This window comes from Adiantum capillus-veneris, chromosome 16 (genome assembly GCF_014529385.1).
Source record: "Adiantum capillus-veneris isolate H3 chromosome 16, ASM1452938v2, whole genome shotgun sequence".
NCBI classification, from domain to species: Eukaryota; Viridiplantae; Streptophyta; class Polypodiopsida; order Polypodiales; family Pteridaceae; genus Adiantum; species Adiantum capillus-veneris.
In genome coordinates, this window is record NC_140946.1 from 45,430,666 (window position 1) to 45,538,060 (window position 107,395).

Consider the following 107,395-nt stretch of genomic DNA (forward strand, 5'->3'; position numbering starts at 1 on the left):
AAGGACTCCGGGAATTGGCAATTGGCCATGCAGTCAGAGATGACAGATCTGCATAAAAACAAGACATGGAAGCTAGTTAAATTACCACAGGGCAAAAAGGCTCTACCTTGTAAATGGGTTTACAGGTATAAGATCACCGCTCAAGATAGTCAGCCAAAGTACAAAGCAAGGCTTGTTGCCAAGGGCTTTAAGCAAGAACAAGGCATTGACTTTGATGAAGTCTTCTCTCCGGTGGTCAAGATGACTACATTGAGATGCTTTCTTGCATTGGTTGCCATATTAGATTTGGTGTTGCACCAAATGGATGTCAAGACAGCGTTCTTGCATGGTGATTTAGATGTGGAAATTTACATGCAGCAGCCAGAAGGGTTTGTTGAGAAAGGCAAGGAAGATTGGGTATGCCAGTTGTTAAAGAGTCTTTATGGCTTAAAACAATCACCGAGGGCATGGTACCATAAATTCCACAAGTTTATGCTTTCTCAAGGCTACAAACGTAGTGAGTTCGATCACTGTCTATATACAAAGAAGGCTAAGGATGGTAGTTGGTTGATCCTTATTTTGTATGTGGATGACATGTTGATTTCTGGCAAGCACTTGGAAGAAATTTCAGCTTTGAAGTCAAAGATGGCAAAATCGTTTGACATGAAAGGCATGGGTGACGCAAGTCATAAACTTGGTATGCGCATTGAGAGAGACAGATCAAAGAAGTTGATTTGGTTATCTCAAACAGAGTATATTGACAAGGTTTTGCAACGTTTCAATATGGAGAAGGGAAAGGCATTGAGTGTTCCATTGCCACCATATGTGAAACTTAGCAAACAAGATTGTCCTGTGTCTAAGGAAGAACGTGCTGAAATGGATAAGATTCCATATGCGTCTGCAGTGAGTAGTTTGATGTATGCAATGATTGCTACTCGCCCAGACATTGCATTTGCAGTGGGAGTAGTAAGTCGATACATGTCAAACCCAGGCAAGAAACATTGGGAGGCAGTGAAAGGAATATTGAGATACCTGAAAGCTACAAAGAGTATGCGTATATGCTATGGGAGTCAGGAGCTAAGTGTAAAGGGTTTTACAGACTCAGATTATGCAGGTGACTTAGACAACCGAAGATCTACGTCAGGGTATGTCTTTACATTGGCTGGTGGAGAAGTATCATGGCGTTCTAGATTGCAAGATTCTGTTACTCGGTCTACTACAGAGGCTGAATATGTTGCAGCATCAGAGGCATGCAAAGAATCAATTTGGCTTGATCGACTAGTAACAAATTTGGGAATCAAAGAAGAGATGCCTGTGTTATATTGTGATAGTCAAAGTGCTATACAATTGGCTCGCAATCCAGTTTATCACTCAAAGACAAAGCATGTGGATGTGAAGTATCATTTCATCATGGAAATGCTCGAGGATAAGCAACTTCAGCTTGTCAAAGTTCACACCACAGAAAATCCTGCTGATCTACTTACAAAAGGACTTCCCTCAGAGAGCTTTGCGCATTTTCGCAAGCAGTTAGGTGTAGGGTAGTACATCACTTCTCTACATTTCTTGTATATTAGCTTGTATAGTAGCTTCTCTCACACTTAAAGTACCACATTGGACTTTAAGTGGGAGGTTGTTGGGGTATAAAGCCCAATGTGGTCGCCCAGGTAAGTGGGCGGGCCGCCAAGTATGTACACATATTCTTTTGTAAAAACCTAATAAGAACTCACTATGCTCTACACATTATAGTAGAGCGAGTTCACCATATCGTCGTGCTCTTCTTCTCGCACTCTCTCTCGCGTCGCACTTCCGCTCGTACTCCTTCATTACAAACATTATTAGAGGAATTTCAAGATGTCTTTCCTAATGATTTTCCATTAGGTTTACCGCCGACACGCTCAGTACAACATGGTATTGACGTGACTGCAAGTTGTAAACCTGGTAGTAAACCACCTTACCGTATGAGTTACTCAGAGGCTGCTGAGGTGGAGAGTAAGCTTGCTGACTACCTTAGCAGAGGGTTTATACAACCCAGTTCTTCACCATGGGCTTCGCCTATCCTTTTGGTGAAGAAAAAAGACGGCAGTATGCGCATGTGCGTAGACTACCGGGGTTTAAATGCGGTTACAGTTAAGAACAAATACCCATTTCCAAGGGTAGATGAGTTATTTGATAAGCTAACACATGCTCGAATTTTTACGAAAATCGACTTGTGGTCGGGATATCACCAAGTCCGTATTCGGCTTGCCGATATACCTAAGACTGCATTCCGAACACGGTTTGGACATTACAGGTTTTTGGTGATGCCCTTTGGGTTAACCAATGCGTCCGCGACATTCATGACACTTATGGATAGTGTCTTGAAACCATATTTGGGAAAATTTGTCATTGTGTTCCTCGATGACATTCTAGTTTATAATGCTTCTGAAGAAGAGCACTTACAACATCTCAGGTAGGTGTTTGAGTTGTTACGTGCAAACAAGTTATATGCCAAGGAATCTAAATGTGATTTTCTGAAGGAGGAAATTCATTATTTAGGGCATGTTATTTCAGCTAATGGCCTATACATGGATCAATCCAAAGTGGGTACCATCCGGAAATAGCCACCTCCTAAAAATCTGGAAGAATTATAGATCTTTTTAGGCTTTGCAGGTTTTTACCGAAGGTTCGTTAAAAACTATGCTCACATCGCTGTACCTATGACAGACCAACTAAAAGGCAAAGGTAAGGCTTTTCAGTGAGGTTTCGCTCAACAACACAGTTTTGAAACACTCAAAGACGCATTAGCTACAGCTCCTATACTTGCTATTGTAGATCGTTTGAAACCATTCGTTTTGGAAACGGATGCCAGTGATCGTGCTATTGGAGCAGTCCTGTTACAAGACGGACGGCCAATTGCATTTGAAAGTAAGAAGCTGGATGCAACTCATCATAATTATTCTGCTTACGAACACGAACTCTATGCAATAGTGTCTGCCTTAAAGACATGGCAGCACTATCTGTATGGTGCTCAATTCGAGATTGTGTTTGACCATGAAAGCATCAAATGGTTTACACAACAAACAGATTTAAAGGGTCAAAAAGCAAGGTGGGTTGAGATCCTTTAGGAATATGACGCCAAGTTAAGGTATCGCAAAGGCCGATACAATGTAGTGGCAGACGCTCTCAGTCGAATGCCAGAGATCAATTCGCTCTTGTTCACGGAACTTCGTAGTGAATTTTTAAACTCTCTCAAGGGAAAATGTGAGCAAGATGAAACATATTCAAAGTGTGGAGCCATGTTCAAAAGAGGGATCCTTCTCACTCCAATGCAGGTAGTGGACAGTTAACCTCCACACCTAGTTCTCCTTTATCAAGTGATGAACTACAACGATGGAAGCATTTTACCATTGACAATGGGTACCTACTCCACAAGGGGAGAGTTTGTGTACCGATGGACACAGACTTTCGGCGCCAAATTCTTTATGAATGTCATGATAGTCCAAGTGCAGGACACCCGGGGATTAGAAAAACTTATTCTCTCGTACGACGACAGTTTTACTAGCCAGGTCCACATGGCTTTGTTCAATCTTATGTCTTGCATTGCCAAAAATGTCAAGTTAACAAAGCAGAGCGCCTGAAAGCAGGAGGACTCTTACATCCTTTGGTATATCCATGGATTTCATTGTAGGTTTACCAACCACTATACGAGGTCATGACTCAGTATGGGTGGTTGTAGACAGGTTGACTAAACTATGTAAGTTTATTCCGACCAAATCAACGGTTAAGACACCAGAACTAACAAAGTTATTTGTGGACAATCTATACAAATTGTATGGGTTGCCAAGTAACATTGTTAGTGACCCCAAGTTTAATAGCCACTTCTGGAGAGATGTATTTAAACGATTGGGTACACAACTCAACCTCAGTACAGCTGATCATCCAGAAACAGATGGTCAAACGGAATGGGTTAACCAAGTGCTAGAGGATATGCTAAGAGCATACGTCAGCAAAAAACAGACAGACTGGGAAGAATACTTACCTATTCTCGAGTTTGACTACAACAGTTCTAAGCATGTCACAACAGGTTTTAGTCCTTTCATGCTCATGTACGGGTTTCAACCTAGGTCACCAGTTACGGTGGGGTTGGCAACCGAAAAACTCCAACAGGTTAAGGATTTTCTCCAAGACCATATGGATATGCTGAAACTTGCTCGTCAGAATGTCCGGCAAGCACAGGATCGGTATAAGAAATACGCTGATGAGAAACGTCGGCAAGTTATCTTCGAAGAAGGGGAGGAAGTATTTTTACGTGTGCCAGAACATTCAGAATGTCTGAAAACTGGACCGACACCTAAATTATCTCCCCGATATTGTGGGCCTTTCAAAATACTCAAGCGAGTTGGTGATCGTGCCTACAAACTATTACTACCACCACATTCTAGCATTCATCCGGTGTTTCATGTAAACCGTCTACGAAAGCTGTTACATGGGGATGACAATGTCATTGACCAACAAGTTTTGGTTGATTACATTGAACCTCCTACCTTACCGCATGAACCTGAACGTGTTATGGATTATCATGAGTTGCGTACACGACATCATGTACGACAACAAGCCTTAATCAAGTGGAAAGACTGACCTGAAGAAGGTGCCACTTGGGAAAACATTAGTGTTCTTAAGAAGAAGTTGTTTTCGAGGATGAAAACTCTTCTTTAAGGGGGGAGTAATGTCAAGACAAGGGTCCTGTACCCTAAGAACTAGGGTAGTCATGGACTCCAGCCAAGGGTCGGGCTAGGCAGTGTGGATAGGGGATCCGTCTAGGGCAAGGGGCTAGGAGCCCACCTATATAAAGGGAGGTTGGGAGGAGGATCTCAGGTCTAGTTTTCCTAGTTCTTACATGCCCGTTCATTGCATTGATCGAACATGAGCTGTTTTTGCAGATGAGGTGCCTGCCACATTTACTTCTTTTGATCAATGTTGGATACCTCATTCTAGAATGAACAGGCTTTACCTAGCAATGACCATCATACTTTTGTTCCATTCCTAACATTTTTGGGACACCATCTGACACGGCCTCCAGCTCACAGACGCAATCTGAATTATACACTTGAGGAACTTCATCAACGCGCTTCTTAATTGAACATCTAGAAATCATCCGACTCAACTTGAGATACTTGTGGCTATTGAAAGCAATGTATTCCAACGTACTCTGAGTTTTTTCCATTTGGTCCAAATGCGAAGACTTATTTATGTGTTCTTTTTCTTTTGCTGCTAAACCATCTAGCTCTGCTTGATGAAAAGTTGAAAAAGATTTTTTCTGTCGGTAAAGTTTTTAATCGTAATCCCCTCAATGGAGCTATGCGACAACTCAACTACGGCCACAGTCGGCTTTGGTGACTTATCCACTGGATTGTCAATGAACAACAGAAACCTTGTAGACAAGGTTGAATCCAGAAGGAATTGGAACTGATGACTTATTGTAACACCATCTTTTACCTCTGTCTGGCCGATATCCCCATCTGGAGTGAAGATGATGGCAAACATCTCACTGCCCCCACAATCGCCGTAATCCTTAGGGTTCACCATGGCAAATCTTGTTGTGCAATCAAGCAATAGAGGGACACTGCTAGTAGTATTCAAGAACAAACTCACCGTGCACGTTGAAGATGAAGCCATTGGTCAAAAATTCAGTCGAGGCAGCTAGATATCAAGATATATTTTAGTCTACCCCTATCCTATATTTATAGGCAAATGGCACACTCTCTCTATTTTCCCTTTTTCGCTACCTCTCCCTCTCTCTGACATTGCTTATAATTATCTCGATCGGTTCTTCCACGATATTTATCTCACTCTTCATTTTTTATCTTGTTTCTATCTTATCTTGCAAGCTCTGCATTCTTTCTCTTCACTCTCTTAGCCTAATTACTCAACCTCTAATACTCTCCTTCTATTCAAAGCTAGAAGCTCCCCTTATTCTCTCCAACACCTATGTGGAATTCGATCCAGAGGTCAATCCTTGTGCTACAATTATAGAGGCTTAAAGATGTGCTTAATCTTTTTAAAGCAACACAAGGAAACATTACTAAAATACCTCTCATTTGAGGAAATTCCCAAACTACCTTTGAAACTACTTTGGTTGGATTGTTCGACCAAGAGGTCAATCCTTCCTTGAGCTACAATTATTGAGGCTTAGATTATTGAGGTGAGTCCTTCCTTGAGCTACAATTATTGAGGCTTAGAGATGTGCTTAAACTTTTCAATTAACAAAAGGAAAAAAAATACCCCTCATGTGAGAAAATTCCCAATATCCACTCAAATTTCATACATTTCAAAAAACCCCTTATAACTACTTTGGTTGTATTGTTAGAGTTTTTTTAAATCTTTATTCCTTTACCTTGTGGGCATTAGATTTAAGGGAAAATTACCAAATTACCCCTCTAACTAGTGGAACTACCCAAAAATTTCCAAAATATCCCTCAAATAGAAAATGTTCTAAAAGTAGCTCCAATATTCTGTCGTAAATTCACCAAGAAAAATAAACATTGTAGCTTTTCATAAAAAGATTGGTTGTCTATCATATAAGATGCTAAAACTAGAATTTTGAGATGAGTAGCTTATTTTTTAATAGATTTTTTTCTTTAATTGCAACGTATTTTGTGACAAATTAACTGCTAAGCACTCAAAAGCATATGTCAAATGTCATGAGTAAAGATTTGAAAATCTAAAAATAAAAACAAAATAAGATACAATAGTGTTTTAAGATTTTTGAAATTCGAGGGGTATTTTTGTAATTTCCACAAATTAGAGAGTATTATAAAAAGCTATAAAAGAGCTTTTAAAAAACTATGAAAAACTCTAAAAAAAAGCTCCGCCCTTAATAGCTACAAAAGCCAGTGTGCGTTGCTTAAAAAAAGCTAGCCAGAGCTTCGTCTGCAGGTTTGTCTCTAGCCAATCATTGAGAGAGAGAGAGAGAGAGAGAGAGAGAGAGAGAGAAAGTGCTGAGCTTGTGATGAGCACGTTACTGAGCGTTAGCGCTCTTGGATCTGAAGACTACAGGGGAGGGGCTACGCAGCAGTGCAAAACCGAAAAGCACGTTACTGAGCGCTAGCGCTCTAAGATCCGACGACTGAAAGGGAGGGGCTGCGCAACAGTGCAGAATCAAAAAGAGCTGCCTTGCTTGATAAATCTGGAACTGCCTGCCAACTGGGCGAGGATGGGATCAACAAGTGCCGGACACCTCTCAAAACCCTTGTTTATATTTCACAGGTAATCAAGCAACTGACGAGATGCTTGGCGACGTGATTAGCACTCTCAAAGGTCTGATATTTTGTGCGATCAACACGTGATGAGCACAAGGTCAGATTGGTGATCAGCCGACGTGATCAGCTCATAAGTGAAGCTTGCCGACATGATCAACCCGTTATTGAGCGCTAGCGCTCCATGCATGGGAGGGGCCTGCGCAGCAGGAGGTAAACACAACGCACACAACTCGCCATAGCTGCCATGGGTGCTCCCTGGCTCTTCTTGCAGCTGCGATGATGACGATCAGTGATGACTGCACATGCAACCACAAGCCGGGCAAAACCGTAAAGGCTAAAGGATCATCGAGTTTTCCTTTTACTGAGCGCTAGCGCCCACCGCCTGATATTGTTCACTTAATTAACTTTTGATGGTGAGCGCTAGCGCTCCATCCCCTGCTTATGTTCAATTAATATAACTTTAGATGGTGAGCGCTAGCGCTCCATCCCCCTGCCTTCTTGTATTGATAAAGCAATTAAACAATTAAGTAATGTTATGCTTAGGTAATTAAGCAAGCAGCTTTTGTGATAGCTATTGACGGCTTCATCACATAGAGGGTGAGAGGATTAAAAAGAAGCTTCATATGTAGTATTGTAGCAATGCCTTAATACTTACCAAGGGCTCTCAAACTGCCACAGTTATAGAGGACAATTTTGTTCTCTAAGGTACCTACTACATAGGGTGTGTGCACCTGCCAAGTAGCCTACATTAACTTTATAGGGAGCCTATATAAAGAGGGTTTGGGCAACTATTTTTAGTTGAATCTTACGTAGCATGCGGAGAGAAAAATATTCAAGGTACTTATAGATTCTTTCCACACTCTATCTCCCTCTCTCCCTCGCTTTCTCCCTTGCGCAACAAGCACACGCTCATTGTCTTGGCAAAATAGGATTGTTGGACAAGAGAGAGGAGAGCAAAGGAGGTTGATAGAGATGATTGTAGGTCGAGAGGGATGAAAGAGATTGAAAGATACGGATAAAGGTTTAACATTAACATTTGAATATAGTAGAAGAAATATCTTCGAGAGAGTGATAGCGACAGAGAGCTGTACAGTCGTAGAAAAAGAGAGAGAGAGAGAAAAAAATAGAAGAAATATTGATATTAATATAATCTGCATTTCTTTTTGATAGATTAGTATTTTGTGCTAGGCTATCAGCTCTCTTCCGATGGCCAAGAAATCTGATATTGGAGCTAGTGTTAAGTTCATTTATAACGGGGAAGCAATTGGTATTGGACGAATAGAGCAGACTTCAAACTTGGCGAAGATACATGGCAGCAAAATGCCTTCAGGATGCTTTTCTGTTGCCGTGTTAGAGGTGTATGATGACAAGGATGCTCCTCTGCCTCATGAACCTTCATCTAACGAAGAGATGAATACCCTGAAGAAGGCACAAAAAAGCCTTGTCGCGTGGCCGAAAATCGATCTGGTAATTTCTTTGTTCATTTGTCTAGAAGTTTGTGTTTCTTGCATTGGAGTTTTATCTTTCAAATAGTTGCCAAAAGTTTGTATGTTGATTAATTTGCAATGTATTAAATGTTTGATAGCAGGTCACCAAGATTTCAAGGAAAGAACAAGAAGAACTATCTTCATCTGCTGCTATGACTATTTCAAAGAGAGTAGCAGCTAGTGTTGTGGCATTTCCACCTGCTGCGACAATCGATAAATCCAAAAAATCTGCCAAAGGAAAAGCTAAAGTTCAAGAAGGAGCGTCGTCTGGGTTTGTGGACAAATACAACTCCGACGAGGAGATTGATGATCGAGAAATGGCTGCTTACATGACTGCAGGGCAAACGCTGGGAGAATTTCCCATAAATGAAGACGTTACAGTTAGACAAGATATGCTATCAAAGCATCGAGGAAATTTGAAGGTAAATTATAGCTTTTTGGTTAAAGCTTACTATAACTATCCTTTGGATTTGTCTTTGACATATATTGTTGCTTGCAGGTAGAGCATGAATCTTTGCTCCCTTGGGTTCTACTGTGCTGTTTGGTGAAGCTCGAAAAAGAAAGACAAATTAGTTGGGATGCCAAGCGTCTGCAACCTCTTGCAGATACATTCTTGTTGGAGGGGTATTATGAACCCAAGGGAAGCTTCATATGCTCTCTTGACGCATCGGGATATCCAATCATTGATGTAGATGACGATACCAAGAAGACATGGGATCCCTTGTGGCGTGAGATTAACGATGAGTTTGAGGCTGAAATCCAAAGCACTTGTTGGAGCGATCTATGCGGTAAAATGTTGTCTACGTGGGATGACAACCATAGGCTTGCTGCTTGAATGGGAGTACTGAAAGAGAGTAAGCTAGATGCATTGCTGATGCAATCAATTTGCTTTTTTTTAAGAAATACATTTAATAATCATTTTTTATCTTGTTAGGTGTTGCTTACGAGAAAGATGCAGATCTACACCCTTGAGTTCGAGTTGAATTAGTCAAAGTAGACTCCACAAATGAACCCGACATGTTGAGCATAGTGATGCGTATAAACAAGTAAAATCTCTTTGATGTATTTGAGTATGCAATTGTCTTGAAATAATGCAAGATTGACTGACAAATATTTAAACATTGCATCAATTTCTTGTAGATTGAATGAAACAGGATATGTTTCCACATCATATACATACATGTTATGGATGGTGCGAGCAATGGGTCTTGCTTCCAAGGAAGCAATCATGGAGAAACTGCCATGTGTCGTATATAGATGGATGTAGGCAGACATAGATAAAAGGGTGGGAAAGAAGTCCTTGTACAATGTACCTGTAGCTCTAATGTCTCAGCTTATGCATCCAGTATGTGCTTTGAGATTGTTCACTTTTTGAGTGTCAAAAAGTTATAGATCCATAGATTTGTTTGATCATTGTCTTCATGTCTACAGGAAAAATATACACTTGCCTTGAAAAAATTGTGGCAGAAAAAAATAGCATGCTACCGACCGAGTTTCAAGCCCGATACAAAAAAGCATTCTTTGAAGCAGACGCGCGATCAAAAAAAATGACAAGATATGCATTGGCAATAGTCGACGCATGGCACTTCCCTATACACTATGTGCTAGCTCTTGTTCACCACATCTTTCTCAGGGGGGGGGGTTTGTTACCATATATGTAGTAGTGATGTGTGTGAACACACTTAGGACCGCTGGGCATTTTTTCCCTCAATAGGACGTCTTTTCCCATGTGCATTGTATATGTGTCTATCACTCTAGGGTTAACTTATCTTTCCATTGTGCACTACGCAATACACTCTCTATTGTGTGCCTTGAGCTTCTTCATCTTCTCCAAGCTACGTGTGTTTCCTTGCAACCCTAATTCCAACAATTACTATAGATGGGGATTCATTAAGGAAATTACAAATGGGGGTTGAAATTGTGGCAAGATTACTAAATAGGTCATAGGAATGGTTCCCTCTTAAGCTTAATTCGACATAGCAATAAACATGTTACCAGCCATATGATTCATCCAAGATTGTTCCTTTCTTAAGCTTAGTAATACAGAGAAATAAACATGTTGTTTGCCAAATGATGAATCAAGGTTGCAACCAGACTTTAAAGTTTCCATTTTCTTTTGCAACCATAATTACAGCCAACAATTTCTTGGACTTGTTAATAGCACTAGATCAAATGTCCCCTCTTTTGTCAGTTTAATGTATAGACATAATACCCTCTATTGTAGAGACAAAACATTAGAAAAAACTAAAAGCACCACATAATTTCCTTTAGCCTTATCTCATGCTATAAGCAAACGAGTAAAAAATTATAGCTTAAGCTTCCAAAAGGGGAATCAAATCACAAAATATGTCGTGATATATAAATCAAGATTGAAATGGGATTTGATGGGCACAACGCAGATGCAAGCATGCAAAAATGATAGCTTGGATCTAGACCAAGACTCAAAAAACTCATGAAAACCCACTAATTAGGCGAATTGTTTTAGTCATATCTAATCAAATACATAACCACTTCCCTATTGTCCCCACTTGTGGGTACCCACTCTACCACCTAGTAGTTTTGTTGCTGTCAGTCCTCACTTTAGTGCATTTTTGGTGAGTTAGGGGTGAGGGGATTCAATGCGTGAGTGGGGTGCGCATTGTGTGACCACACACCCTTGCTTTTCAAAAAAAGTAACTCTAGCCCAAAGTAAATAGGGATAGGCATGTAATCCATGTTCATCTTTAACAAGACAACTAAAAAAAGGCTATGGGGTACATGAACCATGCATGGGTGGGATGGATAAGGTGTGTACCATGGATTAGGGAGGTTGCAAGTTTGAGTCTTGTGGGGTACCCTAGTTTCTTGGCTACCCTAACTATGGTTTGGCTAAGTTTAGTTGACCTCTCGTTTTGAGATTTGTGTAGCCCAGTCTATCATTGATCCCTTGGTGTCGTGGCCATCAACGGTTCATTACTTTATAACAAGATAGCAATGCCAATGCCTAAGGACGTGACTTTCAAAGGTGTTGTGACCTCCTTTTTCTACCATTTAGTAGCTTTTATCTCTCTTGCAGGACTAGCCTATGTTGCACAACCCCATACAAATATAACTACAAAAATAGTACCTTCCCTCTCTCTTGCTTCCACCTGAGATTTCCTATTGTCAAGGTTTGAGCTATTGGTGACATTGACGCTAGATTCCTCAAATTAACTAACACCATCACAAAGCTTAGTCCTATCTCTAGAGGTCGTCTTCTCTCTAGAATAATAGCCTCACATGCTCATAGTTGCCAACATGCACACACACTCACACGAGAGAGAGAGAGAGAGAGAGAGAGAGAGAGAGAGAGAGAGAGAGAGAGAGAATAGAATTTATGTTGGGACATGGGAGATCTTTTTGAAGTGGGATGGTCAAAATATGGTCTACAATAGTTTCATCCAATCATGCATCAATCTATATATCGCTGTGGTTTCATGTATCATTAGCGCCTAGATGAGGATCATGCATTCCTGTGTATGTGTTGCCAGATGACTCATAATGCAAAACATTACAGATGATTTGGTCACTAACTACCCCTTTATAGAAGATTTGGCTTTATGACCTTTACTTGTCTCTCTCTTTCCTTTGAGGTGAAATTGAAATTCACCCATCACACCTTGATGTCTACACGGATATTTGAATCTGATCATAAATAAAGATTTCTTTGCACAATTTTGGGAGAAACCCATCGGGAGCTTGGTTTGGGCTTTGCGTGTTTTGTTGCATGTTTGTAAACATACCCCATTGAGGTTCTTGATATTGCCTCTTCTTGATGCACTATATACTACTGGCTCGATGATAGATGATATTCTACACACACTTATCTTTTTGTTTATTTCCTAAAAAAAATATACTACCCCTTACTGCTATCATCTTTGCTATATATTTCCGCTTAAGCTATAGATTAAAAATAATGCTTATTTTGGGGCTACACTGGGTGGGATGGAACCCCTAATGGGTTATGATGGCAAAACCACAAACGTGGGCAGTTTTTTTGCTGGTAGCTATTAACTCGGCTTAACTTCTACTCTACAAATGTGCCTCACTTACCCCGCCATGCTAATGGCGAGTGGGCTGCTCTGCTCTATAGAACTGGACCCCATTAGAGGTGGCCGCGTTTTGTTTCCCCATTAGGAGTGGCACCTTACCTACTCAATGCTTGGTATGATGTGGATACTGCTCGCTACATGCCATGAGTGATCGCGATCTACCTTCTTCTAATTAAAGAGGTGAGGGCGCATTCCGCCTCTCACTTAGCCTTGTGTGTGTTTTATTTGAGTAAACCTAAAAGTGTGGACTGTGTGTATTCACTCTCTGCTGTGCCAATTATGGATCTTGCAACGCAACCTACACAAGTCAGTTATTGTATACTGGGCTTGGTATTTTGGTTTTCTCTCCTTTGTACATATTGGTCTAAAGGTAATATAAGCACCCGTGCTTACAGGTAGGTATACCTTGTGGCTTAGCCTGGTGAGGCCCACTATGTGGGTGGCTAAGCTTAACAGTGTGTGGCATTAAATGGTTGAATGGTATAACACTTGGTATGGTATTGATCCCACTACTGTTTTCAGGTTCTGAGAGCTCTGCTTAAACAGTTCATTGTTTTCTTAAAAAATGAGGTGGCACCTTAGGCCGGTATTGGGGGTATGGGATATTTGTTGATTGGTTTGCTTTACAAAGGATGCTACTTGGCCTGTTAAAACATTACTCTGGTGATTCATAAAGTGATGAGATGTCCTGTCGCGCGAACGCATACTGTTCATTTAAAAAATGGGGGATGGGGGATTCTGCCCCGAAAGCATGCTGTTTTGGATCTTTTGATGGTACTAGTTGTCTACATAGTGTTGTTTCCTCTGACATGATACAGGTTGCGCAGAGGCATGTTATACTGGCTCTCCCAGAATTGAGTACCATATCAAGAAGTTTTTATGGCTAATAAGTCATGGTGGTAAAAATGTATTACTCCTTGGTTTAATTATTAAGGACCCATGCGTTAACAATTTTCTAATAAAACCTACTTTATGTCGGCAACTATGGCGCATTATGATACTTGTTATTACTGTGTTTCTCATAAACTCTGCCAATAAAGCTCTACATTGCCTGTATACGTTGTTTTGATGGGGTGTTACATTACACCTTTTGGCATTCACAAGTTAGGGTATAGTCTATGAGACTAGCCCCAAAGGGCGATTGTTCTTTATACTTCATGGTTCGACCGTCGATCTGGTGATACCGTGCTTATATTAGGGGGGTTGCCACTTTGTATGCTAATCAGTAAGGCACAAGATTTTTTTTGAAACTAAGAGGAATGAAATTAGTGTATTTTTTCTTCCCATTTGGCCTACAAGCTAAGGTAGGTTGGATTCCATAAACCCTTATGGGCATATATTATTCAAAATTTGTCCTAATAACAAAGATGAGTTTGATACTCTTAAACTATTAATGGAATTTTCTAGATATCTAAAGCTTTTTTGTTTTGGTTACTTTATGGCTTCATATACTTAAAAAGCAGGAGGAAGTAGTGAGCTTGACAAATCTGGCAAAGGAATACTCAAATGACTGATGAGTTGTTATAGGGGTTAAGACACTTGGATCAGAAAGGGTAGTGGCCTTCTGATCAGAATAAAATGTATGCTATTATGAATGATGCGGATAATTAGAAATATAATCTTTGGGATAATAAAACGTTTTTACATAAAATTTGGAATACATGAGCACTTTGGACAGTGGTTTTAAGTTAACAAAGTTGTAAGATGGACATGGATAACAAGTGGTATAGTCCATTTATATCTGTAAAACACATCCAAGGCTAACATATCTATTGTCTTGTTTGGATGGATGCATGTAAGGACTCTATCTTATCTTGGAAGTTTTTTGGCTTAAAGCAATTGTCTACACATGATTACACTTACACCTACTATTGGGGAATTATTTTTGATATCTGTATAGTGGAATGAGGGTTCATTCTTATAAGCTTTGTACAAAGATAATTCTAAGACTGAGTTTTTTCTGTACTTTTCATTACTCTCTCTCTCTGAAGCCAGCTGTCTTTTGAATGTTAAAGTTCAATTATGTCTTATTATTTAAGTTCAAACAGCTACACACATGGTGTTATATAAATAGATAGGTGTTTTATATGTTTTGGATTTTTCGACATGAATACTTTCATTTTTGAGTGAAATCAATTACCTTTTTTGAAACTAGAACCTGGTTAGTCCCTTCACATGATTTTGAGCAGTGCGTTCGCTTGTGAAGTGGTACCATCCTTAAGGCACCCAACACTATGGAAAGATTAGAATGGGATGCCATCAGGCTACAAGTGGACTCGAGAATTTTTCATATTTGTTTTGCCTAAAAACACTCACAAACGCCTACGTGTGAAATGCCTCTAGATGGGGCATGCCCACCCACTTAAGGATGGGTAAATCAAATCAATTGGACTGGTTGTCGGAACTCTTCTTCTTCTTCACTCCTGAGAATTGGCAGAAGGCCTCAAATCACTATCTTTGAGTCGTACCATCTCTGTACTCTACTACTGTTTTATGATTCTTGCCACTTGGTGTTCCTCCCGGCCTTGAATGATCCGATCTAAGACTCTTTGTAGGTATCAGAATGCGAGACCCACTTTGCGTCACCTGGATAGAGCTCAAACCCATCTGCGCTCTTTCGAGCGGTTAGCCCCAAAGTGTGCATTCGAATATCCCGTGTGCAATGCGACCCTTTGGATGCACATGCGTGTGGAGCTTGACATTGACTCATATGAACACTTCTCACATGTTATGTACTGCTTGACATAGCAGGCTTCAACAGCAAGGCCAAGGCCTTGCTCAATGGAACTCATTACAGCCAGGCTGACTACTATCATGGAGGCCCTGCTTGATTGCTTAGAGATTACAGTGCCTCTATGGATTGCTGTACTGGTGGGTATTCTCTTCGGCTCAATTCTCCAATGGACGCCTCAGTCTCTTGAGTTTTCTGGCTTTGTGAAACGATGGTTAACGTCTCAAAGACAGCCTCAAACGCAAAATGAACATGGGACCCAGGAAGGGTAAGGCTCACTTGAGTCAGAGCAGCAAATTTCCTAGTTTCTATCATCAAGGTGATTTGTATTACATGATAATCAGATCGTGCTACCACCCGTCCGGATGCTTTCTGTTGGTTTCTTTGCATATCTCATTTTAGCAGTACTGGCATGTAGCATGGATGCATGTTGAGGAAGAAATAACACTATATCTCTTGCATACATGTGCATCAATGCAACCCAAATTACACGATATGAATGCAAAGATGGTGGAGTGATTATCACAGAGGTGAAAGTCGTTTTCATCATCACTCTGAAACCCTTTCTACTTTCAGGTCCAGAACAGCTGCATCTGAACAATCCAAAGGAGGCAAGTTGGCTTGCTCCACAATCCAAATTGATGATCTTTTGAGTTTCTACCGAAAGCTTCATTATAAGGATGGTGGGCCTCCTTGGGAATTTCTTACGGAACACTCAATCCCAGGCATGATGTATCAAGCATGGCGAAGAGACCCTCAGGCATGCTTTTTGAGATTTGTTATCTAGACGAGGCACTGCTGCTGTTTGTGTGTGCATACAAATACATAACACATGCATATCGATACACTCATACATACGTACACGCAAATATATACATAAATAATGCACGCAATCTTTGCTTACATGTGTTTTTGGCTATGTTTGTAGATGTAAAAGTAGATGGAATTAGTTTTTTAGCAATGTGACAAAGAGCATCTTGCACTGACTTTTAAAGATCATCACTTACCTTCAAGAGAGGAAGTATTCATGTTGTCACTTTTCTCCTAAACTGGTACTTATTTGAGGCTTAGATTCCTTTGCATAGCATGTATTTTTTTTCATATTATCCATTGTTAGGTGTGGAACCAGTAGGATTGCTGCTAGACAGAAAAGTGGCATGCTTCTACATATAAAGTCTGGTCTGCATAGATTATCAGAGCACAGTTGGGGTCTGTGAGCACACACCCTTCTTTGGAAAGTTGGAAGAGATTACCTACGTGAGAGATTCTCTAAGGTGACTCTTGGAGGCCTCATAGGAGCATTCCTATCATGCTTAGGGGCACCCTTGGGTTTAAGGAGCCTATGCAGTTTCTAGGAGACACCCTAATTTGTGGGGATCTGTCACAAGACGCTGTCACAAGACGTGCACCACGTGCCAATAGAAAAGAACACGTGCCAATAGAAAGAACAGACTGAACAGACTTTTGTCACTTCAATAAAAACATAACTGAGAGAGAGAGAGACGACACGCGACACGGAGTGACGGAATTCCACCTCAGAGAGTATTGGCCCCAAACCTTGGCGCCCCTTTCGGTATTTCTTTATATTGCATCAACACAGTACAAGCCAGTACTCCAGACTCTGCACCTTCTCTAGGAAGCATGCTAGAGAATGAGCCCTAACCTCATATTTAAAGGCCCTTGGCTTGAAAAGCACTTACAGTGAAAAGCTTTTAAAACTCAAAAGCTTCTGGTCCAAAAAGCAAAGCCAAAAGCTGCCAGCGTAATTTACGGAAATCCGTACAGCCTGCCACGTCATCATGCCAGCGCAATTTTCGAAAATCTGCCACGTCATCAACAGCTACGCAATTTCTTCAGTGTGTGTGTGGGTCCTGTTTTATTTTAATCCTTTGTCACTTGGGTCCCATCGGACGGGGTCCCCATAAGTTGGTAGGACTTCTTCTTTTGTTACTTTTTCTTCTTAGGGTTTAGGCCCCTCGGCCGGCATGTGTAAGTTGGCTCCATTCTTTAGGCTTTGACACGTCCGCAGTTTGTTACAGGATCCCTCTTTGCATGCTTATCTATTGGGCATGGGCAAGTTAGTTGGTAGTAGCTAGCATTATAGTGAACACTTTAGCGTACTTTTGCTCGTTTAGCACATCATCAGCATTCTTTCCTAGTGTGCTCTACTCCCGTGCATTTCAATAAGCACCAATGGTGCTCTCTTTGTGCGTTTTCCATGAATGCTTTGGGAAGGTTCAGGTGATCAAACTATGTATGGAGACATTGCACATGAGCTTTCCAAGAATTTGTTGGCAAAATCTGAGCCTCTGTTGATACTTTGGCTTGAGAGTTGTTGATAAGTTGGCTCCATTCTTTAGGCTTTGACACGTCAGCAGTTTGTTACAGGATCCCTCTTTGCATGCTTATCTATTGGGCATGGGCAAGTTAGTGGGTAGTAGCTAGCATTATAGTGAACACTTTAGCGTAATTTTGCTCGTTTAGCACATCATCAGCATTCTTTCCTAGTGTGCTCTATTCGTGTGCATTTCAATAAGCACCAATGGTGCTCTCTTTGTGCGTTTTCCATGAATGCTTTGGGAAGGTTCAGGTGATCAAACTATGTATGGAGACATTGCACATGAGCTTTCCAAGAATTTGTTGGCAAAATCTGAGCCTCTGTTGATACTTTGTCTTGAGAGTTGTTGACTGTCTCCTTGATCTCCGTCTTACTGCTCTGCAGTGCTGTGCGGTTGTGCTGAACCTTTCTAGGTCTGATGAGACTGCCAGGATTGGAATCTCCCATGACCAAACTGTATCCGTCGTTGAGCCTTGTGACAATCCTTCACAGGTGGCCCATCGTATGACATCTCTTGTCACCAATTATGCTTTCTAAGATATGGTTTTTAATGATTTATGAATGCTTTTTATGAGAACTATATTTAGAACGTATGTTAGAAGTTATTATTTTTGTGAAAGCAAAAGTGCTTTCCAACATGCAAAGAGTGCTTTTCAAAAAGCAAGTGTGCTTTTTGACATTTTTTTGAAGAGGACAATTCACGATCAAGAATCTATCCTCGCATGTGAAATTTGTGAAGGCTACGTGCTTGCTTTCTAAGGTTAAATACTTTGCATGGAGGATGCTATCAAGAAGCCAAAAAAGCTCTAAAAAGAGGATACAAAGACTCTCTGGATCAGAGAATTATGCATGCAGGACAACCCTTTACGAAAACGCCCATAACTTGATCTCCGGTTGTCAGAATCGCACAACCCAGGACTCAAAAGAAAGCTCTATTCAAGCTCTATGTGTCAATGGTATTAGTTTTTTTTTTTTTTTTTTTTTTTGGCAACATCTTCTTTGCTTGCCAATTATTCTCAGTAATTGTGGAGAAGATGATGGAGAAGTTATGTGCCATGCATGAACCATGCATGGAATTCTACTCTTCTAATGAGAAGTATGTACCTGTTTTTAAGAGCTTTGTATGTTTTTATAATGGTTCTACAAGAGCAAAAAGAGATATCGAAGAAGAAAGAAGATGATGCTTCTTCAAGGAGCAGACTTTGTGGGTCTATGTTTGTCACGTCTGCGTACACGACATGGACAAGCGTATCCTAAACTACTTTCTTAGTTAGGAAAGCCTAGGAATCTAGTTTGGCATCTTTGTGAGCCTCTCAAACGACGTGCATGACTATACAGACCATTATTTGCATACCCTCTTTGCACAAGAAGTCATAAAGTCACTTAGGGCATATGAAAGGACACTCCTAAATAATAATTCATTAAAAACCCAGTTGTGAAAACTTGAAAAATCTACATGAAGTTAGCATAGCATAAAATAAGGGCTAACGCCGTCATTTTGACAATCAGATACAGAAGACCAGAATCAGATTGGCGTTTCAGCCATCAGTACCCCAACACTTTGTTTTGCATATCAGTACCCCGGCACATGCGTTTGCAGTTCAGCATCTTAGTACCCCTTTTGCATCAGCCTAGGTCGGCCTTTGGACATTCAGTACCTCAATACCATTACCATCAGTAGTACATTCAACATTGCATAGCATCAGTATCAAGCATCAGCCTTTGTAACCATTGTGCAATAAGAAAGTAAGTACCATTCCCGTAACAAAGTGGGGGAGCCTCAGAGGGCGGTTGGGATTCTACATCTGGTGTCTTGTCTCCTCTCTACATCTCTCACTCTCTCTGTGTTCAATGTCTCAAGTAAGAAGGAAGATTATGCGTTAGTGCAAAGGATAGATCTTGTGCTCTCAAAATCTTCTGTAGCACCTATCTCGGATTTACACTCATAACCCTCATGATTTTTTCCACTATTAAAGAAGTCCGTGTGTTTTTGCATCATCAGCAAGGAAGTACTTGCGTTTTTCATGCCATCAACAAGAGTTGCTGCACTAGATATATTGTGTCCTTGCTCTGGACGAATACGTGTCGCTTATAGTTATTAGCCATTCCCACCGTTAGTCTATTGCACATGGGGCGCGCTCCCGTCTTCATTGCTAGTCTTGGGGGCCATTCAGCCATAACCTCATTGCAAGTAAGGAAAGGAAAGGAAAAGAAAGGTAAGGAAGATCGGCTTTGAATTCAAGAAGATTGAGATCTTGAAAAGATCTGCTTGCCTCTTATGCAGAAGGAGGAGCATGTTAATGTCAGGTGCAATGGAAGGGTCTAGCACTTTGTACAAACACAAGGTCACTTTATTTCCCTTGAAAGAAAGTGAACTAAACACAATGAAGAGAGAGAGAGAGGCAAAGAGAGAGAACAGAGAGACGACACTGCATGTTGGGTCCCAACCACCCTCAAGGTGCCTCTTGCTTTGTCGCTAGAGCAAGTACTTGCTTTAGATTACTCACACAAATGCTGATACAATGGCTAAATTTTGAACGCTAAATACTTCACACCGAGATGATTTGATGCAAAAACACTAGGGCTGATCAGGTGCAAAAACGCTGGGCTAATCTGATGCAAAAACGTTGATGATGCTGGGGTGCTGGTGATGGAAACGCTAGGTGCTGTGGGCGCTTTGATACCCCCACGGATATTGGGTTGTGATCTATCTAAAAGCTGAAGGCGAAGTGACTCTTTTATAGGTTTTCTTCCAGTTGCCCTACCTACTTTTTATAAATGTCATGTCAAAGTCACTTACTAATAAATGACTGTTCATATGCCTATATGCTTAAGTGCCTGTACTGTGCAAGTAAGGGTATGCAACTATGACTTGCCCGATCATGCACGTCCTTCTAGAGGCTCACAAAGTGCGAGACTAGATCCTAAGCTAACTAAGTGTGATGTTGACTTGTAGCAGTAGCTTGTCCACGTGGCTCAAAGTGTAATGCGCACGTGACATCCCCTTGTTAAAAGTGAGACACAACTGCCGAAGAACTTCCTGTGGATGCTCTCTGTACTTCTATTGCTGAATGCTTCTGATGCTTGTGGATGCATAAACTCCTCCTAACTTGTGGATATTGCGGATGTAGGTAATGGTGCGATGTAAACACCGACCATACGAGTCACTAGGCAGCCTTACTACTGTCGCAGAATATCAGCCGTGATGTTGACTTTGCCTTGTGAGCAAGTGCTACCACCCAAATATTGTCGTGAAAACATTTGCGAGTAAAGATGGAAGGTAAGGGTGCTCGGAGGTATTTCCAATGATTGCATGCTGATGGAAGTGGATGCGTACTAAATGTGAATGTGAATGCAGAAGGATGCTTGTGGATGCATGAACCGATGAAAACTCCTCCTAACTTGTGGATATTGCGGATATAGGTAATGGTGCGATGTAAACACCGAACCATACGAGTTACTATGCAGCCTTACTACTGTCGCAGAATATCAGCCGTGATGTTGACTTTGCCTTGTGAGCAAGTGCTACCACCCAAATATTGTCGTGAAAACATTGCGAGTGAAGATGGAAGGTAAGAGGTATTTCCAATGATTGCATGCCGACGGAAGTGGATGTATACAAAATGTGAATGTGAACGTAGAAGAGGTTTAGAGATCCTTTCTCGAACTCCTTTCATATCCGCATATGAGGCAAGCAGAACTTGGTACTCAAGATCTGGATCTTCCTGTATCTGATGTCGATATTCATTCATGATGAAGAGATTATGCCTGAAGGGTATCCAAGACATAGCGATGAAGACAGGAGCGCGCCCGATGCGCGATGTACTAAGGGTGGGAGTGGCTAAAAGGTCCGGGTGTGCGACACGAAAATTCTTTCATTAAAAAATTTGAGAGAGGTTCCTTGGGTTCTTGATTATTCCTTGAGTTCGCGAAGCTGAAGCATGTCCAGAGCTTTGATATCAATGTCAAGTGCAACGGAAGGGTTTAAGGATTCTAACCCAGATGTAGTACTCCATCAATGCCCAACCCGTATAAAGATCTAACTACAAGTGTAAATTCTAGACTCTTGATAATGAGGGCTTTCTTACTGGATTGAGGTCCATCTTCTGGTATTCCACCATACTGTAGGAAATTATAAACATCTTGCCACTCTCAATATGGCTCCTCAATTGTCATTGTCTCAAATTTTTCAGCACAATTCACAATTGTTTCAACACTGGCCCGGCGGAGTTCCGTGCCTAGAGATATTGGCCCCAAAGACTGGCGCCCCTTTCGGTATTTCTTTTTATATTAATTTGCAACTCAAAGTACAAGCGAGCCTTCGGGTCTCACTCTCAGACTCTGCGTCCAGATGCTCTGCAGAGTGGTAGCCCAAAAGGCCAATTTAAAGACTTTACAAGGGATGCTAAAAGCAGAGCCCCAAAAGCTGAAAATCAAAAGCTTAAAAGCTTTGTAAAAATAAAGCAGGAGAGGCTTCCCTCTCTCTCGCTCTCTTTCTCATGAGAGAATAAAGCAAAGCAATAAAATCTCTCTCTCTCTCTCTCTCTCTCTCTCTCTCTCTCTCTCTCTCTCTCTCTCGCCCATTGTGTAGCCAAAAGCAATGCCCAAAAGTTGCCATTAATTGTCCTCGCAAAAGCTGCCGGAAAAGCCGCCGTGATTTGCGGGCGTCCGTACAGCTGCAACGTGTCTCCGTCATTTCCAGGTTACCGTACAGCCAGCCACGTCAGCATTCGGATTGGGCAGCCTGCGGGCGTCTGTACAGTTGCAACGTGTCTTCGCCATTTTCGGGTTACCGTACAGCCAGTCGCGTGAGCATTCGGATTGGGCAGCCAGTTAGGGTTAGGGTTTTGCCATGTCATCACTTTGTGACATACCCCCCTCTTGAAAGCATTGTAATCGCCCTCGATTGCGCCTACAAAACAGACAGGGCCATAAACTGTCTTAGCAGACACTGACTGTTAGCACCTACGTATTAGGAACACACATCTAGCACATGTACCAATCGACAGTGACATCACAGGACATCACTCGACATCACTCGACATCACATGACATTCAACATTTATTCGGATCTTAGACCATGATTTATTAGCAATGTAGCTAGCAATCGCATCTAGATCCAGTCAGGACCTCATCGATGCCCGATTGACTAACCCCTATTGCAACCATGTCTATTCGAGATCATTTAGACCAAAATGCTGCAATCATTTCGTCTATCAGTTCTTGCACTTAAACAAGTCAAGAACAGGTCAGTTTCATATTTTCCAGAATTCCATTTCATAGTCATTCAGCAGAATACTGTCAGCTCTCAGTATCCCTCAAGCTCAAAGAGACATCAGTGACTAGTCTGCAAAAATCGAGGCAACTGTTGACAAAGGAGCCGAGTAACTCCCCTCTTGTACATCCCATTGCACTAGATCTCCGGCCAAAAGCTTCAAGGTAAAGATTCACATTCCGAGGAATATCTGCTAGGTCTTCCTCCTCTGTTCGCTTCGCATCCATTGCGAAGTAGGCGACAGAAGACTCAACAAGAGACCTAGCGTTTTGCAGTTGCAGGCCATCCGGCGACAACAGAGCCATTTTCAGCCCTAGCGTTTTTGATTTGCAGATCAGCCCCAGTGTTTTGCAGATTCTCCGCGACAGAACCTCAAGAACCACCAGCGTTTTCAGTTTTCAGCCCTTAGGCAGATCAAGGTCCGAACGTCACAAATCTCACCTTCCCGCAGCAGTTCCTCGTCGCACGGTCAGTTTCCGCAAGGTTTGCAGTTTCAGCCCGGAAAACACAGATTTCAGCATCTGCGTTTTCAGCGTGTCGTCGTCGCATCGTCGTCATCGACATAGAGTCAAAATTCAGCAGATACAAGATTTGCAGATTTCAGCCCTAAGCATTTTCAGATTTCAGCCCGTCTTGTCGTCGTCCTCATCGTTGTCAACATCGTCGACAAGTCCAAGCATTGTAGAGATTTGTGCAATCATAAGTAGACCGCTCTCGCCAAAGAGAGTGGGGCCTTCGGAGGAGGGTTTTACGTCGTCTCTGGTGTCGTATTCTCTTCTCTATCTCTCAGTCTCATGCACTTCCATTCACAGTGTCCATTCACTTTGTTTGTGTCCATTGCACTCTCTCATTAAGAATGGAAGGCTCTCCCTACCATAAGTAAAAGGAACCTTGAGCACAGTTCGGAGCACTCATCTTGAGCAAAGTTCAAACATTCATTCCGCTACACCTTACATTGGTATCAGAGCTTTGACAGTGTTCTGTATCACTCAAGGAAAGAACCACAAGAATCACAAGAATTTTTTGCTTGTTGCGGTCACACGAACCCAAGTTCGCTTGGGCGTGTCGATTCCTAGTCATGTTTTTGAAGAGTGACAAGAATCCCAAGAAAGAAGGGCTTGCCCAGCCTCCCCTTGTGCCTCTTTTCACTCATTGAGAGCGGACCGTGCACTTAGAGGCCCGCCAATCGACGTGAGGTGGGAAAAAGCAACCTTGGTATGAGCAAGGCCGCCAAGCAGTGCGCCCGCGGAAAAGAGCAGAACTCAGGTGAAGAGAAGATCCTTCTCGAACACAGATTGCAAGCGAAAGAAGAACCTCAAGAACCTCAAGACCCTCAAGAACCGAGACCCCCAAGAACCCAAGTTCCTCGTGAACTTAAGAACTTAAGACTATGCTAAACCAAAAGCTTCAAGGTAAAGATTCACATTCCGAGGAATATCTACTAGGTCTTCCTCCTCCATTCGCTTCGCATCCATTGTGAAGTAGGTCTTGAATTTAACCAAGAACCGTCAGTTCGCTTTACCTTCTTTCTTTCTTTCTGTGCCAAAGTCTGTTCTGGAACGAGTATCTGCTCGCTTTCGTCCAATTCGGGTTGCACATCTAGCTTCCCATCATTGGGCACATCGCCTTCAAAAGGCTTCAAGAGACTCACATGAAAAACATTGTGAATCCTCCAAGTATTCTGGCAGCTTCAGTCCAAAGGAGATATCATTTATCTTTTCGGAAAACCTGGAAAGGTCCACACTATGTCATGCTAAGCTTACAAAGAAGCCGCTCCTTTCCCCTTTGTTTTCTTTCTCGGTCGTGCCTTCCCATAATGTAGAGCACCCAATTCTTCTCCTTCAATTTCAAATCACGACAATGGCGATCTGCTGCCTTTTTCTATCTTTCCTGAAATTTCTGTAAAGCCTGACCAAGTCCCTCATGAACTGGTCGGCTTCAAAGAAAAGTCTTATCTTTCACACTAAGGAAGGGTAGAACCTTCGTAGCAAATTCAAAAATCTCAAATGGCATCTTCCCCATCAAAGAGTCAAACGTGTTTCTGTAGGCATATTCCACCAAGTAGTCTTCTGATCCAACCAAGAAGACTTCAACAAATCTAGATGTTAGGTGCAACGGAATGAATGTTTGCGCTTTGCTCAAGATGAGTGCTCCATAATGTGCTCAAGGTTCCTTTTTGTTCTTATGGAAGGGAGAGCCTTCCGTTCTTACAAACAAGTGAATGGACACTGTGCGTGCACGTGAATGAGACTGAGAGATAGAGAGAGAAGAGAGATACGACACCAGAGACGTAAAACCCTCCTCCGACGGCCCCACTCTCGTCGGCGAGAGTGGTCTACTTACGATTGCACAAACTGGTACAAACTGAATGCATGTGACTGATGCAAGTCTAGGCTATGTCGGCGATGACGACGGGGATGACGAGACCGACCTAAGGCTGAAATCTGCAATCCTTTATCTGTTGTCCAAAAACTCTATGGCCTGAAATCTGCTACAGTCCAAAAACTCTGATTTTGGGGCTGTTTCCTGATGATCTTTGTCGCTGAAAATCTGCAGGTTTAGGGCTGAAACTTGAGGTTTCTTGGGCTGAAAACTGTTGGTCTTTCCGGGCTGAATCTGCTACTCTCTTAGGGCTGAATTTGATGGTCTTTCTACTGCTGAAAATCGCCAGGGCTGATGACTGCAAAGGCTGAAATCTGCAAACGCTGGGATCCAAAAACGCCAGGGTTGGAGCTCTGCAAAAACGCTAGCTGATGGGGTTTCTGTGGCGATGATACCCTGATGCAAAAACGCCAGGCTGTGGTAGGCTAGGGCGATGATGCCTTGTTAAGAAAACGCTAGGGGATGCTGATGAAGAAACGCTAGGTTGAGTCTTGCTTGGAGGGAAAGTCTACCATGGTCTTGCTTGAGAAATTGCGTGCTGAGCTTGGCTCCTGTTGCCTCTTCTGCCATTTAGTGCTAACTTGGGTTTGCTTATATATTAACTTACCCAATTTGCCCTACTCAGTTTCCAACAAAAGTCACTTAATAAATAAGTGAAAAATGTCAAAAATAGGGAAAATAGGCTAAAGTCACTGGAAAATTCCCCTAACCGATTCTGATGGGAATGCTTATGATCATGCTGTGTGCAACCAGAGGATATGCATCTACACTAAGTGACTGAGCATGCACGGTCTACGAATAGACTCACAAAAGTGCCAGATCACTTCTAATCTAGGTTGACGGAACCCTTGTTATGCTATAGCTTGTTCACGGACACATAGGGTTGGATGTGTCACGTGACACCAGAACCACTGAATTAGCAATCTTTGATTGCCCGTCAGTCTGCGAGTGGAACGAGAACTGCAATCGCGTGCCTATGTTCTCCCAAATAGTTGTCCAAAACAAACCCGTGAACTTGGGGTCAACAATCGTCTCAGGCATGCCATGTAATCTGAAGGCCTGGGCAAATAAACAATCGTGCCCACGTTGTGTTCTCGAGAGATGAAATCCATTGTAATACTTTCCCAGGTGTCACGTGACACATCTAACCCTATGTGTCCGTGGACAAGCTACAGCACGACAAGGGTTCAGTCAGTCAAGTCAGTCTAAAATAGGAAGTGATCTGGCACTTTTGTGAGTCTGTTCGTAGACCGTGCATGTCCAGACACTTAGATTAGATGCATATCCTCTGGTTGCACATAGCATGATCATAAGCATTCCCATCAGAATCTATCAGAATCCTCAGGGGAATTTTCCAATGCATTTAGCCTATTTTCCCTATTTTTGACATTTTTCACTTATTATTTTTAAGTGACTTTTGTTGGGAAGTAGGTAGGGCAAATTGAGTAAGTTTGTATATAAGCAAACCTAGACTAGCACTAATTGGCAGAAGAGGCAACAGGAGCACTCGCTCAACAGGCAACTTCTCAGCAGAACCCCAAGCCCTAGCGTTTTTGCTCCACAGCAACCACCTAGCGTTTTTAGACCAGATCAGCGAGTGATTTTGCTCTACAGATCCTTGGCGACAGAAGACTCAACAAGAGACCTAGCGTTTTGCAGTTGCAGGCCATCCGGCGACAACAGGGCTGAAAAGTGTTTTTGATTTGCAGATCAGCCCGAGTGTTTTGCAGATTCTCCGCGACAGAACCTCAAGAACCACCAGCGTTTTCAGTTTTCAGCCCTTAGACACCGCAGATCAAGGTCCGAACGTCACAAATCTCACCTTCCCGCAGGCAGTTCCTCGCCGCACGGTCAGTTTCCGCAAGGTTTGCAGTTTCAGCCCGGAAAACACAGATTTCAGCATCTGCGTTTTCAGCGTGTCGTCGTTGCATCGTCGTCATCGACATAGAGTCAGAATTCAGCAGATACAAGATTTGCAGATTTCAGCCCTAAGCATTTTCAGATTTCAGCCCGTCTTGTCGTCGTCCTCATCGTTGTCGACATCGTCGGCAAGTCCAAGCATTGTAGAGATTTGTGCAATCATAAGTAGACCGCTCTCGCCATAGAGAGTGGGGCCTTCAGAGGAGGGTTTTACAACGTCTCTGGTGTTGTATTCTCTTCTCTATCTCTCAGTCTCATGCACTTCCATTCACAGTGTCCATTCACTTTGTTTGTGTCCATTGCACTCTCTCATTAAGGATGGAAGGCTCTCCCTTTCATAAGTAAAAGGAACCTTGAGCACAGTTCGGAGCACTCATCTTGAGCAAAGTTCAGACATTCATTCCGCTACACCTTACATTGGTATCAGAGCTTTGACAGTGTTCTGTATCACTCAAGGAAAGAACCACAAGAATCACAAGAATTTTTTGCTTGTTGCGGTCACACGAACCCAAGTTCGCTTGGGCGTGTCGATTCCTAGTCATGTTTTTGAAGAGTGACAGGAATCCCAAGAAAGAAGGGCTTGCCCAGCCTCCCCTTGTGCCTCTTTTCACTCATTGAGAGCGGACCGTGCACTTAGCGGCCCGCCAATCGACGTGAGGTGGGAAAAAGCAACCTTGGTATGAGCGCAAGGCGCTAAGCGGTGCGCCCGCGGAAAAGAGCAGAACTCAGGTGAAGAGAAGATCCTTCTCGAACACAGATTGCAAGCGAAAGAAGAACCTCAAGAACCTCAAGACCCTCAAGAACCAAGACCCCCAAGAACCCAAGTTCCTCGTGAACTTAAGAACCCAAAACCCCCAAGAACCCAAGTTCCTCGTGAACTTAAGAACCCAAGACCACAAGAACCCACAAAAACCCACGACTTCAGTGGATGGTCATCACTCGAAGCGGAATGGATACTTCGCTTGGAGGTGATGAGCATGAAAGAGGCGAAGAAGAATTTTCCCCACCGCCACCGGGAGGTTTTTCCGACCCTCCCTCTTCCCCATCTACGCCAAGGATTGCACTAACTCCTATGAAGGAGTTGACCAGTTGTTTATGGAACGATAGTAAGACCGCGAAGCACGAAAGTAGAAAGAGAAGCAGATAGAAAGGCCTACGAAGAAGAGATGGCAGACATAGATCGTGAATACGAAGAAAGCATGGCAACCATAGAGCGTAAGTACGACTTGGAAGACAGAACGACAAGCCAAATTGGATCGCGAAAACAAAGAAAGTCAAGCCAAATTTGATCGCGAGTACAAAGCCATAAAAGAAAAGAGCGACCAACACATAAAAGAGTTCTTGCGACTCTTTTCTCAAGTGCAGGCACAAATGCAAGAGATTCAGGAGACGGAGACTCTCAGTCTCTACTTCTCCAAAGCAAGACACACATGATTTGCATGATGATTTGAATGCCAATGATAAGCATGATGATTTGAATGATAATGATGAGCATGATGATTTGGATGACACTGACAAGCATGATGATTTGCATGATCAAGATGTGATTTCTCACAAGCATGATGATGTGTTAGTTGATACTTTCTCTAGTGAAGCTAACCTCATTGCAGAGACGATCAATCATGAAGACCCGATCTTGGCTCTCGAGCCTAGGTTCAAAGAACCCTCACAGGAAGTATTATGTGTTCGCATGATTAGTCAACACTCATTTTTCGAGTGTTTCATTCGTGATCGTTTCCTGTATTTTAGTCAGCGTCTTTATGTGATCCCTTTTCCTAGGCATGACATATTGTACGTTGGGCACGTTTCACTCATGAATGAGCACGAATGTATTCGGATTGTTCATGAAAAGCTAAAAAGTATGTATGTAAGGAAGTCACATTCCATGTCTCTTCCTTGGCACGACACAGTTGTAGAAAGAGCACAAGAAAGTATGAGCACCAAGCATGGGCATTTCCGTCCTGTGTGTCTGTGGACAAGCTACAACACGACAAGGGTTCATTCAATCAAGTCAGTCTAGAACAGGAAGTGATCTGGCACTTTTGTGAGTGTGTTCGCAGACCGTGCATGTCTAAACACTTAGATTAGATGCATATCCTCTGGTTGCACACAGCATGATCATAAACATTCCCATCAGAATCCATCAGAATCTTCAGGGGAATTTTCCTGTGCATTTAGCCTATTTTCCCTATTTTGACATTTTTCACTTATTATTTTTAAGTGACTTTTGTTGGAAAGTAGGTAGGGCAAATTGAGTAAGTTTGTATATAAGCAAACCTAGACTAGCACTAATTGGCAGAAGAGAGAGCAGGAGCACTCGCTCAATAGGCAACTTCTCAGCAGAACCCCAAGCCCTAGCGTTTTTGCTCCACAGCAACCACCTAGCCCAGATCAGCCAGTGTTTTTGCTCTACAGATCCCTGGCGACAGAAGACTCAACAAGAGACCTAGCGTTTTGCAGTTGCAGGCCATCCGGCGACAGCAGAGCCAGTTTCAGCCCTAGCGTTTTTGATTTGTAGATCAGCCCCAGTGTTTTGCAGATTCTCCGCGACGGAACCTCAAGAACCACCAGCGTTTTCAGTTTTCAGCCCTTAGACACCGCAGATCAAGGTATCACTAAATCGCAAACGTCACACAAATCTCACCTTCAGCAGCATGGTCATAGCGCACGGTCGTTTCGCAAGGTTTACAGTTTCAGCCGGAAAACAAGATTTTCAGCATCTGCGTTTTCAGCGTGTCGTCGTCGCATCGTCGTCATGAATAGAGTTAGAATTCAGCAGATACAAGATTTGAGATTTATCTTAGCATTTCGTCGTCGTCCTCATCGTTGTCGACATCGTCGGCAAGTCCAAGCATTGTAGAGATTTGTGCAATCATAAGTAGACCGCTCTCGCCATAGAGAGTGGGGCCTTCGGAGGAGAGTTTTATAACGTCTTTGGTGTCGTATTCTCTTCTCTATCTCTCAGTCTCATGCACTTCCATTCACAGTGTCCATTCACTTTGTTTGTGTCCATTTCACTCTCTCATTAAGAACGGAAGGCTCTCCCTTCCATAAGTAAAAGGAACCTTGAGCACAGTTCGGAGCACTCATCTTGAGCAAAGTTCAAACATTCATTCCGTTGCACCTTACACAAGGGGCGGGTGGGTACGGGTAAAAAGGCTGTAACAATCCCTGTGCTTTATGCCTGCCAAACTTGACCTTTTGGCATACCAAGCAACGGCGCACAAACTCGTCCACATCCTTCTTGAAGTCTCGGCCAAAGACGTATCTCTCTACCCCTTTCAAGGTGGTAGCAATGCCGCGGTGACTTGTAAAAGGCGGACAATGACATTCGGTTAGAACCTTTTCCCTCAACGGCTGTGTAACGCACAACATGGTTTTCTTCATCAAGTAGCCATCCCGAATGGAATAATCCGCTACTATCTCCCCTTTCTGTATTCAACTGAAAACATTTGCAAAATCTCTTCCGTGGCGTATTGACCGACCATATCCTCAAAGTTCCTATGATGTATCGCAGAAATAGCCAGAACCAACGGCTTTCGGGACAAAGTATTTGCCACCAATTTCTTCTGTCCCTGCACATGGACAATCCGGAAGTAAACTGTGACAAGAAGTTTTGCCCACCGCATCTGCTGTTTCCGATAGCTGCTTCCGTGGCAAGAAGTAGCGTAAACTTTGATGGTCTGTAAAGACAGTAAAAGCCGCTATGAGTAGGTAGTGCCGCCACTGAGTAAGAGCATGGATAACCGCCAAAAGCTCTTTCTCATAAATCTATGCTGTCATTTCCGGCCTTGAGAACAATCGGCTCTCGTAAGCAATGTCATGGCCGTCTTGCATTAAGACCGCACCCAGATTACGACCACAAGCATCACAATATACTTCAAAAGACTTCTGCAAGTCCTGCAAAGTAAAAACTGGTCCCGTAGTCAATTTCTCTTTCAAAGTCTGAAAGGCAGTCACCTCTGTGGGTCCCCACGAGAAAAGGACTTCTTTCTGTGTCAAGATATGCAAAGGGGAAGCAACCTCTGCAAACTTTCGAATGAACCGCCTGTAGTATAAACACAGTCCCAAGAAGCTTCTAACTTCATGGACATTCTTCAAATCGGGCCAATCACGGATAATCTCTATCTTGGACAGTGGGAGAATAAACGGGAACAAGGGTTAAGATATAGAGATGTTCTTATAGATCTATCTCAACACGGGGCCAATAGTAAAGGGGCCCAAATGAGAGATGGTCTATCAAAGAGCAAGGCTATCGATGGGGGCTTTTCACAAGCCAAGCTCCCATACCCTCTTCTCTCATCCCCACCCCATGAAAACCCCCTCTTAGGGAGGGAGTGATAAAAGGCATTGGAAAAAGTAAGAAAAAAATAAAGTATGATTATGTAAATATATAAGAAAGGTAAAATAGGCCACCTCATGCCTACGGGGTAGCCCATCCCCACCTTGCCTCCTTTTTCTTCACTGTTGCCCCGCCGTGTGTCCCTTTTCCTCTCCTCCACTCAAAAGGTCAACCTCCTCTCTCTTCCCCTTGTCCTTTCTCCTTTCTCTCTCCCCTCAAGCTACCCCACCTCTCACCAATAATGCATTATAACTCACCAATAATGCACCCTAACTCACATGCAACTTATCCTATCTTCCAAAATAGTATACCCCATCCCCTCTTTCTCTCTCCTATCATATCCCATGACCCAAATACCCCCCCTCTCTCTCTAAAGGGCGCCATATCTCTTGTCTTGTAGCTAAATAACCTTCCCGACACTCACACACACTCAGTTTCACTGAAAAAGGTGCCCACAGACCCATCCCCACCCAGTGGTTACCTGATTTTTCTTGTATTCACACACATCTGCACACAGATTCACCTCTGAACACATTCCCCTCTCTCCCCTCTTGTAATTGCTTTATTCTCCATGTCACCTCTCACTTTTTTTCATCAACCCATCTCTCTCTCTTAGTCTCTCTCTCATGAGACTGCTGTTCTGGCACATATACACACAGCCAGACAAGTGGGACCCACAGTCACATGGCCTATGTAGATAATGATTTCTTCATTTCTAAATTCTAGAATTCCTCCCCCCTCCTCCCCTATATAAAGAGGGGTCACCATCACACTAAATACACACACAACATCACCAAAGAACACACTATGCACTGTGTGTGCCTAGTGCACACACATACACCGATACCATCACCATCACCGCAATCACCATGCTTGTCTTGAGCATGACCTCTACACCCTTGGCTATGGAAGATGAAGGGCAACTAAATGAAGGATGATGGCCATAACCCTCGTGCGAGTCTTCGCCATCAACTCCCACCTATCCGCCATGTGCTCTACCACTCTCTCCCTTCTCATTCTCCTACCCTATGCTCCCCATTTCATCGCCTTATTCTCTAAATAAAGCTTGAGGTTTTGTGAGTATGTTTTCTTGCAATGTTTTGTCCATGTGAGGTGTGCGGAATCGCCACCTAATCTTGTGTTTGGAGTGAGCTTGTGTATGTGTGAAGGGTGTGCGGATTCGCCATCCTTTTGTGGTGCCTAATTACTAAGCGGCTATACCCCCTCCCTCACTCTCTCTCTCTCTCACTTGATCTCATTCCCTTTTCTCTTGATCATTACTCCCAAGCATCCATCTCTCTTGGATGAAAACTTTGTTATGGTGGTGTGTTGTTTGCGTCCTAGCCGCTGAAGCTAGGTGGTGCCCCTGTTTGCTTTACCATGACAGCCCTCCCTCACTCCTCTCATCTCTCTCACTTGATCTCATTCCCTTTTCTCTTGATCATTACTCCCAAGCATCCATCTCTCTTGGATGAAAACTTTGTTATGGTGGTGTGTTGTTTGCGTCCTAGCCGCTGAAGCTAGGTGGTGCCCCTGTTTGCTTTACCATGACAGACTCGAGGCGCTCCATTCGGTCCCCGGTGTTTTAGAGGCCGTCGGGGGTTCGGGGTTCGCTTTGCTCCCGTCATTTGGTGCCCCCACTGAGGATCTTTTCATGAAACCCTTCAGTTTACAAGACTGAAACCCCTAAACTATTGTGAATTGATGAATGGCTAGCAGGATTTGCTAATTGGACGACAGAAGAAGAAGAGCTCCAAGCACAACTAGACGAACTCCGCATCTCCATCGAAGCTCGAGTGCCAGGCGTAACGGTAATCGATTTGCAGTGGGAGAGTCAACCAACACGCCAAACCCAGTGGATATACATAGGCCAAGTGCCAAGAAGAAGAAGGAGAAGGTCGAAACCATGTCCGCAACCTACAACCAACCCACAACAACAAAATGGAAGGAGCTCTACACAATAGAGAATCAACACTATTCTACTTTGAGAATCGGGTAACTCAAGTCACCGAGGTAATTATCACAGTCAGTTTTCAAGTCGCACCTGATGCTGCAACACAGATAACGGAATCATTGGCTCACACTCTCACTAGAGAAACTAGGGATCTACTGAGTTTGTTTCAGGAAAGAACACCACCCTCTCCCACAAGCTTGGACAGTGACTAAGCATCTCTAAGCTTCACATGAATCAGTACAACCTACCTCAAGACAGATCACACATACCAACAAGTGTACGCTCAATCAAGGTAATACTGGATTTGAAGGCTCACTACCAGCACGTCATTGACACCATGCTGGGTGGGGAGCGATTTTTTGAGGTTCTGGCATCAGATCAACCATTTGTCTTACCTTTGGTACAAGGCAATGTACCGTTTGAAGTTTTAATCTATGTCCTAGTATAAGAGGGTATACACGCCTCCTTGTAAAGAAGAATTTTTTTTTTGCAAGTTAAGCAGTGTGTCTTTCTAGCTCTCTCTCAGTAATCATGGCAAGTGTAGCATTTCCAACATTTAAAGGAAAGAAGGGGGAGGATTTGGTAACAGACTTCCTAGATGACTTTGAAGTAGCATGTGTAGTGAGCAACAAAGATACGGATGAATCCCGGGTTAGAATCTTTAAGCATCTCATGAAGCTAGAAGCTAGATCATGGTACAATGTACTTCCACAAGCAACCAAGGATAACTGGGAACCCTTAAAAACCGCTTTTAAGAGGCGCTTTGGGGGAGGTACCACTTCAAAAAAGTTGTGGGACAAGTTGAGAGACTTGAAGCAGGAGGGTCTTTTAGAATATGCCACCTGTGAGTCCAAATTTGTGGATTTGTGGGAACGGTGGGTTGAGTCACTGGCAAGGGGGGAAGCCCGTCGACCAACAACTACGACAAACCACCATTCCACCACCACCACCGGCTCTTGGGGTAAGAGATGACCAACAAGATATGTTGGCACCATATTATGACCAACTGCAGAAGAATTTGTCTGTCCACTTAATACAACAAGGGAGGAGTCAAGAAAGAGATCAAGACCCTGGAGAGCACGACGACAAACAGGAGAGTATCATTGCTACAACTGCAGAGAAGACGGTCACGGTATGTACTACTGTCCCAAACCACGACAAAACTATAATAGAGGAGGTAGGAGGAACCAATTGTCACCCCCTAGAGAAAGAACACCCCCACCCCGAGCACCACCCCCACCAACACAAATTCTACATCCACCCCAGACACCACTACAAGCATCCATTCCACCTCTTCCACCAGCCCCACCACCTGATCGCCCTGTAAACATCATAAGGCTAGAAGAGAAAGGAAAAGCCGTAGTAATGGATCCACCCAGAGCAAAGGAGAGGGACAAGGGTAAGGAGAAGGTAACCTTTTTAGAACCACTTGAGGCCATGACTGTGAAAAGAGCTAGGAGGGAGAAGGCTACACAATCAGATGATAAGAGAAGCATGAGAGGAGAAACTATCAAGAGGCCATCCAGGCCACGACGGAAATTGGGCATCACCGACTTCCAGCTAGGGGAAAGTTCTAAGTCCTATGATCTAACATTGGATGTGGCAGAGCAAGGACCGAAGATTACATGGCCACAGCTGCTACATCTTGCACCAAAAGTAAGGCGACAATGGTCTAAAATGTTAAGTACAAGACGTTCCAAAACAAAGGTAGCCGGAGCAATTTCGGGATGCAACATGGATGACATCCTTCAATTTGTTGACGTAAACATAAAAGGAAAGAGGGTTGGAAACACCTACATTGATGGAGGTGCATAAATCTGTGTAATGAGCGAAGCTATGATGCTTCGATTAGGGCTCGAGGTTGACAGGCCTTCTCCATGCAAGGCAAAGATGGCAAAGAACGCAAAAGTAAAGTGTGTGGGTGTGGTACGTGCCGTGAAAATAAAAGCTTTCAACACTGAGGTAGAGGTAGATGTTTTTGTAATGCCTACTAAGGGGGAGGGTTATCCACTAATTTTGGGAAGGCCATGGTTGATGGCCATGAAGGCAAAACAAGACTGGGGTACTGGCCTTCTACGCATGACCGGTAAGAAAGGGGAGACAATCTACTACGACATGAGGATTGGCAAGCAGAAGCAAATGAATCTGGAAACATCGGCAGATGAAACCACTAGCGAATCTTCCAGTTCTGAGGAGGAGACCACATCCACCGACGAAAGTGACAGTTCCATTGATGTGATGGGTATCATTATGAAGGATCCACAAAAGGGTAAGCACAACTGGTGATCCATCACCAAAAGGGAAACTCAATGAAGAGGAGAGAAAATCACCTGGCCTAGGAGGAAGTAGGTTGAAGGGTATGTTGTCTACGGAATTAACACTCGAGGAGAAAGATAGTTTTTTGCAAATGTTGATGGGATTTCCTAACCTGTTCATTGACAACTATGAAAGAATCACAGGCATTACAGTGGTGGAACATCATATTAAGCTGAAGGAAGGGGTAAAACCAGTTGTGCAAAAGCTACGACGACTGGGGGTCATACAAGAAAAGGCACTCTTGGCCGAGGTAAGGAAACTACTGGAGGCGGGATTCATCTATCCTGTAGAAAACTCAGAATGGGTGTCACCCGTAGTGGTGACGCCTAAAAAGAATGGTAAGTGGAGGGTCTGTGTTGACTACAAACCACTAAATGAAGCTACAAAGAGAGACCACTTTCCTCTCCCTTTCTTGGATGAAATTCTGAATGAAGTAGCAGGTTTTGAATGCTATACCGTCTGTGATGGTTATTCAGGATACTTTCAAATACGCATAGCCTTGGAAGATCAACTAAAAACCACTTTTATCACGCCATGGGGTTGTTTTGCATACAGGGTTATGCCATTTGGTCTCACAAATGCACCTGCCACATTCCAAAGATATGTCACATATGTTTTTCAACCGTTCTTTGGAACATCCATAAGAGTGTTCATTGATGATTTTTGTATATATAGCTCCCGTATTTCACATTTAGAAAAGGTAACTGAAGGTTTGGCCAGGTTGCAGAGCATAGGTGGGCAACTTAATGTGGATAAATGTCACATAGGGGAGAGTAAAGTCATTCTACTAGGCCATGAAATTTCAGCAAGAGGTATCAACGCCGACCCAAGTAAGGTGTCCGCACTTATAGCCCTACCTTCACCAACGACCGCACGTCAACTGGTCTCTTTTCTATAGAAGGTGAGGTACTTAAGTAGATTCATACATCTACTATCACAACTTGTTCTACCACTGCAACAACTCACTCAAAGATCAACTTTCACTTGGGACGAGGAAAGCGAACATCACTACAACAAGGTAAAGGAGGTCTTAGCCACTCTGCCAACTATCTCACCACCTAAGTGGGATGAAAAATTCTATGTCACCTCAAGTGTTGGTGATGACTCATTGGGGGCTGTGCTACTCCAAAAGGATACGACGACATCTTTCATGAGGCCAATCTACTTCTCTAGTCGAATGATGAATTAGGAGAGAAAGGTTTCACCCATGTGGAACACTTAGTCCTAGCTCTTAGATTTGCAACTACAAAGTTTAGGTCATATTTGCTGCCTAAGCAATTTGTGATTCTAACCACGGATGAAATATTTCCCTATGTTGTACAACACATGGATGTGTCTGCTAGAATTACTAAATGGCTAGTTCGTCTGCAAGAGTTTGACTACACGGTACAGGTAGAAAGCACGACAATGGCAAGTTTGGGGGGACTCATGACCTACCAAGTCTTTGAAGGGAAGGAGAAGCAATCTAAGGAAGGAGAAGTCCGATTACCTCCAGTACCACCGATGGTAGAAGGAGCATACTCTCTCTACTTTGATGGAGCCTACAAGCGAGCGTCCGACAAAGCAGCTGCAGGCATAGTGGTCTTTGATGACAAAGGGACAAAGGTATTTTCGTTGGGCCAATTGTTAGATTCACATTCTAACAATGAAGCTGAGTATGCAGCACTAACCAAGGGTCTACAATGGTGTGTCTCGCAAGGTGTACAACGTCTTAATGTATTTGGGGATGCTCTACTTCTGGTAAGGCAAGTAAATGAAGCATGGACATGCAAGAATCCTAGTTTAAGGACTCACTTAAGTGGTGTAAAAACCTTGTTGGGTAAGTTTGAAGAAGTTCAAATACACCATATCCCAAGGGCTCAAAACCAAGAAGCAGATGCCCTAGCAAGTGAAAGACTACAGGAAGTGGTGGTTGGAGCAATAAAACTAAAGCTCCCTCTATTTCAAGGAAGTGATGCCTTGCGTGACATCATGCATTTTTTGGAAACAGGGGAATGCCCATCAGATTTAACAAAGGGACAGAAGCAATGGCTGACGCGGAAGGCCACAAGGTATCGACTCATCAATGACGGTTTGTACTGTAAGGGTAAGGACCAAATACTCAGGAAGGCCCCTCTCTCAGGAAATCACGGGAGTAATTGCTAGTTGTCACGACGGGGTTTGTGGTGGTCACTTTGTCCTAGACATAACAAGTAGGAAAATCTTGCAGGCAGGCTTCATATGGCCTAGCCTCAACCGTGATGTACACCACTGGTGCAAAACGTGTAAGTTGTGTCAAAAGGCCGGCACTAGGTCACTTATGCTTGAACCACAGACACCTATTCTCTCATATGGCCCATTTGAAAAATGGGGTATCGATGCCATTGGGCCATTACCTAGGGCCAACTCAAGAAAATTCTACATTATCATGGGGGTCGACTACATGACTAGATGGGCAGAGGCTACAGCCACCACTAGAATCACAGCGATAGAGGTAGCTAAATTTATCTACGAGCACATATGCTGTAGGTTTGTCACACCTTTAGAGATCATCTCTGATAGAGGGCCAGGTTTCAGAGCAGACTTGGTAGGAGAATTAATGCAGAAACTGGGCATTACAAGGAGGCACTCTTAACCATATTATCCTCAATGTAATGGCTTAGTTGAAAAGGTAAATGGAATGGTTTCTAAAATTATTACCAAGCAGGTAAACAATCATCCTGGAGACTGGGATAAGTATCTACTACCAGCTTTATGGGCCTACAGAACTTCATTTCGTACATCCTTGGGATTCACACCGTATCATCTAATATTTGGTAAGGAAGCAATCTTGCCCATTGAAGTGCAACTACAAAGTCTCAGAGTAATGGCAAGCCAGCTTCAACAGCCCAACATGCATTTGAGAGATCACATCATCAACTTGGAAAGACTGCAGCTGGACAGAGAAGAAGCAATAAATTATTATGCAGCACAAGCAGAGCATAGACGGCTTAGCTTTAACGAGCATCTCCGGAAAAAAGAATTGAAGAAAGGAATGTTGGTGCTCCGCTACGACAATCGCTTCGACACGCGCAAGGATAAGAAACTCCTACTCCGATGGGAAGGTCCTTTCATCGTCAGGAAAAAGTATGCCAATGGAAGCTACCAGCTTATGGAGGCTGATGGAAAACTTCATAAAACCAGGGTAAATGGTTGGCGACTTCAACCTTATTTTCTTCGATTTGACCAGGCTCCACCAATTGACATTCCAGATGAGGACACACCATCAGTCGCCACCTCCGACGATAATGATCAAACAGATGAGCTAGAGACATGAATGCCTCTAGCCAAAAGGGGAGGGCTAATGATGGGGGCTTTTCACAAGCCAAGCTCCCATACCCCTCTTCTCTCGTCTCCACCCCATGAAAACCCCTCTTAGGGAGGGAGTGATAAAAGGCATTGGAAAAAGTAAGAAAAAAATAAAGAATGATTATGTAAATATATAAAAAAGGTAAAATAGGCCACCTCATGCCTACGGGGTAGCCCATCCCCACCTTGCCTCCTTTTTCTTCACTGTTGCCCCGCTGTGTGTCCCTTTTCCTCTCCTCCACTCAAAAGGTCAACCCCCTCTCTCTTTCCCTTGTCCTTTCTCCTTTCTCTCTCCCCTCAAGCTACCCCACCTCTCACCAATAATGCATTATAACTCACCAATAATGCACCCTAACTCACATGCAACTTATCCTATCTTCCAAAATAGTATACCCCACCCCCTCTTTCTCTCTCCTATCATATCCCATGACCCAAATACCCCCCTCTCTCTCTAAAGGGCGCCATATCTCTTGTCTTGTAGCTAAATAACCTTCCCCACACTCACACACACTCAGTTTCGCTGAAAAAGGTGTCCACAGACCCATCCCCACCCAGTGGTTACTTGATTTTTCTTGTGTTCACACACATCTGCACACAGATTCACCTCTGAACACTCTCCCCTCTCTCCCCTCTTGTAATTACTTTATTCTCCATGTCACCGCTCACTTTTTTTCATCAACCCATCTCTCTCTCTTAGTCTCTCTCTCATGAGACTGCTGTTCTGGCACATATACACACAGCCAGACAAGTGGGACCCACAGTCACATGGCCTATGTAGATAATGATTTCTTCATTTCTAAATTCTAGAATTCCTCCCCCCTCCTCCCCTATATAAAGAGGGGTCACCATCACACTAAATACACACACAACATCACCAAAGAACACACTATGCACTGTGTGTGCCTAGTGCACACACACACATCCACACTATCACCATCACCGCAATCACCATGCTTGTCTTGAGTATGACCTCTACACCCTTGGCTATGGAAGATGAAGGGCAACTAAATGAAGGATGATGGCCATAACCCTCGTGCGACTCTTCGCCATCAACTCCCACCTATCCGCCATGTGCTCTACCACTCTCTCCCTTCTCATTCCCCTACCCTATGCTCCCCATTTCATCGCCTTATTCTCTAAATAAAGCTTGAGGTTTTGTGAGTATGTTTTCTTGCAATGTTTTGTCCATGTGAGGTGTGCGGAATCGCCACCTAATCTTGTGTTTGGAGTGAGCTTGTGTATGTGTGAAGGGTGTGCGGATTCGCCATCCTTTTGTGGTGCCTAAGTACTAAGCCGCTATACCCCCTCCCTCACTCTCTCTCTCTCTCTCTCTCTCTCTCTCTCACTTGATCTCATTCCCTTTCCTCTTCATCATTACTCCCAAGCATCCATTTCTCTTGGATGAAAACTTTGTTATGGTGGTGTGTTGTTTGCGTCCTAGCCGCTGAAGCTAGGTGGTGCTCCTGTTTGCTTTACCATGACAGGCTCGAGGCGCTCCATTCGGTCCTCGGTGTTTTAGAGGCCGTTGGGGGTTCGGGGTTCGCTTTGCTCCCGTCACTACCAATGGAGCTTAGAAGACCTTAGGGTTAACTTCATTGAAGACCTCCAATAGTTAGTGTAAAAGTCCTTTGACCTTAGGTAAGCTAGGGCTGAGCTCGAGGTGGGAATCCGACCCAAGCTTGAGGTGCTTGAAGGCGGAACCCGGCCTAAGCTTAAGGTGCTTGAGATGCTTGAGGTGCTTGATGACTGAGGTGCTTGAGATGCTTGAGGTGCTTGATGATTGAGATGCTTGAGGTGCTTGTTGTCATGCTTGAGATGCTAGGGCTGCACTTGAGGTGAGAACCCAACCCAAGCTTAAAGTGCTTAAGGGCCAAGCTTGTGTTGGGAACTGGGCCTATGCATGAGGGGCTTGAGGTGTCAAAAAGTCAAATCCAATCACTACAAGGAGGGGACGAGCCCTACAAGAGGGGGGATGAGAGAGAACACCCACACACTCACACAAGTCATGCTTGGTACAAAGAAAGCAAAGGGGACACTTGTCAAGTGCCTCCTCATGTTGCCCTCATGGTGTGCTTGAAGCCTATTGGTTGGCCACCTAAGGGGTCCAATGATAATTTAGGAGATTTAATTAATTGTCTTTGCATTTATCAAGTCCTCTCTCTCAAAGGGGGAAGGGGGACACTTGTCCCAAGGCTACCCTTGTTGCTTGGTATGACTCTGCTTATGATTGGCTAGGCCTAGAGGGGTCCAATGAGCTTCAAGTATGAGCTACAGGAGGGGGGTTGACCAAAGCAAGCTAGGGGGTTGCTTGAGGGGTATACTCTCCCCTCCCCCCCCCCCCCCCCCACACACACACACACACACTCATTATGAAATGTGCAAAGTGTAAGAGCTCCCTCTCCTTCTCCAAGCAAGTAGAGGTTAAGAGCCTACACGAACTGATGTCGAGATTGCTTTTTAAGTTTGAAATCTGTTTGAGAACTTGTTTGGTGATCCTGTTTGGAATTTGTTTGAAATGGATTCTATCTGTTTTAAACTTGTTTTGGTGCCGATTTGAAATGTTTGATTGTGGTTTTAATACTGATTTCAATGATTGGTGATTTTACTCCCGGGTGGAGAAGTGAGAAATGATGTTTGAGAATGCTTGTTCATACTCATGGCCCGGACCCTTGTGGTTATTTGCGGGGGGAGTATTGAATGATTAAAGAGTGTTGTTTTTACTCATGGCCCGGATCCTTGTGGTTATTTACGGGGGGAGTATTGTTGTTGTTACTCATGGCCCGGACCTGGATGGTTATGCGGGGGGAGTATTAAGAAGTCTGAGTAGTGGTTACTCTCAACACCTCCAAACGACGTAGGCTGCGGTTTGGGGGGCGTTTGGTTGTAAAAGGCCTCTATATCTCATGGCCGGGACCTCTTTAGGTTATTTGCGGGAGGAGTGATGAGGGAGTCGTTGAACAACTCATGGCCCGGACCTTGATGGTTATTTGCGAGGGGAGTGTTCATCGGCGGCTTTATGTTTCTATGTCTTGTAACATGCATATGTGAGCATTTGTGTTGCATTGTGATGTGCCAATTACTGAATATTCCTAATTGGATAAGATTGCCTGGGTATGTAATTTTTTTAGTGCATCAAGACACCCGTGGAAGATCAGTATGGTCTGGGTGTGATGGCTAATTTTACTACGCCGGAATATCAAGAGTTCCGATCTGTACGAAAGGAGAAGCTAACTCCTTGATCAAAAGAGTAGAAAGGAGAAGCTAACTCCTTGATCAAAACAACCGAAAGGAGAAGCTAACTCCTTGACCAAAAGAGCAGAAAGGAGAAGCTAACTCCTTAATAAGAAGAGCAAATTGATTGTCCCTCGGAATGACCCTCGGAAATTTTTGAGCTAACTTGAGTTGTTTTGCAGATATGATGTAATCGCGGACGATTACTCTCTTTTAAGAAGGGGAGATGTAACAAACTGCTGACGTGTCAAAACCCTAAAGAATGGAGCCAACTTTCAGATGCTGGCCAAGGGGCCTAAACCCAAAGAAGAACAAGTAACAAAAGAAGATCTCCTACCAACTTATGGGGACGCTGTCCGATGTGGCTCAAGTGACATAAAGGAAGAAAATAAAGCAGGATCCGGACACATGCCAAAAACTGATGACGTGGCAGATTTTCGAAAATTGCGTTGGGATGATAATGTGGCAGGATCTACGGATTTCTGCGTTTTGCGCTGGCTGATGACGTGGCAGCTGTACGGATTTCCGTAAATTACGTTGGTAGCTTTTGGCATTGCTTTTTGGACCGGAAGCTTTTGAGTTTTAAAAGCCTTTTACTATAACTGCTTTTCAGGCCAAGGGCCTTTAAATATGATGCTAGGGCTCATTCTCTGGCATGCTTTCTGGAGAAGGTGCACAGTCTGGAGTACCGGCTTGTACCGTGTTGATGCAATATAAAGAAATACCGAAAGGGGCGCCAAGGTTTGGGGCCAATACTCTCTGGGGTGGAATTCCGCCACTCCGTGTTGCGTGTCGTCTCTCTCTTTCAGTTCAGTTGTTATTGAAGTGCTAAAAGTTTGTTCAGCCTGTTCTTTTCTATGGGCACGTGGTGCCCGTCTTGTGACAAGAGGTCTCTCCATACATCTCCATCGATCAGTGCTATCAGATCTGCCATGGTGGTCCAACGAGGGTCCCCAAATCTGAACCCCATAAAGCATAGCTGAAGCCATTAGAGTGTCGAAAAGCCACAACTTTGTTTGAGGTTCTTGAAATTGAACCTGCGAATACATCTTCTCCAATCTTCCCAAGGCTGCATAAGCTCTCGTCAATCTAGTTTCTGTTGCTCTCCTCAATGAAAACACCGGTCGACTGAAGACTACCCCAAGATAGGTGTATGCATCTGTATACTCCACCATCTTGTGGCCATATGTAAAAGTTGGTGCTGACCTCTTGACCCATTGTGGTGTGGGTTTGGTTTGCCCCAGGCTAAGAGAGAGAGTCCACTATCGTGGGCAAATGTGTGCAAAGCATCTAAATGACACTGTATCCCCTCTGTGGAGTTAGAAATCAACACATCCACATACATGCCAAATAGTGTAGGAGATAGCGGGCAGCCCTGCTTCACCCCAATAGTGGAGTGAACCAAATCAGAAATCCCCTCCGGAGTGCATACATGCCCCACTATTGACTTGTATAGAGCCATGATCCCCTAAATCAACTCTTTGGGTACCCCCATCTTGTGCAGTCTGGGCATCAATCTAGCTCGGGGCACTGTATCGAAGGCTTTGCGGAAATCCACAATGCAACAATAGAGCCGTCTCCCACATGATCTCCCCTCCTCAATAATGGCTCTGAGTGTCTGAATATGTCTATGATCAAGAATAGAAAAACCTCTCCTGAAACCCGCCTGTCGTGCTGCCCGTACACCCTCTCTCTCTGCCCATCTACTTAATTGCTGCTCAAGGATGGATTCGTACAACCGTGCCAATGTGTGTTCAATCATGATATTGCGGTAGTTCCGAGGCTCCGTAGGATCCCCTGACTAGTGGACAAACTCCAAGTATCAGGTAGGCCCTCTCAGATGGCACGGTTGAACATCACTGCTAGAAGCTTTGCAAGTAGATCTCTAGCATGTATAAAATGCTATGCTACTAGGCCATCGTGATCATATGCTCTCTTGGTCTTCATCATGTCAAAGGCTTTCTTTACCATCTCCGCGGTAAAGAAAGCACATGTGTGTGGGCATGGCTCTGGCGGATCTGGAAGAGGTGGCTGCCCCGAGACTGTGTAGAGGGATGATGCATACTGACCCCATACCTCCGATGACTGGTGGGGGAGAGTGTTCATGGGAGTGTTCATGGAAGAGTCGCCATGCCTCGCTTGAATCCTGGCTCGAAAACAATTGATATAAATCCTGCTCTAGTCGAGCTAGAAACGCCCTCTTCTTTCTGCGTACCAAACACCGAGAAGCAATCCGTGATTGCCTGTGAGTAATGACTTCTAGAAGTACCTCCCTCTGAAGTCGGGCTCTGGTCTCTCTACACTCCTCATCATACTAGCTATTTTGGGGTATGCTCCCAGAACGTCGTTGCTGCCTAGGCTCAATGTGTGGGTATGCCTCTGCTGCTGCATCTTGTAGTGTCTCTGTCAAAATATATGTGAGCTCCCCTAGAGGAAAGTGTATCGGGTATGCGTAGATGTCTGTGCCAGTTGAGCTGTGCTGAACCTGAATGAAACGGTGGTACCCCAATACGCGAAAGTCTTGAATAGATGGTATGGAACTAGGCTGAAAATCCACTGTGCTAGCCCCATTTCTATGAGGAAAACAAGTGAACCCACTCGACGCTAGAAATCTTTGGAGGCCATTCAAGATGGCCAGTCCATGTGCAGCCTCCAAATCTGTCAGATATCTTCCATATTCAGTGTGCTCTTCATCTTGGGAACACCTGGCCAATCCCATCTCACTCTTATCCAATTCTCTCAACATTTCTTCTTAGGTATCGTAGAAAGCTGTCTGAGATTGGTCTGTCCTAGCATTAAAGTCTCCCAGGAGAACGAGAACTCCCATATGTCCTCATCCAATATCATGTAGGATGATTGCCCCCGGGTGATGCATAATGAGATGTGATGGGGGGAAAATAGCATATTGCAATGTAGAGTGGCCTCCCTGTCTCCGCTCACTCTGACCCACATATATCTGACCTGCTCATCTCTTCGAACAATACGAATGAGGGGTTGATGCTCCTCTCTGAATAGGACTGCCACACCTCCTCACCCCCGTCCTCTATGTGTTGATCTCATATCCTACCTACAAGTAGTCTCCCAATGGTATCCCGTCACTCTAGGTAATGTGCCGCCAAGAGTCTTATGCGCTTCCGAGTAAAAAATAATGTCTCTTCCCTTAAATCTATCCTCAAATGTGCCTACATCTAGCTTCATTGATCTATTACAATTCCATGCTGCCATTTTAAGGTTGGTCCCATAGGTCTCGCATTGTCATGCGGTGCGTTTTTCCAACACCACTACTCTCCCTCCCCTGTAGAAAGCAATTTTCCCTTTCTCCCTCGCCGCCTTGATCTCTGGTATCAGCTCTTGCATGTATGCTACGTGTGTTAGAGTGAGGTCATCACCCAAAAATATCCTAGTTTGCTTGAGTGTTGCTCTTCTTCAGGAATTCCTTCCTAGCTTCCAACATAGGGAAACGTATAATGAGTGCTCTTTCCTTGGGCCTTCCTTTCTCATCACTTCCCTTCTTGCCAACTCTCCAAGCACCTGTGTGTGGGCTTAGAAATACCCATGTGCTTCAAGAGCTCTTGCACCTCTTCTTCTACGCGTAACGCTTCCAGTGTCCTTGAGACCTGCAACACGCACATGAAGGGCTATAGTCATTCTCTTTTGCTCCTCCTCAATTGTCATATTGATGATAGTGGATATCGATGTGGCTTCAGGCATCTTATCTTTTCCTTTCTTTGCGTCCTCGATCCACTTTTCAGCTTTATCAACCTTCTCTTGTGTTTTGAAAAGTGCTCTGCCCATGAAGAGGTTGTTCATGCCTTCTGCTCTTCCTCTTCCCGTAGAGTTTTCACCTGCTCCTTAATCATTGAGGGTTGATTTTCTCCCTCCTTTGAGAGAGAAGAAGAAGAAGAAGAAGAAGAAGAAGAAGAGAGTTTTAACGGCGAAGGAAACTATCCCAAGAGACCTTAGAGAGAGAGAGAGAGAGAGAGAGAGAGAGAGAGAGAGAGAGAGAGAGAGAGGGGCATGGCTTAAAAAATCCCTTGCATTGGGAAGGTGGGAATGGGAATAGTCGGAAGACGTGCATGCTTAACCAAAGCCTCACGGATGACATCTTGAGAACTTCGAGAATGAAACAACACAACCACTCTTTGACCATTGACACCATAATTTTGAATGAGTTCTTATCGCCAAAAAATCTTGTGCTTACTTTCTTGTCCTAGTCTCAATCTAGAGTCGGCACCTCACTCCACTGAACCTTTGCGCCCCCATTGTACCTTGTGATTAAGTCTTGGTCTGGAGCTAGGTGTGCTACCAATCGTTAGTCGTGATTATGGTCTTGAAGTCGGCTTTGGGGCAATCCAAGTTCAACAAGTGTGTTTGTATCTCAAGTTCTCAATGATTATCTTGTTTAGCTTGAGTTCTCGGATGCGTTATGGTTATTTTGTTTTTGTCTACTCGTTGTGTGTACCTAGTGCTGTTATTGTCTTGCAAGGCACCTTGTGATTGAGTGAGGCTTCAAGATACAGGTCGGAGAGAAGTTGGAGGACCGGGGTTTTTCTCAGTTGGCTGAGGTGGCAGAGATTGATTTTTGGAGGAGAAGGGTACTAAGCTGAGGAGAGAAGACCTGAGAGGTGAGGATGAACTTCGGTTGGGTGTCAGCGGGTGATGGTGGTGGTAGTAAAGTTTAAGAGGGCTTCTGAGAGGATTCTTGAGCGGACTTACAGGAGGGTCCTTAGACTGTGCTCAGGTATCGATCATACATGAGCGCTCCAACAAACACCTGATTCAAAACCTCAAAGTGAAACTTCACAGAGGCCCCACCGTGCATGCCAAAAAATAAGAGCACCTCTAGCACACCACTGAGACTATCTGTTCTTGGTGATGAAGGGGCTACCTCCTCGCTCATCGACTCCACTTTGGCTACTAGGTCCACCCTCACCACCAACAACCATGGGGCATAATCTGAGGAGAGGATAATCTATCGGTAGAGGCCAGCGATCAGATAGTTGACGGTTGGCAGGAGGTGCCTGGCCGCTGCCGACAGGGACGGGCTAGCCACACTGCTCCCCTGGTGGCCGACCTCCTACAGCTCAACAGCATTGGGTTCCGACAGGGAACTGTTTTGACCCTCTTCAGCAGGACCCCCCCGAGGAGGCTCCATCCTCTTCAGCTCCGTCGCCTCCCCCGCCTCCCCCTCCTCCTCCCTGAGACGCCACCTACCCCGCCTCCCCCGCCTCTTCCCTCTCCTCCACCTCCACCTCTACCTCCTGCTCCTCATCTATCCCCGGTGGGACCCTCAACCTCATCTCCCGACCCCTCCCTCACTCCTCCTCAGACGCAAGGGACTCGACACACGTCTGCAGTGAGGCGTTCTCTTGGTAGTGCTTTCGCTACGAGCCGCGCGGCCTGGGAGGGACAGCCCCATGTGAGGTCGCCTCTTTTGGTTTAGACTTCCCCTTTTGCAGCAGTCCCTTGGGGTTTGACTAGCTTTGGCATTCGTAGATGATGGGACTTCTTCGACTATAGCTTCACACAATTCCTAGGCGATTCTTCTCCCAAGGAGGCTTGTTTTTGAGTCCACGTCCTCTTTCTCGCAGCTCGAGGCACTGAGGCTTTGGATACAGCGGTAGGTTTCTCCTTTCCGTTGTGCGGCAGGGATCCTACAGACTGGACCTTGCACACAGTTCTTGACTCGCTCCACATTCAAGCCACTGAGTTCTCACACCACACAGGGGACCTAGGGGTGACATATCTGGTACAGACACTTTGGCCTTTAGCCAAGTTTAGCGTGATGCCGCCGGATGCAGCAGGTTGCAAGTACATAGTGGTGCATTTGTTTGCTGACACTAAGAGCCCTCCTTGTTATGTATACGTACGTGAGGATTCTTGGACAGAGGAAGTTGTAGGTACATAGTGTGCATTTGTTTGCTGACACTCAGAGCCCTCCTTGTTATGTATACGTACATGAGGATTCTTGGACAGAGGAAGTAGCCTTACGTGCTGCACGCTCGGCCTAGGCCTGGGTGGGACAGTCACTCCAGATGCGCTTGTCTAGAGGTTGCTGTAATCCGCATCCAAACCGGCCTCAAAGATAGTGAGGTTGTTTGCTGTTGCATCATCGGTTTTCTCTCACCGACTCCATGAGGATCGTCTCATGGAATGTGCAGGGATTAGGAGGGCCCCAGTTTTAGCGTCAGACGGGTCGGTTGCGTGAGGAGCTTCAGCGATGCCTTGTGGATGGTGAGATTGATATTCTTATGCTACAGGAGCATAATCTGTGTGAGAGCCGCATTAGACGATGTGTTCAGATTTTGCGTGGTCTCTATGAGATGTTTTGGTCAGCTGCATTTGGACCTGAAAGTATCCAGGGAGGGGTAAGTATGTCTATTGCGGATTCTTTGCAGCAGGCCATTGTGGGCAGAGGTATTATTGTGAGAGGCAGAGCTCAATGGATCACTATGTAGGTTCAGGGTTGCCTCATGGGTTTCCTGAACATATAAGCGTGGAGGGCATTTTACGCAGGATGGGTTTCACAGATGCTTGGATCAGAGGTGTGTCAACTCTGTATAGGCGTGCGCATAGCCAGGTTCGCTTGGCAAGGGGCCGAGGGTAACGTTTCTTACTCGCTCGTTTGGTCAGGCAGGGGTGCCCTCTTGCCCCCTTCGTCTTCCTGTTCTATGCTGAGGCGATGAACAGATTCTTCACTTCTCAGCAGGTTGGCCTGCGTGGCCTTGAGCTTCGTATTCGGGCAGATGAGCTTCTTGATGTTGAGTTTGCCGACGACTCAGCCTTGTACTTGGAGGGCCAAGAGGCCAATTTGCACGGGTGTCAGCAGGCTCTTGATGTGTTTTTCTGGGCGTCAGGTGCACTGATCAGCTGGAGGAAGACAATTTCTTCCTGTGTTGGCAGTGCTCCGACACCTGAGTGGTCATCAAGTGAGGGTTTCAGATGGGTTCCCCCAGGGATTGCAGTTCGCTACTTGGGCTGTCAGGTTGGCCTGGACCTGTCTCCTGAGCAGCAGACTGCTCCTCTCCTCTTGTCCATCAGGAGGAAGTTGCTACACTGGAGTTCAGTACGGCTCTCTATGGTAGGCAGAGTTGTAGTGGCCAACCAGGTGTTGTTGGCTACTATGTGGTACATTACATCTTGCTGGATCTTTCGAGCTCCTGTATCAGCGAGTTGGAGAGGCTGATAAGGAATTTTCTTTGGTCAAGGCGGGACACTCAATCAGCCCGAGCCAAAGTAGCCTCTACCATGTTCTCAGAGGGGGTTGGGGATTATAGACCCAGCACAGCAGAGAAGAGCCCTTCTTGGGAAGTTTGTTGTCAGAGGATTGCTTCCAGGGGAGGAGCCTTGGAAAGAGTTGTTGCTTTAGCGGCTGAGAGCTTGAGTGCGTCATGCAGGAGGCCCTTGGAGTTCATCCATCAGGTGGATCTTCATAGAGATGCGTAGAGTTGGTCTGAGCAGGAGATTGGAGGATCGTTTTGCTGCGAGCTTGCTTCGCTCTTGGGAGCAACTACGGAGTGGCTTGGAGCAACACCAGTCCACGTGCACGGAGGAGCGCTTGAGATAGCCCCTTGTTTGGTGTCATAAAATCTAATATCTAATATCTAACCAACCCAAATGATTTTCTCATATTAAACTGATCACTTAATGTGGGAGAATAAACGGGAACAAGGGTTAAGATATAGACATGTGCTTATAGATCTATCTCAACACGGGGCCAATGGTAAAGGGGCCCAAATGAGAGATGGTCTATCAAAGAGCAAGGCTAACCAATGGAGCATAAGACCTTAGGGTTAGCTTCATTGAAGACCTCCAATAATGTGTTTAAAAGTCCTTTGACCTCAGGTAAGCTAGGGCTGAGCTTGAGGCGGAAACCCGACCCAACTTGAGGTGCTAGTCCTGCTTGTCATGCTTGATGACTGAGGTGCTTGAGGTGCTTGAGATGCTTGATGATTGAGATGCTTGTCATTCTTGAGATGCTAGGGTTGCACTTGAGGTGAGAACCCAGCCCAAGCTTAAAGTGCTCAAGGGCCAAGCTTGTGGTGGGAACTGGGCCTATGCATGAGGGGCTTGAGGTGTCAAAAAGTCAAATATTCAATCCCTACAAGGAGGGGGCGAGCCCTACATGAGGGGGGATGAGAGAGAACACCCACACACTCACACAAGGCATGCATGGTACAAAGAAAGCAGAAGGGACACTTGTCAAGTTCCTCCTTATGTTGCCCTCATGGTGTGCCTGAAGCCTATTGGTTGGCCACCCAAGGGGTCCAATGATAATTTAGGAATTTAATTAATTGATTTTGCATTTATCAAGTCCTCTCTCTCAAAGGGGAAAGGGGGACACTTGTCTCAAGGCTACCCTTGCTGCTTGTAATGCTTCCTGCTTGTGATTGGTTAGGCCTGGAGGGGTCCAATGAGCTTCAAGCATGAGCTACAAGGGGGGGTCGACCCAAGCAAGCTAGGGGGTTGCTTAGAAGGTATACTCACCCACACACACTCACAAACACTCTCATTGTGTGCTATGCAAAGTGCAAGAGCTCCCTCTCCTTCTCCAAGCAAGTAGAGGTTGAGAGCCTACACCAACACTCTTGGCTATGGAGTGCAAATCCAACCAAGAGCCATGCTTCAATGCTTAAGCTTGCCATCTCCTTCTTCTTCATTACTATGCTATTATGTATGCTGGCAAGAAGAGTTATGATAAGTGAGGAACTAATTCTTTCTCCCATGAAATGTTTCTTCTTCCTCTTTCCTACCCTCATTCCCTGCTAGCTCTCTCCACCTTCGAAGGTGTTTGAGGTCTTGGGACTGAGGCTTGGGATAGTTAAAGCTTTCTTCAAGTTTATGTTATGCTTGTGATGCATGAAGCTTTCCATCTTCATTGCATCACCTAGGTTACAAGGAACACAAAGATTGTATTGTAACAAGTCTCTCTTAATGGGAGAAATCATAATACAAATGCTTATTGGAGGGGGGACCGGCTCCACATAAATCCGGTCCTCAACTGTTGTCATGCTCTCTAAATTCTCTCTCTTGCAAAAGTATTGATCGTGCCAAGTTAACTAATTGCTATGATTATGTTGCTATCTTCAATTATGTTCACCCGCTATGCTTACAAAGTCATTTCTCAAAAGTACTCTCATTAATTTCTGCTACTCTCAAGTTAAATGGGCCAATTCCATTACATTTGGAACCCCATGGTTAGCACTTAAGAGAGGCCACTTGGTTGGTAGTCATGGGTCCAACACTCATTTTAGGCGACTGGCTTCAGTTTACAGGTTTGCCAGAGGAGGTACAAAGCATCCAGCTACAGGGCATGAGAGGGGTGTAGAGCATGTGCCACAAAGGCCTTACCAGCTGAGTTGCTCACTCCTCTAGAGACAGCAGCTCCGAGATGGATGGGGGCCTTCACGCGACTGGAGGTCCTCATTGCAGTTCGTGCTTGCTCAGAGTCCGTACCCTCCATGTTCTTCGAGATCAAGGACGAGGGTCTACTACACAGTCTCAATAGAGGCTCCAGAGGTTGCAGAGTGTTGTTTTCAGAGGATACGGGTAGTGGGTGTCTGTGGGAGGACTTGTGTCATAGATCTTGACCCATCATGTCTTGAGATAGGCCAGTGGAGGCTTTGGGCTTGCGAGAGCTGCCCTTTGGCACGAGTGCAGTGGGACCCTGGAGAGTGGTTTTGGAGAGACCCCTTCTCTTCAACCGACCACCCTGGGATCCCTTTCTTTCAATACTCTGTTTGTGTGGGGTATCACATACTGGCAACACGGAGAGAGGCTCGTCCTACTGCAGCACTTCGCTGGCAGGAGGAGGGTCTTACAGTTGAGTTCTTGTCAGGCTTTTGGCCGTGGTTGTGGGACTCCAGAGAGCCGCGGGGAGTCACTTTGTTCTCGTGGCTAGTTGCACACAGAGCTACAATAGTTGGGAGCTGGCTAGTGCACATTGGCTTTTCGGCAGCCTGTGCAGCTTGTGGTCACCCTTTGGAGAGACACTATGTGTGGGACTGCCCCATGGCACAGTAGGTTTGGCTTCGGGTTCTTCGGCTGATGCCGGCTCTTTTCACAGCCCGCCGGCAGTACACTTGGTGTGCTGCAACTTGGTCCACACTTACGGGCCTTGCGCTCCAGTTTGAGTTGGCTTCCACCAGCAGGATGATAGTGATCCAAGGGGGTCCAGGATGATGGAAACTCAGTACGCTGAATTATGTGTTGATGTATGCTCATGTGTGTGTGGGTGTGGCGTGGGTTGTGTTTGGGAGCATATGTTAGTACCTAGTTCTACACCCACTATTGGGCACTGGCAACGTTAGTGAGGATGTCGTGGTATTTAGTCAATGCTACGCATGATGAGCTGATGGTTATATTGTCTTGTGGGTGACTACCATGGGTCTATACCTTGCACTTTCCTTAATAGGTGAATCTAGGCTTATCCTGGATTCATCTAGGTATATTTTTTAGTCGTATAGCGGACATGCAGACTTCACATTGTGAAGTTTTCGTCCGAGTTACGACCAGTTGATATTGTGCTAATTTTTTCTATCTTTGTGGTGCGTATGCCCTATCAACTACCTCATTTTTTGTGCTAATTTTTCCGATTTAATGTTTCTTTTAGTGCTAGGCTTCATTATGGCTGAGTCTGCTCTCCGGAGTCATGACAAAAACTGAGTACGCTGAATTATGTGTTGATGTATGCTCATGTGTGTGTGGGTGTGGCGTGTGTTGTGTTTGGGAGCATATGTTAGTACCTAGTTCTACACCCACTATTGGGCACTGACGACGTTAGTGGGGATGTCGTGGTATTTAGTCAATGCTACGCATGATGAGCTGATGGTTATATTGTCTTGTGGGTGACTACCATGGGTCTATACCTTGCACTTTCCTTAAGGTATATACAAGGGGGTCGACCTACGCTTCAACTAGCCACAGAGCTTACCCCCTAGGAGCGATGCAGTGAGAGAGAGGTGTGTTGGGAGCTCGTATGCGGCTTGACACTTTGGTTCATTTGGTGGGCCCGCTACTTTTGCATCTTCGAGGCTCGCCCTGTCCCCTCGGAAGAGATTGTTCGGGATTTTTGGCTGGAGCTGATTCACACTCTCAGGGGCCAGTTCGAGAGACTCCAGGGCAGCTCCGACCGCATGCGGGAGCGCAGAGAGGCTTTCCTGCGACTCTGGCGCCTAGGGCCTTTTTTCACCATGGTCCAGGGGAGTCGGGGACACCTAGATGGCACTACCGTCCACCTGTGTGGCTCTTTCCTCCTCCCATCTCTTGATTTAGCCCATTGTACATATTCTGTTTTTTCATTGGGGGTCTCCCCTTGTTGTTGTTGTAGCCCTCTCTAGCAGAGGTGATTGTAGCCCTATAGGCAGTTTTATTAACTAATGGAAGGATCTCTTTCTCGGAAAAAAAAGTATATCTACGACACCGGTACAAGGTGATACCGTGTGGAAGGTACCATCCTTCACACCCTAGTGAGCTAGCCCTTATAAGTTATCTTACCCTCAACCTTTGTTAGGCGGATGTTCACAAGTCCTCATTGAACTGAATCGTAGCACCTTAGCCTCTACAGGCCCATTGTACCGTGTCTGAGTCTTTTTCTGGAGTTGGGCGTGCTGCCGGCCAGTCATTGGTCTTAGTCATAGTCGTGTAGTCATCTTTGGGGCGCTATATCTGAAGTTCTGAGTGTTCATTGTGTTCAAATTGACTCTCAAATGCGATGTGGTTGTCTTTTTTGTCTTCTGCATTGTGGGAACCTAGTACCTTACTGTCTTGCAGTTCACGTTGTGAGTGAGTGAGGCTTCAGCATACTTCACAGAGGTAACCCCTTCATAATCAAGAGGCACACAATACTCACTTTTGTGCTATAAGTATCTAGCAACTACCTGGGTAACTTGACGAGTTTGAACTTTGCCCTTCCGTTGGGGGCAAGAGATATCTCCTCATTACCATCAACACTAAACATGCTCATTGAAGACTACAGTATGATCTCTGGCCTCCATGGATCAAAGAGACAATAGCCCTTGGAAAGAGAGTTGTAGCGGAAATTTTTTTTTGGAATGAAACTTCCCCGTTGGTTTCTTTGAAACATGGATATAGGTATCGTTCCCAAAAATCTGAAAATGGAAAGTGTTGAGCTTTCTACCAAAATACTATGTGACAAGCTTTTAGGAAATAATGCGGGCCAGAGTTTGAGAGATGGTATTTTATGCTTGTTTGCAGCACACATATGCATGAATCATACTTTGTACAAATTCTATGGATGGAATTGTGCCAGGAGCAGGTGTTGTACCTTGCGATGGTGGTGGGGGGTTGAGAGTAGAGGTGCCCGTGTGTGCATGCAAGGTTGTGTGGCTTGAATTGAGGGTGTGTCTCTCCTCAAGAGGGCCATGAAGATGGGTGTGGACCTTTGCATTTTCACCCCTCTTCATGTTGTTTGATAGTGTTAGCTACGTGATATGAGCTCTCTTGTACGCGTGTCTGGGACTTGGGTTTGTCAATAAAATCCCTTTGTTACACATATGAATGGAATAGTATTTCCCAATGTTCTCCATGGTTTTTTTTGCGTTTTTGGGCTGAAGATTATGGCTGCTTGTGTAAGTCTTGATTGGAATGGCTTTGGATAAGTTTAAGTGCATGTTTGGGAGCAGCTATGGAGGCCCATCTTGCAAATTCAAGGATCGGTGAGATGATGTGAAGCTTGTGGCTTTTATGTTTAGATGTGCAGAGTGTTTTCTTAATTGTCTTCGTTTTTTCCCTCAAAATTTAGCCATTTTTTTCTCCCTTCAGTGCATTGGATCATAGGTGGGACTATGGCAGTGTAGAGGGAAGCTAGCCGAGTGTAGATGGGGTTGTGTGTGTGTAAGGGTGAGAAAATTTGTATGTGGAGATTGCGCATATCTTCGTGTGAGAGCTACTTTCTTCATCCTCATATAGCATGTGAATATGGAGGTGTTATAGCACCACCCCCAAATCCTTGACATGTTTTGATGACCCCACTACACCCATTTTGGATCTTCAATTGAGTCTTTCCTTGGAGTCAAGCCGAGCCTTCTACTTGTAAGCTGTCATCATGGAATCTCCAAGGTCGACTGAAGACCCGAAGGTTTTTTAGGTAAGTAAAATTGCAATCTTTATAGGGAGGGAATGTTTTCTCTTGCTTGAAGGTGATGCGTATTCATGGTATAGGGGCTTGATGATGGGCTTGATGATGATAAGAGTTCTTAGGCACTATAGGAATAAGCCTTCCTTCAAAGATATTGTACTGATGTCAACTTCAAATCAGGCTTTTGGTCCAAGGTGAAGAGCTTAACTATGCATAAAGATGAGTTTGTTTGTTGTTTTTGGAAGAGGTTTAATGATGTTTATGGATGAAATGGGAGAAGTTTATAAAGCACGCTAAAGGGATGCCAATGAAGGAGTTGGATGCTGCACATATGAGATTTGAGAGGTTGGATAGTTTCAAAAGCAAATTGAGCCATACCTTGAGATCACATGGGGAATTGAAGAAGCTAAGGAGCATGAAGGTTGAGGAAGATAAGGCTTATGGCAGGTTTGTATTCTTTACCAAAGATAGACGATATACACCTCGTTGATTTATTGTATAGGGTTATTGAAGATGGTCATGAAAGTTGAAACTTGAGAAGCCACTTACTATTGAGGAAGAGGTGTGTAAAGCAAAGGAATGTGTAAATAGTTCTATCTCTCAAGGAATTGAAGGCTATTGTCATGAACGTAGACATGATCCACAAGAGCAAGAATGATGAGCTAGAGATGCATAGTGCTAAGGTATGTGAGAAAATTGAAGTAGACTCAATGAAGTAAGCGTGGTGGATACTCAAAAGGATGATGTTATTTCATGCCTTTCCAACCATGTATGGACTACTATGGATGCACAAGAAGATCATAAGGCTGATTTTGATTGGAATCTAAGGATGCTGGAGCCTCCTTGTGAGGATTTTATTTCTTTGATGATGTGATGCAAGAGCCTTTTGTTGTCCATGTAGACCAAGCCATAATGAGATGTGTTGATGAAGACTTCATGGTACAAGATGATGCCTTGCTTTTCAAGAGTGCCAAAGATGATAATGATGGATATGTGAAGAATATACATACTTTGTGTATGATGAGCATGAGGTGGATGGTGCAAGTTTGGATCTCTTGAGTAGCGTTAAAACTATAGTTGCCAGCCGTTTTGAAAACGGGGAATCAGAAAAGGCTGGGAAACGGAGTTTTGGGGAAATGGGAATAATAATAAGTATATAAATAGACTAGATAGTATATTATATGGAGATGTTACATATAGCCTGTGCTATATGGAGATCTTAGATAAAGCCTTCTCTTACCAAGCCACAATAGTAACATTTCCAATGCTTGGAGCCACCACTTTCTCCATATACATGAAGCACGGACACATGGCTCCATGCATTGTCCTTGGGCATGATGGCAACTTGCAAGCTGCTGCAATCTGCAAATTTCCGGAGCCCTGGCCCTTGAAATTCTGAGATTTGGCCTCAGCCAACTGCCCTGCCTCTGAATTTCACTGTGTGTGTGATGGTTGGGTTTTTTTTTTTTTTTTTTTGGGGGGGGGAGCATGTGGTATGCGGGGGACTGTGGGAGGTATGCAGAGTGTACCGTGCATCCATGCTTGCAAGACTTGCAAACATTGTCTCGAGGAACTCCTTGTTAATAGTTTTTTTTTTGGTTTGTTTTCGTAGTTTGTTGCAGGCTTGCATAGCACATCTTCATGTGTTTTTACTGGAGTAGACACTACCCGCAAACCCACGCAGAATCGCCTTAAAAAAAGACCCCCAAAAAATAAATGCGCCGAAACGTGTTTCTGAAAAGTAGAAACAGTAATGTTTCGCTGTTTCTGATGGGTCCGAAACGGCGTTTTGTGCAACTATAACTTGAAACATATGGGCTTTTCAAGGTCTGTCTGGTCAATTCTGGAAAAAGTATTTTTAAAATGGCATCTTGTACTTTAAACAGCCTAAAAATTGCATAAAAAGTGATGTTTATGTTGTGTATAAAAGCCATGAAAGGGGTATGTGGCATATTTTGTATGGAAGTCATTATTTTTGCCAATATGTAGACAAGGATTCGGTCTATGTAAGAGTAACGGATCTTGTCTGAGAGGTAAGGGAGAAGAATCCATCTGATATCACTTGTGCATGTGTGTGAAGTCTAGAGTCTACTGGCAGTGTCATCATCATGCAAATGATTGTCGTGTGATGCAATGGTGATGGAGGGAAAACAATGCAAAAGGGCTTATGAGTATATGGAGATGGGTAAGTGTGAATGGACACGAGAGCTTAGCAAGGGATTGAGGGAACATTTGGAAACTAGAGAGACATTGAGCAAGTTGACAGAATAATTGGGGTTTGGAATCACCAGGGCTAAGTGAGTTCTTTAGTAAGCGGAGAAGGGTGATGCACCTCTGTGGATTGCTGAGACAAACGCCAAAGGCTGGCACTGACAGGGTCTGAAAGCAGTATTTATTCCCAGTAGAGTCACCCAAAAAGTGAGCTTGTATAACTATCCCGAACCCTTGCAGGTAAAGGCGCTGGATAGCCGTCCAGATTGGCAATGGTGTCAGCATGTGTAGGCTCCCTAAATGATGGCCACAGCCACCTTAGCTGTAGAAACAAGACTCGCAAAACAACCTAAACGGAAACAGCTTGCTTGTTTCAAAGGAACGGTTTAGAAATGACATTTTATTGTTATATTTTTATGCAACCTTTTAAACTTCCCGAAAGAATGGCATGAAGGAGACGGGAAACAGGGTTTCCGATCGGATAGTCCCCGAAACGGAGTTTCCATGTGACTAGGGACATACGATCGACAGTGCTTTAGTCTACAATATCACGTCATTGGATAACCTGCAACAAAAACCACCTTTGGTAGGTACAATCATTGCTTGCAAAGAAAGAGGTTATGAAATGTGCCTACTAATTATCTGGGCATGCAGGCTGGAAAAGGCTCACATCGGTATCAGATATAATCCTTAGGCCTTTCTTTTGCCTGGTTCACAAAGGGCGGTGTAAGAGGCAGTCATATTTTCCTCTTCCGCCGGTTCATGCTCACAACAGGCGGGGGCACACAAGAAATGAGCTTTGGGCACGTGGATGGCTCGTCGTGTCGTTGGCTAGGCCCGGATTCAATCCTAGCTGGACGCATGCAATTACTTTTTCTAGGCGGAAGCAAATGTCTTCTCCCGCGGGGGGGGGGGGGGGGCTTGCCAGTTCTGGTGTGGGTCCGGAAAAACATGCCAAAGCTCCATGCCAATTGAGCCACGCCATGTAGGCAAGACGCCCCTTTTGGAACTTCTTCCACCGGACCATCTGAACCCAGCCTTAAAATTACGTGGACTCCAGAGTAGGTGGCCAGAGCCACATGTGCATGTGACCCCCAATCAAATGTGGTGCATTGTGCTTTAGCCTTTCCTATGTAAATACCCCTCAAATTTCAGAAATTCCTTCATATTTGGCCAAAAATTCCCATACCACCTTTCAATTTTTCTAGAATTCCCAAAATATCCCTCATCAACCTCGCAAACATCTCCATTTTTTTTTTTTTTTGCAACTCTTCATAGGAAGATTGGATTTCCCTGTGTAGAAGACGATGGAACTAGGATTTTAGATGGTATTGTAGGCACTCAAGATGAAATCATTCATTATTTTGTGCCATCAATGCCTCTAATTGAGAGCTTAGCGGTGAATAGTTTCGCCTTAAGTCATTTAAAGATAATTTTCTATTGAAAAAAATACTAGACAATGAAAATTGGGATACTCCATCCAGTTTATATTGGGAATTTATAAAATTTTGAGGGGTATTTTGGGAATTTCCGCGAACTTAAGGGGTGTTTTGGTGATTTTCCCTACTTCTGATACCGGTGCCATGACAAGTAATGAAAGTTATAACATGACTTGTTGCAACAGTGGGAGATTTTGAGGTTACAATGTGAATGGTGCAGTTAGTCTTCTGGGAAATGCGGTGAACATTGAGATGTATTTTCTGTTTGTGTGGATCGAACGGAAGATTGGTGCTTGTTGTTTTGCCCTTTACTCCTGTATGGGGCTTAAGCTAGTTGATTCCTTTCTGGTGTCCATTGAATACTTGGATTTAAAATCATCCCAATATGAAACATTGCCCTTTCTTAACTGTTTTGATCTGGTGTCTTCTATAGGAAGGTCCAACGGAGTACAGAACCCGCCACATTTTTGAGAATGCTACTCCACAGATGATGAGAGATTTCTTGTGGGATGATGAGCTTCGGCACGAATGGGATTCTTTAATAAGGTCTGCAAAGTGTGTAGAAGGCTGCTTTGAGACGGGAGAAAATGTTAGCCATTGGGTGAAAAAGGTAATCGAAATTCCTGGCTAACAAAATCCTCAGCTGCATGTGCAAGCCCTCTCTTCTAACTGAGCTATGTTGGGTTTGTTTCAGTTCCCAATCTTCTGTAGCGACCGTGAATATGTGATGAGTAGACGAATTTATGAATGTGAGGGTGTCTTCTATTGCATCACTAAGGTAAACACGCCTTGTGGTTAATGGGTAAACGACATGTATTGTCACCTGACCTAACAACACAAACCCTTTAAAGTGCAATTCTGTGTTTTTGGTATTGTCAAAAAGGATGTGTGCAAATGCAGGCTGTATCTCATGAGGACATCCCTGTAAAGAAAAAGCCTCGAAGAGTTGCCGTTTTCTCTTGTGATTGGTGCATCCAAGCAGGTAACATTGTTAAGCCAATCAGATGAGGCTAGGTGCTGGTTGTGCATGTGATACTTGCAGCATTCTCACCCTTTGGATGATTCTCTTTCCAGTTGAGTCATCACAAACAGGTCAAATCACAGCATGTGAGGTGACCTTTCTGCTTTCAGAAGATTTGTTCATACAAAGGGACCTCGCAAAACTCGGAGTGAGAAAATTGATATGGCCTTTGGTGAAGAGAATGGAACCGGGGCTTCGGAAGTACCAAGCATATCGAAAAACGTCGAGTACTCTGTCCTTGAGTGCTTCATTGGCACAGGTCTGCACAAGGGTTCCACCATCCTTATTTGAGGAGTCTAATACTACAGAGGTGCTAGGTAAAATACAAGGAGAGGAGCTTGTAAAGGGGGGGCATGCAAATGCTTGCAAGTGGGTTGCAATTGGTGGTGTGCTTGTTTTAGCTTGTGGGATCGGTGGGGGACCTGTGGGGAGAGTGTTGGTGCTTGGTGTTGTGAAGGGTTTTGGCGGATTCCGAAGACGACAATGACAGAGCGGATGTATTTGGAATCTCAACATCAGAACATTCCTGATCTGATTTGCTAATGCCAAAACTCATCATTGCCATTGCATTGCTCTCTCGTTCAGATCATCCTTAAAGATTAATCATTATTATCTTTTGCACCGGGAGTGTGCAGAGTAACTCTTGTACTATATGAAGCCTCTTCTTATGTATGATTACCATTTGTAAGGTTTTACCTCTTTAACACAATGGGATGTATCATGACCTCAACCTCAAAGTGCTATAAATCTCTCTGCGTCACTTAATCCCAAGCTCCAGAGTCCCAAATGTGATGGGACTCTTACTAATCTGCTAATTGTGAAGCTTACATCAAGCTTCCGACTAAAATGACTTTTCATTGTACTTGATGCCTAAACCGGTAAATCTACACTTATGTTGCCTAAATGCGATTTTGTATTTTAGTCGTGCTGCCTAAGTTGACAAATGCAAGCACTACCAAATAGCATCCACTATTTAAAGCAAAAAAGATCACATAGCTTAATTGTTGCTTTGTAAAAGCCTTGATCATTGAGCAATAAAAGTAAGCCTCAAGAAAGAACATTAACCATATATTGGTGAATAGGAATTTGCAGGTAAGGTTGGGGCTTGGGCAGCTTTGTTGATCCATCGGCAATTGTTTGTGGGTAGAAGTACGGTCAATATGTCTCAAGTTGAATGGAGCTCTTGATTGCCACTGTAGGACGGGTGAGCTGGTTTACCAATGCCCCTCATTGTTGTCTTTATAGAAAATTGTTGCTTTGATTGTTTGGATTTTTGCCCTAATTTTGTACGGACTGCCTTTGATTCGGCTATTGTGGGCTTCTTTTGTGACAAGATCATTAGATCATTGAAGCATGTACATCGATGTAGATACTTTGAATAAGAAGCTCATTAAGTAGTCTACTGCTTTCAAATCTCCAGCACTGAGGCAAGCAGGTTGGAAAGACTTTCTCAAGAATCCAAGATTAAAATTTGACAAAAGTCTCCATATGCATTGTGAGGGTTTATGCATTATGTGTGAATGTGAGGCATACAATGCAGGCAAGTTGCCAACAACCAACCAAGCGACACATTTGTTTTCAATGGCCAATGACTCGCAATGAATCCCGCTCATTGTGCGCATGTCTGGGGATGTGGGTGTCGGGGTTTGCGCACTATGTATGCATGTGTGTACAACAAATGAGACATACAAAGCGGCAAACATCAAACCAAGCAACACATTTGATTTCAACAGCCACCGACTTGCAGTGAATTGGGCCTTTCAGTGAATTGGGTTGATTGTGTGTGTGTGAGTGTGTGTACGCGCACGCGTGCGAGAGAGAGAGAGAGAGAGAGAGAGAGAGAGAGAGAGCGAGAGAGAACTCCTCCACTTGCTGTGTGACACCAATTGCTCGCTCTAGCTCCTACCTGTCTATAGCACAGCCCTCTATCTTCTCCCTGTGGTTCATCACCATGCCCATCGCTCCTCTTCCCTGTCTCTAATTGCACATGACTTATTTTCACAATACAAAGCTATTAAACAAACCTATGTAGTAAAGCTTCTGAAAACACTCTTGATGGGGATGGTTTGCTTCCTGAGGCCGAGAGACTTTACACAGCAGATATGAACTCAAACGACACAAAAAAGACGATTCGATGGTTTGCAGGAGATGTATACAAAGTCTTCAACAACTTCTAGTCTTGGGAGACAGCTTCAACTTATCCCAATTTCAAACGGATTATTGATAGAGCCCAACATTTTAGAGAGCCACGGAGAAGCTTTCCCTGCACCTGTCTGTCAATTGCAAGGAGCTCTAGTACACCATATGACATGAGCATTGTGCTAGCAGCGAAGCATGGCCTTCTCATGTGTTTCCCAAAGGATTTTGGTTTGCCCTCAGTGTCACAGCTGAAAGCCATGTTCATGCAGTTTAAACCATTGCAATTCTCAGGGGTGAAAGTGTTTTAAGGAGTCTACTTCTACTGAGGTTGTTTTCAAAGATGATCAAGATGCAAAAGTTGCTTTGAAGCATGCAAAGAGAAATGCCATGTTTGGACCTACAACTATATCCTTTACTTTTCAACAATTTTTGCTGTCAAAGGAGGAAATTTCCTGCATTTTCAAGCGGCAGTTCTTCAAGATCAGCTCATGCAGGAGGCGGCAACTTGATGCATCATGAGTAGAAGAGATGCACCGAGCTCGCAAGTTCATTGAAACAAAGGGAATATGAGCATTTAAGGGCTGCATTCGCCATCCTAGATGGCGAGGTGAGTAGGGAATTTGTTAGGGGTAGCCTACCAGGATTGTCTATACTACCTGAACAAATTCAAGATTCAATCCAATTGAAGACTTGGTACAGGAAAAGATACAAACGCTACTACAACGTCTTAATCTTATTGCTAAGCATGCTACTTCAGGGACCAAAAAATCTATCTCTGTGTAGGGTCTCTCATCTTTTAATGCCATGGAAGCTCATAGAATCAGTACATAGATCATGCCAAAAAAGAGCTCTGCAAAAGATTACCTTTATAGACAATAGCTCAGATTGTGCCCTTTTTGGTACAAAAATCTTGTTTATGCAATAAAGTTAGGGTTTACATACAACCAGCTTCAGAAAAGTCAAGTTTGTAGGCAAGAGCCCAACTTTTCTTTTCTGTGACATTCGCTTGTTCTTCTTCCGGCAAAAGAAAGTGCTTCACTGTTTTCACTTCAGCTTGTCCTTTTCCTAAAGACTTTTGATAAAGATGGTCTAGGTGACATGAGGTTTGAACCCAAGACCTTGCATAGAATTCAGCTCATTAAAAAAATGACAAGAAAGGGCAGACAAGAGAAATTCAATTGCGTAGCTCAGTTGGTGAGACCTTTGCGATGTAACCCCAAGGTTGAGGGTTCGAGGCTCATGGTTGCGTTCTCTTGGGTGTATTCTCCTCCCCTATTGGGGGGGTGGTTTCCACGGTTGCCCCTTGAAGGTGTAATGTACAACAATGTACAGTTGTAAATACATGATATGTGTATAGTTTCTCCCTAACCTTCCCCGCACTGATGGTGAAAAAAAAACAAATACAATTGCATTAGTATGATTTTCTGGATTCTATGATTCACTTGTGTCGATGTCTCACATATAATATCAATTGAAGAAATAGAGCGCAGTTGGCATTTGCGCCCTTTCTAACATGCCTGCTACAAGCAAAGACACACCCATAAACCCATAACACCTAGAAAGTTGAGAGGTGAATGTTGGACTTGGGAAGTCTTCAAATGGGCTACTTGTGAAAAACATGTACCCATAAACCCATAACACCTAGAACTAACATCACATAATGATAGAGCTTTATCTTAGCCACAACCAACATGGTGAAATTTTCACTTGTTAACTTCTCTCCACTTTTAGGTGGTTACTTCAGGAGCAGAACATAAATAAAGAGTATTTAAAGTGATTTTCTAGAAGTGATGGGTTAAAGGGCCTTCGAGTTCTAGGGCCATTTGTCCTTTGAAGGGTTGGCTTGAATGGAGATTTGGATTGCCACTTTAGGACAACTGACTTGTTTTTCCATCACACTTTATATGGTTGTATGTTTATAAAGATTCTCTTGGCTGTGTGCTCTGGTCAATTGGCTTTTTGTCTTGATTTTGAACTGCCTACCTGTATCTTTTATGCCAAGATCATTAGGTCATCCATGTGTTCATGTCAATGTAGGTGTCTTGAACACGAGGCTTATAATGAACTATACATGTTTCAAAACTTCATCGCACGAGGCAAACATGCTGGAAATATTTTATGAAAAATCCAATAAATTTTTTGATCAAAGTCTTTGTGCATGTGTGTGTGTTTATGTTGTTACCATATACATGTGGTAGTGATGTGTGTGAACACACTAGGATCGCTGGGGCATTTTTTCCCTCTTTAGGATGTTTTTTCCCCCGAGCACACAGCTTGGAGAAGACGAAGGAAGCTCAAGGCACACAATAGAGAGTGTGTTACTTAGTATGCAATGGAGCGTTTCTCTGCAACCCTAATTCCAACAATTGGTATCAAAGCAGGTTGCGTCCTCCCGGGCTTAGTCTCCAGCTGCTCCAGCACACGCCTACTCACTTTCTCCGATTTCAGTGAGCTTTGGCAAGCGTTCGCAGGTCCACAAAAATTTTGGGTAAGCTTGTAGAGCTCAGTCTGCTCAGATTTTTGATTCGGGCTCATTTCGGCCTCCGTTTCCACTATAGGCAGTACTGCATATATTTCGTCATTTTGTACAGAATTTCTGTCAGTGCCGTTTTCTGCATAACAGGTGCCTCATAGTCTTCTACGGTTTGTGCTATATAGCACGTGTTGTTGCCGCTCCGTTTCTCCTATTTTTGGACAATTTTCACATCAGGTGCAACATTTACCATGGCTGACAACAACATAGATGTGTTCAAGATGTTTGTTGCTGAGGACAGGTTTGGATGGGGACAACTACCCTTGTGTCAAAGGGCGTCTGGAACATTGTGCAGGGCATTGATGTGCGTCCTGGTTCTGAGGATGTAGGCGATGTTGAGGATGTTGCAGGTCTTGCTGCAAGGATTGTTGCTATTAGAGTTGTTTTGCCTACGACAGAACAAGCTCGTTGGGATGTAAAGGATGCGCAGGCTCATGCATTGATTGCGTTGTCTGTGAAGCGCACCATTGTTCCTCACATTCGTTCAACAAAATCTGCAAAACAGGCTTCGGATATTCTAGCAGGTCTTTATGCAAGCCGCAATGAGGCTAAAATTGCTTTGCTGCGTGAAGAGCTAGAGTCGAAGATTATGCATGAGGAAGATGATATGGACACTTTCCTTGCTGGTGTCAAGGATATCAATGAGCAACTTATTTCTGCAGGTGAAGTCATTTCAGACAGTTCCCTTGTGTAGACTGTTCTTGATGCCTTACCAGATTCCTACCAGACTTTTGCTAGTACTTCGAGGCTGATGACCCAAGAAAATCCTGAAGTTGTCAAGTTTGATGCATTATGCACATTGCTGTTGCAAGAGTCACTTTCCAAAAAAAACAGGACTAGACAACGTGCAGTTGAACATGCTTTTATTGCTTCTCAAAGAAAGGGTGGTAACAGCAATGCAGCCACTTCTTATGGTTCTGCACAGAGTGGCAAAACTTCTGTTCCTAATGCTTCTGCTGGCAGCACTTCGTCTGGCAATTCTGGTGATAAGGGCAAAAAGAAGATGCATTGCCATTACTGTAAAGCTAATGATCACTTGATCAAGTCGTGTTCTAAGTTGAAGGCCAAAGAGGCTAAGAAGAAAGAGGGTGGTTCCACTGCAAATGCTGGTTTCACTACAAATGCAGCCATTGTTGAGTCTTTTGTGAAAGGAGACTGTGTTGCTGATGTTGATGCAGAATGGGCTTTTAGCGTAGAGTGCACTTACAATCCTGCTGTCCATGATGCATGCTTGTCAGTTGCTGCAGATTCACATGTGTGGTATTTCGACAGTGGTGCTATAAAGCACATTACCTCACATCGTGAAATACATTTCCCGAGTCTATCCCTCATGGGAATTCAGTCACTTGTGCCAACAATGCCTCTTATCCGGTCCAGGGAGTTGGAAAGATTGTGCTTACTGTTGTAAATGGCAGTTCCTTCACACTGGTTGATGCACTTTATGTACCTAGGATCAAGAAGAATCTCTTCTCTGTATCCGCACTTGCTAAACTTGGACTTGTAGTCAAATTTGTGGATGACAAATGTATAGTTCATGATCTCAGTTTTGGTGATGAAATTGTTGCATCTGGCCGTCTGTGCCGTGGCTTGTATAAGCTCACTTTGTATGACAAGTGTGGACGAGATTTTGCAAATGCTGTTGTAGATTCAAGGGCTATTTCAGATGCAAAACTTTGGCATGCATGTTTTGGTCATCTGAATTTTGCTAGTTTGCTGCGTTTGCAGAAATCTGATATGGTTGCTTCTTGCCGCCTCCACCTGTTAAACATGTTTGTGAAGGTTGTATTTTGGGTAAGATGCAGCGTTCTAAGTTTCCAAAGGATGGTTCAGTTCGGGCACATGCAGGTTGCAGCTTGTGCATAGTGATGTTTGTGGGCCGATGCAAACTCCGTCCTTGGGCAATTACCTTTACTTCGTGACTTTCATTGATGATTACTCCAGGCATGCATGGGTACTTCCGCTTAAAGCGAAGTCCAAAGTTTTTATGCGCTTTAAACAATTTCTAGCTATGGCTGAAAATGTCTCGAAATGTACTATGGACACCCTCCGTTCTGATCGAGGGGGGGAGTATATGTCTCATGAATTTAATGCATTTCTGGCTAGTCGTGGGATAAAACACCAATGTACAGTGTCTTATACACCTCAGCAAAATGGTGTTGCTGAGAGGAAAAACAGGTCACTGACGGAAATGGCACGATGTATGGTTAAAAGTCAAGCTTTGCCGCATTCTTTTTGGCTTGAGGCCATCATGTGTGCCACTTATGTACTTAACACGTGTCCTATGAAAGCTTTGCAATCTATTACTCCATATGAAGCATGGCATGATAGAAAGCCTTCTATTGAGCACATGCGTGTTTTTGGCTGTTTGACATATGCTTTGGTGCCACAAACACAGCGTAGAAAATTGGATGATAAGGCTGTCAAATGTATTTTTGTTGGTTATAGTGTTGAAAGCAAAGGTTACATGTTATATCATCTGCAAACAAAGCGTATTCTGGTTTCACGGGATGTAGTATTTGTGGAAGATTCTGTTCAGCCCTTGTTGTCATGTACTAGAGACAATACTATAAGCTCACAGGACATTTATGACACTTTGTTGCCTCTTTTCAGTGGTGGAAATACGAATGTAATTTTCAATGAGGCAAATGTACAGCCTATGGGGGTTTCTGAAAATGTTACAGATCAACCTATTACTGATGCAGATGTACATGATGTACTTGATGAGGAAAGGGCTGAAAATGAGCAGGCTAGAGGTATGCCAAAATGGCTGGTGCACACTTTGCGTGACAGTAAATTGGATGCACCTTTGTCTAGTCGTACTCTTTTAGGCTCTCGCCATTCATCTTATGCATCAGATTGTTATGCTTTGGCTGTGTCTAGCTTACATGATGTTGAGGAGCCTCTGTCTTTTCATGAAGCACAAAATTCAGAAAATTGGATGGCTGCCATGCAATCAGAATATGATGCACTTATAGAAAATGACACATGGACTTTATGTGATTTACCTCCTGGCAAAAAGACCATTGATACGAAGTGGGTTTACAAGTTGAAACGCAAGCCGGATGGTGAGATCGATCGCCATAAGGCTCGACTTGTTGCAAAGGGTTATGCACAGCAAAAAGGCATAGATTATGAAGAGACTTTTGCTCCCACTTGTCGTATGACTACTGTGCGTTTTGTAAATGCATTGGCAGCTCATTTTGGTTGGGATGTACATCAATCAGACATTGTTACTGCTTTGTTGAATGGTGACATATTTAAGGAAGTTAATGTAACATAGCCTCGCGGTTTTGTCATAAAAGGACAAGAGGACAAAGTGTGCAGATGTAAGAAGGCTTTGTATGGGTTGAAGCAATCTCCTCGTGCTTGGTATGAGAAAGCTGACACTCATTTGGTTAAACGAGGGTTTCGTAACAGTCCAATAGAAAGCACATTGTATATAAAGTGTGAGGGTGATGTACTTCTCATTGTGGTTCTTTATGTCGATAATTTGCTGATCACTGGACCAAATGAGAGACATATTGCTGAATTTAAGGCTGATTTGAATGCTACTTTCAAGATGAAAGATTTGGGGCTGTTGCATCATTACTTGGGTATACAGTTTAAGCAGTGTGATGGTGGTATTGCCTTGTGTCAGAAAAGTTACATAGAGACATTGCTATGTAAGTTTGGACTTGAGGATTGCAAATCTATTGCCACTCCCATGGAAACAAGTTTGAAGTTGAGTCTACATGATGCTGGCGATCCTGCTGATGTCACTCTTTACCAAACTGCTGTTGGCTGCCTTATTTATGTATGCAACACGAGGCCAGATATTCAGTTTGCAGTCTCACAGGTCAGCAGATTTATGCATAGCCCAGGGTCTAAGCATTGGCAGATTGTGAAGAGGATTTTCCGCTACCTTAGTGGCACTTTACATCCTGGCTTGTTTTATCCCAAGGGGGGATCATTGCTGCCAGACTTACATGCTTTTTCGGACTCAGATTGGACTGAATGTTTTGACACGCGAGTGTCTACAAGTGGTTTTTGTTTCATGCTTGGCAGTTCATGTATATCATGGTTGAGCAAGAAGCAACCTACTTTCAAAACTTCGAGTTGTGAGGCTGAGCAAGAAGCAAGACGCAACCTACTTTCATGTATATCATGGTTGAGCAAGAAGCAACCTACTTTCAAAACTTCGAGTTGTGAGGCTGAGTACAGGGCAGTCTTCACAGCTACGGTTGAGTGTGTATGGCTCATATGCCTTATGGCTGATTTGGGTGTTGGACAGGACACTGCCAACACTATCTACACTGACAGTCAGAGCGCATTGGCAGTTGCGAGGAATCCAGTTTTTCATGCTCGCACAAAGCAACTTAATTGTCTCATAGGTCTAGCACAATATCTAACCGTTTTTGCTTTGTTTTTGCTTGAAGCTATAGATTTGACCTACAATGTTATGATTAATTCTAGTCTTAGAAAAGGCTACCACGAACCTTATCACGAGTTTCTAAACCTGTCACACTTCCAATTCCTAAGGTTTGAAACCAAGTCAAATATTTTCCCTCAAGAGTCATCCCAATACCCTTGTATTGGGTGTAAAAATTATATACCCTTTTAGCTTGCAACACTTGGTTGAAACTAGTTAAATGGTCGTATGGATGTCTATTTTCATTGATTTGAATTTACTCACGTCTACTTCTGCTCATCTATGAACGAAAGATGTCGGTGGAATTGGTTCCGAGTCTTGGAACAAAGAACTATTCTAGCATGACTCTCTTGGCTCTTTGTTAATTTGATTGCCGCCAATTTTACTAGGGTTAGAGGTATTAAGACTCCCATCAATCCAATAATTTTAAGGATGAAATCCTCCCTCTCATATGATCTCATGTTATGCTGAGTAAACCCTCTTTTATTGTTCATACTCCCAAAGGAGATGGATGAGGTTCTAATTTCTCCTTATTAGGTATCCAACAATGTCTAACAAAATGACCTTTGAAAGTTGTTTTCTCTATTTTGGCTTCCTTCATAATTTTGAACCCATCGTTGTACTTCCCCATGTTGTTGTGTCAAGGCAATGGAATTACTTCATTTTGTTTGAAGAAATAATATTTTGTTTTCTTGGAGTGTCTCTCGTTTGGCCTTCGAAATTCACAAGATTTATGTTGTTTCCCACAATGATAAACTCCTAGGATCTCTTCATTAGTCTTCAAGGTTATTGAATGCGAAAGACATGTTCCTCTAGACCCATAGGAGGTGGTTTTCCAACAAAATTCTTTCATTGGCTCTAACGGTACTACTGTATATCCCCAAATATTTATATTTTTGAGATCATTCCCTTTAAAGAACTTTGTGTTGCTAGGGTCCATGTAATAATTCCTTTGTTTGTTATAGTTGTGGTTCAAAATCTATTTCATCGTTATCTACCCTCACCACATACTCGTTGATGGAGCAAAAGACACAGTGCACACACTCACACACCCTTGCACCTTAAACCAACACAAGGAATTCTCTCGCTTTCCTCACCTCATACAAAAACCCTCAATAGCTCAATAAAAATCCTCCCCCAAATCTCAATTCAAGCTCCAAACATCTCGACCTACACGCTCTTACCTACCCACAGACACTACGTAGTGAGTCGAGTTGATCAAGGCTTGGAATCACAGTCGATGGCTAATAAAAGATACAAAAAACCCATCAAAAACTCAAAAACACTAGCCACAAAAGGCCTTTCTCAAACCATTGCAAAATCTTCACCAAAATCCACTCTATTTGGTGTAGCTTCAACCTTAATGGCACCAATACAGGGCCACTTAGTCTTATAGAAAGTCGCACCTCTTCCCTTAATTCCTCACATGAACACATCCATGGAAAGCTCAAAACTTCCATAGACTCTCAAGTGCAAAATTGAAGAGAAAAAAATCCCATTCACTCCTCCATGCACTAAAAAACAAAACGCGAACAAGACGGGACTGCATAGGATCACCCACCTATTGCAACCCTTTCTTCCTCCTCTACAGAGAGGGGTGAAAGTGATGATATTCTATCCCACACACACTCCTTCAACATGTATACTCATTGAAACGTGAGTGATGTGGGAAAAAGCAGCCATTTCACACCTTTTTGATCCATTTTTGGCCAATTTTGACTATCGATGGGCATTTTTTGTGGTTAAAATGCCAAACGGACTATGAATTCCACCAAAATCTGTAGGTTTGATCCTTGATACTCAAAATCATGGCGATTTATCAAAATTATATTTTTGAACACTTCTAAATCGGTCCCCGTATCACGGCATATTCGGGGCTTCAAGTAGATAGTTACCGCACTTGTCAAACTTATGGGGTGGCAATGAGAGTACCCACACTTCCCACTTGCATTATTTACATTATAGAAATATTAAAAGCACACCCTAGAGCCAACTAAAGCCACTTGGAACCACATCTAAGGCTTTAAATCGCACGATCACCTCATTGACACACAAACCTGACTATTTACTATGTGTACATGTTGTATCATATTCAACACTCAAAATCACGTTGTGAAGCTTCCAAATGTATGTATTTACATTTATTCATACACATGTCCATGCATATACACACTACTCAGTACATGCCAAAAGTTGTCTATCATCGTTGCCCACCCTCTAGGTCGAGCATTTCTATCATCGTTGCCCACCCTCTAGGTCGAACATTTATGCTCAACCAAGAGACTATTTGCATCTGGAACCACATCCCTTGCAAACTATTTCTTCATTCTATTACCATTTATTCTATAACACAAAGATTTATCAGATGGTTTTGCTAACTCATATGTGCCATTCTAGAAAACATGCTTCACTATGTATGGCCCCAACCATTTGTCCCTCAACTTCTTTTGAGAAGTGAAATTCAAGCGAGAATCACATTTCATTAAAAGATTTCCCTCTTTAATCTCTTTCTTTGGTAGCCTCCATTTTTTCCACTCTGGTCTTTGCCCGTTGAAGATAATAAGCACTGGAATTTTCTCTATTCATTTGCAACAACTCTAGAGCAAGAATTCTTTCTTGTAGCTTGTCTTATGCTCACCTTGCATTCTACACAACAATGCATCCACGTTGCACTTGTACTTAATTCAATGAAAAATTGATATCGTGTGATCTTGACGAGCTGTTTTGTGTGCGTAATTACGGCATAATTTTGAACGCATTTGTGTCCTCCTTGATCGAGTTTTGAGCGTTTTGCTACTTTCAGGGGCCAGGTTGATGATTTTGTCATAAATCGAGTTCTTGATAAAAACTGTTATTTTTGGTTTGTTTATGCGTGTCGAAAATGTTCTATTGTGATTGTTGATGATTTTTAGAGATTTCCAAAAAATTTTGGATTTTTTTGGCAATTGTTGGGTTTTTTGGATGACTTTTTTGTGTTCTTGGGTGATTTTCAGCCTAATTTTGGCATTTTTGAACGTTCAAAAAAAAATTAAAAAAAGAAAAACTTTGAGCTTTAGTGTGGACCAGCTGGATTTTTCAAATTTTGACGTCTGGTTCGATACGGTGTCAACGTTCGTGGCAAACTCGACGATGATTTTTGATTTTTTGCTGGCTCGCGTTGCCGCGCCGAAAAGTGTTGACTCTTTCTCTCGCTCCCTTGTTACTTCCTCCCGTGTACCAGCTGCATCACACCACGTTAGCAGTGACAAGTATCTCTCTCTCTCTCTCTCTCTCTCTCTCTCTCTCTCTCTCTCTCTCTCTTCTGTACGCGTGAACGTCGTCAACTATCACACACACACATGAGTAAACGCACCCCTACACACACAATTCATTAAGCTACAAGAAGACAAAAAAAAGATAAAAGGGGACCTCTCTTTCTCTCTTTCATCAATGGCTTCCTGCTCGAGCCTTGTCTTTTTCCTTTTTTTTTTGGTGTCATTGACTTTTTTATTGTATTCATTTCATTTTGTTTCTTTTCAATTTCATTTCATTTCGTTTTCATTCCCTTTAAATTTCATTTCATTTCAATTCAATTTCAATTTTTTTCTCACTTTCATTTCATTCATTTGTAGTCCAAAAAAAAACATAGAAAACCTTTAAGTATCACAAAAGCCAATTAAAAAATCCAAAATAAAAATAAAAATTAAATTTTTGTAAAAAAAATAACTCGTCAAAAATTTATTAAAAAAAGCAAAACCTTACAGAAAATTCATTAAAAAAAATTGACACATATAAATCACCAAAATTTTTAGAAAACTCATAAAAATCCATAAAAAATCAAAAAGTTCACAGATAAATCCTAAAATGTAAAAAATTCATAAAAACTTACCAAAAATTCATAAAAAATCATAAATTACTCAAAAAAATCACAATAAATCATAAAACCTTCAAAAAATTCCATAAAAATTACAAAACTCACAAAAAACTTAGAAACTTTCCAATTTTTAAAAAAGAAACCAAAACTCTTTCAAAAAAATCATAAAAATATCAAAAAAATAGAAAATTCAAAACTTCACAAAAAATTAATAAAAATAAAAAGAAAGTCGTCGAAAGAGCCAAAAAAGCAAAAAACACACCGCCGAGAGAATATCACACCGCAAACCGAGCAAACCACAAAAAAGCCAGAACAGCAAAAGAACAGTCGAAAAAAGCGAGAAAACGATCAACTCGAGGTAGTAGAGTGGCAAATAAATTTCAAAAGTTTGCATGCTAAAATTTGGCAAGTGCAAGTAATTGCACTGAAAATTAGCTTCCAGTTGGACGAACAGGGACAACTCACATGTGATTGTAGATTAGGCTAGTACGAGCAACAAAAATTCTGCTAATCGATACCAAAATCTGCTACAAGATAGTTTCTGTAGATTGAGCCAACATAGACTCAAATCGAGCCGAGAGTTCAAGTACAACAGAGCAAGCTAGTAGCAGTGGAAACACATGCACAACTGCAACATAGCAGATTTTATAACTATATGGCTACAATGGAGACAAAGTCTTATATGCAGATACAAAAGGCCATAGATACTTGGTGAGGAGCAAAAGCAGCACAGGAGCCAAGATCCTATTGATAAGAGTAAAGCCAAATTCGAGAACTCCCAGATGTTCACAGACTTCGGTGGACACCAGGTATTGCAAGCTCAAAGATGAAGTGAAGATAGAAGTGCAAAAAATTAACTCAAGTGTTTATCCAAAAATCTGCACAAGCCAGCAAAACATACAGTTGGTGCATATGTAATCAGGATCATTGTACATGGATTACAGTGGTCAGATCTATAGTCGAGAACCAGAAATGGAAGATCCAACACAGATCAACCAATAGGAGCCAGTCTAATTGGAGAACCAAGCCAAAGACGGTACAAAGGTCAAGATGGAGCATTCTACAACTTGATGCTTGGTGTTATCCTGACTACATATGCACCAACATACAATTGGTGCATATGTAATCAGGATCATTGTACATAGAATACAGTGGTCAAATCTATAGTCGAGAATCAGAAATGGAAGATCCAACACAGATCAACCAATAGGAGCCAGTCTAGTTGGAGAACCAAGCCAAAGACGGTACAAAGGTCAAGATGGAGCATTCTACAATTTGATGCTTAGTGTTATGAAAGAAGATGCCGACAACTTGGCAAGCACAGAAACAGAAGCTCCTCTGGTAGAGCTTGACATGACAGAACCAAATGAAATAGCACCAGTCATGGCGTATTGCTCAGATTGTGGATGAAAAGGTGGATATTTTTTTGAATATTGTCCAAGAAATCCAGACAACAAGGACACATCAACTGCCAAGCAAGGTACATAGAAAATTGGAAATGCAAATCTCGATGTAAGTGCATTTAACTCGTCACTTTTAATGCAGTCGGATGATTCTGCATTACCATTAGAAGCACCAATAAAAGCACTACAAGTTCAAAATCAGCACAAAGATGCACAAGCACTTGAAAAGATTAAAATTGATTCTTTGAACAACAAATTCCTACATGAATTTAGTCAAGGTGTCCAGATATAACCGAATGTTGAGAAGACTGTTAGGCTTTCTGCATCCACTGCCACAAGTGTGCAATCATTGATGAGTCTAAGGGACACATCAAACAGAATGTTGTTAGCATTGTATGGTACACATAATTCATATGCACACTATATAGACCAAAAAGGGAAACTGTACAAAAAGGATCAACCAGTGTTTGAACGGCCCACATATCAACTCATAGAAGTGCGTCCAGTGATAGATCAGAAAGGATGGTTCATTTCAGAGGAAAGTATTTATTATAGCTCATCCCCTCCAGAGCTGAAGGATATTACCCGAGAGTGAACCTAGACATCTGTTCAGAGCCAAACTCTCCTCCATCGGAAATCAAGCTTCGACATTGTAGCCAAACGAGTATATACTTTGACCAAAACAGTCGTAGATATAGAGGAGAGTTTAGCATCTATGATGCCTTGGGTCCTGAAACCACAGAAGCTCATATCATAGGAGACCCATGGGATAGACAATATCAGGATAAAGATAATGCTATCTACAGCTTGACTTGGAGAATAATTTGTCATGTTTCATGGAGATGCATAGGAAACTATGCAGAAGGTTTACATATGCCAAATGTCAACAGTGTTGCCCACAATGTACCTTCACAGTCCCAAAAGGTGAGACAAAACCATAGCCAAACAATTTTGAACACTTACAATGAAGTAAGCTATAGTGATCACCCTAGGAAGGGGGGAGCTGCAAATCCATCAAGCTTAGCTCATGTACTAGGAAATGCTACACCAGTTAGAAGCCCTAGAGCCTTTAACCAACAAACTCCTTCAAATCAGACACCATTGAAAGTTCATATGGTTGTTGGAAGTTTTCAAGTGACCCAGATCCCATTAGAATCTGCAAATAAATGCTTATATAAAGATCATCAGGGACAAAAGTTTTAGCCGATCTCCACAAGTCAGAGTCAAAAGCCGACAAATCCAATACTGTTCAAACAATAACATGTGACCAAGCTCACATATGTATATCTAGATGCTCATGGTAATGAATACTAGAAAGATCGTGACCTTGTACAAACCCCTATGGATGGTACGACTGAAGTCAAAGACTATTTGAAGATGATGCAAAGCCTCAAGCTGCTAGAACAGGTGACAAAAAAGTCAAAGTCAATGGGAGCAAAAGTCCAAAAAGCTACACAACGGTCACCACCAAAATCTCCTTCGAAGAGACAGATTCTGCCAGAAAGTACAATGGATCTTTTAAGATCAAGGGTTACCCAGATGCAGGAGGATAATGCTCAACAATTGCAAAAAAGTGTAGTATCACATTTATACAAGTCAACATCAATTGAAGCAGGTGATCAAAGCAAAGAAAATGCAGACAAAGATCAACCAAAGGACGCTACCACAACAAAAGCAGTCAATTCAGACACGAATCCTAAGATGATCAAGTGCAACATTGTTGGTGAAAACAAAGAAAAACTGTCAAGAGAAGTAAAGCTAGATTTTCAGTTAGACAAGAACCTCATGTCTTTTCGCACTTGGAAAAGATGTGGCCAACCACAACTGGAAGATGCTCCTGAATTTGTGAGCATATATGGAAACAAACGAGCAGAATGCTGGGGAATCATATCCACCACCATTGAAGTAAGTCCACAGATCATCATAGCTCAATTGCACGTGATCACAGCAAAAGATATGCTAGATGACATCATATGAGAATGCCAATGGCCCAGAAGATGTCAGAGATACATAATTCAAACATGACGGAGTCATCACAGACAACCAAGAATGAAGACCAAGACTGGTCACCCGTGGTTAGTCCTTGCACATCAGTGGTTAGACCAACACAAGGCCTACAAAAAAGATAAAATGCTAATACTCTCTTTTCCAAGAGGTAGCCAACAACAATTACAGGTACCGTTAATGCTAGATTTAGAGTTGCAGAAGTCACAAGAATAAAAAAAAAAATCTTGCGAACAAAGGTAAAGCTAAAGTGGACCTTCCATCGATTAGCACGAAAGATGTGACAGCATATGCCTCTACATCAAAGAACCCTCATGGATCAGCTTCTTCAAGCAAGTCTGGCTTTCAAAACTTCAAGTCAATTGCTAACCCAATTGAAATCTCTAAGGAGACACCCAGAAAAGCAAAGATATATTCGCCCAAGTACTCAAGAAATCAAAGAAAAGTTAATCAAGTGTTTGGTCCAAGCAGTTTAGTCAAAGTCAATGATCCAGTTTGGATTAAAGACAGGAAATCAACACAGAGAGACAAACACATGGGATGGATAGCATCACAATTGAGCTTAAAAGAACATGAGGACTATAGAGGTAACAGATAGCTATGGGTGCCAAAATCACAGGTTAGAGCATTTGAAGTAACATCAAGACCCTCCCAAGAAAGAAGGCCCACAAGGTATCAACCTCGACAATATCTTAGGATATCTAAGAAGCAGGTATACAACATAACAACATTGAAATATGCTAAAGTCAACCACAACTCTCAATAGGATACAGAACAAAGACGGATCTCAAAGAATATTCCTCTTAGACAAGGCATAATGAGGAGGCTATTGTTTATCTATGAAAAGTATGTACACGGGAAGTAGAATGATGAGGTTCTAAATTAGGGTATAATACTTGGATGACCAAAGGAAAAAACCCAGTGGAAAAGAAGCATCTTTGGGATAAGTGCATTATTGGAGTACTTATTAGCATGAGAAATATTAATAAAATACTCAAGGGACTATTTTCTGATAGATATGGAATTAAAACGGCAGCAAATATGAAAGGGTAGCATGATGGAACATTGGTTTGCCTGGTTGTAGTCCACTCAAGGTGCATAGGTGGAAGCAAAAAAAAGTATCTAATGTATATGTCCAATGGTGGACATTCTATTTATGCATATACAGAAATGCATGGGAAACAATATGCTGTGCAAGAAGTATTTTGAGAGGTTCTTCAGAAAGATGGTGTAGCTATAAAAGCATACGACATGGATTTGCAAGCTAGTACCCCTTTAAGAATGGTTTTCATTAACGAGGATATGTGCTCTTATCTTACTGTGCATTGTGCATGAGTGTTGGACTCTATGACACTCCACCAATTGTAAGTTAATAGACTTCGACTCTTACGCTCATCTCATCCAGTGCATGAGCAACATGACTTTAAATATGCTCAACTCTTCCAGCTTGAGCGTAAGCCTAATAACTACAACTCTTAGCACAGAGTTTAATATGACTCGAAGCTTTGAGACTAATGCTTTGCTTATTTTATGGCTCCATAGCCCGACTCTGACTATGCCAAAAAGTGTTTTTTGCACCCTGGCGACTTGACTTTTTACATTCTTGTGTTTACTACAAACATTTCTTTAGGTAAAAGTAAGCTTGAATCCTCAAAAAGAGGATTAGTGAAAGACCAAGTTGGCATTGAATGTTTCTTCTGCCATACCCGTTTCATCATCTTCGAATCTGTATTCACATTGGTTGGGCCGTCCTTCTTTGACTGTGAAGACTCCATTATTTGTTTGATTCTCCCAATTGGGCATGTTAGTAGGAGTCTTTGATGTTGTTGTAGGCCTCTGTTCACGTCTCTGTTCACTGTCAGCATTTGGCTTTTGAATAGGAGCATTGGAAGGCTTAGGAATTCAAATCTCTTGATGACCTTTGTATCTCCTTTGTTGACTTTTCCTTGCTCTAGGTCTTGTTGAGTTCTTGAGATCTTCATGCAAGTCTAGTGTAGTTGCAGCTGGCTTGTAGTTGACTGATAGCCAAATCTTTGTACGACAAAATGAAGACGATCAGCCCATAAACAACCAATCAAAACCTTCCACAGCCTCTACGAACACTTTTCAACATTGCCCGAGGACGAGCACTAAAATTGGAAGGGGGGAATGTTAACTGAGTCAACGTCAGTTAACAGGAGCTGCTAAAGACCAAAGACGTACGGATGCACATCAAAGATCAACATGAAGAAGCAGTAAAGATTGGATTTGCACATTTTTGACATTCTCCCAAAGTGGTCACGTATTGTAAATTCTCGATTTATTTCAAGCCATTGTAATATTTTAATGTGCTACGGGCTCAATGGGAGTTCCAAGTTGTAAAGAACAGGTCAGTTAGTGTGCCTAGGTAGCAGATTTAGTAAGTGGTGGAGCCCTAAAGGCCTTGGACGCCTGGACATTGTATATTTTCACCCTAGGTATATAAGACAGTGTGTAAAAGAAATTAGGGTTCTCAAACTCATTTATTGAGAGCACTCTTTGGTGAGAGCTCTTGAGGTGTGTGGCTATGGAGTCCTTGAGCTTCTCCTTGCTCATGAGACTTGATTAACACTAATCAATGCTTAATTCTCTTTCACTATGCCTCTCTCATGCTTCTTGTGATTTCTATTGATGCTTTGATTAGCTAGATCTTAACTAATTAGTGGTTAATCCCTCTCTACTCTTGTGTGATTGCCCTCTTTTTCTTGTGTGTGCAATTAGGTTTGATTGGAGTGTGGTGCTCGATAGATCTATGTGTGTGTGCTCGTGATTAGTGTGTTGCATGATAGGATGTCTTGTGTGAGTCTTGCAATCGTTAGTGTGTGTGATTGGGTTGATTGGAGGTGAAGAGAAGTGGATGTGGAGATTGCCCTTCATTGTGGCTTAGCTCCTCCATAGGCTGGGAAGCTCACCTCATAGAGTCAACCATTTGTGTTGCCGTGATTAGCTCACTAATCATGTGAGTGTTTCCATGCCCTAGCCGGGTAGCTCATCTCTCTGGATTGGTAATTTTGTTGTTCATTGGAGCTATGCAACGATGGAACCCCCGACATGATCCAATTATTTAGATTTCTTTCCTCCTATCATCCATTTAATAAATACTTTTCATATACCATAAATAAATACCATTACTATGAGGACAAGGGTAGGGCATGGGTCCTTAACAAGATTTGCCAGGCATGCTAAGTTAAGGGTCTCCTAAAGAGAGAGCAAGAGGCCTACGAGAGGAGATCGTTGGGTGGAGAAGAGCATGCAAAGTTCCCCTTGTTCTTTTAGTGGTATTAGAGCATTTTGAGTTTTTGTGGAAGACAGTCATGGAAGAACAATTTTACATGTATATGGATGAGGAAAGAAGTCGAGGATGTGGCGTGGAATCTATCTTGAGAGAAAAGAAGGACGCAATCGACCCACACAAAACAAATGTAGTGCTAAATTAGGTTGCCAAGGCATGTTGAGAAATGCACACTTCTACAATGTGGTCTTTTTTTGTTTCTACATGCAAACGTGAGTGCTTCTTCCTAGCGTGCTATCTATAGATGTTTCTCTCAATAGCTTCTCTTCAAATTTACATTGGGGGTGCCCATCGATTGTGTGTTGGCCAAAGCTCTTGTTAGGAGATTTTTCCCACACAAGCTTCAAGACTTAGGCTTCAAAAATATTCAGACAATATCACGTCTATACAGAACGAGATTAAGGTTAACTCCAAAATTTTGAGCCTTCTCTTTGTTTCTTAGTTTTTGTAAAAAAATTGGTGGCGAGTTTGGGATATTCATAGTCAAGATTCCACAATGTAAAAAGTTTACTACAATCGAAGAACAAAGGGAAAATGTTCACCCAAGGACAATAAAATTGGCTTTCTATCTTCCCTCCGGAGCTTGGTTCCCGGTTTGAACTATAGTGTTTCACTACATCCTTGTGTAAGTTCTTAAACTAGCAAAGCTCCATAGTTTTTGGCATATGACACCATAAAGAAAGGTGACATCAAAGTAAAGGTTTTTATTCTCTTTAGAAGACTTCCCTTTCAAAGCCAAGGGCTTTTGATTTTGAAGTAGTTGCACCATTGTCAGCTTTCGCAAATTGCTCAAGGACCATAATTTCAAAAAAAAAATCACCAATGTCAACAGAGCACCCTCTTTCCACTGATCGCCGGTTTGATTTTGAAAATCCTCCCCAACCAGGGCTGGAAGTGGATATGCTAGATGTGCGATCATATAATAACGATGTTTTATAGAATAATCATGGTTTAGTTGGCATGCACAATTTTAACTCAATTTTATAGAAAATTAAGAAATTTGAGAATAATTTGACTACCATAAGTACAAACTTAAGTAGGCTCATGAAATTGTTAACAATTTTATGGTGCACATAGCTAAGGAGCAGATGTAGATTCCAATTGTGGTAGCAATCAAGGAGCCAATGGAGGACCACCATTATTAGAATCTCTTCTTGTGAGCACAAAAATCAAACAACTTCATCATGGATGAATGGTTTGAAGCCCCTGATCTATAGAGGTGAAGATTGGGAATTGAACAAAGGTATTGTTAATACATTTTTGCATAGGTGGATAGACATTCACTATCTTTGTTCAATACAAATGAAATAGAGAAGAATTGGAAGGCATGGGACAATTGTTACATGCACCATTCTTCTGCATTCAACTCTATCTCTAAGTACCACAAAATTATCCTTAAGTTGGATGGGTTAGATAAGTTGCACAAAGTTCAAAGTTTTCTTGTGGTGTACATCCTAATATTAGGGCTTCAATTACTCATTTTCATCTTAAGACATTGGAAGACGCAATTGCAAAGCTATTGTATATGATGCAGATAAAGAATTACACCAAACACTACCCTTCCCAGTTATTGAACCTCCACGGAGGGTCACCAATTCTATAAATTCTCTATCTTTGTTGATTTTGCACAAGCTAATAGATCCATTATTTCTTAATTCACATACCAAAATATACTTCCCTATGCTTGGAGAAATCGAGCAAGATGATAAACGGAGCCCAGCTTATCAATTACAATGTCCATAGTCATGAGATATCTCTCAAGTTTGGATATTTTTTATCAGTTTAGTTTTAGGTTATCAACCACAGATACAATAGACATTATTTACTTGTAAAGTTCGGTTAGCTAATCCTTTATCATATGTATCTCTTTGGAACAATATACGATCAATATTTTATAGCTAAGAGTGTTTAATGGATGTGTTTCCAAATTTTTTTTCTCATCAATATTTATCATTGAGAATATTATGATGTATTTATGAATATGAGCAAGCCCAAATCGTGTTACTGATTTTGAGTCTCCTTATTAGCATTAACACTATGAGTGTGTAAATTGATGTTAGCTTTGGTCACATCAAGGGTCACCTTTGGCTACTGAATCTAGAAACAATGTGCATTCGAAGAGCCCATAGTCTCTCTCTTTTTTGGCCAAACTCACAAAATGTGAGTGGAAAATAGATTAATGGAAAAAACATATACAAGGCTAGCCATGCTCCCACCGAGCCATGACTTCATAAGACAGTAACATCCCATACTAGCTCAAAAAAGCAAACCATCATCAATACCCCAAGATCGGGCCAGAACAGGGGAGGCCAACCCCAAACAAAAGGATACCTAGAAACATCAGAAGCATGGAGCACTGCTATACTAGCCAAGAGGGTGGCACCCTCGTCACCATCACCAGAAGAGCCTCACGGTGCCACCATATTGTCACCTCTGCCACAAGCAGACGATATGCCCAAAGAGTATCTTCGAATATTGCCAATATCAATCCCTAGAGAACCAAAGCAGGACCTCAAAATGGAGGAGAAGTGAGAGATAAACCACAAATAATCAACCCAACAATACCATCAAAAGGGGGGATGCCCAAGGCTTCTGCGAAGCTCAGCATTGTCACCGCCGGTCCGCACCTCCTTCACCCCCCCCCCCCCCCCCCCCCCCCCACACACACACACACACACACACACACACACATAGACCTGTAAACACTCCACTCCATTAGGATGTAGTTTGACAATTAAATGAGTGTATTGAACTTTTCACCTTGAAAAATGTGTTGAAGATAATTACTAAAATTGATAATGTGCCCACAAAATTTTTCAAACAGGACTCTATTGTGCAGGTGCGGTAATTCAGAAGCTAGTTGTCGTTCATGGGTATTAGAGATCTGTAAAACTTTGTTTGTGACATTACAAAGAGCCATTGATGACTGCTAAAGCTATGTACATCCCTCAGGTCCTATGGTATTGGGCTCCTAGATTCCTCTTGCAAAACCTATGTGGGTGCCCAAGCAGCTAAAAGATGAGAAGTGTGTGCTAGTGCTTGACTTGAATGGCCTCTTGGTGAAGAATGTTGAGCTACGGCATGGTGATCAAGTCCTTGCTTATAGCAACACATGATACAATACAAGGTCATGGGGTGTACTTTACGATGGATGTGTACTATTGGAAGGATGCTGCACGTAGTTTGTTAAATTGGTGCTTGCAATTTTTTCATGTGTTTATCTGGAGCACCTGTATGCTACAAAAGGTCAACGCAATACTTGATACTATATTAAAGGAGAAAAATCCCCACGTAGCGGGAGTACTTTTATAAGAAAGTTGTGACAAATATCTTTGGATGATATAAGAGATAAATCTATTTTCTACAAATCATTGTCAAAATTTTCAAAGATATATTCTGATTTTGGGAACAATTGTACCCTCATTATTGATGATAGTCTGTATAAGGTTTTCCAGAAACTTGAAGACAGATGGATGATGACTCCTAAGTTCAAGCACTAGACTACCGAAGAGACAAAGGAATTTTTAGACCATCAGCTCCATGATTGGCTATTTTTGTAGCTACAATTTGAGGATCGGGTGAGCTACTTTGCTGCCTATGCATTTGAAGCCTACCCAAATGCATTCTTTGATAATGACTTATTGCACGTACAATCAGATGTGAGATAGGCCTTTGAAGCAAATGGAGAGTGGAGAATCCCTTCTAACAAGCACATCTAGCTTGGACTCGACTATGGGAAGCCAAGTAAATACAATTAAAGATGATGGAGCATGGACATACCTTTCGGGCTCTCACCCAATGTGCAACTACACATGATGATCTACATTAAGGAAAGTCTCTTTCTCTCAATGCATGCAATGCAATGCAAGTATGTATGTAAGACCATTACAAGCATGGCTATTTGTAATACCAACCACACAAGCCGACCTAAACTATACCTATCCGTACTTTAGAAGATATCTAGCAAAACACACTTGACCTTAATAATTTTATTGATTCTATGCTTTTTGAATGATATTGGAACACCAACGATGATATTGGCAAAGAGGAGTAGTAGTAGGAAGAGGGAGAGAGAGAGGGAGAGAGAGAGAGAGAGAGAGAGAGAGAGAGAGAGAGCACCTTATGAAAAAATTTTAAAATCTCCTCTTTGATCCTTTCCATCTCTTCAATGCGTTGTTTTGGGCATGCATATTGTAGTGGTGTGTGGTACTTAGACTCTCAAACTTGTAGTGAGCATAATGTGCATGTCCATGTGCACACACCCGCCCGCGGGGGGGGGGGGGGGGGGGGGAGAGAGAGAGAGAGAGAGAGAGAGAGAGAGAGAGAGAACACCTTATGAAAAATTGATAGAATGATAATCTCCTCTTTAATGTGTGGTCTTGAGCATGAATATTGTGCCTTATGAAAAATTTCTTCAATTTTCAGATATACACATAAATCAAGAGAATAATAATCATGCATCATGGGGGTAAGGAACAAAAGAGAACTTTAGAGTGTTTGAAACACACATGAGGGTAGAAGGGGATAAATGCCAGCTTCCAAGCCAAGTTTCTATGGGGAGCCATGTTGAGTGGGGTGAAGCTGTTCACTAGGAGATAGATGTCCACAATGTGGGTCAGCTAGCGAAGACCTCACTCACCTATTCAAGGAGTGCTCGGCAATTCATGCCCTAGCAAGAAAAATGTGCAAGTGGATCCAAAAAACTTGAAAAAAATGACCTCCTCTTGGGGCCGAAGGTGTTTAAGAGTCAAGCGCTACTCATCGTCACACAAATTGTGAGGTTTTGCCATTTTTGACATGTTTGCAAGGCAAGGAATAGTATTCAAGAGCACATTGGAAACAACTAAGTTCACGAAGATAATCCAATAAAGTAAGGAGGCGATCATAGCCATTAGGATACATGTAAACTCAGATGAATGAAACAAGGTCGTAGGCACCGTTATGACTAACACTCTTGGGTGAACATACGAGCTCATCCCTTGCCATGGGGTGGCTCCCCTCTCAACCAATGTATTGATAACCCTAGAAAGCTATCATGGCTCGACATGGGCATGAAAGGTGCTTGTAATTTTTTTGTTAGCATAATATAATATACTCACAATTGTGAGTTTTGCCCCAAAAAAAGAAATATGTAATTTTTTACAAGAATCAAACCTATGTTTGGAAATCCTAGAGAGTCCCCTTAGGCTCCCACCCTCCTATCTCAGTGGCATAGGCATGTCGGGATGGGATCAAGGACGGGTATCATTTTGGAGGCGATGGGAAAATCGAGCTGTAAATTGGAGTCCCAAATTTACAAGGTACCACCTCCAATACCTAAAGTTACAAGACCTCTCAAATTTACATCACATCTACATTTATGATATCCCCAAGCGGTTTTTTGTATGGTTCAAAAGAAGTGCACCGGTAAAGTGGTTAGGGTAGTGGGCTCCTATGGGTGATGATAAAGGATTCAACTCGCGGGGGATTGATGGGTGGGCCTGAATTCACCTTTTGGTCACAATTTACAACTCTGCATCGAACGTTCATCCCCTCCTGACATGTCTGTGCCACTTCAACATGAGGGTTTCCTGCAAGCCTTCCTTGCTTGGTAAAACCTATAAAAGGGACCCACATCCCCACTTCACATACATTCACTCATTATGATCACTTTTTTGAGTGAAGGCTTTCCCAAAGTGAATCAAGATGTCCACCTCTAAAGCAAAGAAACCTCTCAGCATGGATGGTCGGCAAGCATTTACCTTCTTAGACCAACTAGAGGGCTGAAAAAAAAGAACTAGAGGAAAAGGCTTATAAAAAAGAAGGTAACGAGAAAAAAGTCTACCAAGTGGTGGTTATGAATTTGATCTAGTATGCTTACTTAGCAAATAGGAGGCACCAACTAAAACGAGCGAGTAGAGCCAGTAGACTAGAACGAGTAGTGAGTAAAGTCAAGCGATTCTTATATGTACTCAAGTTGCTAGAATTTTCTTCTTCCACCACATTCAGAAGGCCATGAATTACTAAGTGTTTGACAAGGATCTCTCTATTGCCAACTTCTCAGAGATTATCCAAGAAAGCAAAGAAACTATTGTTGTGATTGGAAAAAGAAAGAATTTAGACAAGTGGAATAGGCTAGCTCTCGCCGTCAGGATTACAGGGACTTTAGATCATATTCTGCCTCGGTCTAATGTTGTTGTATGTGTTATGATGGATGCAAGGTTGTGGCTCCTTGTGAATGCCTGATCATCGGTCTCTAGTGGAATTTTTTGGCCATGGCTTGATTTGAGCATGGTGCTTATGTAATGGTTTCTTCTTATTGATATAACCTCTCACATATTGTGAGATTTGGAAAAAAAAAGAAGTGATAAAATCACAAGGCTTGCCCTTGAGAAGAGCAGTGGAAGGTGAAGACAAGTATTGCAAGTTAAATATGTATAATAATTCTCAGTTTCCAAGTTGAAGTTTACAGCCAATTCAGTACTAAAGCCTACAAAATTTTACCGTTTCTCTTCCAATGCAAACTCGAAATCAAAAAAGGATTTGGCCATCTTACTCGAGTCAAGTTTTGTACAAAACCCGGTTTGTTGTTGCAAATAAATGAAAACATCCACATTTTCCTTTTTATTTTCTTTCTCTAAATCTTGAGTTTTTTTTATAAAAATTATCTCTTTATATTTTCTGTGTAGGTTGGGTTGGAGAGTGAGTAATAGCTTGGATAGAGTGGATGCATATCCAAGGTTTGCGTCCAAGGAGGGAGAGGCATGGAGAGTAGATCACATCTATTGCAGAGCAGCGATGCAAAGCTAGTGGACGCAATGACAACATGATATAGGCAGTGGTGGTAGTGTTGTAGTAGAATAAAGAGAAACTGTTTGGTGGGTCCAAACACAATTGTATAAGTAGTGGCAGTAGCATTCTAGCATAATAGAGGGCAAATGACGATAGTGGACTAGAGATGGACACGTAGACCCAAATTGGAGTAGTGGATGCCGATGACCAACAATGAACAAGGGGGAGGAGAGAATCATCGAACATGTTGCAAGTCATCATGCAAAAATGTACGCACAACATCTTGGCTCCATCAGGCATGTGAGATTGTTGGGGCCCATTAGATAGGCAGAGCAGAGGGTTTAGGAAACTACAGGTAGCATAGATCGCCATCTTGATGGTAGTGAATGGACGTTCATGGAATCCTTGGGGTCAAGGCGAAGCCAATGGGTAGAGAAAAGATGGCCACTTAGTAGGGCGTAGGTGGGGTTGCGCAAATGGGGGAGAGACTAGCTATGGCAACTCAAGGAAAAAGGCACAATAGAGACGATGATCACACAAGATAGTAGACAGGATGAGGAGTCATGCTAGGTTCAAGGGCGGATGACAACTGAAGGGACGACCATGGGGTTGGAAAAGACAACCAGCTAGAGAAAATTCAAAAAATAATGGAAATGTGCAAATATGCTTTTCTCAACCATTTGTGATAGGAGCACTGTGTCCTACCAGTTATAGAAGATGGCGTGCCAGAAAAAAAGCCGTAGCATGTCATGTTTGGTGGTGCTCTAATCAATATGTAGGTATGTGGCGCTTTTGCAAGGCATGAGGAGTCATAAAAAACGGGCTATGTATTTTTTTCCCAGATTTTTGATCGAAAGATACTTCGATCGAAACATCTTTCAATTGAAAGATGTTTTATACAAACTTTCTTTCGATCGAAAGATGTATTGTTAAAAAAAAAAATTATATATACTAGCAACGCGCCTATTGAGACTAATGTTACTCTCAAAAGGTATTTCTTGTCAGCAAAAGATAAAAAAATTAATTTTGTGATAGTTAAAAAAATAAAAACTCAAAATGTTTTAAATTTTTTACAAAATTAAATTTTATGTTTTGCTTGGATAATTTTATAATCATTTATTTTAAAATAAAATTATCTAAGCTTTGTATGTCGTGTAGAGCTCAAACTCTCACTCATACAAGATTTTTGTTTTATGAGAATCACTTGCTACGTGCTCAGTTTACTGAGACGTGGAAGTGAATTAGGATATAGTTTAGAGATTACCGTTGTGTGTAGAGTGTACTCTCACATGAGGTTATCTGTCAGCAAAATATAATATAATAGAGATCAGTTTTATTTAGGTAAGTTCGATTTTGACGTGCAGATACTTTCTCACCTCAGAGTGAACATAGATAGAAATTTTGTTGTCCTGTGTAGAGCCATCACACTATGCTCTCACTGGAATCAAAATTTAGGAATCTCATGTCCAAATACATTGATATTATATTATCTTTATTTGGATTGCTGCGCCTATCATGATATGTGATCGTACACGTGTTTCAAATGCACATAGATAAGCTTTCAAAGATCTACCGTGGAGTGTGAGAACTTCATGTTCGCACTTCAGATAGATATGACAATTGTCAAAGATTGCAATTAATCCCATTTTCAGTGAGAATCAATTGCAAGATTTGATCAATATTATCAATTATCGTAATGTGTGAAAGCTTTGAGCTTGCACTTTAGATAAATCGATATAGTGCAACCGATTATAAAATTGATTTTTATTGTAATGTGTGAAAGTCAATCTTGTACTTTAGATGAATCAATATAGTGCAATGTGTGAAAGTCAAAATCTTGTACTTTAGATGAATCAATATAGTGCAATGTGATTGAAATATTTTGTTTGAAGTGATGAAGTTATTTACTGCATCAAAATATAATTTGATTGACATGAATTTATTGAAGAATGCAAAGACTATTATTGTCTATTGTTAATTGATAATGTAGCGCAATACTAATTTATATTGTGGATAGATTCTGATCACTATATTGATTGATAGAGCGATGCTTGTGCAGTTTGTTGCTTTGAATTAATTTTGACTTCAAAATTAACAAGTGGATTTGTTGATATGGCAGAGCTGAAATTTATTTGTCAGCATGGTGAAAGCACATGAGTGGAATTACATCCACGAGCTATATGCTGGAAAGAATACATCTCGATTGAAATGCAAGACATGCGGCCATGAGGTCAATGGTAATGAAACAAGAATCAAAGAGCATTTGTTTAAAGCCCCTGGTAATGTGTCCGAGTGTATGGCGTCGCCAAGAGATATTCATGCTAGATTGCCAAAGTATGCTCTCATTGCAAAGCAAATTCTTGCAGCTAAAAAGAAAACTGTGAATGCCAAACAAGCTGCAATGGATGTTGAAATTTCATTTGTCAATGAGAGGATAGAGCATGTGCCTACGGAAGCAAATGTTCAGATTCCCCAGTCAACTCCTTTTCACGAACGTGCTTTGACGTCAGCAACAACAAATCCTAGCTCAACTAAAGCTAGTAAAGCATCATCCAATGGCCAAACGTTGTATGAAATGGTAGATAAGCAAAAGTTTCTTAAGTTGCACTTGAAGTGGACGCAAGCTTTTGTGGCGTGTGGTATACCATGTATACCATTCAATGCTATGCGCAACCCCATATTTCAAGATGCTTTAATGAGCACGACCAAAAAGGGGTTTGTGCTTCCTGATTATAATAAGATGCACACAGAGTATCTAGATAAAGTGAAAGACAATACTGGAGCCATCCTCAAGCGCACGGTGGTGGAGTTTGTTCTTGCATATGGTTGCACTATAGCCTTGAATGAATGGACCAAATGTCAGAAGAAGCCACTCATCAATGCGAAGTGCTCAACCCAAAGATTGAGTCAGCTCATTGAGTAGTTCATCTATGTCAAACTCAGCATTCTCAGGTGTAGGAGATGGGCCTAGAGGCCCTTGCTACAAAGAACCAGCCTGGTCTGGCAATGGACCGTAGAGTTCTACATACTGTTGCAGCTTGGCTTGGGCCTCTGATAGCTCTATCTCAAGCTCAAGGATTCTGCTGTGAAAAATATCAAGTGTCTCTCCTTGAATTGCAAGATCTTGCCCTTGGCTTGCCAATGCAACGAGTGTGTCTGATTCTTTGGGAAGTAGAACTGTGGGGCATTTGCGTGGAGGCATTGGGTTATTGGCATGACTTGCAGCCACTTTCTTTGCAATATGACCATGCCCAACGCCAAAGTTCTTGGGGCGGTCTGACCAATCCACGCGTCTGCCAAGGATGTTGTGAACATAACATTGATGTATAAAGTAGAGTGCCATTTGATTCCTATTTGATTGTTGTTTGGCATAACTCTCTCTCAATGAATGAATCTTTGTAGCAACACTCGTGTGAGTCCTTTTTGCTGCAAATTTGATACCTTTACATGCATCGATTCCTTGGCATTGCCACTGATTCAAAATAAATGTTGACACACAAAGTGTTTTGGACATAGTTTCCTGCACTCCTTAAGGTCGAGAGGTTTTCCTTCTTGCAACCCGGACTCATCCTCTTAGATCTGTGCAATAGCTTCAAGATCTTTCTCCTGACCATAACGCTCTCTCTCCTCTTTGTAGATGGCATGTGCTTCGTCATGGTTAAGTTCTTCTTCCATATCTTTCAATCAAGCGAACATGTCATCATGAGAAAGATTTGTCGTAAAGTTAACATGTTATCACTTTCAAAGCTTCAAAGAAATAGACATGATATCTTAATCTTGTAGCAATAAAGAGATACAATATTTATCACCATGTCGTTAGAAAGAGACAAGATACTTTGATCAATTATATAATTTAGAAGCGTAACTGAAGAGGACCATAAACAATTCATCACTTCAATCATCACTTGGTCGTAGACCAAAAATTGTTACAATGTCATAGCCCACTCTATGGGCACCGTTTAGACACAAGGAAAGATCAAAAGAATTAGGTCAAGCTAAGGGATTGTTTCACTTGCCACTCTCAAGGTAGGTAAGTACATTGCCTAAAAAATATGTTTTGTTTTGCTCTTGTGGCACTTCCATGCACTTCAAGAGCCGTTTACAAGTATGACACATGGAGTAAATATCTATGGATTTATTCCAGGGAGAGATATTAGTAGATATGCATTCTGGGGTAGCCCATGGAACATCTCTCTCGCTTTGCTTTCTAGTTTCTGTTTGCAAGTTGCGGAAAGGAGGAAAGCATGCCGTTGTGGGGGTCTTTGTACACGACCCCCAATCCACAATGCCTGCATAGAACCCCTTCTGTCCAAAGTGAAGCATCATGTTGCGGGAGTGAAGGTCATTGTGGAGATAGTCGTGTGCATGTAGATACTTCAGGGTCTAAAGAAGAGCGTTTATTATCTGCAAAATGTTATTTTGGAACAACTCTAATGTTCCTTCTGTGGTTACATAATTGCGAATGGCAGGTTGACTACCATCTGCATTGCACTCTCTTATCCACTGCTCTACATGGCCGCCATTCCAAAAACGTGAAATGAGCATTGGACGCTCTATATGGTGGACCATGGCAAGTGGATAAATGATGCCGCGATGAGCAATGTCCAAAGCTGTGGCTTCATCCTTGACATGTTGATCCATTGTGGGTCCATGCAAGTGGACTTTGAAGATTTTTGCAGCATATATTGGCTCTTTAAAGGCAGGGTGTGTGATACCTACACGTTTCATGTTTGCCCATCTCCCTTCTCCCAGCTGCGGAGCCTATATGTTGAAGACTACAATTTTTGGCAAAAGATATAACATAGGGGGGGACTGAGACTGATCGAGTGCGAGAGTGGCACTAGCAGGAGTCTCTACTCTAATCGTAGTCTCTGGCTCTGCAGTAGCATTGAAAGAGCTGACTTCCACTCTCGTGCGCTTTGCTGCTCTTTCTAGTTTTCCCTTTCTCTTGAGCTCTGTATACAATTGTTGCACAAGTTGTATGCGAGTAGCTACCCCTGGAAAAGTAATTATTTCAGGATGTTTTAGATCCTGAAAAATCTTTGCAATCTGTCCAATAGTCTGCTTGACCATTGTTCAATAATGAACCTTATGTCATTAAAGATATGTCAAATGCATTATGGGGAGTAAATGTGTGCTTAAGCTTCTCAAAGATAGACTTCAGTAAAGCCTCTGTAAATTGGTAATACTGTCCCGGGGCCAAGGGATTTAGGCAACGACAAAGCTCAAGCTCTGACATGCGATGAAAGTGACGTATTATCACTTTGAAAACGAATTTTTGGTGATGTTTCGCCAGCTTAATATCCGCCATATCTGCAAGATATAATTTTATAACATAAATATCCTCAGAGAAGAAGAAAAACTATCAAATTTGTGTCATGTTTGTTAATCCAGATTTCATACACAATTTGACTTAATTCATAGCAAACGACGATATATTATGATTGCAATACATACATTGTACAATAGAGAGGAGAATACACAAAGAGAGAAATGGAGAGAGGTGAACATGCCAGAAGTGAGGTACACTCATTACAAGAACTGGACCCTGTTATGTGCTCTACATAATACACATGACAATTGGAGTGTGAATGTGAACAACCCAGCTGGTGTGAGGTACACTCAACACAAGTCATGGACATTGTTGTAATGTTGATTGATAGTTTAATCAATCTAATTCGTGATGAAGTGTGTGGAATGCACAACACAACCATCAATAGATAATTTAAAAATCTCGAATTGTGATCAAACAACGTACATATTTACATCCAAGACAACACCAAGTCATCTACTGATGAGTGGTATATCTATGGATGAGAAAGTACAAGGCATGTCATGCTAAGATTAAGAGGGCATAGGTATGCATCTCTCCACTCTTAGGTAGACAAACGTATCCCTCATATTTCTATGTAGTAAGAATGATGATGTGACTTAATCCAATCCCTGATGAAGTGTGTGGAACTCACAATACAAACACCAGCGGATAACTTAACAATCTCAGATGCAGACCAAATATCATATGTATCTACATCCAAGACAACACCAAGTCATCTAGTGATGAACAATGACGTGTCTTTGGAGTTCAAAACACAAGAGTAACAAGTACGTCACACAAAGATGAAGAGGGCATAAACTATGCATCTCTCCACTCTTTGTTTGACGAATAGAAACTCTTGTGTGTACGTGAAACAAACAATAATTTGAGCTTATCTAAAATTGAGCAACCTATAGGCCACTCTGGAGTGAGAGGTGTAACATCATGCCTACTACAAACCACGAGTCAACCACTAAACCCTAAACTCAGCCCTGTGGTGAGAGATAGACAGTTGCATCACACGAGTGAGAATCTAAGTCTATCCTAAAAACCTTCTCTGCAGTGAGCAAAGTGGCTGCACAACACAAAAAAAGTGACTAATTTCTACACACTTCTGGAGTGAGCTAGATGGCTACACACCACGAAGTGGCATATAACCTGCAAGCCAACTCTATGGTGAGAGTAAAACAACTGCACCACACGAGTCTGGCACAACACACAAAAACAAGTTGAAAAGAGCAATACAAGTTAGAAAAGAGCAATACAAGTTGAAAATTTTACCTCAATATCTGGCTGTCCCAAAATCCTCTTCAAGCTTTGGCAATCTGAAGCTCTGTCTGTCTCAACAATCTTCTGAAGCTCTAGAACTACTTTCAATCAAAACCGGTGATGGTTTCTTATATAAGATATTTTTCGATCGAAAGTCTTTTTGATCGAAAAGACTTTTGATTGAAAAAAAAACGGCAATATGGTGATTATACGGGAATTCGGCGTATAATAGCATTTTATACGTATACTTATTTTGGTACAGGTGTATAAATGCAACACAGGAGGAGTCTAGAGACATCTGTGTGTGTGTGTGTGTGTCAAGTTTTTGGAGAAGATTTCTTGCTTGTGGTTAATTTGAGAGGTTGTTGTAGAAGACGTCTTACTTGGGGTGTTGTCTGCGTAATGCATGCCTTCAAGGTAGAAGCAAAGGTGATTGCAATTTTCATCCCAAAGGAGAGGAGAGGGGCACCAATAGAGTGGCAAGGCAGTGAAGGGACATGTGGAGGAGAGGCTAGCATAGGGTGGTTCCCTCAAGTGGCTGGGAGAGAGCAGGAGGGGTCAAATCTAGAGCCGCATGCACCAAGGCACATCAAGGAATTTGCCAAGTATTAGATTTAAAAAAAAAAAAGTCTTGCCCTTTGAGCGAGTATGGCTTTAAACAAAAAAAATAAAATTGGGTTGGGAATTTGAGAGGAAAGGAAAGTTTTTGTTTGTCATTTTTGCATAACAGATGATTCTTTCTCTCTCTCTCTCTCTCTCTCTCTCTCTCTCTTTGTCTCTCTCTCTCTCTCTCTCTCTCTCTCTCTCTCTCTCTCTCTCTCTCTCTCTCTCTCTCGGTAGGGCTTTGTACCTCTGTGCACAAGGCAAACCTGCAACCTTGCAGGGTGCTTGGATATCTGACAAACCCGCAACCTTGCAGGGTTCCTATCTGCATCTCACTGGCCGTTTTGCCAGTGAGACGGAGATAGGAACTCAACAAAAGTGGCATAAGGTGAGTAAGGTTGGGCGGTCACACGAAGGGAATAATATGCATCCACTTTGGGAGGGATGCAGGACGGGGGTGATCGAGATGCATGCAGGAAGGGGACAATATATTGTAGGGCTGATCTTCTTTTCCTGATTGTGTAGCTACAGGAGAGTTGTGCATGTCTGCGTGCAGTGCATGCCTCACCTGAGCTATCGTTAGTGGATGTCCCTCTGGTAAGCTGCTGCTTTTATGGTACATCTGATGCCTCTGCAATTAATGAGCCAGACAATGGTAGCACCCACCCAAGATACTTCCCTATATGAAAGCTTAATAAATGGTTGGGTCTTTGAGGCCTTTATAGTCACTGCAAATTCTAAACTATGGTCTCTGTTGTAGGAGATGATGGCTTTTTGAACAAGCAAAAAAGTTGTGCTGACACATCACTACATGTAAATGTACTTCCAAGTTCGGGGGCTGCTAGTGGGTGGGGGCTCCCAAGGCCCATCATCATCATCATCAACAACAACATTCTCATGTGGATTGTGTGTGTGTCTGTATGAGCGAGCTAAAAAAAGTGCTTCTAAACCTGAGAGAGATGAATTAGCACACAATAAACACAAGAAATTAAGGGCTTCGGCCACTATGCAAATATGTCTATTCTTCAATTGATAATTAAGTAACAAAAAATTTATAAGGTGAGAGATTAACTAATTTGTTGAGGACAATGGGTAGAGGAGAACCAGAGGAGAACTAGTTCCCCTCCAGCTGGGATAGCAGACCGAATTCTGTAGAAAGGGAGCCCAAGAGAGTCCAAGTATTTATGACGCTAAAGAAGGTAAGATTGCAACAAGACCATAACAAAGTGATTGGAATATCACCCTGTGACTAATTGAAGGAGAGATCCAAGTGCTGCAATGGGAATCACCCCTTGCAATATGTTGAAGCTTAAGTCCAAGTACATCAGCGTGGCAAAGAGGTTACTGCCAGTGCCACACTAGCTGTCCACTGTTCTCGACAGATTGTTGTGGGACAGATCCAAGTGCTACAGAGAGGGGCAGTGATAGGATTTGAAGGGCTACCCCAAATTTCTAATGACAGGCATGTGCAACTTATGCCCTTCTACATTGAAGGAAAAATTTTACAATTGCCCTTCTAATGAAAAAAAAGAAAATTTTGCACCCATCTACATCAGAATATCAAAAAAATAATTAATTATTAAACAAGTTAATATGTCATTTATCTTATGAATACACAAATATTTCACTTATCTCACACTCTTCCATGCATTAAAGCCATCCTTTTAGTATAACTTTGACAAAATTCATTATTTAAACAATGTATTCTCAAACCATGCTCCACGGATCACAAGTTGGTAAATTTTTAAAGAATACAAAACAATAGAGCGAATGAAATCACTGACATAATAAATATGAGTTCATTTCCATCATGAAAGTAACAAATTGGAGAATAAAAATTGCTTTGAAAAGAAGATTAAAAGTCATTCAATACCAGTACAATGCAAAAGAGCCATGTATACAAAATCATATCGTTTGGCTTGAATATTTAAGCAAATAAAACTCCATAGCAACAATCAATTTGTTTCCAAACTTGCTACCCTTCTCTTCCTCATAGATTTCCACGTATCAAAGAATTCTTCCCACAATACATCTTGAGGATATGAAGCTTTGAGAGTATTGGGTCCAACAAACATTGCTAAGCCCAATGATTCAAGAGACAACCTATCACGATAATTTTTTTTAATCTTATTCATTTTTGAGAAGCTTCTTTCACAAGCAACTGATGAAAGTGGAAGTAGAAGCACAACTCTCCATAATGTCATGGTCCATGGAAAAGATACCTCCCATTCTTCATGGTTACAACAATCTTGCCAAGCTGAATGCATACTCTGACCTTTGAATCAGTTACAAATGTGTGTGATAAAGATACGTGTTCTCCTTTACATTCCTCTTCATTGATGAAAGAGTTGGATCCTTTTCCAAAATGTTTGCACAATATAACTAGCCACCTTATCGAAATCTAGTTTTTGTAAGTCTTGATCATAATCCTTCAGGCTAAAGTACTTTGCTACCTCAAAGAGATCAAAAGAAACCTTAAAACAATTTGACAATGAATCCACCAAGCCTTTGATGTACATAATTGCCACGTAAGCCACATTATTCACCACACACTGGAAATTTTCATGTGGATCATGAATATCCTCATCACACATAGGGCCAAGATGTAGTGAATGAGAATGTGTATATCCTGAGGAATCAATGTAATCAATGATTCCATATTGATTTATCGCCTTTGACAAAAAAGTTGAGTATACTTGGCCTCATATCTAAATAAATTCCCTAGAAAATCCATTTGCAAAGACTCTATAGCAACCTTCAATTGGTTACTGATAGGAAATATCAATGTGATCCTCTTGAAGTTTACAACTCAAGACATTGAGCTCTCCAAGGACATCTCCAAAGAAGTGCAAAGGAAATTGTATTTTGTAGTTTGTGAGAGATGCATACAAGTCGGCTTCTTCTGCCTTCAAGACAATCAATAAAGCTGGCATTAAGCGCAATACCCTTATCATAACTTGCCCTTTTGAGAGCCAACAAACATCGTAGATTTTTAACAACTTCATCTTTCCATTGTGACCAAGATTGAAGTCCTTTATGTCGCTTTGCAGATCAAGAAACCCATTCATACAACTTTCTGGCCACTTTGTCCACAAATTTCAATTCCTTGTATAGTTTGAATGCATCACCTGCAGCCAAGGACTCCCTATGTGCAACACAAGAAAACTCAAAAGATGCGGCACATCCTTCTTTAATCTCAAAACCACACCATTATTAGCACTTATGATAACACTAGCACCATCAGTTGCAATGCCTATCATCTTATGCAATGGGAGCTTCATTTTAACCAGAGATGCCGTCAAGGTGGTATACAAGCTTTTAGATTCAACATTTTTGACATGCAAAAAATCCACAAACGATGTGTATCTAGATCCATTGACATCCTTCCACATGTAATTCACATAAATAATTATATATTGTTGAGTGATCACATTTGTACTCTCATCAATTTGCAAAGAACAAAAGAAACTAGCAACAATTTCCCTTTTTAGTCTCTCCTAGTAGACCTATTTGATGGCATTTGCAAACTCCTTCCGGCACTTGTGCTCGTATAAGTTAAATATTTACTTGTAATTGACATATTTGGTGTCTGCATGAAACATTGAAAATTGCAAATCTTTGAAAACTCATCAAAAGGAAAATTTCTACAAATCACATACCACAAAGTCTACATGACTGAGATGATTTTTTCTCTCTCCTCATCTGTTAACACTACAATGTGTTCTCTAATGGAAACTGTAGTTTTTTAGTGCGAGCATCCCACATTGTCTTCGCATCTGAGTGCGGACCTGAGCCACATGCTCATGTAATGTAGACCTTTGTAAGGTTGAAGAACCTTCTCCACTAAATTGAGTCTTTCCATGTGCAAAGATACACCACCTACATTTCACCCCTCTCTTCTCCATGATTATCAATAATTTGAAAAGCCAAAGGATGAGGTATCTTACAATTTCTATCCATCGTCATGTATACTTTATTTTGTTAGAACTACCTTCAGTCTCATTGCTATCTAGATCTGTAGTAGCCACCTCACCATCCTCTTTATCAAGAGAAAATTGAGGATTATGCAAGCCATGGACTTGTTGAATGGTCTTGTGCTTTTTAGTTTGATTGCGTTGTCCAATAGGAGCCATCTACAAATAAATTTCAAAAACAAAGTATAAACTATCTTTATGACTATAGAAAATAAATTTAAAATATACAAACCAAATCTTTTAGAATAAAAACACTTGTGATACATTGATTGAAACAAAAGAAATACATCTTTGATGGCCAACATCTAGTCCAAAAGAAAGTTACACCTTTGATGGCCAACATCTTGCTACGAAGGCAAAAGGGTTTAACGCAATAAAAGGTTGGCATCATTTCTACCAATGAACGCAGACATTTATTTTCATCCACGTGCATGTGGGTTAAGTTTGCATACAATCCTTCAAATGTTTTTTTATTCTTTCCTTGTATAAGATACCTAGCTTTTACAATATCTTGAATATGGTATGCTTCACTTACTGAACAAGATGCTAGCCCCAGTAGGTATTGTATTCCATAGAAAACTCCATACAAAACTTGACCATTTGATCAATAAGCCATAATGCATAGAAATCAACCTCTCTGGTATACCCACGATCATTATGTGTGTCCTTCAATAGTTCTAAAGAAATCCAAGGTTTAGGCTTATGGGCTTTGCTTTGACAACAATTGAGTGATTGCAACCTCTCTGATTTAGGACTCATCGCTAATCCCCAATTAATGTTGCCAACTTGAGGATGTGAATCCCTGGTAAAATCCAACATAACATTGAAAGGATGCAAGTCACAATGAACAACACCCAATTGATGGGTATAGGCCATCGTGTGTACTAAGGCAGCTACTATGATATTTGGTAGATTGTTCTCAAAGGCCATACTTGGCTCTGTCACATCACACATACATAGTGTCTTTATCTTTATAAAATTACAAATATAGCCTCAGTTTGTCACATGGTCATATGGCTTGACCGGGTGTGCCATCTTGAGCTATCAATTTTTACCTTCAGTTCTTCTACCTTTCAAAGTGATATATGGTATACCAATGTGTTACATTAGGTTAATATAGGAGCCTTAATGTGATAATTTAAAATAGACTCAAAAAGATCTACACATATGTAGGTTGACTTCTCATTTCTTTTTGTTCATAGGATAACTATATAGTCACTATGGCAATCTGCAGAGGGTAAGAAGAAGGCATTTCTTCAGTCTCTAAGGTCAACTCTCTGCAAGATGATTAGTGAATTACCAGAGACGCTCAAAGCAAAAATTCTTGAAAAAGAAATTGTAAGTGCGGTCTCCAAGGAAACCTTGTAATAAGTAAAGACAAAGCTCACTAGTCTGCTTATAGATTCATTGGTAACATAGAAAAGTGCACCCATGATTTATATGAAGTTCTTTCCAAAGGTTTGGATTTGGCTTGGCATGCAGAAAGAGAGAAGAGTAAGCGTGCCAAAGATATGTATTTTCTAAAAAGCTATAAAGGGAGCAAGTCAACCATGTCCAAGAGAAGACAGAGTCAGAGATAGAATTCCATGGACACCCAACTGCGAGCTCTTTGCAAAGAGAAACTAGGAGTATACCTTGACACTTGGCATACCACATGATACTATTACCTATTTACAGAACTTGGGTGTTGGCTCCTTTGGTACATGCTTCCAAGTAAGAATTGACAATATTTTGTATCTTCCAAGTGAAAATACGTATGCAGCAAAGCAGTAGCAAGGAATTCCTGGACAAAAATTGAAGTCCTTCAAGGATGAGGTCAGCTTTGATCTTTGACACAAGAAATTTTGCGCAGTATTGAACATACATGCAATGAGCCTTTGATAGCCATTTTTCCTTACTTCAATGGAAAAATGATGCACGTTCTACCTTTTGAGAAAGGTACCTTTAACTAATTGTGAAGAAGGACGAGAAAGATGACAAAGGTTCAAGTAAAGGTAACTAAGTTAAATCAAAGAGAATTAACTCGAGTCATGGACTTTGCGAACAACTACCAAATATCATAGTTACCGTAGTGCATACATACAACGGTCTATACCCATCAATTGGGTGTTGTTCATTGTGACCTGCACCCTTTCAATGTTATGTTGAATTTTACCAGGGATTCAGATCCTCAAGATGGCATCATTGATTGGGGATAGCCATGAGGCCTGAATTAGAGAGGAAGTGTTATGTTGGATTTTGCCAGGGATTCAGATCCTCAAGTTGGCATCATTGGTTGGGGATTAGTCATGAGGCCTCAATCAGAGAGGCAGCAGTCACTCAATCGTTGTCAAAGCAAAGTCCATAAGCCTAAACCTTAGAGACATTGATGTCTATGCATTAGCATGGCTTATTGATCAAATGGTCAAGTCTTGTATGGAGTTATGTAATACAATACCTACTAGCTAGCATCTCATTCAGCAAGTGAAGCATACCATATTCAAGAGATTGTAAAAGCTAGGTATCTTCTCCAAGAAAAGAATAGAAAATGAAGTGTATGTGAGAGAGAGAGAGAGAGAGAGAGAGAGAGAGAGAGAGAGAGAGAGAGAGAGAGAGAGAGAGAGAGAGATTGCAGCAATGGAGAAGAGAGAAGAAGAGAGGAGACACAAGTTTGGGTGGACTCCAAACACAATAATGTTAGGGTTATGAGTCCTTATTCTTTTATGTAGAATGAATGGTCAGTGCTACTTCCCGATTAGTCTCCAGCCGCCCAACACTAAGGCACGGCACATTGGGCTTTACCACCTCAACAACCTCCCACTTAAAGGAAAACGTGCATTTAAGTTGGGTGACAATGTATATATACATACAATACACGTAGACAATGACCATGATCATCTACCTAATGCCCATGAGTGTCGAACAATGTGCAAACTGCTTTGAAGGTAATCCCTTTGTTAGAAGATCAACAGGATTCTCAATGGTGTGAATCTTGGCAAGATGCAATAGCTTGTCCTCAAGCACCTCATGAATGAAGTGATACTTCACATCCACATGCTTTGTCTTTGCATGAAACACTCGATTCTTTGCCAATTGTATAGAACTTTGGCTATCACAATGTACCACAGGCATCTCAACATTGATTCCCAAGTCTCCCACCAGCCGACCAAGCCATATAGCTTCCTTGCAAGCTTTTGAAGCTGCAACATAATCAGCATGTGTAGTAGACAAGGTAACACAATCTTGCAAACAAGATCGCCATGAAAGTGCACCTCCAGTGAATTCAAAAACATAGCCTGAAGTGGACCTTCTCTTGTCCAAGTCTCCTGTATAATCTGTATCTATGTAACCCATTACACATGCTTCCTTTCTTCCAAATCAAATGCACTTGTCTTTTGTACCATTCAAATATTGCATAACCCCTTTCACGACCTCCCCAATGTTTCTTGCCTGGATTTGACATATATGTGCTAATAACTCCCACTGCAAAAGAAATATCAGGACATGTAGCTATCATAACATACATCAAACTCCCAACTGCAGATGAATAGGGCACTTGTACCATTTCAGCCTTTTCTTCTTCAGTCTTAGGGCAATCATTTTTAGAAAGTTTCACATATGGAGGCAATGGCGTACTCAAAGCCTTCCCCCTCTCCATATTGAAACGCTTGATCACTTTAGCAATGTATTCAAATTGAGACAAATAGACCAATTTCTTACATCTGTCTTGCCTAATGTGCATGTCAAGGATATGGCTTGCTTCACCCATGTATTTAATTTCAAAGTTTGTATGTAACTCTGACTTCAAGGCTGAAATCTTATCCCTGTATTTCTCGGTAATCAACATATCATCCACATAAAGGACCAAAATCAGCAAACTACCATCTTTAGCTCGCTTAGTGTAGAGGTAGTGGTCCATATCGCTACGTTTGTAGCCTTGAGAGAGCATGAACGAGTAGAATTTACGATACCACTCCCTTGATGATGACTGTTTTAGACCATAAAGAGTCTTTTCTAACTGACACACCAAGTCTTCATTGCCCTTCTTAACAAAACCTTCTCACTGTTGCATATAAACTTCTTCTTGAAGATCACCATGCAAGAATGTTGTCTTGACATCCATATGGTCAAGTTCCATGTCCTCTTTAGCAACCAACAAAAGTACACACCGTAGAGTAGTCATCTTGACAATCGGAGAAAAGATCACATCAAAGTCAATACTCTACTACTGCTTAAATCCTTTAGCAACAAGTTGTGCCTCTTATACTTGGGTTTATTATCATGAGGTGTAATTTTTTGCTTATACACCCACTTGCATGGTAATTCCTTTTTACCTTTGGGAAATTGAACCAACTTCCAAGTTTGATTCTTATGCAACGAGTCCATTTCTGATTGCATAGCTTTCTCCCACTTTGCCTTGTCATCCATTGACATGGCTTTCTTATAGCAGGAAGGATCTCCACAATCTATCAACATAATGTAGTCCAATGAGGGAGTAAATCTATCAGGAGGCCTTAAAACTCTTGTAGACCTTCTAATAACTGCTTGAGCCGGTTGTCCCTCAGCAACATCTTGTACTACAGGAGGATTCTGACCTTATTGTCTGACATTAGGCACTTCAGCCCTATTGTGAACAAATCCATCTTCTTGGAAGATAACTCTCTTGAACTCCACTGTATGCATAGGCTTCTTATGCATCTTCTCTTTGTTGAAGTATATGTCATTACTGCGAACAATCCTTTTAGCTTCAAGATCCCATAACCAAAATCCCATCTCGCCAGGATTTCCATAGCCAAGAAATATACATTTCTTCGACTTAAGAGCCAACTTGCTTCGAAACTCCTTTGAAACATGGCAATATGCTTCACAACCAAAGACTCTAAGATGCTTGTAAGAAGGTGGCTTCCTAGACCAAAGCTCTTCAGGTACCTTCTCATCTAAAGCCTTGTTAGGAGATCTATTAATAAGATGGGCAATTGTTGCTAATGCTTCCATCCAAAAACCATTAGGAAACTCTATATTATACAACATGCTACGTAACTTCTCTTGTATGGTATGATTCATCCTCTCAGCAACACCATTTTGTGGAGGGTTATATGGAGCAGTCAACTCTCTTTTCATGCCTTTGGAATCACAAATTTTTTGAAAGACTTTAGTGACATACTCACCACCATTCTCAGACCTTAAGCACTTGAATTTCTTGCCAAACTGATTCTCCACTAATGCCACATAATTCTAAAATTTTGAAAGAACTTCATCCTTCTTCTTAAGAGGATATACCGACACTTTTCGTGAGAACTCATCTATGAATGTAACAAAGTATAATGAACCTCCCATGGATACATTAGGCATAGGTCCACACACATCACTGCACTAACTCTAATGCTCACTTTTTTGAGATCTTCCTCTTTTGTGTGGTGAATGTGTTTGTTTACCATAAAGACAATGCTCACAAACTCAAAAGTCTAAGAAATTGAATCCAAGAACATAACCAAAACAAGACAATATTTTCATTCCCTTTTGAGACATATGTCCTAACTAGCGATGCCACAAAGAAACACTTGGCTACTCGGTTACACAAAATTACATGGTTTTTAACATTGGATACATGGAGCATGTACAAAGTCCTAGACTTTGAACCATGTGCTACCACTAAAGAACCTTTGGTAATCTTCCACGAACTATCACCAAGTGTGTAATAATATCCTGCATCATCCAATTATCCTGTGCTAATTAAGCTTTTGCTAAGCTTCGGCACATGACTCACATTATTGAGCATGAATGAAGAACCATTTTGAAATTTCACTTGCACATCGCCGACACCAATTATGTTGCAAGCAAAATCATTACCAAGACGAACACGACCTTTATGGACTGCACCATAAGTACTCAACCACTCCCTGTGTGAGGAGTCACATGAAATGATGCACCTAAGTCAATAACCCAATCTTGTAAAGTATAGTCACTAGCGGCGACCAAAAATACTAAATCCATGGTAGATGTGAGATAAATGGCTCCATCAAAATCTTCAACAAAAACATTGTTGATCTCTTCAATCTTTATATTGCTTTCCTTAGTCTTTCCTTCTTCCCGCTTCTTGTTTTTACCTTTCTCTTGTTTCCACTTTTGACAGTCTTTCTTCATGTGACCCTTTTTGTGACAATGATAGCACTCAATGTCTTTTCGGCCACGTAATTTGCTATGAGCTTTTCCTCTCTGATTATGCTTGCCTTTTTTGTGTGATCGACCACGAACAACGAGAGCATTGCTAGTACCACAAGAAGCATCAAGATTCTTTTGGCTAAACTCTTCAGTAAGCAAACTTCCCTCAACATCAGCACATGTTAAACCATCAGGAGGTGTTGAGTTACTTATGGCTACGCGAAAAGTATCCCAACTTTGTGGCAACGTAACGAGCAAGAACATTGCTTTGAGCGAATCGTCAAAATTGACTCCTTGTACAGAAAATTGACTAAAAATTGTGTTGAACTCATTGAGATGGTTGCACATGGGTGTGACCTCATCCATCTTCAAATCAACTAAATTTTTTAGCCAATAAACCTGTGATGTTGCACTTTGCTTCTCATACACGTCATGTAACTTCTTCCACAGCTCATAGCTAGTCCTTTCCATGTTCACATTGAAGTACACATTCTTTGACAAAGTCAGCATGATGATGCACCTAGCAAGCTCATCCAACTCCTGCCAATCATACTCATCCATATCCTTAGGATTTATCCCCTTCATCTTTATCACTCGGATCTACTTCTTTTGTACTAAGACATTGTAAATTTGTTCCTTCCAAAATGGGAAGTTAGTACCATCTAACTTCTCAATTTTGAACAAAGAGTTCTCCAATGATGAAGCCATCACTTGACAAGGAACAAAAGTGATAGATCCACTGTACTAAAGAAGATAATAGAAAACTTGAAAATTTTTAGCAGAGTCTCCCTTGCAAAACTGACTTCTAAACCCAAAACAAATGTGTAACGTTGATCAAAATGGCTAAGTTGGCAAGATAGAATCTCAAAGAACTGTCACTGTCAGTGTCTCCAACTCTAGGAGAGTGTGTTTGACCAAATGAACATTGTCAAACGCATACGCATAAACATGACAACAATGCCTTTTCCAGGAGAAGAAGAAGTGAAGGATAGCAAGCTTGGAAACAAATTGATTGCTGCTATGGAGCATTATTTTCTTGGATACTCAAGCCAAACGACATGATTTTGTATCCAGGGCTCTTTTCCATTGTATTGGTATTGAATGACTTTTAATCTTCTTTTCAAAACAATTTTTATTCTCCAATTTGGTACTTTCATGGATGGAAATGAACTCATATCTATTATGTCATTGATTTCATTTGCTCTATTATTTTGTAATCTTTAAAGTTTTACCAAGTTGTGAGCCATGAAGTGTGGTTTGAGAATACATTGGTTAAATAATGAATTTTGTCAAAGGTATATTAAAAGGATGGTTTTATTGCATGGAAGAGTGTGAGATAAGTGAAATATTAATGTATGAGATAAGTGACATATTAACTTGTTTAATAATGAATTATTTTTTGATATTTTGATGTAGATGGATGCAAAAGTTTCTTTTTATTCATTAGAAGGGAAATTGTAAATTTTGCCCTTCAATGTAGAAGGGCATAAGCTACACATGCATGTAACTAGACATTTGGGGTAGCCCTTCAAATCCTATCACTAGTCAGCCCTTCCTATGCAAGGTTGACAGTCGTTTGAAGGGTAGACGGGCGTCAAAAACTATCGTTGGAGAGAAGAAGGAGAGTATTTTTTGTGCAGAATTTGGTAGCGCTGTCAAGAAGTTTGTTGTAATTCCAAGAAATCACCGGGATTTTGGTTGTGAGAGAACTCCCAAAACTATATGAAGGAGTTATATCATAGATTCCATGAAGTCTAGGGTTTGGAAGGAAGTGCAATCAAAGAATCCCCACTCTTTCTCTCTTGCACTGACACACACAAAGAAAGAACACAAAAGAGCATATCAAAATAACACAAAGATGAAAACATCAAGGCTATGGTCGTATCGTATCATGGGTAATGTGAAAGGGTTAATAGATGAGTTAATGGCATTCAATCTTTGCAGGATACTTTCAAGTTTAGCTAGCCTTCTTCAAAGGCAAGTGTAGAGCTAAAGGCTAATTTGACATGAATCATCTTACTCCCTCTTGAATGGTTTTCAAGGAAGAAGAGGTCCCCTTTTATAGGTGAAGGGAACCCCCAAGGGTTACACAAGAAAGAGAAGAGCCATTGTGAACAAGAACTGGTGGCAAAGTTTGAAATAAGTTGTCCTAGCATGATGTGAGCAGACTGGGGTCCACCATTTTGATCATATCTCCTAAGGAAGTAAAAATAGGAGAAAAAAATTCAACTCATTAGTTATGACTCCCATTTTATATACTTTTTCCAATTCAGATTGAAACCTTGTGTTAAAAAATTCACCAAAATAGGGTATCTTTCTAGTAGAAAAGGTCTTCTTGTGGTCCCCTTAGCTTAGACTTCCACTTGATTCCAATGGACACCTTATGCAATATGAAAGCATGACATTGCTCCTTGACAAAGGTTTGTAAGCATTCTCTTAATAATGCATTAAAATGAGTGCATCTTTGAAAATCATGCAAGCTAGTGTCCCACTAGGATTTGATTCCTTCCTAGTAGCTATTAAAAAGAAATATAAGAAATATATAAAAAATACATAGAATATATATAAATTGGAAGTTATCCTCAAAGAGGGGCAGCTATTGACACTTTTTCCACAACACTTTTTGACAGTAAAGTAAGAATATGTTATCCTTGAGAAAAATAATAGGATGAGATAGAAATCTTATTATTATAACTAGATATGCATATGTACATTATGAAAAATATACTTATGTATCTAAAAAGTCACAAGATAGATCTTGTAGAATTCGTTCCCATTATATACGGGTCACAGTACGACAGCGCGCCTGTGACTGAGTTGTCGGACAATGAAAGTGTCTAGAGGGAAGGGAAGGTGTGACCGGTTTTCAGGGTAGCCAACTGGTAAGGCAACAAGCCAGAGGGGCCGATAATGTCCAGCCGGAGGTGCTGTAGGGAGAATTTGTTGATGGTGATGTTGGTCATATTAAGGAGAGTGGAGTCTGGATGGCTGATATTGTTGAGATGAGCATTTACACACACACACACACACACACACACACACACACACACACACACACACACACACACACACACACACACACACACACACACACACGTACATACTCATACACACAGATACACATTCCAGGCCACCATATGCGCATGAAGCATGGACATTCACTAGTGTTTTGCTCTTCCTCCTCCTCAACATCTTCTAGATCACTGTTTCCTCTTCTCTTAAACAATTTGGTCTTTTTTCCTGCAATGGGAACCTTTACTCATGTACCATCTATTTCAGACAAGCTGTAAGTAGCATTTTCATGCTCATGCTT

At 42.1% G+C, this 107,395-nt stretch overlaps 2 protein-coding genes across 4 annotated transcripts; both read left to right on the forward strand.

Moving 5' to 3' along the window:
• The first annotated feature begins 6,901 nt into the window (after positions 1-6,901).
• On the forward strand, positions 6,902-10,043 carry LOC147438956 (uncharacterized). Of its 3 annotated transcripts, none has more exons than XR_015184454.1 (5): positions 6,902-8,684; positions 8,806-9,126; positions 9,204-9,558; positions 9,639-9,750; positions 9,845-10,043. XR_015184454.1 is itself a non-coding variant. In XM_086484222.1 (5 exons), the coding sequence occupies exons 2-4, from the start codon at positions 8,424-8,426 to the stop codon at positions 9,537-9,539; spliced, it is 918 nt and encodes a 305-aa protein (XP_086340348.1). In that variant the 5' UTR covers positions 6,902-7,224; positions 8,406-8,423; the 3' UTR covers positions 9,540-9,558; positions 9,639-10,043. The 3 variants fall into 3 exon arrangements, 2 of the variants coding, with proteins under 2 accessions (XP_086340348.1, XP_086340347.1); XM_086484222.1 differs by having other exon boundaries at positions 6,902-7,224; positions 8,406-8,684; positions 9,639-10,043; XM_086484221.1 differs by having other exon boundaries at positions 9,639-10,043.
• A 5,124-nt stretch (positions 10,044-15,167) lies between these two features.
• On the forward strand, positions 15,168-61,264 carry LOC147438957 (uncharacterized). The gene is made up of 6 exons (XM_086484912.1): positions 15,168-15,773; positions 16,082-16,265; positions 59,773-59,949; positions 60,034-60,117; positions 60,240-60,321; positions 60,414-61,264. The coding sequence occupies exons 1-6, from the start codon at positions 15,556-15,558 to the stop codon at positions 60,845-60,847; spliced, it is 1,179 nt and encodes a 392-aa protein (XP_086341038.1). The 5' UTR covers positions 15,168-15,555; the 3' UTR covers positions 60,848-61,264.
• Positions 61,265-107,395: the final 46,131 nt, after the last annotated feature.

What these genes read in the sequence shown, in the direction of transcription:
- LOC147438956 (XM_086484221.1), top strand. Translation starts at nt 8,424, where the DNA reads ATGGCCAAGAAATCTGATATTGGAGCTAGTGTTAAGTTCATTTATAAC. An exon ending in CGTGGCCGAAAATCGATCTG is followed by an intron (nt 8,685 to 8,805) that starts GTAATTTCTTTG and finishes GTTTGATAGCAG; the next exon opens with GTCACCAAGATTTCAAGGAA. An exon ending in AGCATCGAGGAAATTTGAAG is followed by an intron (nt 9,127 to 9,203) that starts GTAAATTATAGC and finishes TGTTGCTTGCAG; the next exon opens with GTAGAGCATGAATCTTTGCT.
- LOC147438957 (XM_086484912.1), top strand. Translation starts at nt 15,556, where the DNA reads ATGGAACTCATTACAGCCAGGCTGACTACTATCATGGAGGCCCTGCTT. An exon ending in GAACATGGGACCCAGGAAGG is followed by an intron (nt 15,774 to 16,081) that starts GTAAGGCTCACT and finishes TTCTACTTTCAG; the next exon opens with GTCCAGAACAGCTGCATCTG. An exon ending in TGATTGGTGCATCCAAGCAG is followed by an intron (nt 60,322 to 60,413) that starts GTAACATTGTTA and finishes TTCTCTTTCCAG; the next exon opens with TTGAGTCATCACAAACAGGT.